Source organism: Astatotilapia calliptera, chromosome 7, assembly GCF_964374335.1.
Source record: "Astatotilapia calliptera chromosome 7, fAstCal68.1, whole genome shotgun sequence".
NCBI classification, from domain to species: Eukaryota; Metazoa; Chordata; class Actinopteri; order Cichliformes; family Cichlidae; genus Astatotilapia; species Astatotilapia calliptera.
The window spans coordinates 30,853,586-30,978,398 of NC_137428.1; the positions used below are offsets into that span (position 1 = coordinate 30,853,586).

General features: G+C 39.1%; 1 protein-coding gene across 2 annotated transcripts; it reads left to right on the top strand.

Annotated features, from left to right (window-relative positions):
- The first annotated feature begins 38,623 nt into the window (after window positions 1-38,623).
- epha5 (EPH receptor A5) lies at window positions 38,624-105,284 on the top strand. 2 transcript variants are annotated; one of them, XM_026174209.2, is made up of 19 exons: window positions 38,624-38,887; window positions 43,710-43,774; window positions 51,718-52,438; window positions 69,064-69,219; window positions 69,336-69,674; window positions 79,615-79,739; window positions 80,888-80,977; window positions 81,155-81,224; window positions 81,376-81,478; window positions 85,045-85,112; window positions 85,712-85,837; window positions 86,455-86,640; window positions 87,973-88,034; window positions 91,441-91,508; window positions 91,604-91,745; window positions 92,980-93,129; window positions 95,457-95,650; window positions 96,630-96,794; window positions 98,309-105,284. In XM_026174209.2, the coding sequence occupies exons 1-19, from the start codon at window positions 38,788-38,790 to the stop codon at window positions 98,418-98,420; spliced, it is 3,042 nt and encodes a 1,013-aa protein (XP_026029994.1). In that variant the 5' UTR covers window positions 38,624-38,787; the 3' UTR covers window positions 98,421-105,284. The 2 variants fall into 2 exon arrangements, with proteins under 2 accessions (XP_026029994.1, XP_026029997.1); XM_026174212.2 differs by having other exon boundaries at window positions 99,953-105,284.
- The last annotated feature ends 19,529 nt before the right edge of the window (window positions 105,285-124,813 follow it).

Here is a 124,813-nt window from a genome sequence, read left to right on the forward strand (position 1 = left end):
AATAAAGTTAACCATTCCCAGGATTCTCAACACACCTTTTTTATCTTCAGGACGTGGCATTTCCAGTATAGCTCGTAGCTTTTCCTTGTCCGGCTCGATGCCTTCGGCTGTCAGCTTGTCACCGAGAAAGGTAATGTCACCCACGCCAAACTGACATTTTACTCTGTTCAGTTTAAGTCCATAACGTTTCACCCTTTCCAAAACCTTTACTAGTCTCTCATTGTGCTGCTGTAGTGTGGATCCCCACAAAATGATGTCGTCCATATAAACTCTGACTCCCTCGATTCCCTCGATCATATGCTCCATGGTCCTGTGGAATATCTCAGGAGCTGAAGAAATTCCAAAAGGCATTCTCAAGAAGCAGTAACGCCCAAATGGCGTGTTGAACGTGCAGTATTTTGTACTGTCCTCATGTAGCTCGAGTTGCCAAAATCCTTGGGACGCATCTAGTTTGCTAAAAAATTTTGCACCAGCCATTTCACTTGTTATTTCTTCTCTTGTAGGTATCTGGTAATGCTCTCTTTGTATGTTAGCATTTAAGTCTTTCGGATCCATGCAGACTCTAAGAGCGCCGGTTGGTTTTTTAATGCACACCATGGAGTTAACCCATTCAGTAGGTTCTTCAACTTTTCTTATGACTTCCAGTGCCTCCATCCGCTCTAGTTCCTCTTTAAGCTTGTCTTTAAGAGCAGCTGGAACACGTCGAGGTGCATGAACCACAGGCTGAGCTCCTTCTTTCAGCTTTATCTTGTAGGTGAAGGGTAAGACTCCAAACCCCTTGAATATGTCTGGGTACAGATCCACGATTTCTTTCACACTTTTGGGCTCAGAGCTGTTTATACTGTATACCCGTCTGACTAGGCCGAGTCTCTCACATGCTTTATCTCCCAACAGAGATTCATGTCCCTCTGGCACAATGATAAACATCAGACTGTGATATTTTCCTTTTACTTGTACCCGGAGCCTGCATTTACCTTTGGTTTTGATTGGTTCTCCATTATATGCTTGGAGTAAACTGTTATTTTGGAATATGTGTGGTTTCGTTTTCATCGCTTTCACATCCAGCTCATTCACCAGATTAGCCTTGGCTCCTGTGTCCAGTTTGAAAGTTACCAGGGCTCCGTTCACTGGTAACATCTCTGTCCATTTGTCCTGCTTCACTGTACTGACTGCAGGTTGGTCCATGGGTGTATCTTGCTGCATTACCATTCCCACAAAAAACGTGTCACTGAGAGCAGTTTCTTCTACTGTGTGTACTCTTTCTTTTTGTTTATTCTTTGAAAAACATTGCTTGGCAAAATGGTTTTGTCCATTGCATTTTTTGCATATTTTACCATAAGCTGGGCATTGTTTCCTTCCATGTTTTGTGCCACATCTTTTGCACAAGAAAGTGTCTTTTGATTCTTTCTGTTCTTTTTTGTACGTGCGCCCTGCCTGCCGTGTATTAACTGCAGCTACAGCTGTGCTTTCCGTGTCTGTTTCCCTCGGCGACCTGCTGAAGGTTTTTGCATGTTGTATGGCGAGCTCGCTGGCATGACATACTTTCACAGCACTTGCTAAAGTCAGATCCGCCTCTCTCAGAAGCCTCTCTCTTATCTTTATATCTTTTATTCCAAATACGATCTGATATCTTATCATAGATTCTTGCAGCTGTCCAAAATTGCATGTTCTTGCCTTTAACTTGAGGTCAGTCAGAAACGTATCAAAACTCTCTGAAGGTTGTTGTATACGTGACCGAAAGACGTACCTCTCAAATGTTTCATTCTTTTTGGGCGAACAGTGTTCATCAAACTTTCTCACTACTTCGTCAAACTTTTCTTTGTCTTCTGCAGTTGCGAACACAAACGTGTTATATACTTCCACCGCTTGTGGACCTGCTATGGTAAGAAGCAGTGCAATCTTCCGTGTATCAGGCTTACTATCTAGGCCGACAGCTTGCAGGTATAGCATAAACCGCTGTTTAAAAGTTCGCCACTCACAGTCCACATTTCCGTTCCAGTTGACGGCATCTGGTGGCTTAACACTGTCCATGATGACCTGCTTTACTACCCCACTCCTGGTACCATGTCGTGTTTTCAATAAAACATCCGTAGTAGTTAGCAAGCTTCTTTATTTTAACGTGGCTCACATCCATGTACGTAAACATAACCTGCCGCTGCTTCTACGACACAGTATATATCACAATTTGGTTAGACAGCCCCCTAGTGGTGAAGCTGAACTACCCCCATAACTCCTATCAACACAAGGTGTGCCACCAATTTACTCACATGGACTCTACTAACCTATCAGAATGGAATCGTCGTTTTCTTATTAATTAACAATAAACTAAGTTTATATGTACTCCTAAATTTGATGAAAGTGATAAAAAATAGACAGCTCTGTCTCTCTTTATTCTGACATTTAACTAATTCAAAAGATATTTCAATATTTATTTATCTAAAACAAAACAAGTTTACTCTAAATTGATGTTTAACCGAAAAAAAAATGTTTTTATGTTTTTTCCCTAAAGTGTATGTAAATATTCAACTGTGAATATACTGCTGTGTGTTGAAATTCCTCTTGTTTTGCATAGAAATATACTGAACAACATACAAAGAATAATATATAAAATAACATCTCCCTGAGTTTTTTCTTTGAAAGAAGCTCCTTATGTCCATTGTTGTATATCAGTACATTACTGAAACCGATTTAGAGGGCTTTGTTTAGCCATGGAGGGTAACAACTGAAAATATGAAATAAACACATATGTAAGCTAAGAGTGTCTAAAAAAAAAAAAACAGCATTGTTGCTTGTTTTTTCATTTCGCCATTTGTTGATTCACTCCAAGAGCAAGTAACGTAATATGGGTCAAGTGATCAGTTTGATATCAATCTTTTGCGATACACCATCATGTTTACATTATTTGTACAGTACCAATGATTTGCTTTGGTACCTGGTCAAACTTAAGCTCTCCTCTGTCTGCCTGGCTCCGCTTCTCCTACAGCAAACTCGCAGGCAGCAGCTTCTCCCCCCTCGCTCACATGTGTAAGTGCTGTGCTCAGTGGCCTAGTGCCTGAGCTCGGATCATACCAAAATTAGGAGGAATTTACGACTGTACGCTATGTGCTTCGAATATTGTGTGTAGTTTTTGTTTTATACAGTTGTCAGTCAGGCATCTAACTATGAAAAAAATTGCACTCCAAACAACTCCGGGCTTCTCATAAAATGACTCGGGCTTAAGCTCAGTAAGCCGCCCCCCCAATTTGAACACCAAATTCAAAACATGTCATACTACTCAAGCTTGCATAAATAGTGTTGTATTTTTGTATTTAACTATGAAAGACACCCCCAGTTCAATAAGGCAGACCTGAAATCATCTGGCTGCTTTCCTGGCTTTTAGTCTATTCACTCCCTCTTTTCCATGCTTTCAAACTCTATATAAATACTTCATTACTTCATTACTCTAGTCCAATCATTTTCTTGCCTGCCTTCTGGGAGCCAATCAGCCTCTATTCTGCACGATTTAAATTTCAGTGCTCATCACTGTCAGCATCATCAACACCAATGTCTAGGCTCCAGAGGATACTGTTCTAACTCCTGCTAGGATCCTGTTCTGCTATGATGGGTCACCTAAGCCTAATAGCCAAATAACTTAATTGAATTCTGTATCTGAATAAATCATGTTCAGTTCTACCAAATGGCCTCTCCTTATTGAAATGTTTTCACGGTCACGAATGTGTGTGTGAATATGTGATTGGGTAAATGACACTTGCAGGACAGTACGCTTGAGTGCTCAGCTGAGTAGAAGGGACACTAATAAGCAGTGTTGGTCAAGTTACTTGAAAAAAGTAATCAGTAACTAATTACTGATTACTTCCCCAAAAAAGTAATCCTGTTACTTTACTGATTACTTATTTTCAAAAGTAATTAATTACTTAGTTACTTTTTAAAAACACGATTTACAATCTGAATAGGTGATAAAGCGATAGAGCTTTCAGCCCAATTCTACTTTTTCTACATAATCCATCATACAAAATGTAATCAAATGGAAAAGTCTCTTTTTAAAACTTGTTTTATCAGTTTTAATCTTTTAACTTTATGCATCAAGCAAAAATTTAATTATATGCAACATTCTCTGACTTGAAGAAATTTGTTTAACATTTAAACCTATTTTCTGAACATTCCAGCACATAAAATAAAATATTTTTTGTGTTTACACTCAGTCTTTCAAATAGATGCAAGTAAAACACAGCAGAAAAGAAATAACATCAAAGACTAGCAGTCCTTTTGCTCTATTTTCACCTGTAAAGCAGGAGTAGGGTAGGCGGAGGTTTACCCTGGTGCAGGTGTGCCGCAGCGGTCAGTGGAAGAATCCGTGAGTTTCTCTGTGAATTTCTCATTACGTCGTAGCGCACTCGGTGCTTGTTTAGGGTTTTTTTTTTCGCTGTACAAAGAAGTTTTCTTCCCACACACAACGGACACTAATGTTTTTGTCACTTTTTATGGAATCAAACAACGTCGCACTTGCTAACGTCATTGTCATGAGACATTCTCGCAAAAAAATCACGGTTTTAATAACGCAGTAACGCAGCGTTCCTACGGGAAAGTAACGGTAATCTAATTACCGTTTTTGCAATAGTAATCCCTTACTTTAATCGTTACTTGAAAAAAGTAATCAGATTACAGTAACGCGTTACTGCCCATCTCTGCTAATAAGTACCACTCTGATTACAATTTACAGTTCATCAAGAAGCAGGTGTAAAGAATGAAAGTCAGAAAAAACATGCAGTCCAGATGTCCCAAGTCATCAGCTCCACACACTCACCAACAACCTTCATGCACTCACTCACATTCCCAGCATGCAGTGCAGTAAGGAGAGGAGAAGAGAGATTTATGTAACTTCCCATGCATGCGACCGAGGATTTATTAAAGTCAGATAAACCTCATGCAGAATGTATGAGTGTGAAAGTTTTTTATTGTGTCCATGCTACATAAAAACTGACTGTGTGCTTGCATCTCTTTGAAGAAAAGACGCTCTTCCCTATGGGTAACTGCATGTGTGTTTGCATCTTTGTTCTTATGTGTGTGTGTACTTAATGCAAACGCCCATCTTTTTATAACAAGAGCCTGTAAAATTGTATCCGCACATAAGTCTGCAGAGCCAGATTTGGTGTGTCTACGTGTGTGTGCATGTGCGTTGGTGCACCCTCACCACAGCTTCCATGCTCTCTTATCCCCCTCAGTTACTGCGTTGAGGTATCCTTGCTCTCTGTATTGTGATGTTTTTATCTGTGTGTGATTGCTACAGTTCCCCTCAGCCAAAACACACAGCTCTCTGTAGGCACACACAGTGCCAGCTTTAGCCGCCCTCTAAGGAGTTTACGTCAATAAAATATGAACTCCGCCATACACACAATCTAACAAACACTAACGCTAACCCGACGACTGTACACACACCGAGGCATGCCTTAGCCTGTGCGTTTACACTGCTGTGAACATCAACACTAAGTGGAAGTTTGCACGCAAACATGGCGGCCACGGGAGTTACCTCAGGCCAGCTGCTCTGTCATCCGGTGAATCAAGCGGCCCTCTGTATTCACTGTCCATTATTATTCAATCCGATTTGGGTAGCTTTAATTAATGAGCAACGTTTCTTCTTTTATATCCTGCCCTGATCTCTTAAGACCTTTGCATCACTCCCAAGCAAGGAAGACAAAAGGGGAGGAATGAGGTAGAGGTATGGCTAGGAGGAGGGAGCGTTTTTCTTTTTTCACATGGGAATGAGGGTTGGTGTGGGAAATTTAGTGCATCAAGTTCACGCTTGATTATGTGAGCAAAGTTTTCCTAATATAAGTGTTATCAAATTGTTAAAGGGATCATTGTTTTCAGTGACTTGCAGTGATTAGGACTGCTCTGGTGACCTGTCCAGGGTGTACCCCACCTCTTGCCCCATGTCAACAAAAACAGGCTCCAGCTTCTGCTGGGACTCTAAATTAGATAAGAAGTTAAGAAAATTGATGATTGGATGGATGCAAACATATGTGATCCTGTCAAAGAACAATGCCCCCGACTAAGCGGAGCTCCTAATTCTGTTCATTTTCACAAGATAGACTGTCTCAGAGGTCCTGCTGCATGAATCTCCAATGCTGGGATTACATTTGCTTACAGATGAACACTGCTGAAGACACCACAGTAGTTCTTTTTTAAGGACCAAATACTAGCCTCTCACCCACCCTGTGATGATGAAATTTACATCACAGGGACTCAAGCAGACCATAACATACTCAAGGATATGGCAATGGTGAGAAGTCCAGGAGAAGATGAGAGGTTTTCTTTACAAATACAAATACTGCTGGGCTGATTACTCTACTGGTATACACATTAAACATACTTACTGCACAAGCATCAATGAATTTCAAATACAAATACAGAAGAACATGGTCCGCACAGTTGATTGTGTTTGCTTAGAACCCACGGCCAAGTCAGAACCCATGTGCGATATTTATTTTACACCTTAAACTTACAATCTGTCTTTCTCAGACCTATTTAAAGGAAACTTTAACGGCTCACACTTCACATGCATGACTGCGATCTGAAGGAGAATTTAAGGCTTCAAGTCAATTTTTTATGTATTAGAAAAACTGTGAATTTGATTTTGACTTCAAAGCATCTCTGAGTTTAAACTGATTTGTAAATAACACACCCAACACAACAAACTTTGAAGCACAGAAATACTTTGCCTTACTCAAGTTTGTGGCTCTTTGTCCTGTAACAATTCTGTCAAACTTTGCTAATTAGTATTGACAAAGAGAACTGGATTTGTATTAATGAAGGTGTTATCACTTCGGATCCAGACTATTGAGGTATTTAATGGTCTGGCTGGAGTGTCATGAAGCGTGGACTGACGTCATGTCGTGCATGCAGGCTTTTGTGAGGAACAGTTGTCCAGCTACATGTAAGATTTAATAAGACACTAAACTTTTTGCTCCTTAAAGTTATTATTGGTCAAGTTTTTAATAACAGCCACATTCCTTCGTACCTTCTCTTCCCTTCTCTTTTCTTTCTGTCTGTCTTTCTTTCTTTATTTCTTCCTCTGAATGGACAAGGGAGCTCATTAAAGCCATTCTTTATCATTTAATGAAGCCATTGGATTAGAGGTGATGCTTTGACCAGTCAAAGGGGAGAAATGAGGAGAGGTGAGGAGAGCAGAGAGTAAAAGAAAATCAATTGCTGGTAGAAACAATTCAACAAGCATTTGGCTGTGTATCAGTGTATTTACAGTTTCCAGATTATTTTAATCTTCATCATGTACGATTATTGCACTTCTTATTCCCCCATTATATACAAAGTTCTTATTAACCTTCCTTACCACTTTTTTATGTACCATGATTATACTACACATTACATCCCTTTTGCCAAAATTATTCAAAACAAATTGCTTCAAATACACTTTAAATACTGTAGCATAATACACTGAATACAACTTACATTAATATATTGAGTAAAACTGTAACAGTTAAACAAAACTCTTACTTCCAAATACATCAAAGGTGAACTTTACTATATATATTAGAATCTCTCCTTTGAGCATATGTCTAATCTTTAACATTGCAGATGAGGTGGAAAATTAGATCTTAATAGAAAGGACAGAGTTGTTGCTAGTTGCTTCTAAGGAGGTGAGGTAGAGGCCAGGTATCTGATCTGATTTTCATATTCAGGCCACATAAGAAAGAGTTTTAATATTCGGTTTGAAGAAGAGTGAGACTTCAGGCTTTGTCCTGATGTCGATCCTTGGAGGGATAAAAACATCAATGAGGTGTTCGAGCTTTAAAGTGTGGATGCAAGCTGCGGTATATCTTCCTGACTCCATCCAAGGAGACTGTTCTGTGTACACGTAGCTGTGTCAATATTGAGATATCTCAGCCTAAAGAAACAAGAGAGCAGGCAGACTCTAGCCTGCCCATGATTGCTTTCACTGTATTTTCTGCTATTTCATCTCTCATTTACTACCTTCTCTATCCATTCTTCTCTCTATTGCATTTTCAATCTGTGTCACTGTAGCTAACCCCATATCGCTGATCATTCTTCTTTCTGCCATTCTACACCCGAGCCTTTCCCCTTTTCTTTTTACTGGGTTTTTTCCACTTCTGATTGTTTATGTCTGACATTCAACTCTTTCATGTTTTTTCTGGTGCACTCTGTTCTTGCCTGGCTTTCACTTTTTACTATTATCTTCCTTCCTCTGTTCTTTTCTGTTTTGTACAAGGAGATGCACAAGTTCATCATCCTACAAGTAACCTAAAATGATTTCTACAGAAATTTCTTGGATCCATTAGCAATCAAATTTCAGTGAGTTAGCTGAAACCAGTAGGTTTTGAACAAGCTCTTGCCAAAATTCAAGATAAAAGCGAAACAATCTTTTCTTTTTTTTTTGCCTGTCCCGTTTGTATCTTTAGCCATCAGAATTGTTGTCTGAAGGCCAACAAAGATGCCAAGTGGATTTACTTTACCAAGTGGATCATCATGGCCTTGCCATATTGGTCCATTTGGTTGACCTTTATTATAATTATGTATTTGTTTTATTTTCGTTTTTTAAAAGATGGGACAGACATGACTGGGGGATAGGACAGGGAGAAAGAATGAAAGAAAGAGAGGGAGAGAAAGAAAACCAAAGGGGAGAAGAGACGGTGAGAAGGGGGGGAAGAAAGAAAAAAAAACAAAAAAAAAAAAACACCTGGGTCACCTGTATGGAGAAAAAAAAAAACAGAAGAGAAAGCAAACAACAAAGAGCAACATAATAAAAAAAACGGCACCATCACAATAAACTAGCTAGCAGTAGATATCAGTAGATACTAAATAATAAACGATATTGTGCAGCACGCAAGATAGACAGCGCACAATGTGCTTTGAGGCAGCAGCCAAGAAAGCTGTAGTCCGCGTCTGTGAATACCTGTGTGCATACCTGTGTGGATCAGCATGCTTGCATTCCAAAGGTTTCTCCATGTAACGATCTGCTAGGGAGTGTGGGGGAGCCACAGCCCCGTCCACCAGGGTATGAAGCAGGTATGGAGGAGATCAAAACTCCAGACATCCAGAGGCCCCCAGAACACAAGAGACCAAGGAAGACCAACAGAGGGGCAGCCGCGCCACTGTCCCAGTAAGAGCTGAGGAGAGTCCCAGATGAGGGCTCACTCAGCAGCCGCAGAGCAGAAGCCAGGGGCACCCCACCTCCGAAGTGGCCCGAGTGAGCCCCAGGCTCCAGGCCCCGATAAGCGGCCGCCAAGGAGTGAGCCCGGACGCCCACCCCCAGACACAAAGAGCCACCAACGCACCGACACCTGAGGGAGTCCGCCACTGGCAGGGGAAGTGGTGGTGGGTGGAGATAGGCCTCCAAACCTTGGAGGGCCTGAGATGTCCCCAGAGAGGTGGCGTCTGATACCCAACCTGACATATAGACACAGACATACAGGCACACACAGATACAAACATTCATTCCCGCCCTCATGCTCTCATATGCACTTACTCCACACTCAACCAACGTGGAGAAAGACATAAAGAGACGCTGTACACACGATCACACTCCCCAAGCGTACTCTACGAACTGGGTCTAGGTACCCTTGCCCCTGGAGGGGGGAACTGCACCCAGACCCAGGTGGTGTTACCCTTTTCCCTGCGGTGGGGAGAGGCAGACCGCCCCGACTCCGCAGCAGTAGGGAGGCCCCACACTCCAGACCGCAGTCGGACGGCCAACTCCTCCTTGCCCCCCCGCTCCAGCAGGTCGCAGAGATAATAATAATTCTGCACTCCCTGTAGTCAACAGGGTCGCGAGAAGCGTGTGGAAAAACCAAGGCGCAAAATAACTGCCCATGAACTGAGAAAAGTCAAGCGTGCAGCTGCCAAGATGCCACTTGCCACCAGTTTGGCCATATTTCAGAGCTGCAACATCACTGGAGTGCCCAAAAGCACAAGGTGTGCAATACTCAGAGACATGGCCAAGGTAAGAAAGGCTGAAAGACGACCACCACTGAACAAGACACACAAGCTGAAACGTCAAGACTGGGCCAAGAAATATCTCAAGACTGATTTTTCTAAGGTTTTATGGACTGATGAAATGAGAGTGAGTCTTGATGGGCCAGATGGATGGGCCTGTGGCTGGATTGGTAAAGGGCAGAGAGCTCCAGTCCGACTCAGACGCCAGCAAGGTGGAGGTGGAGTACTGGTTTGGGCTGGTATCATCAAAGATGAGCTTGTGGGGCCTTTTCGGGTTGAGGATGGAGTCAAGCTCAACTCCCAGTCCTACTGCCAGTTTCTAGAAGACACCTTCTTCAAGCAGTAGTACAGGAAGAAGTCTGCATCCTTCAAGAAAAACATGATTTTCATGCAGGACAATGCTCCATCACACGCGTCCAAGTACTCCACAGCGTGGCTGACAAGAAAGGGCATAAAAGAAGAAAAACTAATGACATGGCCTCCTTGTTCACCTGATCTGAACCCCATTGAGAACCTGTGGTCCATCATCAAATGTAAGATTTACAAGGAGGGAAAACAGTACACCTCTCTGAACAGTGTCTGGGAGGCTGTGGTTGCTGCTGCACGCAATGTTGATGGTGAACAGATCAAAACACTGACAGAATCCATGGATGGCAGGCTTTTGAGTGTCCTTGCAAAGAAAGGTGGCTATATTGGTCGCTGATTTGTTTTTGTTTTGTTTTTGAATGTCAGAAATGTATATTTGTGAATGTGGAGATGTTATATTGGTGTCACTGGTAAAAATAAATAATTGAAATGGGTATATATTTGTTTTTTGTTAAGTTGCCTAATAATTATGCACAGTAATAGTCACCTGCACACACAGATATCCCCCTAAAATAGCTAAAACTAAAAACAAACTAAAAACTACTTCCAAAAACATTCAGCTTTGATATTAATGAGTTTTTTGGGTTCATTGAGAACATGGTTGTTGTTCAATAATAAAATTATTCCTCAGAAATACAACTTGCCTAATAATTCTGCACTCCCTGTATTTTGAATGAAACGCTTGATTGTTCGATGATCACGCTTCAGAAGCTTTGCAATTTTGAGACTGCTGCATCCCTCTGCAAGATATCTCACTATTTTTGACTTTCCTGAGCCTGTCAAGTCCTTCTTTTGACCCATTTTGCCAAAGGAAAGGATGTTGCCTAATAATTATGCACACCTGATATAGGGTGTTGATGTCATTAGACCACACCCCTTCTCATTACAGAGATGCACATCACCTAATATGCTTAATTGGTAGTAGGCTTTCGAGCCTATACAGCTTGGAGTAAGACAACATGCATGAAGAGGATGATGTGGACAAAATACTCATTTGCCTAATAATTCTGCACTCCCTGTACAGGCACACACAGATACAAACATCCATTCCCACCCTCATGCTCTCATATGCAATTACTCAGCACTCACTCAACGTGGGGACAGACATAAAGAGACACTGTACATACATTCACACTCCCCAAGCGTACTCTAAGCCCCGGGTCTATGTACCCTTGCCCCTGGAGGGGGAAACTGCACCCAGACCCAGGTGGTGTTACCCTTTTCCCTGGGGTGGGGAGAAGCAGACCGCCCCGACTCGGCAGCAGCAGGGAGGCCCCACAGAGAACGGGGGTGTGTGAAGACTCCAAACCTCCCTCCGCCCGCTCTTATGTAATGTTGATGCATGTGTGTTCTAAGGTGCCTTTAAAACCCAGGAGGGCATGGAGCTACCTGCCAGAGAGCAGCAGGTAAGCGCATAGCCCCTCCTGATAGCCCTCAATGTCTACGTGTATTTAAAATTGAGAGGTGGGCAACGACGCCAGGGGTGAGGTGTCCACCCCCACCCCCAAGATCCTATATGTATGTGTTATGAGATTGTGAGTAATGTGAATGTCTAAGTTGTGGGATAAAATTGAGGCAGAGGCAGCCAGAAGGGGACAGAGGGGGGGGGGGGGGGGGGGATGCCTCCCCTGCACCTTGGTGACACATCTTTACCCCAAGGCCCTGCATGTGTGGGTGATTGTGGTGGAGCGGGAAGGGGGAGGAAGCTGGAGATGGGAAGGAAGGGAGGGGCAAGTGACCCCTCCCTGGGGCCAGCTCCCGCGCTGACCCCAGTAGGCACCCCCATACTCTGCAACCTGCCAGGGAAAAGGGGGCCCAGGCCCCTCCCGACCAGGACCCAGTACAGCAGTGCCGCCCGGCCCCACAGAGCCCGGGAGAGTCCACCCAACCCCACCACAGAGAAAACTGCACCCACCCCGTCATCCACTCATCTTCCAAACTGCACAAGACAATAGACGCCCAGGCTGAGATCTTCCTCCACCTCTCCTGTATCTCCCCCTCCTGCAGAGAGTTCCTGAAGAGAAGAGAGCTCCTGCAAGATGTAACAACCTCCCCCACCAGTAGAAGAGCCCCCCAGGTGGCTTGATGCACCGGCGGCACCCTGCGCCAGGACTGGGGCCCCATACACCCACCCGCCCACAACCCCGGCAACACACCAACCAGGACCCAAGCCCCCGAGGCCCAGCCAGGGCCCCAGCCCAGAGACGGAGCACCCCCAGAACCCCGCCTGCCCTGGACACACCCAGAGACAGCCAGACTCCCAGGTCAGTAACCCACGTCCGTCAGCACAGACCCTCCCCTAGCCCCGCTGCACGCAGCCACGAGGAAACCGTCACCTAAGAGCCAACAGAGCCCTTAACAGGCCATGACCGCAACCCCGGGTTGAGCCCTCCAAGGAAGACGCTTCTGGGGAATCCCCTGACGCCCCAAGCCTGTCCCTATCCCCACACCAATCACAACAGCGAAGGTGGGACCAAACTATGACCCCCCACCCCCACTAGGTGATGGAGCTAATCAAAGGAGCCCAGAGCAATTGATGTGGTGGCAGAGGCTGTATAATGTAATGTAATCTAATAGATAATTTCTATATTGACTGGAATCAAGATTATTTTTATTTTTCCAGTTCATGAGGACTGTTTTCTTGGCTATGCATAGGGCAGTGAAAACCAAATGGGCGATATTCTTTTCTGTAGTGACATTATCTAAGCTGCCCAACAAACACACTAAAGGGGAAGTTGGAATGTTACATTTCAGACACTTTGATAAGTCTTCACATATCTCGCGCCAAAACTTCTGAACTGGTGGACAGAACCAAAGAGCGTGCATATAATTGTGAAACAATCTAAGGGAAATCTGTTTATGATGAAACTATTATCTCTGAGCACTTTGTTACATAAACAGCAAATTAATGCCTTCAGTGTTGCTATTAAGACACATTATAACTTTTAACAGCTTAAAAAATTTGAGTAAAACAAATGTTTTTTTTAAATAGTCCAAAAATGTCAAAGCAAACAAGCAGAATTTTAATCAAAACTAACTGAAAGTTAAAACTATTTCTTACCACCTACAACAGAGAGATGTAAATTACACACTGACATGAGTTAGGTGGAATAGACTGATCATTGATTAAATTTTCACACCGCCCTTATGCAACAGTCTGGCTGCATAATATTAACTTGATAATGGCATGATCAACAGCACTCATGTGTCAGGAGCATAACTGAGAGCTGGGTATGACAATTTCTACCCTGTCTTGTTATCTTGCAAAGTGTGTCACAGCCACCATGTCACACCTCAAAGGGCCCAAACAGATGGACAGCTTAACATTTTTATACACATTCTCTCACCTTGTTTGACAATGTAATGACAACCCATACAACACATAGCTGCTTTCATGATCCCAGATATCTACAGTATGTGTGGCTGTCTGATTCTGTCCAATCTGCTATAATAAGGCTTTGCTGTGTTGTCTGATATTATTCCCTACAAAGTTAGGCTGCATGTCAAGGGACTATGATAGGAAGACTTATATACCATACAGTATGACCCTGGTTTCATCTGGGATAAGGTTAGTAAGATTTATCTCTTCTTTTTTTGGTCAGTATTGTTTAAGAAAATACTTTGCCACTGATGAACCCAAGATATATTATTTGTAATAAGGTTATGGCAGACATGGATAATACAAGCAAAGGCTAGAATGTAGGATCTTTTGGCAATGGGTCTGAAATTGTCCTTAATCCTTTTGGTTGAAGCTTGAGTCAGTATGTGTGTAAGACAAACAACCAAAAGACAAAAAAAACATAGGCCAATTTATTACAGGCCCTATAGAAGGTCAGAGTACCCGCAGTGGTTGAAATTATGTGTGCCCTTCACTCTGGTGGATAATGAGTTCATACATTGATATTTTTAGTTATGTCACATCAAATGGTGTCGTCACAGAATGAAAAGCCAAATAACTGACAGGTAGAAAAGTGCAAATGTTAAAAAAAGAAGAAAATATCCTTAAATGATTATATGATCATTGTTCTCACCTCCCCTCTTTCTACTTCCTACCACTCCTGTTCGCCCTTCCTTTTTGCACTTTGGTTCTTCCCGCTGATCTACTTTTCTGTTTCTCCTCCCTTTCACTTCTCTCCCAAAGTCTGTGCTCTCTCTCTCCGCTCCTTCACTCCCCTTGAGTCTCCCTCTTTCTCCTCTCTACTGTCTTTCCTTTTTCACCCCCACCCCCAATCTATAGGGATAGAGACTCAGTAGAATTACCATCCTCTTGATCTATAATTACCACACAACTCTCTCTACCCCTGGCTCCCTTTCTCCTTGCTTACTTGCCAGACAGTCTCAGATTGTACACAGGATACATGCATCATTGTTGAGCATATGTATGACAAGTGTGTGATAGAATAACCAACATATTGAATAAACAAGAACGAATACATGATGTCTGCCATCACATCTTTTAATTTTCATAAAAGCTCACAAGGTAATGTTCTGTGCACAGGGAGCCTAATTGTCTAATTGCATATCCAACTGTGCAGGTCTTATATCTATGGCAACGTTTTGTGCCTTTTCCTTATTTAACTAACGACTTCTAATGATAGCTTGTTATCTTAGTGTAACTTTAGTTACTGCCCTTCAATTTTGTATCATTTAATTTATGTAGACTGGAAATGAACTTATGTTGCATATTAGGCTGTACAATATTATTTTGTGACTTTGCATTATATATTTAATTCATTATTATTTACTGCACTTTAAAATGTATGTGTAACATTTAAGTTATTTATTATAACTCCTTATGAAAGGTAATTTTGGTTCCTACCTGGTAGTGTTTATGGTGGGACTCTTTAGATTGTAACATGCTCTGAGTATTGGGGAGATCATTGAGTAAAATTTTGAATGCACACTTACCTGCCATGGTGGTGTTTGTTCTAGAAAATATTTTTAAGAGAAATGTAGCCATTCACCCACAACCCAGAGAGACCAGGGAGCGCTACCACAACAAGAAGCTAGCTTGCCAAAAATGTCTTGTGGTGTGTGTGAAGTCCAGCTCTAATTCACTTTCTTTTTATAAGGGAGAGGACTTTAGTGTTTCAGTCATATAGTTTTGTCACAGCTGTATTGCCAAACTTCAAACATTCAGCAATACAGTGGCCTGGAGACCATAATATTGCCAAAATTATTGCAACCATGCAATAAACTTGCAGACTCATTGCCTTTCATTGCCAGTCATTTCATATCTTCAAAGCAGCGTTGGTGTTTTCACGCCGGTGGTTAAACAACAGTAAGTGCCATCAGTCTTTTATCAGTTTATGACTGAATAGAGTCAAGTTAGCACATACACACTATCTGCTTGGAATGATGATCCTTATAAAGTTGCCTTATAGTAGGCCACCTGTGCAATCGCCTTGTGGTCAAAAGCGGTAACTCGCAGATTGAGTGAGCAACATCTGGAAAAGTACTGTTGGCAGGTTAGATGCCACAACTACTTCCAAGAAAAACTAAATGCAATCACTGCTCAACTACTAATTTTCCTCAGTCACAAGGAGGTTGCCATCCTGTTTTTTCTCTAGTGTGACTAGGCCATAAAAACATCTGCAAAACCAAAAGTAAGCTATAAGTGAAGAAGCCAAACAGAAATAGAAGCAGCACACAAACCACTGGCTAGAGGTTCATACTGTTGATCTGCTTACTTGCCTATTTGTACATTGCCAATTTAAAATAATTCTCATGAATATCAGCTACAACTTTGTAAAGAATCAAAATTATGCTGAGAGATAACTTAAAAAAATCTACTAAACACTTAGTAAACATAACTGAGTCGTTATTGTCAATATTAAAAGAAATTTAGCAAATAAACTTTAATGAGCTAACAATGTGCCATTATTATGAAGTGTTACTATGTGTAGCATTTTGTTCTGTTTTAGACATATATAACCACTGCACTTTTGAAAATTGTGGTCATTAGGCCTGCAGACTCTCTGTTGGAGGACTTTATAATGCTCTCAACACTTAACACTAGTTGGTCTGGAATAGCACTTAATGTAGCAGACTCTCCATACAAGTGTGCAAACGGAGAGGGAGCGGGTTGGGGGAAGGCATGGGAATGCGTTGAGATTGAGTCTCTGTGTGCCTTTGATACCTAGTGAGATGGAACGTAATGGTGTCAGCCTAGTCTAAGTCCACATACAGAAGACTATATCTTTCATTCTGACAAGTCTGCAGTAAATGTTCACCTTTTCATCCACGATAGTGATGAACAGTGGGGATCACAGTGTTAGCTGGGCAATTCATTCATTCATTCATTCTATACCTATTACTATGTGGACTGAAATGTTTCTTGGGATGAAACTGTGTAAATCCCTGAAGTCAGAATCCTATTGACCCTACCGGTTCTCTGACTTTTACTTCACTAACATAATTAGGTAATTTTAAGCTGTCTTGTTTTATTGTTTTTTTTTGTTTTTTTTGTTTTTTTTTCTCGTTCTTTAGCCGTCAGAATTGTTGTGTGAAGACCAACAAGGATACCCAATGGATTTGCTTTGCCAAATGGATCATCATGGCCTTGCCGTATAGGTCCATTTGATCAACCTTTGTTGTTATTATTTATTTTATTTTATTTTCAGTTGTTACAGACGGAACAGACATTACTGAGGGATAGGAAAGGGAGAAAGCAAGATGAAGGAAAAGAAAAACAGAAGGGAAGAGGGACAGTGAGAAAAGGCACTTAAAAAGAGAAAGAAGAGGGGAAAAAATCTCCTGGATCACCTGTTGAGAGAAAAAGAAGAGAAAACAAGCAAAAAAAAACTGAGCAACATACTAAACACAACACCATCACGTTAATCTAGCTAAGTGTAAACAGCAGTAAATACTAAATATTGAATGTTGTTGTGTAGCAAGCAGGACCGACAGCGCACAATGTGCTTGGAAATAGCAGCCAAGAAAGGTGTAGTTTATGTCTATGAACAGTGAACACCCGTGTGCACACCTGTGTGGATCAGCACACTTGTATTCAAAAGGTTTCCCCATGTAATGGTCTGCTAGAGCAGCGGTCTCCAACCTTTTTTGCACCACGGACCGGTTTATGCCCGACAATATTTTCACGGACCGGCCTTTAAGGTGTCGCGGATAAATACAACAAAATAAAACTAGTACAGGTACCAAAAAAAAGAAGATTTATTTATAACACACGTTATAAACCCCCGGGCCTCGGACCGGTACCGGTCCGAGGCCCGGGGGTTGGGGACTGCTGTGCTAGAGGATGTAGAGATCCTGTCTTGTCTCGTTTTATTGTACTAATATTTTGTTTTTAAAAATTAATTAGAGTGTAAACCTTTTATTTATTTTTTTAGTGTATTTCTACCTTCTTTGAGTTTGAATACTGAAATATGCAGTAATAGTGGGAATGCCATGCAGTACAGGTTTCGTGCCATGCACCATAACCATTTTAATGGTAGTTATCAGCCATGACTAAAATCTTTTCCTTACCTTGAATGAACATTTTAGTTCCCCTGTCATAAATGTTATAATTTTATAATTATGTTTTTTCAAAACTGTCAAATATTTCTGTCCCATTACTATGAATGTGCATGAAGAAATTTAGACTTCTCACTCTCACTCACTCCTCATACGGATATACACTGAGACATTCAGCCAATATTTTAGGGAAGGAGAAAATGAGTAAACACAGGTTTGTCTGATATAATACTTAACTCTGCAACTGGTACTCGGAACACTGGGAATCACAGCATTAAATGGAATATAAACTCAACTGAATCAGTCAGTCCTTTATATGATGAAATCAAAGATGTGTGAAGCAGTGACCCAGTATACTAGCCCTACCATCTATAGCAGATTTGAGTGCATAGTGGGTTCCTGTTCTTAACTAGCATTAACAAGTCATCTAAAAAAGGAGTCAGTTATCCAGTTGTTTAACTACGATGAAATTAATAAGGCAGTAGATGAGGCAGTGAGGGTAAACACAGTTTGTAACCTACACTTCTATTCTCCTCAACATCTATTATTCATTGGCCAAGATGATTCTTTCATGAGGCAAGCTAGTTGCACATAATTCATAACGCAGGCTGTGGAAACTAGGACAGAGTGAGATACAGGCAAAGAGGGGGGAAATGGGTAGAGGAGGGGGGGGAAGGATGAGAGGGCTGAGTGAGAAAGAGGGTGACGAAAAGGATGAAGACAGAGGGTGTCAGGATGAGGAGGTGAGAGAGAAGAAGAGAGGCAACAGGATCTGGGTTTACAGAAATGTGGGGAAACATGCCGCATAGCCTGTTCCAGTTCACCACAGAGAAAGAAAAAGATGGAATTTGGAAGATTGAAATACAGGAGAAGAAGAGCAACAGAGAGATAGGGATGGGGGGGGGGGGGGGGGGGAGGAGAGCTTAAAAGAGGGGAGGAGGTTGCGTCTAGCTGATGTGACAGACATCTTTATCAGGCAAAGGGGGGGTGGAGCCTAGAGTAAAAAGAGAAGTTTATCATTGGTGCTTCGTTTTACCAAAGCAAAGGGGCAATACATTTGTTTGAGCTTAACTGCTGTGGTGGTGAGACAAATGGATTTCCTGTGGATTTTTCTCCACAGAATCTATACCAAGGAGAAGCCATCTTGTGATCTAATAGTCATGAAAACTCCATTATTATTCTTAACTTGACAATAGGTTGCTCAGGAGAAATTCTCCTTAATGCAGTTGCATTTAATTTTCGTCTTTAGAAAGCTTTGCTAGCAAAGCTTCTCTAACACATCTGACGTAAAACAGTTCAATCTTCCACTTGTGGTCAGTGCTGTCTGAATCTCCAAGAAAGAGGAAGATGAGAGACGTAAATGAAGAAAGAGACAGGTGTAATTATCTGATTGAAGAACGAGACGAAAGTTTAGCCCACTTCGCTTTGGTCTGGTATTAGGAGCAAAAAAAGATCAGAATTCAAACAGCCCTGTGTGTGTATGTGTGTTTGAGGAAGAGACGGATGACAGGCAAAAACAGAGAGAGAGGGAGATCACAGAGAGTGTGCACTTTTTCCCCTGCTATATAGCTCTGAGCCATGTACACAGCAGAAAGTCACGACCCCAAAGTACATGCATGATCTGAATTCCAATGACTTTTTAGACTGAGACAGAGCAGCTGTGACAGTGTGTGTGCATCTTTGCTTGTTGGGTGGAAGCACACCAGGAATAGTATTCTTGTTCAGAACCTACAAGAAGAATGCACTGAGGTGGTGGTGGGGGAACCACAGCACGACTAAGCAAACTGACGGACGCATTGCAGAGCATTTTTACTATACTGGAGGCTCGGTCATGTGTCACTTGAGAATTCCTAGAGGAGCTGAGGAAAAAGGAACAGAATGCTAAATTGTGGCAATGACATACCACCATGGTAGCATACACACACACACACACACACACACACACACACACACACACACACACACACACGGAGAGCTAATCACTGTGCAACCTTCTGCTTTATAAAGCAGAAAGTTGCACAGTGATTAGCAAAACAACTGACTTTAGAAATTTACACAGACAGACATGCTAGAATATGTTTTTAAAATGAGTTTAGAAAACTATAGGAAACACCATTATGACGTGTTTTTGAGCCAGCTAAAATCTGTGTTTCAAATCCTTATTATCTTTCAAACACTGGTAAACTGAGTTATCTATGATTAAAGTCCTTCTACATGCAAATTTTACCACTTGGTACCTATCTTGGAAAGCATTCCAGGCACTTTTTATTATATTTAATTTTTTATTTTATTTGATGTCTAATGTATTAATTTTTTAATTTGTAGTCTTCTGCGGGTGTTATTTAGATAGTCCTTCTTTATTTACAAAACAAATGCACCGTTTTTATTGCTGCCTCCATGTGGCCAATAAAAAAATAATAAATAAGTACACAGTTTTTTTAAACATCCTTCTTATTGTTAAATCTTATATTAACTTAGATGTTGTTCTGGGTTCTTTTGTGACTTCGTGGATGAGTCATCAGTCAATTTTGGAGTAATTTTGATAGGCTGGCCCCTCCAGGGAAGATCCACCACTGTTCCGTTTTCCATTTTTCCATTTGTGGATAATGGTTCTCACTGTGGTTCACTGCAGGCCCAAAGCCTTAGATGTCAATGGCTTTATTTTGCATCTGTTATTGAGTGTCTTTAGCATGTGGCATGATGTGTTTCTTTCTGATATCCTACTAGCCTACTTCACTTTGTCAGAAAGTTTCTATTTAACCCTTGTATGGTGTTCGGGTCTGTGAGACCCGTGTTCAGTTTCTTTCAAAAGAAAAATTAAACAATTAATTATTTTTTCACGTGTAAATGTGTTGTGTCTTTCCACTCACTCCACTTGATTATAACTGATTTATTTATAACATTTTATATAAAAGAAAAACGAGAAGCACATTAATTCATAAATGTGATCTAACAAAGGTAAAGGGAAAAAATTAACCATGTTTGCTGTTCATATGTCTTGTAATTGGGATGAAGTAAACATCTGTTGAGTAATTTAACATAAAATTGTTTGATAGTGTTAATTTGGAAAGCCAAAACTCTAGCGGGTCCACCAGACCCATGAACACTGGCTGAGTAACAAAAATACAAACACCACACAAGGGTTAAGCGATTTCTTGATTCAACAGGTTTGTCAAATAACAAAAAAATCGGGAAGAGGGCAAATACATTTTCACAGCACTGTATGTCAGTTTTCTACCTGTGTCAATGTATGTTAATAATGTTATGTTTTTTCCCCAATACTAACCTAGTATGTCTATGTGAGAATAAACAAATACTCATTCATATATTTGATCACTGTTGTTTCTCTTTAATACAGTGATGTACTTTGTCTCTCATATTACAGTGTATGTTACACGCAAAGTAAATCTGTAAGGCCATCAACACATTGCAAAAAAAGAAAAATTACAATCAATACCCTTAAAGGCAGTGAAGTAATCTTTAAGCATGTAGAGTACTGAAAGCAGTTACATATTTTGATACGCTCCAATCTGAAGTAAAAAGCAGTGATTTTATTGAAAGTCAAAAAAAAGGTCTGGCAGGAGTGATGTAATGCCCGTTGGTGTGTCATTTACTTGGATATGTATACTTACCATTTATAAAAAAAGTAATTTACTCTAATTCACAGTTCATCTATAAGAGAGGTAGAAAGGGTCATCTTGCGTCGCAGATCATTGGAAAGCGGGGTCACCCAAGGTCAGAAGCAAAATATATTCCAATTTGATTTCTTAAGTATGTTATTTAAGAAGTAATATTTCTTTTTCACTTCACCTAAAACCCCTGGATAAGCACTCAGCAGAAACTTTAGAAGGCCTTGGATAGGAACACACCCATCTGAAATCAATAGTGTGAGAGACAGTGCCACCTTTAAAGATCAATAGTATCACTTAATGGAAGTGTTGGGTTTTGTCATTGTATTTTGTAATTTCTCATTATATGCAAAGAAAAAAGAATATGCCCCTAAAATTTTAGTAGGTCAAAATGATGCAAAACTATCAGAGACTTATTTCTTTTAGGTAGAACAATTAATTGCTGTCTGTCTGATATATTTGATATATACAGTTTTTGAGACTTCTACATCATTAGTGGGATTGTTTTCCCCAAAAATCCTAATTAAATTGCACAAAACATTTTTAGGCAATTTAGGCTAAAAATTGCTACATCTAGCTTTTAGGCAAAGCCAGATGTAGCTAATATGTTGCAAATTAAATTTTTTTTAAACAAATTTGTCAGATGGTTAATATATATATTTAAAATATATATACATATATGTTTCTGACAGTTATTTTATACTTCAGGCTTTAAGGTGTTAAGAAAAAAGACAGATAGACAAATAGTGAGCTCACCTGGATTTAAAAATTGCATTGTCCATTACACTTTCTGTGGCCAACATCTAATAATACCAAAGTTCACTTAGATTAATTTAACGATGCGTTAGATGATATTGGCTGACTTCCAAAACCAGGTCATGTCTTCAACTTGAGGGAACACTTTTAATGCCACATCCCATGTCAACAGAAGGTATTTACAGAACCTTGATCACTTTTGTGTAAACTAATTTGCAAATATATTTACAAGCTGATAGTAAATACAGTGCATTATTAGGTTGTTCGAGAGTTAAAGGATTCATGGAATGAATGTTGTAAATTACAATTCCAGAAAAATAGAAAATCCCAGTCAGAACCCCCCTTTTATCCATACCTCAGAGAAATGACACACTGGTATTGATTTTCTGCAGAAAGGAAAAAGAGAATATGGCAAATCACAATATAATATTTAAAGCTCCAGAAGAGTTGACTCGCTTGTTTTTACCACAGAATCTTATTCTGCAGCTATAAATAAATAGCAAAAACACATTTTGGTGTTGCTGGGGTGTGATTTGTCCAGTCGGTAGCAAGCAGCTAATAGATCTTTAGAGTCAACGTGATTTTTTCAAACTGAAAAAAAAAACCCACAAAAAGATGTAGAAATAATCATATACTCTTCTGTCTTCCTCATAAGACTAGAAAAGATTCTCACATTGTTCTCACTTTATGTCTACAGCAATGCACACACAGTAATAATTTAGAACTCATTTATTTGACAGGTTTAAGTTTAACTTGTGGCATTGTCTGCTTGTTTCCTCCGTCTTTAATGTCTCGGTCTCTTCTTTTTTTAACACTGTGAGGCGGTAGGTTGACAGCCCCTGTAAGAAAATGCCATGTAGCATTTCAAATGATTGCTTAGTTATTGGAAATACCTGTCTGTCTCTGTATGTGTCTTTGAAAGCGGCATGGGTATTATGCATATGTCAATGAGTGCATGTAAATGTATCTGTGTGTCTAAGCGTGCTAATTGTAATTAGTCGTTTCCTGTATCAGGCTGTTTCCAGTTTGAAGCTCAGGCTCTGCCAAGTGCCCCAAGGGTGTGTGTGTGTGAGTGTGTGTTTGTGTGTGAGTGTGTGCGCGTGAATGTATTTGACACTGGTGGGTCTTTGTTTGTATTGGGGTCAACTGACATCACACTTCCTCTGCACTAGTATTCCCTGTCTGGCAGTCTGTGCTTCTGTGTGAGTTTGTGTAGATATTACCACTGGCAGAGTCACAAAAGCCTTAATAAAGCTGTCACCAACCCAGTGACTTCCCCCCTCCTTGCTACTTTGCACTACTTTGCTGTATGATTCTTTTATGTCTTCTTTCTCTTGAAATGAATCACAAAACCGAAATTGTGTTCTCTTGCACTTCCCCCACCCCTTTCTGTCTTCTTATATGTTTATTTATTTTTGTCTTTGTTTTTTAAGTTGTTACATCTCTCTTTCTCCATTGTTGAATTTTCCTAGTGATTTCCTCCCCTTATCTTTTTTTCTTTCCTTCACCTCTTTTTAGGAATGGAGGGTTTGCAGAGTTTAAAATGTGTGTTGTTAGGAACAGGGCCTGTCTGTGTACCACTGGTTAAAAGCCTCTTCCCCCCAAATGGTGAACGAGAGCTGCCTCACCAGGATAAACAGCATTTAGCTACCAGACTGTAAATGGCATTTAAGGGAACCTGCTGTATATACATGTAGCTATACATGTACATAGGGTTGGGAATTAGTAAGAATTTAGTGATTCCAGTTCCATTATCGATATCACATATCAATTCAATTTCTTATCAGTTCAATTCTGTTATTTAATTACTCTCAGGAAAAAGTAATTAATTATACTACTCTTTACATTAGTTTTGTGTTACCTGTTGAAGTTCAGGATCTAGCTGCCGTGCTAGGATTAGCATTCCCTCAGCTTTGATATTAGTATGGATTCTTGGCTAGCTTAGCATTTGCATGCCGTCTGCACACATGCTTGCAAAGAGCCTAAGCTGTGTTAGCAGAATAATGCTGCACCGTCCTTTTGTGGAATAAAAATATGTCCATATCCACGCTGTAGACTGCTCTGCTGTTGCCCTACTCTGACACACTAACTGAAATCAGCTGATTGTAGCTGAAGTGCAAGTAGAATCCATAAGCGGTATTGATACTCAGGCAGATCGATGCCTCAGAATTTGACTACTGGGAACTGATTCTCTACAAGAGTCAGTCCTCTATTCCCATAACTGCCCATAACTATTCACTGAAATAAACCAAAATATACATAAACACCTTCCCACACAGAAATATCTAACAGAGCTGTCATAGTGCTGGAACTAAGTAGATGAGGCAACTACCAGGGGTGCTTTGTGCCACAGAAGGAGGTTCTGCTGTCTTTCTTTCTAGCCTATACTTCTTTGAAGTTCCAATTTCCCTCTCCTCATGTTTACTAGTTGTGTATGCTGTATGTGAGAGAGGAAAACATAAGAAATTCAAGCAGTAAATGACGTGATATTCATTATGTTACAGTTAAAGTCTCAACTCATCTAATGCAGTACTTTCCCAGCCAATAAAATGCATATATACTTTGTAAACAGGCACTGGACTACAGAAAGCAGACTTTTTTAAACTGGCGTTCCAAAGAACTGTGGATATAAAGCAAAGATACTGCCTTTATGATGTCTAATGGAAATTTGAATACTGATCTTTATGAGATTCTTTTATGCAATAAGAGGACTTCAAATTAAAAAGCTAGCACTTTGGAATTTGTGTATTTTCGCTCAAATTATGATGTAATTATATTTACCTTCAAAAACTTACCAGGCGATACACTAGAATTAGGGAATAAGAAATAACTGCAGTGTAAATAGTTTTAAGTATTGTGGATTGTGATGTTTTTATGATTTATTCTGGGGGAAAGGATTGGAAAAACAAGCTTATAAGTCACTTCTTTTATGTAAGTATTAGCTGGATATCAGGCACAGGTCCCTAAAGATTTGCAAAAAGCGTGTTAAAACTTGATTCTATTGTGCATTATACAGTTTTTTTAGAACAAGTACTCCATCACTTTGTGGAAGGAGGAGACAACTTAAATTTTTTTTTCCGTTCTTCAATTTTTTTATATGATGTTATTTTTAATATATTTTAATTATTTTCAAATTGTATATATTTCAAAAAAAATTACCATATTATGAGTCTTATCAATTTGCGATTGTCTGCTTCAAAAACCATTGACATTTATAAGGTTTTATCAGTGTACAATCAGAAATCTGTCGCTTCAGCATTTTTTGGCCACAGTGCCTGCAGTACATGAAAAACACATAAAGCCATCAGGTCTTGTTTTACGTCTCTTTTTATTGCTATCCTATATGTCTGTCTGCAAGCTGGTCTCCCAGCTCCACTGTAGTGTTGCCAGCTGTGCAATTGCTCCCCTGACAGGTAAATCATGAGGCCTGATGAAACAAGCTAGCAATGTAATGTCAGCTTTTTAAATAAAAAATGTGTTTTGCCTCCCAAATTCTTGCTCTTCACATAAAATATGAGTACTGTAATGTGTTATGACCATGGCACAGACAACATCAACCATGAGATTTCTTATGGTGTTGACCTTCAGGAATCCTTGGCATGGTCAATAAACCAGACATTCAACACAATAGACATTTAGTGTTTTCACCTTAGAGGATACTGTAATAACTCTCACTTTATATGTAATACGTATTAAGTTTAATATGAAAAATGCTGCCAGATTTTGGCTTCTGAAATAACTTTTTTTGATCCCTAACAGTTTGTTCAACTACTGGATTCATTATAAAGCCAGTCCTTGCCAAAGGATGTAAATTTGAGGGTAATAAACGAGCTATTAACCAAAACTGATTTATTTTTGCATCGTTACACTATGAAGATCAAGTGAGCCCATCTACAAGATGTTATTTAGAGAACCTCTGCAGTGTCTACCAGCTGTGCCAGCTCTTTCCTGGCAGGCAGCATATTCACAAAACCATCTGTGTATGCAGGCATCAGAGAGCAACACCAGCGGAGTATATATGTCCTCCTTTAAAGTGACATTGTACCTCTGCTTTATCCACAGATATGAAGAGCAAATGCTTTAATCATGCTTCTCAAAGAAGTTATCTGGTGATACACTGAACCCATCCATCTATATTTTATTTTCCTTTTTTAAAGAACAGATATTTTAACGTCATTTTATGAAATAACGTGCAGTCAACGGGAATAAAATACAGCCATTCTCCTTCTTTCTTATTTCTAGCAATGCAAGGTTGGCTAAAACATGCAAAACTGTAAGACAAAAGATTTTTTTTCTTTTTCTTTTCTTTTTCTTTTTTAATAGCAAGGTAGGAAGTGATTCTGCTGAGAAAGATTGCCCCTGACCTGGCTATAGTGCCCTTAATTACTAGCATTTTATACTGCATAGACGCACAAAGAATCATTTCTGCAAAGTATGGAAAAATATTGGTCCCTTGTGAAAATGAGGGACACCCTGGATATAAGACCATAGTAAAATCCCAAAGTGTGACAAATTGTAGTCAGTTGCACTAGGGGGGAGTCTCTAGTCTGAATAGCACAACCACATACCTTGTCAAATTTGTATTTTAAAGAAAATTTCATGGGTTACTTCTTCTCAGAAAGATTTGTTGTAAAAGCATTTTATTCATATACGTACAAATGCAAAATACAGTGTTATTATTAACTGCAAGACACCACAGTCACTGAAGAGCTCTGGCTCTAACCCCATTTCTGCTGGTAAAAAAATGTATATTTTGTGTAGTGTATTTAATGCTCATATGCGTCAGTTAAAAAAAAAAAAAAGGGGGGGTGGGGGAAATAGGCATTAAACAGGCTTTTGAAGTTTATTGGTAATCAGTAATTTTTTTCTGTTTGGTTGATTCAGTTTTTTCTTTTCTTTTTATCGTTTTGTGCTTCGTTTATGTTTTTTTTTTATACATATATAAATCTTACCAGCTGTTTAGGTTATATTAAAGACATTTTAATTCAACAGCCATTTTCAAGAGTCTAGACCATATATATCAGATATAGATATTTAAGTCTACATGTATAAGATTTATTTCATTTTTTTATGTAACAGGAAAGCAGGAGTAATATATGGTAATTCTCCAGGGAACGTCTTTCATGTTACCTCATTTATATGCATCTACGCATGCCAGCAAGTTTATTTCTGCTCTATAGGGGTTCATTCCTGAAACATTCAGATTTAACATTACGTGTACATGTGTAACCAAGGGGTTGATACTTGTTTCTGTCTTAGTTGGTGGTAGTAGAACGGAAGCAGTACAAATGTGAATATTCTAGTGAACCTTTGTGATCCAATCCCACATGTGACTGACACTAGCTGGAGCAAAGCCATAAATGTTTCCCATTACCAATTGTTAGAATATTAACTTCTGGTTAGAGGGTCGGAATAAATCTACTATTAATGCAGATATTATTCATAATTAATGAAAATGCTAATAGCAATCTCTGCAGTTCCATTTAACTGTGCTCTTATTTGAGGCCTGTGTCAATGTAGTTACCCAAAATTCAAATTAATAATTAGTAATTGAAAAACAAGTCAGGAAACCAGGACCATGGCATGTGCTGTATTGATGGTGTTGCCATAATCCCCTTCCATATTGGACATAACCCCACTAACACCTGCTGACATCTGGTTTCTGTTGTCGTGGGGAAGAGAACAGTCAGCATTCTTTCCCAGGTCAATTGATTCTTCTGTGGTCAAAGGTATTCATGGGCTACGCCCCCAATAAGCAATAATGGAAAGGCAAGGCAAGGCAAGGCAAGGCAAGGCAAGTTTATTTGTATAGCACAATTCAACAACAAGGTGATTCAAAGTGCTTTACAGAGACATTAGAAACAAGAACAAATAAAAAGCATGATTTAAAATTGATTAAAACAAGCAAATAAACTAACTAACTAATTAACAAACAAACAAACAAACAAACAACAGTATATAAAATCAAAACAGATAAAATCAGAACAGTAGATAAAATCAGTAGTTAAATGAAAGTTTTGAAATTTAAGCTTAAAGTGTGGATTTGGTGCTTTATTCAAATGCAGCTGAGAACAGGTGAGTCTTCAACCTGGATTTAAATAAACTGAGTGTTTCAGCTGATCTGAGGCTTTCTGGGAGTTTGTTCCAGATATAAGGAGCATAAAAGCTGAATGCAGCTTCTCCGTGTCTGGTTCTGACTCTGGGAACTGATAAAAGACCGGATCCAGATGACCTGAGGGATCTGGATGGTTCATACTGGGTCAGGAGGTCATTGATGTATTTTGGTCCTAAACCATTCAGAGCTTTATAGGCCAGCATCAGAACTTTAAAGTCTATCCTCTGACGGACAGGCAGCCAGTGTAAGGACCTCAGAGCTGGACTGATGTGGTCCACTTTTTTGGTCTTAGTGAGGACTCGAGCAGCAGAGTTCTGAATGAGCTGTAGTTGTCTGACTCATTTTTTAGGTAGACCTGTAAAGATGCTGTTACAGTAATCAAGCCTACTAAAGATGAATGCATGGACTAGTTTTTCCAGGTCCTGTTGAGACATCAGATCTTTTATCCTTGATATATTCTTGAGGTGATAGTAAGCTGACTTTGTTATTGTCTTAATGTGTTTTTCTAAGTTTAGGTCTGCATCCATCACTACACCCAAATTTCTCGCCTGGTTTGTGGTTTTTAGATGTATAGATTGAAGTTCTCTGGTGACCTGTAATCGTTTTTCTTTGGCGCCAAAGACTATTACCTCAGTTTTGTTTTTGTTTAGCTGGAGAAAATTGTGGCACAGCCAGTCATTAATTTCCTCAATGCATTTACCAAGAGCCTGTACAGGGCCTCGGTCTCCTGGTGACATTGTGATATATATTTGTGTGTCATCTGCATAGCTGTGATAGTTTATTTTGTTGTTGTTTATAATCTGTGCCAGTGGGAGCATGTAGATGTTAAACAGAAGGGGTCCCAAGATGGAACCTTGGGGAACTCCACATGTGATACTTGTCTGCTCAGATGTGAAGTTACCTATTGATACAAAGTATTTCCTGTTTTCTACGTATGTTTTGAACCAGTTTAGTACAGTTCCTGAAAGACCTGTCCAGTTCTCCAGTCGTTTGAGTAATATGTTGTGGTCAACTGTATCAAATGCTGCACTGAGATCCAGTAAAACTAAGACTGACATTTTTCCACTGTCTGTATTCAGACATATGTCATTGAACACTTTGGTCAGAGCGGTTTCAGTGCTGTGATTCTGTCTAAAACCTGACTGGAAGGCATCGTAGCAATTATTCTGTTTTAAGAAGTAACTGAGCTGTTGAGAAACTGCTTTTTCAATGATCTTACTTAAAAACGGGAGATTTGAGATCGGCCTGTAGTTGTTCATTTGTGTCTTGTCAAGATTGTCCTTTTTCAGTATAGGTTTGATTACAGCAGTTTTTAGTGATTCTGGAAACACACCTGATAATAAAGAAAAGTTGACGATCTGTAACAGGTCTGACTCTAAAGTCTTTGAGACCTTTTTGAAAAAACTTGTTGGCAGGACATCTAAACAGCAGGAGGAGGAGTTCAGTTGACCTAAGATGTCCTCCAGGTCTTTGCTGTTAATAGGTTGAAACTGTTTCATGGTGTTTAAACAGTTTTTTGGTGGACACAGTACATATCCTGGATCTGCTGTTGATGTACCAATTGCTTGTCTAATTTTTTGGATTTTTTCAGTGAAGAATTTGGCAAAGTCATTGCAGGCCATGGTCGAATGAAGTTCAGCTGCCACTGACACAGGGGGGTTTGTTAGCCTGTCAACTGTAGAAAATAAGACCCGAGCATTATGGCTGTTTTTAGTGATGATGTCAGAGAAGTAGGACCTCCTTGCATTCCTCAGTTGTAAATTATAATTGTGAAACATAAAATTAGGGTCGACACAATTTCCACCCCTATTCCAGTGTAACGCTGTGATGCAATTTCAAGAGGCGACTCTCTGTTATCTCATTTACCCTTTTGAAGCTCATTTGAGAGTGATTTGTTGCTTTCTGTTCGCTATCACTTCCACACTGCAGTATTTCATCTGTCTGGTATGGCAAAAGAAAAGAAGCAGCATCATTTTTTTTTTTTTTTTGTTAGTGTTTTGTATTATTGTAGGGTCTATCTTACAATATAAAGCACCTTGAGGTGACTGTTGTTATGATTTGGCGCTGCATAAATGAAATAAAATTCAACTGAATCATTTTCAGAAATTCATTCACAATTAATCTTTAATCTACTCAAGTTTTTAAAACTGGCATTAGTTATTTTTAAGTTTGTACAATATAAACATAAAACACACCCATGATAGGATATGGGAATATACGTAATATACGTACATATAAGAGGTTTGCTGAACACATTTTTGTTGTCTTATTGTTGTTCCGTAGATGGATCAATGCTATTAATACTGCAGTATGGGAACCCAGTGGCAATTGTCTGAAAACGCAGCCTGTGGGCATAACAGTTAAAGCTTTGGGGCTTCTGATGAAAACAGTGGATGTCTGGATAATGGATAACTGATATCCGGGGCAGCACTTCCTGTTCCGTGCACTGCTTCCTGCCTGTGATTTAAAGGTTGCATTCACGCCAATGCATTACATTAATGTTTGCCTGAATGCAGCTTATTCCCTCTCAGACATGCCTGGATACTTCTACATGCCTAAAAGCTAACAGCAAATTAAAAGAGAGAAAGAAAGAACTTGTCCTATGGGTACTGTAATGCTAGCGCCTCTGACTTCATATTGTTTAAACAGCAGCATTCAGTCATGAACACATGTTTTGTCACTGATATAATGTTCAAATATATGATCGCACATGATTCTGTTAGTGGCAAGATTTTCTGTGTGTTTCTATATCAGAAAATCTGACCCTCAGGTAGCAGCTGATAAATTGTGTACATTGTATTTTGGTGGAAATGTGCAAAAGGAACAGAGATAAGAGATGGACATAAAATGAAAGAGAGACGGCAGCCTTTTGTTAACGCCACTGAGCTGGACTTACAATTGATTGGATTACCCTGGATTCTGTGTGTGTGTGTGTGTGTGTGTGTGTGTGTGTGTGTGTGTGTGTGTGTGTGTGTGTGTGTGTGTGTGTGTGTGTGTGTGTGTGTGTGTGTGCGTGTGCGTGTGTGTGCGTGAGCCTACATCATCTATACTTCTGAAGGCTACATGTCTATGCAAAGCTCAAACAATGGGGTGCGATTTAGAAGTCATTTACTTTTTACATTTCCCGTTTCTTTCAGAAGTAATTGAATTTCTATATCTTTGGTCTTGCTTTCATAATTCTAAATTCTTAACTGATTACAGAAACACAGAGGTTTCGAGACATTGCTTATGGTTATGTTTTTTAATAGAATCTTTGGAGGACCACGTTTGAAGTGTGGTGATATGACAATGAAGTGTAGGAAGGGAAAACAAGTGAGAAAGTTTACCACCAGAACAAAGTAAAGAGAAAGAGAGTAAGAGTATAACATAGGATGTATTGGAGAAAAAGCTGTGGGAGAGGAAAGCAAAGTGACAGAAAAGTACATGGACTGATGTGGGGTAAGACTGACTGAAAAGAGAGGGAAAGAGGGGGTAGACTGGAAAAGACAAAAAGGATGAAATAGATAAAAGAGGATAGGGGAGCTGGGTGTGCCTCTGGGAAATGGAGAAAAGCCATAGTAAAAATATATCAAAATACTGAGGGGTGAGGGAGTGGGGGTTGTGTTATGTAACTTCAAAATGGTAGCTCTGATTTTTAAAATAATCTGAATTCTGAAGCACCCTCATGTATCCTCCAAGCTGATTTTTGTATAATCAGAACAAAGACACTGTGTCCTGTGACTTAGACTGCATGAAGTTGAGGTGAACTGAAGCCTCCCAAAATTTAAGGGTAAAAACAAATGAAGAAACAAACAAACAACAAAAGGAACCTTCACAATGAAATCTTTTACCATCTACTGCTACTGACTGCTTTATGGAACGTGGTACACAATAACTTGTATGTATTACATAATGCACATGTTTTATATTCATACCACATTATGCATCTGGCCACTTCTCCCAGCATTCGTTCCCTGTATGTAGCCAGAAGGACTCACCCGCACTACGGCCTGACCACTCTTGCTTTGCATCTGCTCTGGAAGCGACTGGGAATGACAACTACTCAGCCACCAAGTGGTAGGCCATCACAGAGCGGGGTCAGTGGATGCTGAGGCTCACTGTGTGCCTGCAAAGTCAGTGCAGACCTCAAAACTTAATGTGGCCTTCAGATTAGCTCAAGAAGAGTAAGAACAATAGTAAAAACCTCACCAGAGAGAATGCTGTGAAAGTATTTCTCAAAGTGTGGCTGGTTGCTAATTTCCTCCTGTGCATTAGCCCTGGTAGTTTGGAGGACAATGCCGTAGCTCCCACCTCCTTCTGTCTCCTGTGCTTTTTCGGCAATACGGGTGTTTCACTTTTAGTCTTACTGCATTGTAAGACTTACACCAATACCAAGACCATAAATCAAAGTACTGTCTTTATTTAGTGTTTATGCAACAGCTCATCTTACAGTAAATCCTTGAGCCCTTTTTTCTCTTCAGTCTTCACTAGGAATAAGTTCTTCCTCAGCCTCTACATACACTTTTTAATATAAAGTATATATTCTGTAGGTCCTGAGTTAGGAGATAAAAAGTGTGAAAAGAGAGCAGTAGGATTTGGAGCAGCATGCAGAGGGGAGCAGCCAAAATAGAGGGAGAATATCAGCAGCCCTGCCTGCCAGCCTCACTGAGCTGCTAAGCAGGGCTTAACGATGCCCAGGGGGTTGTGTATGTGTGCGTATGTGCATGTCAGTGTGAGTGTGTGTGTGTACATTTTTTGTGCGCTTTCCTTCTTTATAAGCCCAAACAAGAGCTCCATGTTTCGGGGTCAAAGAGAGGCCAGAGAATTTGAAATGTATAACTTTGTTTGAGGGCAGATAACTACTCAAGCAGTTAGTAAACTATGAAAGGCAATGTAGGTTGTTTTATTTGCATCAAAAGTGCAGAAAGAAGAAGCTCTGTTATTCCTTATTCCTCCCTACACTGGAGTCCATTTGTGGTGCTTGAAGGTCGCTTGACAGTTGGATACTTAACTGTCTTTTAGACAGCACGGTGCCATAAGGAAACATCTGTCAGACCTGCCCGCTCTTTCTACAGAGTCATGATGATGTTGTCAGCTTCTTTTTCTTACCTGACAGCAAGGAGGTTCACCGTGAGAGTTGAACAACTAATGATGTTGACACTATCTCCCAGATTGTTTGTCCTCTCCTGAATGAACAGTCAACCTGAGCAACCCGTTGGAGCTACCAGTGCATCAGTTAGGACAGGTCTCTTCCTCTATGGAACCTGTAGCAGACCTGGGGGTGTAATATGAAAAAAGATTAATGGGTTAGGGAGCTATGGTGAGACTAAAGCCAGAATATTCTCTTTTCACATGACTCCAGCAGTAATGTATGTTGTACCTCACCTGTTCAGGTGGAGGTTATTTTCAGTTTTAAAATTAATTCAACAGTAAAACGTGCCAACTTTAGAAAATTATATTCGCAAGCCTGTTGAGTTGTACATTTGTGAGGCCGTAAATGGAAGTAATACAATTACAGCAGTGCAAATGTGTGTTTGACAGGGGAATTAACATGCATTCAGTAGATGAACAGAATAAATATTTCTGATTGGTCTGCACTGTGCTGATGTTCCACATTAGAAAACTGATACATATTAGTTAAGTTGTAGAAGTAAATCTAGCCATTTTCTTAACAACTGATCCAACTTCAGATTGTAGGCAAGCCACCAGGCTATTGCAGGGCTAACACAGAGACACAAACAACCATTCACACTTGCATTCACACATATGGCCAATTTAGAATTACCGGTTAAACTAACGTGTATGTTTTTGGACTATGAGAGTATCCAGAGTTTTCAGACTGAACCCGAGCAGACACAGGGAAAACATCAAACTCCACACAGAACAGCCCAAGCTGGACTCAAACCCAGGACATTCTTGCTATAAAACATTGCTAACCACTTCTCAGAAGCAACAGAAAACCAACTTCCAAATTTACAACATTTTTTTTCCAGCCCTGTGACCAATTCCTCAGAGGTTGATCAGTCCATATTGTGCAGAGGACAATAACATAAAAAAATACCTTGGTTAACAAATAAATTGCGGATTCACCATTGTAACTATAACTTTGGGATCTAATTTACTTACTTACTACTTTGTTGAGCCAGCTAATGCAAAGAAAACCTGTCTATTTTCAGCTTGCTTAGCAGTGTACCCTTCTGCAGTTGGGAAAGACAAAGTTTAGCTGTTAACATGATGGTGCCTCTTTTTCATGGTAGGTGCTCGAGTGTGCCAGCATGCACAACAGAAGGCCTCTGGAACTTTGCCAAAAAAGGCAGCCAAAATTCATGATAGTAACTAGAAATACTCTTGCTGTTGTGAAAAGTAAAAATGTTCATCATTCTCTTCTTGAGCCCTAAACAGAAACATTTCTATTCTCTTACAGTTTCTACACATCATGGTGGGAATGTTCTAGAAGGAATACTGTAATAAAGTTGAAATATCCCTTTAAAGCCAAATGTGTTGTAGTGTTTCACTATTTAATGTCATGGTATTCTGAAAAATCCCAGAGTTCCCTTCAACAAGGGGCCAGCTGGTCAAGTCCAAAAGCTGATTATTTGGGGAACTGGGTGATAATACTGTATGTGTGTGCATGAATCTTTGTGTTGGGGTTAAAATACACAGTAATGTCATGTTTGTATATAACGTGCATGCATTTATAAACTTATTTTTTTATGGTTACACCCTGGGAAAAACACATCAACATTATATGTTCTTCATATTAGTAATATGGCGAGAATAAAAGAAATCACTGCAATTATAGGACTGCATGTTCATATGGGTAAAAGGCATTTGGTTACATACGGACAGCTTAAAAGGTTGAAAAGCTTAGATTCCTTCCAACCGGATTACTGTAAATACTAGAAATATTATGTCAAATGGTCCAGCAGTAAATATGTACAAAAAAGAAGACATGCTAGAGTCAGCTATTTAGTTGTAAAGTGAGATCTTCTCAGCTGGAAGGCCAGGCCAGTCTCGACTCCCTAGGCTTGCAACAAAGGTGTTTAATGTGCACTGTGCCAACAAGACGCTCACTGCAACAAATGTGTGTGTGTGTGTGTGTGTGTGTGTGTGTGTGTGTGTGTGTGTGTGTGTGTGTGTGTGTGTGTGTGTGTGCGAGAGAGAGAGCGGAGGAGACAGGCAAACCTCTACAGTATTTACAGTGTGTGTGTGTGTTGCACTGACCCTCTCTGACCTTGCTTTCCCTTTCCCTCCCCTACTGTCATGAGTGAGCAGACACAAAATCCCAGCTGACTATTCAGCCCCCAAGGTACCATCACATCTGATTGCACCAAGCCACTGGTTTTGGAAAATGCTTCATGGTGCTCTACCATGTAGTGATAAAAAAGACATTCTGCCACCAATGAACAAAATGGGAAATGGTTGTGGTTTTCAGATGAATGGCATGCCTATTTATTTATTTATTTTAGCATGTGTATTTACTAATATGTGTAATTTGAACTTACTGGCCATACTGTTATTAAAGAAAACTTCACAAGACATCAAAAGGACAATATCTGCAATTTGTTGTGAAGCAGTATTGTCTTTTTCTATATCTTTAACTGGCCATATATACTTTTGCTAATAGGAAAAGCACAGATACTCAGAGTCACATAGAGAGTTATTACTCTGCCATGCAGAGCCCAGCCTGTCACAGGCCGCAAAACAGCTCTGATGAACTGTACACTGCCTGTCTGGCACGAAATGGAAGACACACAGAGTCAACAAATGGATGGTGAACTTAGTGGTGTATTTAGCAACTAAAAGGACAGAGCTAGTAGAGACCCACAAAACATAAATGTTGGAATGAATGCTGCATTCCCCAAAAGAAAAAAAATATATACAAATTCTTTTTTTTATTATTATTATTTTCATGGCTAATCTAATCTTGTTTGAGGATCTTAGTCTGAGTGCAGCTGTTGTATCCTAAAACTGATACATCTGGAGAATGCCTACCACTTCCTGCATCGTCTATTTTAGGGAATTCCACCTGTCCATCCTTGCTTTTATATAACTCCATTATTGCTGACCTAAAAATATCTAAAAGTGAAACCTCACTCTTTCCACCCATTTACCAAACAGGCGTAGAACAACAAAAATGCATTCTCAACCAACAAAAATGAGAAGATTCATCTGATGGTAAGGCTCCTTGCGGGGTGAATTTTTCTTACACTTTCCTCCGCAGACCTTTTATAGAATTAAACCGACACCTCTAGGAGACAACAACAGTTTCTGGCATCCCAGAACCACCTCCACACCCGCTGTCACTGCTGATCAGACCCCTACACGTCTACAATACACTACCACCTTGGAATTACACCTACAGTTGCATTTGTGCTTGGCAAACAATTTTTTCACATATTTAAAAGGATGCAATATTTAAAATCCGAGGTTGTTCAATTTCTGTAGCAAAAACAAAATGTGGGGCCCTGTGCGCCTATCAGCGAGGTCACTGAGTATCTTGATGTGTTTCCAAGTTGGGGTGAGAGAGAAATCAATACCTGTGTCTATCCATGTGTTATATATGCGTAGATCTGTGTGCATACACAAGGAATGTAGGAGGTGTCAGCAGGGTAACACATGTGAATAACACCACGAATTGCTTAGTGATTAAAGAATGTAATTTCACCACAGAGAACGAGAGAGAGGAAGAAAAAGTGAAAAGCAAAACACATACAGAAAACACAAATAAGTAACAGAGATAAAAATACAAAGAGATACGGCATTAATTGGTCTAAATGGATAAAGGTAACAGAGAAAATGTAGAAGATGGTCACAAAGGAAAGGAAAGCTCACATTACAGAATCAACATACAACTTCTTAAAGTCTCACATTCAAAAATTATGAACTGATTTTAGGCAGTTTGAGGAATTATAATCTTACAACACAGATTATAAGAAACTAAAACTCAAATACACCAAAGCACATTTAACTGGAAAGCAAGACAATTGTACCGAGATGGCTGATGGTGCACTTTTTTTGTTTGTGTGTTTTTAGTTGGAGCAAATAAACTCAATAAAAAATATTATGAAAAATGAAAAAAGTATTTGGAGACTGTTCCAGTTTGTCTTAGTACACTGAATTGACATTAAAAGATAAGATAAAAGATAAAAGTAAACTGAAAGCCTTGAATTAAACCTCTTAAGAAAGAAGTCTTCATCTAGATGGGATAATCAGTGATTACACAATTAGTATACCTGTAGACTCATACTTTAGGTTTATGTAAAACTAAGTTGTATATTTCTATTAAAAATCAGGGTTACAAAGTAGTTTCTTTCTTCTTTTTTAAAAAAAATATTTAATTAATTTTTTTTTACTGCTAAAAGCGTTGCAGAACACAGAAGAAATAAGAAGAAGACAGGGGTGAGAAACCATCAGTTAAAGAACCCTCAACATTGATGGATACAACATAGATGTATAGCTCTTTGTCAAGAACTGTCTTGCATGCCAAGCATGAAAAAAAATATAGTGTTAAAAATATTTTCTTCCGCCGATCCAATCCAGAGTCAACGAGTGTGGAGGATCCTATCCCAGCTATCACAGGACTAGAAGCAGTCACTGGTCTAACACAGGGCTACCACAGAGCGAGACAGACCATCATTGTCAGCTGTCTGTAGCCTGAAAATGATCTATAAAGTCCACAAACCACAGTGATTATATGAGACACAGGGGCTGGAAATGCTGCCCAGAGGCAATATTTATTGGAAATCCACATCCTGTTCAATACTACAATAACTGTATTACCAGTAAATTATCCTACTAAATAAGGGTTGCTTTTGCTTTTACAGTCTGTTGTTCCCTGACGTGATACACCAAGAACTACTGAAAGATTATAAAGCAAACACTGCTGCAGCAGCAGTCAAATAATGCGTCTTTAAACATTCTCTCAGTAGTTAAAACGGCAGTTGTTGCGTTATAAACATGTTGTCAAAAACTGAATACAAGCACTGATAACCCACATAACTGAAAGCAATGCAGCTGGACTGAAACAACGGGGATATGTTTTTTTTTTCTTTTTAAAAAACACCTCAAAGTACCTGTGTTCTTTACAAATCCAATTTTGTAGCAAGTCTCAATCGTGCAGAAACGCAGAGCAGGAGAGGGCAACTTAATACGAACGGTAAGTAATGCTTTTACGGTCAACAGAGGTAATGAGTGAGGGGTAATCGATTATTGGAGAAATGAGTTCAGCGGCAGTGGGGTTCACCTGTGGAGGGTCTGTGATTGGAGAGACTGAGCTTCACTCCGCCTCCCGACGCGCTGCCCGCCTTCCCAAAACCAGAGCGCACTCGGCTCCTCATTGCCTCCTTCTTGCCGCCGCATAACATGATCCCCATCTTTCTGAGCGGACTCATAACGCGACAGATGGTTTCACTACGCTTTCCCCTTCTGTTCTGACCGAAACTGCTGTTGTTTAAGAAAAAAATCTTGTTGCTGGTTTTGGGTTTTTTTGGATGCGCCATGCAATCTCGTTGGTGGAGTTGTGGCATTCGGTTGGTGACATGGACATGGATTTGGAGCCTGGCATTTCTTGGAGCGTGGTGCATTCCCGCAAACGAAGGTAAACTAAAACAGGAAGGATTTAGGGTTACTGACAGCGCTGTTTGGTTAGGCTTTAACGGGCGCCGAAAAGCGGTTAAAGGTCTGCTCGTACCACAGCTGGTGCCCAGACCATCGGTCTCAGACTCCTTGGCTGGTCTATTCGTTTCTGGAGCCGTTTGACGGCAGAAAGAGGTCGTATATAATATTAATAAAAACAGATTATCTTTATGACAGCTGTGTGCCCCGTGTGTGCAATGACTCTGTGTTCCCAAACTGTAAAGGGTCGAATAAAAAAAGACCTTTGGACAGAACATGTCTCTTTCTGATAACCATTCCTCTGAGGACATGGCAGCGCCAACAGACGCACAGTGCGCTGCAAAAATCTCCGTATCACTCTTTAGCATTTTTGTCTTTAGCGTGTAAGGTGCTCACCATAGACTGGACGAAGAATGCAAATTCACATTTTTATTTTTGTATTTATTTATTTTCTCTCTCGGTAGTTACTGTAAAACGACTCTAAAATTAAATTGACCGCTTGGCTTCCCACTTATTAAAATGCTGACGTTTAGGTGTGACAATAACTTAATTTCCCTGAAAACTCATTTAGTTTGGGCTTGCCTTGTTCCTTTATAGGTTTGTTCATGTTTGGTTCTTTCAGCACTTATCATGTCAGATTAATCTGTGACCGCTCATAAATTTCCTCAGTTCCACAGTATATTGCAAAATACCTGCAATATTCTTATCATCTGAACAAATGCACACCTACACTGTCCTACTAAATGTGAAAAGTGGGCAACTGTAAAGTGGCATAAAATAAGGATAAATATTTGACAATGTAGGCACAAAAAACTGAGTAAGAAGTGTAAAATAGTCTGCCAAATACTGTTCCCACGCCATTGTCTGCATGAGCAGCATTTTAATAGCTCCAGATGAATACCATTGTTTGGAGCTATTAGACAGCATTATCCGGGAAAGAGAGCACATTCATCAAGCAGCATATTCTCCACATGGCAGATTTATTTGGTAAAAGTTTATATTCACCAAAGTTCTCAATATTTGGCCACAGGACACTGAGGGGTCCTGGAGCGTTTAGCAGGGCGTCATTGGCCAGCACATGAAAAGTTCACAAAGATTGTTTATATTATATCTTTCTTTCTTTTCTTTCTTTTTTATTGAATCCAGGAAATCATGATGTTTCGTGTTCAATTTATGAATATATCCTTAATGTGATAAGGTGCACTGTTTCATTAAATAATGAAAATATGCATGTGGTTAAAATACACCTACATTTATTCGTCATTAGTATCAAAACCTGCTGTCAAAATACTTGAATACCCCCCTTTTTTAAGCCAAAGCCTTTTTAAAGCCAAGCTTCAGGATGGAGTCAATGAAGTGAGTGAAGGGGAAATAAAAAAACATGCCAGCATTTGATCTTTCACATCTGGCATATACGCAGACATTTGTTTTCTTTGTTGTCTTCAACTATCAAGTTAAAACCTGTTCATCTCATTCTAATTTGCAGAGAAAAGATATTAAACTTTTACTTAACCAAACACCAGAAATGAAGCTGTTCAACACCCAGCCAGTCAAGAACCATTTACCAGAGGTTAACCATTTAAAACCAACGTTAGATTCATTTGACAGATATTTGCATTGCAAAGGATAATCACCATAGCACTGCATGCATAATTGGAGAGGTGAGTGAAGCCCATAATTAAACTAGCCTCTTCTCTCATTTGACTAATTAATTGTAATTAGTTAAAAAAAAATACAATTAAGGAATTTATTTTTTGCTTGTGTAGACAAATTTGAAAAATATTTGGGTATTTTGGCCACTTGCCCATCTCAGGTTTTGTTTTGAAAAAGAGGAAGTTCTTATCTGACAGCATGTTACTAACCTCATGTAAATGTTTGGTTTTCACTTATTCGCCAGTCTCACTAAGTACATTTAAATGACTTACTTACTAAATCAGGATACAATTGTTCAAAAATTAAAATAAATAAAAAGGAAGTTGTGCACACATTACCATATTGAAAATTCCGTCTCTTGAAACTAATCAGCTCATTTTTAAAAAACTAATGAAATTCAGAGTACATCCCAGAGCCTCACATCTGTTACATTATTACTGTGTTTGATTAATCATGATGTGTGACACGAGGAAGATATGGGGTTTTGGGAGCCTAAACGGATTTTAAAAGCTTTCACTTTACTTTTTGTTGGCTGTGGCATTGATCAAATGGAAATGGTGAATCTGGAGTAATTACACCAAATGGCTTGAAAGAAAGAATATTTGTCTGCCTCTCTCTGTGTGGGAGGAGAAAACAGACCATTAATCCCAGAGAACTCTGAGCTAACACGTAAATTGTCAAAATCAAACATCACAAGGTACACACAGCGAAAAAAGAAAAAAAGATGAGGGGACTGCATTAATTAAAATTGCGCATTTCATATGTGCAGGTAAAAGTAACAGGTAAGATATGGTTACACACGAGACTGTTAAAGATAACTTAGGTCAAGGAGTAAAACTGCATAGTTTCAGTGTAACTGAAAATAAATGTCCTTTGTCTAACAGCAACAACACTTAACTTGAGGAGAATTTTATCAGTATTTCCAATGTTAAAAATCCACATCCTTCAAAGGATTTAAAATATGTATCCTTGAAGTAATGTCACTCAAGTCTTTAAATCACTACATTCATTTAGCTGAGATGACTTTTAATAATAAGTGCTATAGATCATTGTCATAGCCGAGCTCTAACTTGTTAGGTGGTTTAATCCTTAGAGAGAACAAGAGAGGGAAAGAGGTAACATATCCCTTATGATCTAGTTCAGTATCACTTATCTCTTCTTTATGGCCTAATTAGTTGTCTAATCGCCTCCTAAGGACATCTTTTATTATTCTCTGTAGAACAGTGAAGACAGTAAGACAGGAGGTGTGTCTACGTCTGTGTGTTTGTGTGGTGCTCGGGGTTGCAGAACGTCTGTGTCTGAGATATTGAGCAACGCTGCATACACCAGTACACCTTGTGATGCAGATTATTTATGGATGCCTATCATTTTGTTTACATTAGGGCAGGGTTCATGTGTAGTTTGGTTGTTTTATGACAGCACATGTAACTGTAAATGTTACACTCAACAGCTGGTCAGAAAGTCACCAATGTTTCTGAAATTGTGTTTTTGGATAGTTGGCTGATATTTTTTTTTTTTACATACATTAATGGTTGGTTTGTGTAAATGTTACATGTGAAAACCTGTTTTAAAGAACAGCAGAAGTTTTACCTTATCCAAGATTTTTAGGAGGTTAAGTCTTAAAGATTTGTTTTTACCAACCTGGCTAAGCTGTGATGGGTTAAAGAAAAATGTCTCCTAATGCATAGTGTGTCCACCAGTCCCCTGCTAGACTCAAATGCAATTTCTGTTTTTCACTTCCAGTCTTATTTTTTGTTGTTCATCATCAGATTTCATGTTTACAACATAGATGCAAAAAGATTTCTTATGAAGTTAAACATGTGACAGAGCTTAACCAAAATAGAATAAAGGCTTCAATTTAGACATGAACTACTTAGTCATAAAAACAGGTAGAGAGACGCGGCAAGGAGAAGTATCCCCTTTGTCTGCTGTTGTAGGTAGATACAGATAATGTTTGCTTCAGTTAGCAATATTTTCTAATGTCTATCTCTTAATCTGCTTCAAGTATAAAAGCTTGTCTATGGGTCACTTGGTTGGACTTTTCTTTTATTGTTTGAGTACACATTGTATCAAACAAAGAACAAGCTAAATGTTATCGTAGAGGAGATAAAGAAAACTGAACTCTGCTTTAACAGAATATGAGCTCAGTTTATGACAGCATACGGTGTTGTAAACTGTGTCACATCATTAATATACTACGTGTTAACCTGCTTTGTTCTCGCCCAGTCATGTGGCCACAATGATTTAGTCAGATTCTGCACCTGGGTGTTAACATCTGCCTATCTCAGCCATATCCAGTATGTTTGTAATGAGAGCTTAGGTTCAGTAAACATCTAATATTTTCCAGATGTTGACATGTGCTTTTGTTGAGATAAAACTAACAAGCCACTAAAGAGAATATTGTTTAGTGCCTCCAAATATGTCAAAAAACTGAGATGACAATTGCCTTCACGAGAGGCTCTTTTGTCAAGACCTGTTGTGCATTTGATGCGGAAGAAGCATGTGAAGGCACACACGCAACTTGCAAGATTCCGCTGTTACCAGTCTTGCACAAGAGTTGATGGAAACACACTTTAAGGATTTGAAGTGATCAAGTAATTGCACTTGACAGCTTTCAGCCGGGAAGCTGAGCAGGGAGGTTTTCCTTTTTTTTAATGGATTAGTTTGAGTTTGAGTTGTGTTGCAGACACTGAATTGTGCGTACAAAGTTGTGTGGGAGTTTTTGGTTAGCAAGATCCCACATTCTCATTCACGCACACATTCTAATTCAATAGATTTTATATGTGGAATTATTTTTGACAAATGAATGTGGATAGAAATCCTTTGACATGGGCAAATATTTGCTCTGATGAATGAATCTGTAATAGGTATAATGTCTGGCTTCTATTTTCTTAAGCATTTCTTTGTGACTAAGGTGTCATCAGTTCTTAGCACATCCAGTTGAGTCTATTCACCAATCAGGCTTTGTGATGCAGCAAGCCCTGGCCTTCATTAGCTGAATATGTGTAAATCATTTTATCTTGGTGACTTGGTATAATAAGGGAGGGGTAAACAAAGTGAGGATTTATATTTCTTCTTCCTTTTGCATTTCTAATGAATCAGCTTGTTGCTCATCTTTACTAACAATTCTTTGTATTCCCAACCTTCAACAGTGAACCTGCTGGATTCCCGCTCTGTGATGGGAGACCTGGGATGGGTGGCCTACCCTAAGAATGGGGTGAGTATACCTCTTTCTAAGATGTATCGAAAAGGTGTTGATTTATAAAAGTGTGGGTGAGATTAGACAAATACTAAATCTCCATTTTTACAGATGCTGCAGTCAGCTGTTAGCAATTATGATGTTTTTGATTCATGATTAGTGATCTTTTTTTTCTTACCCATTAGGAAAGTAAACTCATTTGTGTGTAAATCAAAAGACACTTATAATTATAGTTTACACTGAAGCATACTGTAAGTTATTCTTTTGTTTTATCAAGGTGAAAGATCATTTTATTTCCAAGAACTTTCAGTTCATTATCAGGGTAAATTGAATTCATGAATAATATATCGAAAGTCACCATGGAATATTTTATTCTCAAGCCAGGAGTTGACTTTCCATTTCCAAGTATTCCCAAGGTGAAGGCTAATTAGAGAATGACTTACTAGACTTACTAAATTGTTATTTCATGGTATTATATAGTGTATTTTAATGAGGAAAAATGGTGCTTTAAAAATGATTAATGTCTTTTCGATTTTCAATACTACCTTAGAACATCAGACATTAAGCTACAACTGAGTCTGTCATACTTACGTGAAAAATGGAAGTGTGGAACATCTGGGGGTTTACAGTGCCGTGGCTTATTTAAACAGAAATGTTTTGTGCATCGATTTGATCCACATTAAAAATCTCCTACTGGCAAATCTTCTCTGAAAAGATGCAGCTATACACACCGTACCAATAGTGCTGACCATAGCATTTTCTTAGCTTTGAGTATTCAAATCACAGCCCACTCTGTGGCGGTATGTAGATGGAAAAGATAGTGCTGACAAAAGCAGCCGTATGTGCAATCATATTAATGAAGATTTCATTATGGCGTGCGGGTTTTTAACAGTACAGCTGCATAAATAACTACGTTTAGGGGAGATGGAGAGAGGAAATAAAGGACTTCATTAGACAATCCAAGGATCCCTTAACGATGTCTTAATTAGTTGTTATGTTTATATTCAGCTGCTTTTTAAGACGACTCGTTTTGGGGGGTTGTCTAACAAAGACACACCAAACATGTCTTTATTTCCCAGTTGGCCATTATAACGTGTTCAGTGTTGGTACAACAGCACACTATTTGCAGTCTTGGACTTTTTTTCACACAAGCACACACTTTCACACTTCAAATTTTGGCTAAATAAGTACTTGAAAAGGCACGAAAGTTATTTATTTAATGATTTTTTTTTAAGTCTCATGTTCCAGATGGCTTGATTTATTCCTGGTTTTCTCCTCTTCCCTTCATCCCCATCATTGCCTTTACTTCCATTCTTCCATGTCCCTGAACATGTGCAAGACTCCTCATCTCCAATTTCTTCTTATTCTTGTCCTCTACTTGCCTTTGACTCTTACTCTTCTCTTTGCTTCCTTTGGCATTGTTTTTTTTTAAAGTAAAGATTTGACAGTTTTTTAAACTTGAATTTAAACAAAAGGGATTAAAATAAGAGCTTTAAATGTGTCTTAAAATGTGATGGATGACCTTGAAAAACTTGGACAGATTTCAGAGAATGCAGTAACACCAAACACAGCATAATTACTGTAACAGATAAATGTCTTGAAGTAGGAGAGTGAAACACTCTAGTGATTTACATGGTAGCTTGAAATTGGATACTTGGAGTGGAAAATCATGAATACTGTGTTATAAAATCCTGTTTCTAAAAGCTGGTTTGTGTTTACGATGAGTTCCTTGAACTTTGTTGTTTAGAGTTGTTGTTTCTTCGCTTCTTTATCCACATCTTTTCTCTATACACAAGCTCAACATTAACCGAAGTTTAAAAAGACCTCTGGAAGTTGCTGTTTCTAATCTAATTTGGAAGTCTAAGTGGAAAAAAATCACCAGGCCTCGCTGGCTGGTACCCAGAGTTATTTTTGTTTATTGAGACTTGGATCTTTATTCTGGCAATATGGAAAGAGAAGTAGGGAGAACTGGATATATAGAACGATAAAATGGGATTTTTCCAGATGAAGATATGCATGAGAAGCATGAGAAACCAGTATTTCTTTGATCTCGAGAACAGAATGCTTTCATCTTAAACTATTTTTGATAGAGGAGAAAGTTCCCGAAATAAGGACAATAGCAATTGGAAATTGGAAATCTAAAAGGTAAAATATAGTAGCTTTATTTTCACTGGGATGTAATCATAGGTAGAGAGCGGATGATAAGGCAATTATTGAACTTGTTGTGGTGTTGTGTGTTCATGTGAATGGGGGAAAGACCAAAACAGCTTTTTAAAACAGGCTGTAAACATGCTACTTTTTTCTGCTTATTTTACCCTAAGTTCTATTAGGATTGACTTGAGGCCAAGCCTCATCTGGCCAGTGAAGAAACTGCACTATTTGGTTTCATTTTTCAGCACCAGAGACTGACAATTGTTTGCACATGAAAAGACTGAGCAAGAAATGCTGTCGTAATTGAGGCTAAACATGGAGGAGTTTTGATTCATCAACATTTGAACTTTTTTTCAATGTTGATATCAACTATTGCCAGTGGAGGAGCATTTACTGATAGTTTGGATATGACTTTTATGTTTAATTAATTATGTTTAGATGTTTAGGGTCATATAATAAATTCTAGTTATGTGCTCTACATAAAAAAAGACCACCACGCACAGTGCTGTTCAAATATCTTGGGCCACCAATTCTTTATGTTTTGCTAGGAAAATGGGGAGTGTGTGCAGGGTTTTATTGAAATGTGCAAACATACATGCATTATATATAATGCAAAAGCAGAGTTTGTACAATTCTAATGAGCTGGAAAGTCAATATTTAGTATGACCACCTTTATTCTTCAATACAGCCTCAGGCAAGTTCCCTTGTAATTTCTTTAAGTAGTCTGCAAGAATAGTTCTTCTGGGTTCTTGAAGGACATTTTAAAAGTCCTCTCATGCTTTCCAGATAGTATTGATATTTCTTTGTTGATAATTCCACACAATTTTGACAAGATCTCCAACACCGCTGGCAGAAATGCAGCCTCAAACTATGACAGAGCTTCCACCATGTTAGACACTCACTGTTGTACCTCTCTTCTGACCTCGTTCTTACGTGTTGACTGTGATTTGAGTCATTTTTTTATAATTTGGATTCATCACTCCATCAGACCCATTTCTACGTAATTCAGCCCAGTTCCTTTGTAATTTAGCATTCTTCAACCATTTCTCCCTGTTTCCCTTCCTTAAGAATGGCTTCTCTACAGCCACCCCCGGGAAGGGCCTTGTTCCATATTTCTTAAGGACTTTCAAATACTGTTCATCTGCTGTTGTTTCCTCTAGTTCTTGTTTTACTGTTACTATTTTATGCCTGTCAGACTGTGTTATTGTTGACATTTTTCATAGCTTTAACTAAATAAATTAGAAATTTGTGTGTTTTTGCAACAGGGTGCTTGTAAGAAAGTGTCTAAAGGTAGAATTTAAAGTTAATTCTTTGCTAAATGATCTGTTATGTGTGGACAAAACACTGGTCTATTCCTCCAGATAGGGACCTTTTTTGCCTGAATGATTCATAGGTGAGATTTAAGTGGCTAAAAAAAAACCAACAACAAAAAAAAATCTCTGACAGTGGTTAAATACAAGAACTGGACTGAAAATGTGTGAAAAGGTATCCATTTTCCAAATAAAAACTTTCAGAAAGCCTGGAGAACAATTGCTCAAGACCACTTTAAAAAAATTACAAGAACCTCAGACTCCTTGGAAGCAAAATATAAAGGCAGGAGGGGTGGTTTCAGACTTTTGAATAGGACTGTAACTTTGGCACATAATAATTAGAGAAACTGGCCAAGATATTTGTGGTATCCTCGACATAATTAACTGCTATTTAAGTATATTTATTACACCCAAAATTACTGATGCCTTTTATAATTGGCTTGTTATAGTGACAAAATACTTCATTTGTTTATGTGTTTTGCAGTCTTATGAAATTATAAACAGCTTCAGTACTTGGAACTCTGAAGTTCATGATTCAGAACTTTTCAGTTTCTAACAACACACTGTACAATTAATCTTTTACGTTTAACTGCTCACTGATTAGGTAATCAGAGAGTCATTCAACTCTACCATACAGTTTCATTTATGAGGTGAAATTTAAAAAAAGCAAAACCAGACTAAATTGATGTAATCACTGATTCCCTTGGCTGAACAGCCAGTTAGAGAGCTCTTTTTCATCAGCTGTATCCACTGATTCACTGTGCTCAATTGACCGAAGATAAAGACAGGCTAACGCCAAAAGTACCGAACAGACTTCAAGAACTGTGGCTGAGCACAGATGCTAAATGATATCCCAATGACAGCTTACAGCAGGCTTGTTTTGTGCAGCAGATTATATACTATTTAGCTGATTTTCTTTCCAGTTACAGTAGAAAGATGAAAGGAAGACAAGGTGAGTTAGAAAGAAAAGAAAGCGGACAAGTTGAAGTGAATGGGGAAACCAAATAAGTGTTGCAGTGTTGCAAGAAAGACAAAGTAGTTTGAAAAAATTAGAGAGGTTAACTGAAATCAGGGAAATATTGGAAGATGAGAAGTCAGAGGAGGAAGAAGGCAACCTGCATTCACTTTGTTAGACTTTAAGATTGTATAATTAAAGTAAGAATAAAGGACACAAAGGGAAAACGATGATAGACATGGGTGAAAAAAAATAAATCAGGGGAATGAGAGAGGAGGCCATAGATGGAAAGAGGTGTGTGTGTGTGTGTGTGTGTGTGTGTGTGTGTGTGTGTGTGTGTGTGTGTGTGTGTGTGTGTGTGTGTGTGTGTGTGTGTGTGTGTGTGGGGAGTAGTGGCACTGGTAGTGTTAAGAAGAAAAAGGGCCAGTTCTATTACAGTGTCATGATGGTCAGCAGTAATGGGTGATAATAATAAGTTGGTTACAGCGTTGTAGACTTGCAGCCGGAAAGGCACTCAGCACAACCACAGGGGGTCTTCAGACTAGATGTGACACACAAAAATACACATATAACAGTCCAAAAACCCCCAAAACTAAACACACACACTAATGAGGAGCTAGAAGGATGCCTATAGGGGAGTTGGTTTTTTTTTTAGTTTGGAGCAAAGTGGAGATGAAATGACACACAAATGAAAGAGATCTTAATCTCTTTAGACTGAGTGTTGGGACCATTTGCACTCCTACAGGAATAGCAGCTTTTCCAAATTGGCAAAAAAATTCCAAGTCATGCAGATAGTTGTGCTTTAGTGTGACAAAGTAATGACATATATGTGCTTCTCAAAACCCTGCTGCTTGACAAAATATATTGTTGTTAGCTTACCATTAGCTTTGTGAAAATAGATTGAAAACCAATGTAACATAAAGTTGTCCTGATTGATGTAATTGGTCACAGTTGTTTCTGAGGTACTAGGATATTGTCTAAGTCTTCTGAAAAACATGACCTGGTAAATCCACTAGTTTACTGTCGGTGGGGATAGAAAATCATTCCCCTTTCACATCATGAAGAGGCAGTCTGCACACAAAGTTAGGTCTATGCACTGAATCGAGAGGTTATTTCTGGAGTGATTGAGAAGGAAGAAAGTAAAGTTGAAATAGATCTAGCATTAGGTGAGTTTATTGTGTGATTAACTTTTAGACTGACTGTTTCAATACATTCCCCCACATTATGAATGTGGTTCTGCAACTGCAACCTTACTGCTGTGCTGTTCTGTGCACAGATCAAAGTGTGTTCCTCCAGTAGGTGCAACTAAAAAGTCTTAGAGCAGTCTGTTTCTACATCAGCGGCATTTTTTGGAAAGCCAAAGGATGAACCTTGGTAACATTTTGTTACTCATTTTAGTGGCTGTTTGCTTGTAAATGGGTTATGCTAAATAATTGTTTGATTATTCACTTTAAAGTGTTAGCTCAAGTATCATATCCTATTTACATTAGTAATTAAACTCTATAAATACAGTTGAGCTACAAAGTGGGAGGACTCCCAATTGCAACAATGGCAACACCACTTCCAAGCACACATGCCGAACCAATTTGTTCAAGGCAGAGTGAGAGGAGGTCGTCTGTTCAACTCCCCGCTGGGATACCAATAATGACGCTGTGTGGCTCTGTGTGTGTGTGTATGTGTTAAGCTGTGTAAATCTCAGAGCAGGCTTGTGGATCTGTGCGATCTAACAAGTAAGAGGCTTAATGTCTGTACTGGGACTGACTGGGCTGAGGTCTGGTGGAGATGGGGACTGGCACACAATTAAAAACAGATATCTTTGAATAGTTTGCACTCCATATATGTGAAGACCCTCATTAGCATAATACACTCAAACCACCAATCAAGACCTAGGTCTAAGCCGAACTCAGGAACAAAGTTTAAATCCTCAAACAGCGTTTTAGTAAATCGCATAAGATGATTCGCTTTCCAACAATTTCAGGAAGACTAAAAGTGAAATTGCTTGTTACAAAGATAAAGGTGCAAGACTATTAACACACTGCGTGTGCACACAATATCTATAAATACTTAAATGTCTGCATCCATTATCAAATGATTCTGAAACTGAATAATTACAATCAGAAAACAAAAGAGACAAAACAAAAGAGACACACTTAATCAGGGAAAGTGTAAAAAAAAAAAGACAGCTGGAGAACGAGACAGGGAGAAGAGAGCGAAAAGATAAAGACAGAGGGTTGTATACAATGGATCAGCAAGGATTGATTAATATGGGCTATTAAGCCATAACACCAGATCATAGTCTGGTCCCTCTGGCCATATTACAGTGACATGATGAAGCGCCTATATTAGTCATGAGAGAGGGCTAGTGATGCAGATAATAGCCATCTCCCACGAGACCTGCAGAGGGAATTAATGCTGCTGTCTGACACACGCACACATGCATGGATGCATATGCTCACACACACTTGAATGCTGACAAGGTAATTTGCATATATGCACATGCAGAAATGGATTCACACAGACACACACATTCTCCTTTAGAGATATGGTGCTACAGATGAACACACAGGTGCAGGTTAAATCATCTTTTTTTTTTTTTTTGCTGACAAGAACGCCACCCCTCACTCATGGTAAATGCATATGTACCCTTTAACACGATCTCATTCCTTTCTCTCTATTGCAGTAGGAGGAAATGAGGTGGAAGTGATGAGGATTATTTTGCTATCTATACCTTGACACACACACACTAACATGCATGCACACACACACAAACACACCGTTAAAATTTCCACACCAGCGTTAATCCTTTCAGAAAAGCATTTCTGTTGCTCATTCTTAAAGTATTACCACGGTGTCAGATTCTCTGTATGAGTATAATTTCACATTTTTAAACAATACAGGCAACATACTAGAATTTACTGTTTACTTCATTGTTATATGTAGAATTATAAGCATGCTTAATTAGACAAGTTTGTCCTAGTAGACTGAAAATGTTATGATGTAATACTGTAAGTGTGTTACTAAGGATGACTTATGGTTTTGAAAAAAAAATGTGTTTTATACTTTATACATTTTGGTAATATTGTACTGTGTGTTACACTCTTACATTTTTAGAATAAGATGGTACATTATTAATATTAATATTAAGTTCAAGTTTAAGACTAAACTGTAGTTGGGCTGACTGTTGGTAACTGTTAATGGATTAATTTAAAAAATCAGAATGCTAAAAACTACCGATATAAATTTGAGTTTTAAAATACGATTATCCCCACACACCTATTAAATTGATGTTGTGACTCTTTGGAGGTTCAAGCAGTGACCATAGTAAAGTAATATTCACACATTGATGCATTAGCTACTAAATATTCTTGTATATAACAAATTTAAAGCCATTTCATCAAAACATTTTTCTGTACTTTAAGCATGTTGTAAAATTGACTTTAGTGATGTTTTGAATGCAGGATGTGCATGGGAATATTAAGCATTTAATCATTTGAAAGGAACAAGGTCTTTCCACTAATATTTTGGTTTTTTTTTTTCTTTTTCAGTGGGAGGAGATTGGGGAAGTAGACGAGAACTATGCTCCCATCCACACCTACCAAGTATGCCGTGTGATGGAGCAAAACCAGAACAACTGGCTCCACACCAACTGGATCCTGACTGAGGGTGCCCAGCGGGTATTTATTGAGCTCAAGTTCACCCTGAGAGACTGCAACAGCCTGCCAGGGGGTGTCGGGACCTGCAAGGAGACTTTTAATATGTATTACTATGAAACAGATGGGGACGAAGAAGAGATGGAGGAAGGAGAGATGAGAGATGGTACCGGGATGACAGAAGAGGAAGACAGGGCAATGAAGGAGAGCAGGTACATCAAAATTGATACCATAGCAGCTGATGAGAGCTTCACTGAGCTGGACCTTGGGGATCGTGTGATGAAGCTTAACACTGAAGTCCGCGATTTAGGTCCTCTGACCCGGAAAGGCTTCTACTTGGCATTTCAGGATTTAGGGGCCTGCATTGCTTTAGTCTCAGTGAGGGTTTTCTACAAACGCTGCCCATTCTTGGTGAAGAGCTTGGCTGAGTTCCCTGACACAATCCCAGGCTCAGAAGCCTCACAGCTGGTAGAGGTAGTGGGCCGCTGTGTCAATAACTCCCTGCCTTTATACGAGCCTCCCAGGATGCATTGCAGCACAGAGGGAGAGTGGCTGGTGCCCATTGGGAAGTGTGTTTGCCAGCCGGGATTTGAGGAAATCAACGGATCTTGTCAAGGTGAGAGGGTAAAGTTTGTTGTGAAATTGAGCTAATAAGATCATTTTGAATAAATCAGCAGCTTTTAAGATGATTAATTGAAGTTAAAGATCCAGTTTCTTAATCTGTCTAGTCATCACATTATTTTGTTACCTTTTTAGGGCTGTGGGTGCACATACATGTTTGTTTGTTTTGGTTGCTGTCTTCATCCTGTGTGTATTTTCATATCCATGCACATGTTTATTTTTAGTATAGTGTGCTTGAGTGTGTGCATGGATCTGTTTATTCTTTTAGCAAGAGTGCTTCTTACGCTGTTGCTGCGTGAGTCTGTGAGTGTTTCTTTCTAGCTTAGTGGAGGGTATTCCCCTGTGGCCTGCAGCACTTTGCTGCTCTCATACTGTTCTGCTCCAGCTCGTGCCCAAACATTCCCACCACTGACCTTAACTGCTATTTCCATGGGTACCTAGGGTCTATGTATTTTTCTCTCCTTTCAACCTCTTCAGTCTTCCCCTACGCTGCCTTTAAATTACTCAATTATTTGCACGCTAAACTCCACTTATGCAACTGAGAGTAGCTTTGAACGGCATGGTGGACTTTAAGAAGAAGAAATTTCAGAGAACATTCGTTACAATGGCACGACGCTATGTGATACAGTAAAGTGAAATGTGTGATTTGGTCACTCTTTGTGCTTTTTATTTTCACACAGTCTTCTCCCAAGTAAGTACCAGTCTCTAGTGATTAAATACATGATTTGTTTGTGAGCTACTGATGTGGAAGTTTTATTCTTTAGCTTTTCTGATTTAGATATGTGCATGTGGAAACTGGATTGAATGTTAAAGGAGGGTGATTGGCAGATGACAATATGTGAAAGAGGTCTAATAGTAGGGTTTTTTTTTCTTTCAGAACCAAAAGAGAACTAAGCTTTGATTAGTTCTCAATAATCAAATGGTAAAAAAGTGAACCATCTCTACAGTAGCTCTACAGTAGCTTCACTTTGTCAGATATGAAATATCTGTAGGGAGATCATTAGGAAATAGCTGTCAGTAGACTGAAGTCATTCTCCCACAGACTGTACAGACAGCCAGACTACTGTTACGGTTACAGGCTGAGAAGGCAAAAAAAAAAAAAAAAGTTCCAGAACAGCATTTTTGTGATCATGAATATTAAGAACCAATTACTGTCTCAGTATTATTAAAATAAAAGGATCATCTTTGAAGCTATACTGCTGTGTACTACTGCATGAATACTGACTGGAATGCACATGCAAAAGATAAAAGAATGGCTCTACAGTACTGTGATTACCACTCATTAGCTTGCCACCTAATTATACACAGCTAATTATGCTTTACAGACTTCTGCCATTTGATAACTTTTGATTTGACCACTTGTGTCAGCTGAAGCCTGGAGAATATTCAAAATTACTGTACACTGTAAGTACAGCAGTTTCGCTGAAAAATGACGCAGACTTTTTGTGACTTCTTGTGCCTCGTTAACATATTTTACATGTTTTGATGCTTGACTCAAGGACTTAAATTTTTTAACACCTACTTGCACATTTACTTCTGTTTTCGTTGTTGGTCACGCTAACGCTTTTAGTTTATTAAACAGACTGCAGCTGTGTTTTTGCATGCTAACAATGCTGCTGTTGGCATTCAAGTCGGTTCTAAAAACTTGATGGATTGTTAAATAATGATGTGAAGACTTGACTCAGGATCTGCTGAGTGGTGTAGTCTTGATTCCTTAGTACCGTCTATAGGCAAATATTAGCATGCTAACATGCTAAACTAAGAAAGAAACATTATAAGCCTTGGGCTAAACGGGCCCTCACCAAACATGAGCTTGTACTTTTTTTGTCTTGTGAGGTCTCTGGTACGAGGCCTGGCTACAAAGGGTTTGTCATCAAAGTACTTTGCTGCACCTTATGCTGGAGGGAAGCTCCCAAACTTCTGTAGCCTTGTGCACTTTCTCTACATGCTATGCATATTCACATTCATCATTCTGCAAGTAAAACAAAATGCAAAACAAAGGAAAACTTTTTTGATGACTTTTTTAAAGTAACAGGACAGTGACATCATTACAGAGTATTAAAATACAAAAAAAAAAAGAAAGAAAGAAAGAAATCTATGAATTCCAAAAGGTTTCCACCCAAAATGGCTTGGCAAGCATATAACTGCAAAGGGATTTGCAAATGCATGAAGCTTGCCTGGACAGCACAAAAGATTAAAACGGTACTTCGGTGGTGTAGACTGAGCTATAAAGAGAACAGTCAAAAAGCAGCACTCCCTTTGTGCACTTTTGTAAAGGGTTGTGAGGTGTTATTTTGATGTCACTGTAATAAAATCTGACCCTGCCTTGTCTTGCAGCTAACTGCCTCCACGGGCTCTTTCTTTCTGCCTTCTTGTGCCAGAACAAAGTTACAGGGTTTACCTGGTTTTCATGGTGTCTTTCCAAGCTCCAAGGAGTGTTCTGAATTCTTAGGAGATGAAGTTGTGTGATATGCAAATTTTTGCCATTAGTTAAACCTTCTGGAATAAAAACAAATCTCGGGAGCTCGCAGTAATATCATTTATCTCTTTTTTTTCGCAAATTGTAGTCCATATTTACAGCAAGCTGAAGTGAAGTGAGTAGAAAAGATTCCTCACTATTAATTAGGCTACAGGGGGATGTTTTTCGTCTTTACAGTTTTGTATACAGATGAAACTGTTAGAGTGACACGTACCCTTTGAAAATGTCTACAGAGAGAAACATGGCAGGGTTTCCTCAGTAGCAGGTTTGTAACCATATGTGTTCTCTGCCTTAGTAAACACTTTTTCATGTGTATTTCAGTCAGTCACATTGGAGTGTAAAGTGTTGATTTCTGTTTTTCAGACACTGAAAGAATTCCTGGACTCCATACTGCTAGAAGTCATATTTGGTGTCTTTTTATGGACAGCACAGGAGTAGTTTCTAGCTAAGAAATGGTTGTCGTACAGATCTGTTGAGCTGGATTTTTAGAACCTTAATTTTAATTGTATGCTCTTTCAGTGGATATGTGCTATTAAAAACGAATAGCACTTTTTAAAGAGAGATGCCTCATTGGTAAAAACTACATTTTATGTGTAGACAGTGAATCAATGGATTGAAGGTCAGAGGACACTACAGTGAGTGAGAAGATGTGTAAACCCTGGCTGTATTGGCAGTGTGTGTGCTGCTTAGTAGAGCATGATTTAATGTTGCCTTTGTGAATGTAGGACAAAACTCATTATGGACAGCTCTTCATCCTCCTTTTTGTCTTTATCTTTCTCACCTCTCTTGCTCTATCTCATTCACACGTCCATTTTTTTCTCACTCCTTTGGTGTGTGTCTTTCTCTGTACCTTGGTTTGTCCATTACCCGGTCATTTTGCTCTTGCATTTCTTAAACCCTTCATATGTCTGCTTCTTTTTCTTCTTTGACTGCCTATCATTCATTGTTTCTCCATCCTACTTTTTTCTTTTTCAGGTTCTGCTATCCAGTGCATTTGCACTCTCCTGCTCTTGCAGCTGTCTTTGACTCTTCCCTCACTTTTTTCCTCAGTTTAAAAGATCTGCCTCTTTCACTATCAACACATCACACAACTGTCTTTACTCTGCATCTGGGAGATACATACACACAGCACCCACACATATACTTTTCTCTCAAAAGTTCATCTCTATTTGTGGAAATAACTCAGTCACCAAACAATTGTAGCATGTAAAGGAGAATCTGAGCTCTTAGGGATTTATGAAAATGGTGCATCATCCCTGTGGAGCAGCAACTGTGTGGCCATGCACTGCTGGATTTGTTGCAGTTTATTTATTGTTCCATTCTGCTACTGTCCAACTTTGTGCTACGTTTGACAGCACACTTAATATCATTAAATTATGCATCATCGTGCATCATAAAATCCAGTTTTTTTGTTTTGCTTCTGCACAAAAAAATGAAAAATACATATAAATACATATATATATATATGTATACACTCTATAAATAAATGTCTTGTAAAAGAACAAATTTTGTCAGATACTCATACATATGGTATATCATAATAAATATGAATGTACATTCAGCCTTTTTGCTGCTATCCTGCAGCTTTGTAAGCCTAATAGGACTGAAGGGAGGAGGGCAGCACATCCATGGGTAGATGGTTTGATGGATAGACAGAGTGATGAGAAGAGTACAGAGAGAAGTGAAGGCAAAACAAGGGGACACAAGATAAATTGGAGATTTCTCACCACAGGGTGTGAGGGCATGGAGACAAAGAGATGGATGAGTGTTGTTCCAGGGGTGATGGGGATAGAGAATGGATAACTGTGGATAGAAATGGCAGATGGATGAAGAGAGAGAAAAGAAGGAAGAGGGTGTAGACTGACTTAGTCTTTGAAATGAGGCCTGTTTGATTGAATACTAGAGAGAATAGAAAGAAACACTGGAAGAATGCTTGAATTAAGGGTTAACTAAATAAGAGCTAAATAGAAAGGCAAATATATTAGCTTTGTCAGGACATGTCACACAAATCGGGTTAGTAAAATTAACATTTTCCTTTTTTACATCAACTCAGCCCTCAGATGGGTTAAGAATAAACCCAATTTATATTTAAATTATTTAGTCTACAAAATGTCAGAAAACAAAAATTACAAAAAAGTTACACAACCTTAGAGTCTGCGGTCTTGTTTACAAAAGATACTATTTTATATGAGAGTAACCATACAAAAAAGAGGAGGCATTAAATTCTCACATTTGAGCCGGTTGGCTATTGGAATATACAATGTAGCAAAATATTTTTGATGTGCATTAACAATGTTTAACATTGAAAACGTTACATAAACAAATGTTTAAATTGGTGCATTAATGGCCTTGTCTTGCTGCATTACCATATTGAAATGGCAATGGAAACTGAATTTATTTTTCAGAACAAGTCCCAAGAAAGTTTGACATCATCAGAACAGTTTGAGAAGCCTCCATGCTAAACCACTATCAGAGCAAAGGCCTGCAGAGGCTAATTGGACGGCCTCAACCTAAATATGTAGATATGTTGGCATAACTTATTGATCTGTCAGTCTTATATAAGATTTGTTTATTTGTTTATTTATAAGGAACCCCATTAGCTTCCACAACAGTGGTTGCTAGTCTTCCTGGGGCCCAAGCCATCAAATATCTCCAAATAAAATGTTACAACAATTAGATCTACAGTAAAGTTTTACAATACTGAAATGTAAACATGTGAATATTAAAAATTATATAAAAGCAGAAAACCAAAACAAAACACTCAAACAAAATACACAATTTCCATTACAAGTGATATTACCCTCTACAATTTTTACAAATACATTAAAAACTGCCTAAATAGGCTTTTAGGTGATTTTTAAAATTATGAATTGAAGCCAATTCTCTTATTGCCTCAGGCAACTTATTCCACTGAAACGATGCTCTGAATATAACAGAGTTTTTCAAAAAGTTACTTTTAACACGAGGAATTACTAAATTGTGGTTGGTTGAGAATCGTGTGGCATGATTATGAATTTCATCTGGATACTGCAACTGAGCACAAAAAAAGGGTGGTGTGTTTAACAGTATTGTTTTCTTTAAAAATACAAGTAAGCCATAGTATAATTTAGCTTGTACAGAAAGCCAAGAAAGATGATCAAAAGTCCAGTCACCAATATGGTGGACACATACTTGAAAACACAATCATGATTGAATTGTTGATGAGAGATGTTGAAATGGTGGAATAAGGCCTGAAATATATTTGAATAAATTGTTTTTGGAGTGAAATTCATATAGGAAGAAATTCATCTACAGCTGCAATGATTAGAGATTGACTGGAATGTTGGCTGCATTGAAAGTAAATAATGGAATAATGGTATATGTGAGAGTAAAATGATGAAGTGGAATGATGCAATAAATATTGAAAGAAGCGTGCAGTGATAGAATAAGGGTTAGATTCAATGTGGAGAAAAGGGAATTCAGGATGACCAGGATGTTGGATGTTGAAAAAAAAAGAGCTAAATGCTTTGGATTCAGAATGAGGGGAAAAAGGTGGACTGAAGCAGGATTGAGCCTTTGTGATGTTTGGATTTGGGCTACACTGATTTCACATGACAAAAGAAGAAAGACTTAGAGGTACAATACGGGCAGCAATGTTGGGGGAGAGAGAAAGGGATGTCGGGGGAGGGGATGAGGAGAAAGACAGCAGATACGGGATGCAAATTAAAACAAGTGTGACTACTGGTATCCTTAATTAACAGAATTACTTGTAATAAAGAAAAAAAACCTGGTTGTGACTGGAAGGATATTGCATCTTCAGGATACATCTCAACATTTTTTAATATTTTGTTTGGAGATAGTTGTCTAAGTGTCAGGGGTAGAGTTGGATTTCCCTTGACGATTCTTTGTTTCAGTGCCATGGCTCCCCTGATGTTCCTCTGTGTTTGCCTGCCTGTCAGACGTCACTGCAGCATATGTCAAACTTGATCTGGCCACAGTCGTGATGCTGCCATCAAAAACAGTCTCACTGGCGTAGTAATGTGAAGAAGCTTTCTGCCTTCTCCCTCTAGGGATTTATGGGGATAGTGAACAAGCAGCTCACACTTACAGTGTGAGGCTTGTGGTTGATGCTGTGGTGACAAGGGTATTACAGTCTCTTGCATAACACAGAGATACACACATGATCATGAAGCATCTGTCATTTTAGTAGAATTACCATCATGTGCCGATAAGGATCTGAGTGTGACATGAATACTCTGAGTGTTTTATTTTTTTCTGTGTATTTTCAAAATTGTTCAGTACATTACATTTTTTCCACTATATACAGGGAGTGCAGAATTATTAGGCAAGTTGTATTTTTGAGGAATAATTTTATTATTGAACAACAACCATGTTCTCAATGAACCCAAAAAACTCATTAATATCAAAGCTGAATGTTTTTGGAAGTAGTTTTTAGTTTGTTTTTAGTTTTAGCTATTTTAGGGGGATATCTGTGTGTGCAGGTGACTATTACTGTGCATAATTATTAGGCAACTTAACAAAAAACAAATATATACCCATTTCAATTATTTATTTTTACCAGTGAAACCAATATAACATCTCCACATTCACAAATATACATTTCTGACATTCAAAAACAAAACAAAAACAAATCAGCGACCAATATAGCCACCTTTCGTTGCAAGGACACTCAAAAGCCTGCCATCTATGGATTCTGTCAGTGTTTTGATCTGTTCACCATCAACATTGCGTGCAGCAGCAACCACAGCCTCCCAGACACTGTTCAGAGAAGTGTACTGTTTTCCCTCCTTGTAAATCTCACATTTGATGATGGACCACAGGTTCTCAATGGGGTTCAGATCAGGTGAACAAGGAGGCCATGTCATTAGTTTTTCTTCTTTTATACCCTTTCTTGCCAGCCACGCTGTGGAGTACTTGGACGCGTGTGATGGAGCATTGTCCTGCATGAAAATCATGTTTTTCTTGAAGGATGCAGACTTCTTCCTGTACCACTGCTTGAAGAAGGTGTCTTCCAGAAACTGGCAGTAGGTCTGGGAGTTGAGCTTGACTCCATCCTCAACCCGAAAAGGCCCCACAAGCTCATCTTTGATGATACCAGCCCAAACCAGTACTCCACCTCCACCTTGCTGGCGTCTGAGTCGGACTGGAGCTCTCTGCCCTTTATCAATCCAGCCACGGGCCCATCCATCTGGCCCATCAAGACTCACTCTCATTTCATCAGTCCAGAAAACCTTAGAAAAATCAGTCTTGAGATATTTCTTGGCCCAGTCTTGACGTTTCAGCTTGTGTGTCTTGTTCAGTGGTGGTCGTCTTTCAGCCTTTCTTACCTTGGCCATGTCTCTGAGTATTGCACACCTTGTGCTTTTGGGCACTCCAGTGATGTTGCAGCTCTGAAATATGGCCAAACTGGTGGCAAGTGGCATCTTGGCAGCTGCACGCTTGACTTTTCTCAGTTCATGGGCAGTTATTTTGCGCCTTGGTTTTTCCACACGCTTCTTGCGTCCCTGTTGACTATTTTGAATGAAACGCTTGATTGTTCGATGATCACGCTTCAGAAGCTTTGCAATTTTGAGACTGCTGCATCCCTCTGCAAGATATCTCACTATTTTTGACTTTTCTGAGCCTGTCAAGTCCTTCTTTTGACCCATTTTGCCAAAGGAAAGGAAGTTGCCTAATAATTATGCACACCTGATATAGGGTGTTGATGTCATTAGACCACACCCCTTCTCATTACAGAGATGCACATCACCTAATATGCTTAACTGGTAGTAGGCTTTCGAGCCTATACAGCTTGGAGTAAGACAACATGCATGAAGAGGATGATGTGGACAAAATACTCATTTGCCTAATAATTCTGCGCTCCCTGTAATGCATAGACCTACATCCTAAAAGGAGAGGAGAACATTTTCTTTCATCTCCCATGCCATTTCAAGTAGTACTTTTTTTCTCTTAATGGTAAGATTATAAGAAAAAAAAAACTACAGGAGAAGAGGGAATGCTACTAGCAACACATTGCTTGTACTAAGTTGGTCCCGCTATTGCATCAAAACTACCTTAATTTTTCATAACAGAAATTCAAGCAAATGCTTGAAATATCCTTCAGAGATTTTGGTCTATATTGGCATGATAGCATCATGCAGCTGATGCATATTTATTGGTGCACATCAATTATATGAATCACTGCTGTATCCTTAATTAAGATCTGGTGACCGTGGAGGTCATTTCACTATAGTGAACTCATTTTCAAGTTCAAGACAGTTTGAGATTATTTGAGGTTTGTGACACGGCACGTTATTCTTCTGGAAACAGCCATCAGAAGATGAGTACACTGGTAATAACCAGATGGACGTGGTCATCAACAATACTCGTTTAGGCTGTACTCAGTTGGTACTAACAGGTCCAAAGTTTAACCAGGAAAGATCCTGCACATCATTACACCATCCACCACCACCAGCTAGAACCCTTTATACATTGATGGTAGGATTGGCCTTACTTAGGTGCTTTCATGTTGTTTACACCAGATTCTGATGACAGACAACATTTTTCTTAACTTCTGTTGTCCATTTTTGATAACTAGATCAGAATTCACTGGACCCAAAACATCCAGTAGTTCAAGTAAGATACTTTCCAGCCTGTATCTATGTCTTTTTAATTCATGTCATATGAGTTTAGAGTATTCAGATTCCCATACAGAAATGTTCTGCCATCCCTCATCACAGTCAAAGATAAAGAGTGCAAATATCAAGTGGCAGGAAACCATCATCCCCTAAACTATGAATTGACTAGATTCATCAAGGAAAGAGCCACCATTATTCCTTTTAGATCCTGCTCAACTGGAATCTGCTAATGGCTTCTTTCATTGAACTCTTTCCTCCTGCATCATGCTCTCTCTCCAGCTTTCTCCCCACCCCCTTCCCCCCATCATCTCCACGTGGTGATGCTGTCATGACAACTAAAGTGCTTCCTGAGTGCTTGTTGGGTAAACTGACTTTCCCAGAAGAGCTTCCTCTCTTTTACCCTTGCCCCTGTTAACATGCATACACACCCACATGGTTTTATCTATACTTGTGAAGACCTTAATTGACTCATTGTCATTACCATACCTCTGACCCGAGCCATAACCAGCATAGCAAGTTGCATAATCCCATTTGTTACACTAACAGACAAATGCATCATCCTCACTCAGACAATACCCCTAAAAGAAAATCTCTTTGAAGAAAATGGGCCAGCCATTTGTCCTCACAAAGATGGAAGAGCAAACGCTCATGCACCCACACAGACACGCAGAAACACACGCACGCATTCCTGCAGTTGCTGAAATATTCATAAAATGCTTCATTCAGCAGCAAGGTTCTTTCCATGAAAGCCTGGCCATCTCCAGAGTCCGAGCCAGTGGAAGCTTAGTACTGATCATTTTGGCACTATATTACCCATAATGCATTTAAGAAAGGTGATGAGTTTCACCCGTTTTATAAAACCATCATAGCTCTACAGCAATGATGCAATGCAGGCATGCTATTTTTTGTGTTGAGTCAGGTGGATTATACCATACATGCAAATTTGTGAATTAAAAGTCATAAGAAATTCACAACCTAATTTTATACACATCACATATCACTGTCCTATCCCCTTTTTGCAAGAGCATGGTTGTACAACTGAGATCCCGACCTTTGTACGCCTAGTTTGTGGATCTGTGCAATTTTTCTTCATGCTTGTTGGTCCATTGATGGAGTCTAATATTTGGAAGTAAATTAATGTCAGCTAAATGGTGAAAGGGCACTATAGTATGTTTTATGGCTAGTTAAATTGTTTTCCCAAGACATCCAGTCAGCATATTATGATTTATCACACATTTCTTATATTTACTCTTTTTCTCTAGACACTTACTGAGCCAATACATTGGGTTTGGTTCGAAAGCTATTGTGACCTGGATGCTTGACCTTTGGGTTTCTGCTCGTGGTCTGATTGTGAGAATAAATGAGTTGTGAACAATGGCCTCCTCTGTCAACCAACAGAAAGGAAAACCCCATTCACTCGATTGTGTATTATTACGGTATTATCATCCTTCTTTGTTTGTGTTCACATAGAAACATGCACAAATATGAGCATGCATTGGCACATGCACACAAGCAGAGGCACACAAACACAGCAATACAAAAATAATAAAGGTATGAAACATCTCATGCATGCACACCCTGAAACACGTGTTTATGATTGTTAGGCCAGTAGTTTGCTGTGGGACAAACACAGGAACAGGATATTTACTGTGTTTCCTCAGCTGGTTTATTAGTTCACAATAGTATCTGCTAACAATATAGGCAGTGCATTGAAATTCAGCCTCGTGAGTATTTGGATTTCTTCAGTCAAAGTTTACTTTTTGGTCAGTCCTGCTGACTGTGTGTGCTGTTGGAAGAGTGACGGGAAAGATGGAAACGTAAGTGGTTGTCACAGAATGGTGTGAGCCATTTGTGTTTCCATCCTCATTTCATCTTTTTATGGCTGTTTGGTGGTTCAGTGGTGCAACATAACTGCAGTAAAAACAACTACAACAGCTACATATACAATTTACTGTATAGTCCGGTATGCAGTGTTCTCCAGCAATCTGATGCATTGGTATGATCAGTAATAATCCATTAACATACTATGTAATTATACATAAGAGATCTTTTTTTTAATATATTTGCATCCATACAGTTTTCTAAGCCCATATAAATGAATTTAAATCCAGTGTTCAGACACAGTATGTGGTCCTTAACTTTAAATTCTCTTTCATTTTAGTCCTTATCTCAGTACGTCTCCTTCTCTCTGCCTTAATCGCTTACTCGCTCTAATCCCACCAAACGACAGACAGTCATATAAATCAACATGTTTACAGTGAAATGTTTCCAATTAAAGAGGACGTTCGTTAAGAAGCATCAACGGATACCGCTGGATCCTTAATTGCCTGGGATGCCAGTGTATGATGCATATTAATTACGTATTAACCTTACAGTCAAACACACACAAATGCACATTAGTGTGTATTGCATATTAATTACCTATTACCCTTTGTTCTGTGCATTAAGAGCTGCGTGGCATCAGAAAGACAGCTTGCCCAAGGGCAACACATACTCGTACACACGTACATTAATACCACCAACGCCGTCTATTCAGGTTGCATTCACAATGAGGAATGAGCTATTTCAGTCAGCCAGGCATGACCATAACTAATCTCACTGCAGGAAGTGTGTCTGTTAGTGTGTATACATATGTGTTTTCGGTTATTTGCGCATTTAAGATGGTTAAAGAATTAAAGCACCTCATCCGAATCCAGCTGCCTGCATGTCCCTCGCTATTGTTGTGGAAATACAAAAGGTGAGTTGGTCAAAAACAGACAGTAAATGCAATGTAAAATAAATGAAGTGAAAAAAAAATCACTTAAAAATAGCACTTATTTTTTAATAAACCTTTAGTAATCAAGCTGCCATGTAAAGTTAATGTAGACCGCTTGCATGTTATGCAGTCCTATCTAGACAGTTGTACTGTGGATCTTAAGGCTGCCCCTCAGCTGTTTCTTGCTCTCAGATTCTAGACTGTGTTCTTAAATTTACTCTCTGTGGCTTTTTAAGCACTTAATCCTATTTCCAACCTCCAGTTTGCTTCTCTGACCTTCACAAACCTTTGCATTCAAATCCTTTAACACATAATTAAGTGAAGAGAGTGATATTGATATGTAGTCATGATATATGTTGTCAGCTGTACTCATACAATTCAAAAAACGCATCTATAGACTTAATTTCTCTGCATGTTCTTTGTTCATTTGCATGTAGAGCATGGGTAATCTATTTATCCTAAATGGAAATGGAAATGAAGTAGAATTAATGATAATAAATACCTTAACAAGTAGTGATTAGTCAACTAGAATTGACTTTTATTAAAGTGGCATCCAATGGATTTTTTTTCATGCCAGTTTGCACATTTTAATTGCAAATGTTTATATCATTTTCATAATCATTTACAACTTCCAGGGGAAAGACATTTCCATACATTAATTTAATTTAATCAGAGCGCATCATCTCGCCTTTGACGCCACACTGGGAGCAAAAGTCTATCAGTCTATCAAACGTGGAATAGGAAAAATATATCTATTTTTCAGCTAACAAATAGATTTATTTTGCATAAGCAGTAAATGTCAAAGTAACAATGATTTATTTGATTTTCATTATGGTAGAGTGGTTTAACTATTTCCCAACAATTAGAGATCATATATGTGTGTATTCTCTTGAGTGACAGCTGGCCACAACGGTGGCCAACAGACAAATTAAGAAGAAAGAAAGAAAAAACCATCCAGAATGTCAAAACGAGTTGAACAGGAAATCCAAGTAGGGAGCCATCATAGTACCACACTGTGCCCACACCATACTGTTTGACTGACAGGTGATCTTTGGGGAGCGCCACATACACGCACACAAAGTTACAGACACGCACGCCTGATGATGAGAGCTTACCAAATCAAAAAGAGATGAAAAATAAATAAAGATAATCCATCATCTTGGCATTATACCTGAATGTAGTATCAGAAATTATTAAAGAAGTTTTTCTTTTCTCTTTTTTCATTTATTTATTTTCTGCTTTGACTCTACTCTCCAACACTCTACTTCACTGTTTGGGCACAAATATGCTTGTCTATGTATGTGAAATGAGCTGCCATCCCATTTTTATTGATTTGACCATGGGGGTTTGGAGGATGAAGCCAAGGAGAGCTAGAGACCAGACAATGGCAATAAATCTATATGCAACCACAAGTGTGTAGGTGTGTGTGTGGTAACAGGCTCACAAAAAGATTAGGTGTGTCCTACTGCCCTGGCTCGCACACCCATGTTGAGGGTAGTACATCATTGGCCTAACAAAGCACATTAAGTAAGGGAGTAACCATCAGTACAGAAGCTGAAACATTAAAATGCTTCATGAAACAAAAATACACAAAAATGTAGCTCATGGAATAACTTTCTTAAACACCTGAATGAAACAAGCCATACAAAGGCAGTTAAGCATAGAGAATGTCACCAGATGTAATCCTGTCCTGAAGCTTCGCCAGCTTCATAAATGTGTCAAAAACATTATCTTGAGCCCCAACTTATAATTACAGTATGTGAGGCATTCGAAATGCCAAACAGATTTTATAAAAGGCCTGTTTCCGTGTGTGTGTATGTGTGCGTGTGTGTGTGTCTGTGTGTGTGTGTGTGTCTGTGTGTGTGTGTTTGTGTGTGTGTGTGTGCGCGAAGCAAAGGTGAGACTTAGAGTGATCCAGGGCAGAGGGAGAATTTTTCAGGCCTAATGTTCCATGACAACAGACCAAGGTTCCGTCAAGGTGAATCAGAGCCACTGCTGCCTAACGACTGAAACACACACACACACACGCACACACACACGCACACACACACACACACGCACACACACACACACACACACACACACACACACAGACATACACACAAACCATCCCACCAGTCTTCCTTTGTCTCGTCCTTTCTTCTCTTCTTTCTCCTTGTCTCATCCTTGTAAGCTTGGCTTTTCTCCTCCTATCATTTCCTTTTCTCACCTTATCTCTGTTTTTAACCATCACGTATTGTTTCCGTTTCCTAGTTTTTGTCCTCCTGTCCTCCTACCTGAGGTTTAATTATGTAGTTCTTAATAATAGCTGTGATCTGAGTGGGCTTCACAATAACTGGGGAAACACCAGCTCCTAAATTTAGAGGACAAGTCTTTTTTTCCTCAATTCTCCCCCTTGTCCTGCTTAGTGATATAGAAATATGCCACTGACTTTGCAATAACTTATAGAACTCCACTTATCAGAACTTATCTGGATGACAACAGCCAACTCGTTAAGCTGGTTTGTGAGACTGTTGATGTATGAGTACCATTTAACATTCACAGTGCATAAGCATCCCGTCTACCTGCCCCACTTAGATCAGCCTGAGATCTGTCTGTGTGTGTGTTTGTGTGGGAGGAAAGTAAATTTTGCCTGTTTGCCTTGTCGTATTTGTTTGTAAATGCTGCACATATGGCACCGATATTGGGAAGCAGATGCAAGTCCAAACTTAATCAGGTGCTGGTTATAAATCATTGAACTGAAGATAATACAAGAAGGGAAATCCTTCAATGAGGAAAACTTTTTGATTAAACAGTGAAACATGAAAAGCAAGGTTATACAGGTTGACTAAAAGAAATAAGCCCCGGAGAGATACAGTGGGGCAAAAAAGTATTTAGTCAGCCACCGATTGTGCAAGTTCCCCCACTTAAAATGATGACAGAGGTCAGTAATTTGCACCAGAGGTACACTTCAACTGTGAGAGACAGAATGTGAAAAAAAAATCCATGAATTCACATGGTAGGATTTGTAAAGAATTTATTCGTAAATTAGGGTGGAAAATAAGTATTTGGTCACCTCAAACAAGGAAAGTCTCTGGCCCTCACAGACCTGTAACGTCTTCTGTAAGAAGCTTTTCTGTCCCCCACTCGTTACCTGTATGAATGGCACCTGTTTGAACTCATCATCTGTATAAAAGACACCTGTCCACAGCCTCAAACAGTCAGACTCCAAACTCCGCCATGGCCAAGACCAAAGAGCTTTCGAAGGACACCAGGAAAAGTATTGTAGACCTGCACCAGACTGGGAAGAGTGAATCTACAATAGGCAAGCAGCTTGGTGTGAAAAAATCAACTGTGGGAGCAATCATCAGAAAATGGAAGACATACAAGACCACTGATAATCTCCCTCGATCTGGGGCTCCACGCAAGATCTCATCCCGTGGGGTCAAAATGATCATGAGAACGGTGAGCAAAGATCCCAGAACCACACGGGGGGACCTGGTGAATGACCTGCAGAGAGCTGGGACCAAAGTAACAAAGGTCACCATCAGTAACACACTACAACGGCAGGGAATCAAATCCCGCAGTGCCAGACGTGTTCCGCTGCTGAAGCCAGTGCATGTCCAGGCCCGTCTGAAGTTTGCCAGAGAGCACATGGATGATACAGCAGAGGATTGGCAGAATGTCATGTGGTCAGATGAAACCAAAGTAGAACGTTTTGGTATAAACTCAACTCGTCGTGTTTGGAGGACGAAGAATACTGAGTTGCATCCCAAGAACACCATACCTACTGTGAAGCATGGGGGTGGAAACATCATGCTATGGGGCTGTTTTTCTGCCAAGGGGACAGGACGACTGATCCGTGTTAAGGACAGAATGAATGGGGCCATGTATCGTGAGATTTTGAGCCAAAACCTCCTTCCATCAGTGAGAACTTTGAAGATGAAACGAGGCTGGGTCTCCCAACATGACAATGATCCAAAACACACCGCCCGGGCAACAAAGGAGTGGCTCCGTAAGAAGCATTTGAAAGTCCTGGAGTGACCTAGCCAGTCTCCAGACCTCAACCCCATAGAAAATCTGTGGCGGGAGTTGAAAGTCCATGTTGCTCGGCGACAGCCCCAAAACATCACTGCTCTCGAGAAGATCTGCATGGAGGAACGGGCCAAAATACCAGCTACTGTGTGTGCAAACCTGGTAAAGACCTATAGTAAACGTTTGACCTCTGTTATTGCCAACAAAGGTTATGTTACAAAGTATTGAGTTGTATTTTTGTTATTGACCAAATACTTATTTTCCACCCTGATTTACCAATAAATTCTTTACAAATCCTACCATGTGGATTCATGGATTTTTTTTTCACATTCTGTCTCTCACAGTTAAAGTGTACCTCTGGTGCAAATTACTGACCTCTGTCATCGTTTTAAGTGGGGGAACTTGCACAATCAGTGGCTGACTAAATACTTTTTTGCCCCACTGTATAAGAAGAAATCAGACTTCAAAAGAAACAATATAAGTGTGCCAAATGCTTCTTTTAATTTCAACTATGAAACTGCTGTATATCTCTGATGAGGAACCTCAAAACAACCGCAACCACCCAGGGAAAATTTCCTACCAGTGTGATGCTGACCTCCTTTTTTTTCAAAAGAAATAACCATGTCTTTTTCTCCCCCACTTTTTTTTGTATTTGTACCTCTCTCTGTGACCCCTTTTCTCCTTTCTATTTATATGTCCACTTTTATCATCTCCCTATCCACCCCCAAACATCCTCTCTCCTCCCTGTCTTTCAGTCTGCAAAGTGGGGTTTTACCGCTCGCTGCTGGAGTCTTTGGCCTGTAGTAAATGTCCACCTCACAGTGTGGCCAGACAGATGGGAGCCACTGCTTGCAGCTGTGAAGACGGATACTTTAAGCTAGACTCTGACCCTTCTAATATGGCGTGCACACGTGAGGATATAACCCCTTTATATTTGCTCATGCTCACTTTCAAGGCTTTTGTTTATCCAAATGCTTCTTTGTATTTCTAGCTGTATCTTCTTCTAAGCCCTTTTCATCTCCCTCAGGCCCTCCATCTGCTCCTCGTAATGCTATTTCTAATGTCAACGAGACCAGCGTCTTCTTGGAGTGGTCCATTCCTATGGATACAGGTGGCAGGAAGGATGTGCGATATAACGTCATCTGTAGACAGGTCCTGCCAGACGGAAGGGGCTTGGAAGAGTGCGGTCCCAATGTACGTTTTCTGCCACGCCGCACTGGCCTGTCGAACACCTCAGTGATGGTGGCTGACCTGCAATCACACACCAACTACAGCTTCTTATTGGAAGCCGTCAACGGAGTGTCAGACCTAGCCAAAGGCCATGCAAAGCAGTATGTGTCACTTAATGTGACAACCAATCAGGCAGGTATGTTCCGCCAGATTTGACTCATCATCACATTCACCATACCTGTCCACTCCTCCATTTGAACTTATCCTGAATTCTCCAGCAAAAGTCAAATGTTTTGTCATAACTGCTTCTTCTCCACGCTTATTTAAAATGCCACAGACCAACTGGCATGCTAGATTCATCGCATGACAATCTGGGTTTGATAACAAAGACACCAGATGATCAAATTATCACAGTATTTGTCCAACAAATCTGTTGCTGTATTAATTTTCACTTATGCATTATCCCTGCAGCGAAGGAGAGAACATGACACAGTGGACAGCCTTTTTTTTTTGTTTTTGCATCCAGCTATGTCATCGAAAAAGCAGCTTGGTCCCCTCAATTAGGCGCATCAATGAGATTCACAGGAATCTGTGGCATAATGAAAGCTCTGTTATGTGTGTGGGCTGTCGTGCGTGGCAGCAGGTGTTATTCTGCATGTCTATCAACAGTGATGGATCATGCTGATGCCATACAAGTTTACATTTGAATTTTAGGTTGGTGAGGGCTATGTTTGCTCAAGTGTGAACAAAAAAACAAAACCTAGGCTGGTGTGATGTTCAGCATTCATCATTTTTGGGAGTATGCATTATATGTGATGCCAGAGCAGCTTAGCAGATCTTTGTAACCATGAAGTCAGCTTAAGCACCAAATGAAAACCACTAAAGTGGCCAAACACATATTGGATAATGAAAGAGTCCAGCTACTTCACATAGCTGTAAATACTGGATGCTTTGTTAGCTTCCTTTTAAATGAAGATTAGGATTCACACTCCACTGGGAACCTATTTTTTATGGGTTAAGAGTTATGTGCTTTTGTTAGTTTTAGTTTTATTTGCTTGTAATGAAATGGGTAGCGCAAAGCATAATGCAATGAGAAAAATGCAAAATTACTACTCTCTTCCCCAAGGCTTCTGTCAGGAGAAAAGGCAAGAGGGGGAAAAAAAGCTATGTCGAAAGAATGTGTTTGTTCCATCCAAACAGATGGTTTACTGGCAGCCAAAGAATAGCAGTTATTATTAGTAGTATCAATGGGAGGAGCTGTACAAGTAATCAGGAAGGTACAGTTTGTGTTTAGGAGGACAGGAAAAAGAGCGAGGCAGATGGCTGTCTAACAGTCAAGACTACTGGCATTCCTCTAAATGTGTTGTCACTGTGGCTGTCAGCACACTGAGTGGATTACACCAGACTACACAACTCAAATGCAGTTTATTTCAGTTGTAGCTGGATTAAAGTTAGGCAGTCACTGGACCAAGTGGAGATTAGGGATTACGTTAGATTACACATGGCTGACAGAGTCACAGACCAATAACGTCTGCTGTACTTTGGCTTGTATCTGGTACATGCTACTGTAAGTGAGGGTGTTTTTTTAACATTACCTTGAAAACAGAATCGTGTGAGCATACTGAGAGCAGCTTGGTGGTTAACAGTTCTAATTAGTACAAATATAAACAAGCATGAATGTACAACCTGGCCGTGCCATCTGAAATGCACTCTAAATGCCTTACTCTGTGTAAAAAAAAATAGTAGAAAGTAGAAAATAGTAGATATAACACCTCTTTCCAGTGTTATTATTCAGCTAATTATTATCTAGATTCATTAGCCAACATAGCAACATCCTATTCTGAAAGGTGGCTCAAGCGTGAACTTGTGCTTTCCCAGCATGTGTAGGGTTTTCCATTTGAAGTAGTATTTAAAGGTGCTGGGAAAAATAAAAAAATGAGGAAACTAGTAGGCTAGTAAAGAGAGATGGCCCTAATGCTATAGATGTCACCAAGACTCACGTATACCATTAACTGTGCAAAGGTTATAACCCAATCTTCATTTAATATTTTTCTAGGGAAAAAAAGAAAAACGGTGCAACAAATTATTGAAGCATGTGTAAACATACATAGAAATACAATATATTAGGCAAAAGGCAAGGCAGTTTTTCTTTTTAATGTCCTGGCTGAAATTCAACCCCATTCACTTTTATATTTCCCCCCTGACCTCCTTACATCTTAGACAAAGACGTGAACCAAAGATTTCATACAATCAGACCTGTTGCCACTGCATTTCAGTCCAATTCTTGTGTAATTTGGCATACCGCAGCCTTTCCCCCCTGTTTTCTATCCTTAAGAATAAGACCATTTCTGATGAGTGTCCAAAGACCTTCAGAAAGCCTAGGGAACTACTACACTACAATAAACATTACAAGAAAGGAAGAACTCTGCTTGGAAGCAAAAATATTAAAAAAAATAAAGAAAGAACTTTTGTCTTTTGATTGACAAGTAACAGGTCTGTGTTAGTGAAAGAATTTTAGTTTTAGGTAAGAATCCACTTAGAAAGCCATCTTTGTTTATGTAATACAGTTTATGATGCTAAACACTGTGAAACTGTGCTTTAAATATTGCATTTTGGATTCATTTACAACGTTTTTCAATGTCATGATAATGACACAGCCACTTGTGTAATTGTGCTATGTCATTGTACTGTAAAATAATAACAGCAGTGAATGTTGCCTGCAGCTGCTTTGGCTGATTTTATGTAGATTATATTGACTTAGGAGTGAAAACTTTCTAAGATCTTCTAGATGTTGCATCTGCTTTTAAAACCAAAATTATTTGTGAATCATTTCACAACAAATGAACTTAAGAGTACTAAAGTTAGAAGTAAGTCCACCCCTAGGAATAAGAGATCCTTTTAGCCCAAGGATGTTTTTTGAATACAGCTCCTAGCTCTTTGTAGCAGTGTGCACCAACCGCTGTTTGTGTAATGCGACTCACAAAACCAACAAAGTGAGCACTTCAACTACTGGAAGGCTGTGTATCAAGTGACTAACATTATTTGGAACAATCATTTTCACAATAATCCTGAGGCAGTAATTGTAATGACTGATTTAAAATGTTCTGATCCATCTGCTCTTTAGTGACAGATGTAATTACTAAGTGAAAACCTCAATCAGCAGTTTAACCACCTGCATTTTTGTTGTGCTCGTATGTGACTGGTCTAGAGTGTGCTTCTGCTCTCTGACAGTAAAAACAAGGTACTGAGACAAAACTACTGCTAAGGCCTAGGCAGGGAGAGAGATAGAGTCAGAGGATCTGCTGTTTGATGTGTGAAAAGTGTCACACACGATAAGTTATCCGTGAAATAGGTGATTTCACAGTGTCCCTGCGAAACCCTGCTGAATAATAAAGTGTTGGTTGTTGGGAAGAGGAGATCAGGAGAGGTGAAAAACGGGAGAAATGTATGACAGAGAACGAGAGAACAACAGGGCAGAGGGGGCAAAATGTGGAGGGAAAATGATAGGATGCTTGTGATAAGGAAAGAAAAGGTTACAGCAAAAAGCTGTAACAGCAGGAAAGATAAGCAGAGGACGGAAGTAAAGAGACAATAGTGAGAGTCTGGACATTAACTGCTTGTATACATTCAAAAATACAAAGAGCACTGTTGGAGCATGGAAGCCCACATATTTTTCACTGCTTTGATGTTCCTTGACACACTGGTATATAAATTTGATAAGGTGGCTTGCTAGCACCTGCCTTTATGAGGTAGAAATTAATTTTGAAAAGAAAAGTAAGCCACCAAAATGCTCATACAAGTTTCCCTGCAACCCAGTGATTGTTTCCCATATGTTACATTTTAAGCTCTGTATTTGCTCAGACATTGATGAATGTTTGAGTGGAAACAATTAGCATATTGCTCTTTCTACACACTCAAAAAGGAAGCTTTGAAATCTAAATAGTTTCTTTTTGTATTTAATAAGCACAAGTTTTACAGCTTTGTTTTATTAGGATAGCTCTGTCTGTTTTAAAATATCTTATTTCAGGTTATTTGTTCCTGCTGTAGGCACATTGAGTGCCACTTGCACAGTAAATGCTCCCAAATACGTTTTTTCTGCTATTGGCTATTAATCAAATGTACCATGATACATTAGCTTGCGTGTGGTAAAAATGTGCTGCCTGCCACTGCAGCTATTTATTTTACTTTGATGTGGAGCGTGCAATACTGTGCAAAAGTCTTGAACCACCTTTCATTTCTTTAGATGTTTCTAACAGGGAGACAGACTTCCCATTCAGTCCTTGTGCATGACTATTTTCATATGAATATCGTTTTTGTTTGTAAGCCACTTACACTGACCTATGAGTCATTCAATTATCAAAAGACACCCAACTCAAGGTATGAGCCAGTGCGTTTTCTCTACACATAACTTTAAATTGTATCTTTAATCACTTTGTTCCGAACACTTTGTTGCAAAAACACATCATTTGTTTCTATTTCTTTAGTTGAAACTATGATTAATGCCATAGATCACACTGTTTGACAGGTATAACATAGTATTACTTCACCCAACATTGTGGCTCCCAACAATCCCAACACTATCTTAGCAAAGAGGTTATATTGTTGGTAGCATTGCATTCTTTCTGTCTGTATACATGATAGCTCAAAAAGTACTAAATGAATTTAGATAAAAGATTTGTAGGGTTGTAGAGTGTGTTTATTTTAACAATCCATTCAAATTGGCTAACATCCACCAAGGTCGTGAAGGTTAACTCAAGGATTTAGTGGTTTAAAAGGAACAAAAAGCCTTCTAACATATAACTTAGGAAACTGAATCTTATAAGTGTGGTGTGTATTGTCAAAATATAGAAAGGCACCAATAGCTCAGTTGTTTGTGCATTAATTTTCATTTACTTCCTCCAATTTAAAAAAAACCCCCATTTATATCCTAATTAATCCAGCAACAATAAATAAATGTTATAAAATAAAGGGAGAGTGATGGGAATGGTACAAATGCAAATTCTGTAAATACACCAAATTGGAGCAGTTTATGGTCACAGCATTAAATCTCCAAGCCACAATTTAAATATTCCAGCTATTATATTTTTTTGTCAATATTGATGTGCTGATAGGGAAGTGGATTGTGGCAAGATGCTGGATTGGTGCAAAGCCACTAATCGAATGTATTGCATCAAAAGAAAAGGCAGATTAAAGTTTTAAAGTTCCTCGCAAAATAGATGATAGCAGTTTTTGTACTTTGCAACCCTAGTGAAGACATCTCTGTCCCCTATCTCCAATTCATTCTGTCTCAATCTATCTATCAGTCATTCCGAGAGGGTAGTTATAAGATAAAAACGAGATCGTTGAAAGCCGGTATTGATTTTGGTGATGTGCAGACAGATAGTGGTCTGGGAGATTTATGTTTAGCACTGTGATAATGTTGCTTTTATTTGTTACATTGGATAGCTGTATTCCTCCAGTGAATGGGTTTTACCTTTTCTAAACTCACTCTTTGTAGAAAAAAAAAGTATCAGACGGATAGCAAATAGAGCATTACCAGCCACCAGGCATAAACACCAGGAGTTCATCTTCATTTGCGTTTTCATTGGCATACTGTACGTGCTCATTAGCAGTTATAACACGCAGTGGAAGTGTTTAAAGCTAGAAGTGTCATTACACTGTTTACCCCGTTGTTAAAATAAAAGTGTTGCTGGGTCCCGTCTACACTCTTTCAACATGTCTCCTCCTCGTCTTTCATTTTTCACTTTTTTTTGCCTCTTGCATTCCCTCCTCCTCCCCGTCTCTCTCTTCTATTACCTCTCCTTCTGTCTCGATTGAAAATCTGGGTTTTAAAGCACTTGTTTGAGTGTGAGTGCTATTTTGGTATATACAGATATTGTATATATCTGTATTTGGTGATAAGGAAGAGACAGAACCAAGTGAGCCAAAAAGTGTTTAATCGCTGTGTTTGCCGCAGACCAACATTTCCTGTTTTTATGTGTGCTTCAAATGTAAACCGACTTTGCATTAAGTAAAGCAACAGCTCAGTGAAAGCATGTAAAGTAGCTTGCACATACTTCCAACTAACTAAAATAGGAATGGCTATAGTTTGGATTATAGTCTAGAAAAAGTCAACAGTTTTAGTTTGTCTAAATTGACAGAAAAATTATTTTTTAAGAATTACGAGTTTGCAACCTTGTCGTGGTGGAGGCATTTGTGTGTCCCAGTAATCTCAGGGGCTATGTTGACAAGGGGCTTTCATCCCCTGGTAGGCTCTCCCATGGGAAATTAGTCCTGGGTGAGGGACCAGAAAAAGAGTCATTCAAAAATCCCTATGATTGAAAGATCTAGGAAACAGTTCACCCTGGCTGGGATAGGGTTACCGAGGCCTGCCCTGGAGCCCTGGAGCCAGGTCCATTAAGGGTGCCCAACGGTGAGTGCCTGGTGCCTGGGCCTTAGTCCATGGGGCGCGGCGAGGCACAACCCGAAAAAGAGACATGGGTCCACCCTCTTGTAGGCTCACCACCCGGATGTGCCAAAGGACAATACAGAGTACCCAGCCATCTTGGAGTCCCTCGGTGGGGTACTTGAGGGTACTCCCCCTGTGGACTCTGTCGCCTTATTGGGAGACTTCAAAGCTCATGTGGGCAATGACAGTGAGACCTGGAGTGGCGTGATTGGGAGGAACGGGTTTCTGACAAGGATGTCTCCTAGATGCCTCCTGGGTATGGTGTTCCAGGCATGTCCCGCTGGGAGTAGGCCCCGGGGCAGACCCAGGAAATGCTGGAGAGATTATATCTCTCAGCTGGCCTGGGAACGTCTTGGTGTTCCCCCAGACAAGCTGGAGGAGGTGGCTAAAGAGAGGGAGGTCTGGGCTTCTCTGCTGAGGCTGCTTCCACCACGACCCTGCCACAGATAAGTGGAAGAAAATGGAAGGATGGATGGATTATGATGATAAATAAAGATTTTAAAGGCATTAAAGGAACGTAACCTCTATAATTAGTGTCCTTATTGTTTCTTTGTGAAAAATAATGTTTGACAACATTTTTGATGACAATTTTGAGACAAAATCCCTACTTCAAATCTAAGAATGATTTATATAACCCTAAAAATCACTAGCTTTGGTAAAAGGCTGTACCCTCTTTACAAATCCTTTTCAAAACATTTGATTAAATATAGAATGGAAAACTGCATCCATTTTTGGAGGGTGTAAACTTAGATTTTGGTGTATTGTTACCCATAAAGCTGCTGGGAAAATAAACCCTCTCTCTCATCATTGAATCCAAGCTTTATACCATTTAAGCATTGAGTGTGTGTATGTGTGTGAGTTTCGGTCTCTGGTTTCAGGCTTTTAAGATATTCCAGATAACACTTCTGTGCAACCATCCACTCAAGATACAGTTACTGTGTTTGTAGCGATGATTTATTCTCTGTGGACTTCTGCTGAGGCCATTGAAACCTAAACGGTGTTTAGCATTTGCAGTAGCCACACATTCACATGCACATCCACGCGCATCAACATTCACACACACACAGGCTATAGGGATGTTGCCTGAGGGAGCATTTTGCCTAGTTAAAAGCTCTTTATGTGTCAGAGACTCTCCAATTGTCCCTCTGAGAGATGAACCAATAGATCAGGTTACACCAGGATGGCTTTGCAATTGATGTAAACTTGCGGAACAAAGCTCACTTCAAAACTGAAAGGATAAATGACAGAAAAAAGACATAAATGAAAATATAAGCTTTAAAGAAATACAAAGAAAAGAACGAAATACACAAATATCTTGTGCATAAAAGTGACACATTTATGTCGTTATTTTGTTGTTTGTGTTGATTCTACATTAGAAGAGTTTTACAGTGTATTTCGTAACCTTTAATGTGTGCCAAATTTGGTACACTAGACACTCAAATGTGAAGACTTAAACAGTTGAATTCATATGCTTCTCTGGCAGCACATGCTCAGCCAGCAGCAAGACATAAAGGGATGGTTTAATTAGACACAGGTGCACCTTGTTGCCAAATTGCAAACATGCTTCTGAGGCAGAGCTGGGGCCCGTTCTTCGTACCTCGCTAAGTAGGTTAGCCGGATTAGATTGTTGACGATTTCGCGTGATCCTGGATCAGTCGGTTCCCCGAAGCTCATCCGGGACTTGCTGTCATAGCAACAGAGCCGTAAACGTAAACCTGCTCGGGAGCAGGTTCACTTTATGTAAACAGGATTAGATCGCGGCCACGCAGGTATGTCCGCTTCATTTATACGAAAGCAACAGCGATATTTTTCCACTGTTTCACCATAAATAAATATTATCAATGTAACTAAAGACAATGCAGCACCTGATCCATTTATTGATTTCACACAGATACATACAGGTCATTTCCTAAAAAAGGGAAATGTACTATTAACATTCTATTACATGTATGTGATTATTACAGATGTAATTCATATTTCAGAGTAGTAATTGTAAATTACTTCGTGTAATCAAGATGAGAGACCACGGCTATAAAAGCGAAGGTGGATTTGGGAAGTCTGTCGCAGCCATGTCCTGTCCGTATACGCGAGCAGCCCATTGCGGAAGGTGCAAGATTGATAAGGAGAGTCCTCAGAATTCAGCGTATATTGTGGGATAGACAGGATCCTTTAGCTCAGCGCGACAGTGTGCTCATAGAGAGATATCGATTTTCCCGTGAGGGTATTATTTACTTAACCAACTTGTTGACGAGGGGGTGCAGGACCACCACCTGTCTTTTTTTCCTCTGCCCTTTTCTTGGTTGCTGTTATGAACAAACTAACAGAGTATTACAGGCCAGTATTACCTTGCCAAGAGACGCAAAGCAATCTAAGAGATAAATATTACCATTCTGTAGAATACTCCTGTATTCCACTTTTACTTGTTCCCATGTTCTTGTGGGTCCTGTTGTGGCTCTAATGTGAAAGGGGATATAATATAACATATTATAATATAATATAATGCCATATGATATTGGACAATATAGTGTCATATGATAGATCTACCCTACCGCCTACTGGTGTTGGCCAGAGGGGCCGATGGCGCGATATGGCAGCCTGGCTACAACCGTAGCTGCCTCCACCAGTGTGTGAATGTGGGAGTGAATGAATAGTGGTATCGTAAAGCGCTTTGGGTGCCTTGGAAAGCGCTATATAAATCCAATCCATTATTATTATTATTATTATTATTAAATTACCTACGAGTTTGATTTGTCAGCAACTTTCTGCCAGCCCTCTCTCCTTGCTTTTGCAGCCTTTGCAGTGTTCTCTTGCGTTTTAATTAAACTCTGAAACTCCTGAAATCCCTCACTCAAGAGTTCTTGCTCTGCTGCCGGAAAATACCGAGCACGCCCCTTCGACATTTTCGCCGACCAATCAGCGGGTTGCCGATCAATGTTTCTACTATCGATGCGTAGCCCCTTTTACGACACCCAGTGATGTCACATTCCTGCGTCCAGCTGTAGTAATCGTCAACAGCAGGTGTGTTCGGGGAACCGGATTAGCGAGCTCACGGTTAGCGCGATGATTTGATCTTGGATGTGTCATTTGATCTTGGATGTAGTAAGCGACGTACGAAGAACGGGCCCCTGCTTGGTAACCAAAAATAACATTTTTTGAGCTGGAGCTTGACAGACAAAAGCAAACAACCTCAGAGAGGAGCCTAAATTCCAAACATGAAACTCATAAGAAAAAACATGGCAAATTATGTCTTTGAAAGAAATCACCAAACAGCAAAGATAGATATCCGTTACTGTGTAAGTTGTTACATGAAAAACCTCTTCCTATTGTCGCCAAATTTAAAATCCTCTTTAGGTTTTTTAATCTACAGTTAAATTTTTCATGATTTACAGCAATCACAGCATGCATGACAATTAGTTATGTGCATGTAAACATCAATGGATGAGGTGTCCTCAAAAGAATGATGTCTTGTGAATGCTGATGGGATCCAGCAGATTTTACAACATTGGCACACTTTGCCACGTGCCTTTGTGCCACTGTTTATTAGAGTTTTATGCCTGTGTTATTTAGTTTTAATAATGTGAAATGCAGTGAGAAGTGCAATGGGTTGCATCATATTTAACTGCTGGATTGTGCTATTTATGTTGATACTTCAAACCGTACTATTTTCTTTGAATCTTTGTTTCTGCAGCACCGTCCCCTGTGAGTGTGGTGAGGAAAGGTCATACAGGGAAGAGCAGCATTGCCCTTTCTTGGGCAGAGCCTGATCGTCCCAACGGCATCATCCTAGAGTATGAGATCAAGTATTTTGAAAAGGTAAAAATCTTTTCACAAAGCTGTGTACCTTTTTCTACTGCCCTTGGGCCAGCTGTGTTTTCCTAGTACCTCCCTGAACCTCTCGTTCAGTAGAGGTTTCAGTTTTAAAAGCACTGGTTTTCCAGTTTAGTGTTTTAATGTATACAGTTTTGAACAATATGTACTATGAAATTAAATGTACTATACAACAGAAAACTCATTTGTAGGGCTATTCTTGTTCAAGCTTTTGCTTTTAGTTGTACAATAGATATCATATTGACTTTAGTCCACAGACACACACACATCATATAAACATTGCTGTTGATAAATGTCATTTTCAAAGTACATAGCTAGTGACACTGGTTGTATCTGGCCTTTTTTAAGAGTATATATATATATATATATATATATATATATATATATATATATATATATATATATATATATATATATATATATATATATATATATATATATATATATATATATATATATATATATATATATATATATATATATATATATATATATAAGAAACTGACCATATATAAGAAACTGACCATGCTTGAACAACCTCTAGCAGCACTTCCCCTTTGCCCTGTATAACACACCTAATTTGTTACAGCTACAGATGTGTGTATCTTACTGAAATTGTGTTTTAAGCCGGGTCCAGTGAGAAAACTTTGACTTCAAAAGTCTTTGTAACAGCATAATAGCTTTTTTTCCCCCCTTTTTTGTTAAGTTGGACTTAAGTAGGGACAGCAATTTGATGCTTCTGTGCAGATCATTGTTCCTGTGCCCTTCCTCTTTTCTGCCTGTAATCCTCTGATGTCTTCTTTTCTAAGGTCACAATAAAGGTACATTGGAGAGCAGGGTAGGGTTTGTGGTCAGTGGTGAGCTAATGGCATCTGGCTAATGGAGGCAGCATTTAGCTGAGTTAAAACCTGATGTGGTTACAGTTGGAAAAGTGATCCCTACACACAGGCATTTAGACACACTCATGCTCGCATATACCACAGGTAGCTGCGGAGAGAAAGCAGCAATAAGCTATATGCATACAATTTGGCAATACAATTATTGGGGCAACACATTTTTGACAATCAAAAGTACAAAAATGTTAGTAGAACACATGAATAAATTAAGCTAACATTCTCTTTCTTCAACTAAAGGAACAGGACTCCAGTTACACAATAATAAAATCCAAGGATACTGAAATGGTGGTGGAAGGCCTGAAGCCCTCTTCAGCTTACATCTTCCAGGTCAGAAATGGGTTTCACAAATTAAGAGAATGATAATGGAACTGGATGACAAAAGGGAAGGAAAAAATATTTAAATATGTAGCAATGACAAAATAGTTTGTCAGTATTGCCTAAGATCAAGCAAATCCAAATGAATTAAATTGAAGTATGGTGCATGAATGATATGATGCATTACAGGTACGAGCCAGGACCTCAGCAGGCTATGGTGCATTTAGCCGGCGCTTTGAATTCCAGACCAGCCCTTACTGTGAGTACACCAAAGAGGAGAGAATGACAATACAATGAAGTTTAACTTGTACACAACTCCCACCTGTGTTCTGGGGCTGTATCAACAACAGATGCCAGGTGTGGTTTTGTGTTTGTGTACTGTGTGTAATCCCATGTCTTGTCTTTGGCAGTAACTGCTACTAGTGAGCGTGCTCAAGCTTCGATAGTAGCGGTGGCCATCACACTGGCTCTGGTCCTGCTGGCAGTGGTTGCTGGATTCCTGCTCAGTGGGCGGTAAGGCATAACCTATATACCTGCAAAAGAAAATATGATATAAAAGTATATCCATGTGCATGTGCGTGTATATCACCAATATACACGCACATGCACATGGCAATAAAAACAAATACAAAATATTAGCATGAGAGTGCTACTGTGTTACTTTTAATAATGTTCCTGTTACTGGAAATATTGAATTAAAGTTACGGTCTGTAAAATCTAACCAGTAGATGTCAGTAGATTGCAGTCAACGGAGTTCTGTTTTCTTCCCAATTTACCTGCATAATCCTAACTACGGTGGTCACTGTAGGACAAACAGCTCTGGACTTGAGGTGGCTGTAAAATTTAGGGATAGGAGTCCGACAGCAGTTGATGAGTCAGCGAAGCTCGCTGTTGTCTGATGACAGGGATATTGTGTTGAGTTGTTGAGGATATCCTGAACTTTTCTGGTGGCAAGTGCTGTTGTTTTTGACGGTGTTGGCTCCTGTCAGTGGCATTAGTAAAACTTTTTTGGAGTGGCTCAAACATTGTTGAATAAAATGTGAGAAGGCAATCAAACTGTTTATCAGCATGAAAGTGTGATATTTTTGACACTCGAGCCTAAAATTATCTGGCATGGTGTTAACTTATTACCAGCTGTTGATGATTAGACGGGAAAGTCACATGTCAGTAATTAATTGTGATATCAGGAATAAATAAGTATGTTTACGTACATTATGCATGTTTTCATGTGTTTGAGCCCTGAGTTGGGTTCAGAAGATGAGGCTTGGACATTTTCTAGGACATTTTCTCCAGATGCCAGTTGGATTGTATGTTTCATTCACATTTTTGCTTCTTTCATGAAGAAGCATAGGTATGATCTTTCATTTCATTTTAATTTTAAGGGACAGCTTAGATTGAGCAGTTTGGAGACAAAGTTAGAGAAGCAAGGCTGAGATCGCCTGAACGTGAGGAGGAAGGATAGTGGATATTAGGCGAAGGATGCTGAATATGGAGCTCCCAAGCAGGGGGAAAAGGAAGACCACAGAGAGATTTGATGGATCTAGTGAAGAAGGACATGCAAAGGGTTGGAATGGTACAGGAAGCTTATGGGATTGGGTCAAATGTAGGCAGATGTTCCACTGCGCTAAGCCCTAGATGGAGAAGTTTAATGCTGAAGTTAAGTTTGTTGTTACTGGACTATGAAAGTGCAGTTTAAGAATTTGAAATGTTCAATGGAAGAAGAAAAAAAGAGGTCCAAGAGGTCAAAGACAATTTTTTCTTATTTTCTCCTTATTTAAAAAAAAAAAAAATAAAGCAGATAATAGTGCATATTCTTCTCTGTTTATTTTATGTACAATATTGTACGTTAGTTCAATAATGGTCCCTCATCACTTTATCCATTTCTGACCTTATGCTGAGTAAATCTCGTTTCTGTCCCAGATATTTCTCTGTGGTTGAGCAGCATTATGGGATTAGACACATAGCTTGAAGTAAGACTTTTGTGATAGGTCAGGATTAAGGGTTGCTTTTTAGGTTATAACTACAGGCTGGATTCATATCAGTCAAGTGGATTTTCCTCACATCTGGTAGCACAACCTTGCTCATAAGCATTTACCATTTTTCAGTCTACAAGTCTGTCACATTCGCATGCCCCCATGTGCATATGACCTTCACTTTATCAGTAAAGTCAAATTTTTTTAATTATGAAAGAATGTTCCCCACGTGCAGACACAAAACTGCAGACGGAGTGATAATAGACAGTAGAGAAAATAGTCAAAGCCAGAGTAAAAAATCATTAGAACTCGTGTATTCCTCTGTTTCTTCAGGGTAGTTAAGTCAAAGCTCACATTTCAGTTTCTCTACTATATTTTGAGGTTTTCTAAGAATGAAAATACATGTTCGTTTTTCTCCCAGATGCATATTGTTGCTTCATTTACGAAATTTTCTTCTCTCCTTCAGTATTAGGTCATCATTTAAACAGTTTAGGTTTGGTAAATGCACAATTTTAAAAAACTGTATTTAATGTTGAACATAAAATTATGATGTTGGAAAGAATTCAGAAACAAAAAAGAACGATACAGAGTTGATTTCTGGTTTAGCCGAACAGAGATGAGGATTGCGGATCATTCCGGGGTTTTGTGTGTGGGGGAGGAGAGATGGAAGAATGCCAAATTTTCCAACGATGGATTTAGGGCACAAGCACCACAACCCCCTCCCACCAATGCATCTCCCACACACCCACTCATACATGACTCTCCAGACTACACACGCGTGCACAGAACACATGTGTGGAGCCTAGCACATACGCACTGGTGTATGCATGGGTTAACACACATGTACGCACACACGCAAACATATGCATGAAGTTGGAGGGCATGCTCAAACCCCTTGACTCAACAAATCCAGCAAACTAAACACCCTCCAGGCAGACACACAAAACACGCACACGCACAAATACAGACACACAGAGTCAACCCTCTCCAGCTGCCCATACAAACCCCTCTAGCCAAGCCTGGTTACCCTACAGAGAGGTCCGATGGGAAAGACTTGGACATGGCCCCGCTGTGTGTGTGTGCGTGTCTTCATCTGTCTTCAAGAACTAAAAGATAGGAAAAATTCTACCATCAAAAATACTTGTTTGACAAATGACTAAAATAAAACAGTAAATTTACATTGCAGATATTTTAATTAGTTACTCTGTATCTGTTCGTTGCGTGGTGTGTTTTTGTGTTTGCATATAGGATCAAGTTTAAATTCATTACACATGTTTAATCTGGGTTATCTGTGATTATCTCTGATGCCAGTTGTAAAAATATTGACTTATAGAAGCGTTTTAAGCACAAACACACAAACATACAAATGAATGTCGGTTTAATCCACCAGGTTTACACAGACATAATGGAAAAGAATATGATATAGACATAAACATAAGCCTTGCGGCTTCAAAAGTTCTGTTTTCAGTCTGGCCTTTCTTAAAAAGTGACAGATCTCTTTTTCCTGTTGCAAAAGTCAGAGTTGATATGTCGAGAAGGGCTTTCTTGGTTATTGATATTTTGTGGAAACTGCATTCCTTTGCTGACATCTTTTCTTTTCAGCAATATTTTTGAAAACCTTAAAAGATGGGTTAGCAGATTCAGTGAGAAAATATAAAGCTTATTTTGCACTTAGATTCTTGGGGGAGGTGGCAGGGTTTGCTTTTCTTTGCTTGGGCTATTTTGTGAGATCACTATTCAAAAAGTATATTTTCCTGTGTTTTTGTACTAGTTTGTACTAGGAAATAGTTGCCAAATGATATCACTTTGAGAGGAAACCACAGGGATCATTTCTTTTTTACTGCCTTCATCTCAAACTGCATTAATGCCGGAATTCATTCAGTCTACCTTGGAGACGGTGATAAATGTTAAAATACTTGCGCTATTTCAAAATAAAAGTCCCATTCTGAGAAATATCATCAGATTTAGTTATTCCCCCTCAGTGTATGTGTCATTGAGACAAGTATCATTTGACAACATTGCTTAGTCGCTGACTTTACATGTGTGTATTTAACAGCACTTTGACATGACACTGACACTAATGTTTTTGGATCACTTCTTCCTTAGGCGCTGTGGCTATAGCAAAGCAAAGCAAGATCCCGAAGAGGAAAAGATGCACTTCCACAATGGCCACAGTAGGTTAAAGCCCAGACTCGTTCTGTATGTGTCTATGTATGTGGGCTTAAGTTCATCCAAAGTTTACAGTACATGTACAGTACAGGGTTCACACAGCGGTCATGTCTGGTCATGCTATCTCCTTTGGCATGTGCGTACTATAAGTACAGTTGACAGTGTTTTGCTAGAGTAGCTATTCACTGAATGGCACTGCCACAAACCAGGCTCATAGCTACCAGCAAACACACAGTTGGCAGACAACACATAGAGCTATGATGACTTATAGATTGTGACAGCTTAATATATTTGTCCACATTTTTGGCATGACACCCTCTATCCATCTTTTGGTATGGAATCAAAGCCAACTGTGATTGGTATATCAACTCCAGAGTAGTCAGGAAAATAATACCATGTGGGATAGTGTTATATTGATTTGGACTGTGAAATAAAATGTTTAAAATTAGCGTTTATTATCTGCATGCCAAATTTGCAGGATGGATGAAAAGATGGTTGTCTTCTGGGAATAATTAATGGCACTAATTAATACATGTATCTTTTTTTTAGGCGTATGAATCTATTGTACTCAAATAATAATGTTGCTCTGTGTGTGCTTCTGCAGTAAAATTTCCAGGGGTGCGTACTTATATCGATCCCCTCACCTATGAAGATCCCAACCAGGCAGTGCATGAATTTGCCCAGGAGATTGACGTTTCATACATCTCCATTGAAAGGATCATTGGTGCTGGTGGGTAAAAAATAATGTCTGCATCTGTGTGTGTACACCTTGGAGATCCACTGTTTCATATTTGGAGCATCAGTTTAAGCCTGTCTGTGTTATCCTTAATTCAGAACCACAAAGGTAAACCTGTTTAATCGGTGCCCTGAAACAGCTTAACGTCACAAAATGCCTTATTAAAACACATAGACTAATAGCATAATGACTCGAGCCTAATTCTGCCTTCTGTAGTGTTGAAACATTTTCTCATTAACACTACTGCAGTGTATCGTATTTTCTACAACCTTCATAAACCTGTCACATTCATAATTGCATAAGCTTGCATAAGTTAAGAGTGTGCTTAAAAGCAACATTGTGCACAGACATAAATAATGTTTCCACTGACAAAAATTTTGACTGACCACATTTATTAGCTTCAAGCGCTTTAGCCAATTTCAAGATTGGCCCCTTAAAGTAAAGAATATAAGCTGTACGAACACAGTGTGTCAGGCACAAAATTTCAGCTTTACTTAAAGAAAATCTATCTGTATCTTCAAGGTTGATTTGCCATTTCATAATAGTTTTTACAGGTCAGGTTTAACTGAAATGTTGATGCCACTCTTAATGTCTACCTTTTTTTCCCTCAGGGGAATTTGGTGAAGTGTGCAGTGGACCGCTGAGGCTGCCCGGGAAACGAGAGATCCAGGTTGCCATTAAGACCTTGAAAGCAGGCTACACAGAGCAGCAAAGACGTGACTTTCTTTGGGAGGCGTCAATCATGGGCCAGTTTAACCACCCAAACATCATCCGTCTGGAGGGTGTGGTTACTAAGAGTGAGTTATCAGCATGTGTATCACTATTTAAGTTTAATACACTGTGTTTTGTGTGAAACTGCATCCTGTAGGATCTAGCACATATTGGATGTCACAATGTAAGTAAAACTCACAGCAGTTGTTTGGTGTAGATATATAGGAATCTTAAGCCTTGCTATGTCATTTTAAACTTGCATGCTGTACTTAATCAGTCCTGTAGTTTAACAGGTTTTCCTTTTCAACTTTTTTTCTGACTTACACTTAGTTAATGTCATAGTCTGCTTGTCAAGTTCAACAGTATCTAATATATTAACTTTTGAAAGCAACTGGAAAGCTGACAATTCAATTTCAACCCTATAATCTGTTTTACCTTCATGAAGATTAACATATTTCTTTCTTCTTCTTTTTTGCATAACTGAGTGTTGATCTAGCTGCTAAGTTTATGGTGGCCCCGAGAAGCCAAACAGGCAACTTAAGAAAACACCAGCAATAAGAAAAATGATGCAAAAGCACACAAAACACAACGGAGATAGGGGAAAAAAACAGAAAAGGAAAAACGAAAATGGAAATAGGAGAAAACAGATTTCCAAAAGCACAAGGGAAGTGTTTCTGGGGAGACAGGGTGTGTGTTTTAATCTCATGATTCATATAATACTAATGATGGATTTTTAGGCTAATAGTTAGGCTAACACACTTACCTCTCATCTTTTCTTTCCTCACAAAACCGATAGATCCTCCACTTCTTTTAAGTGTCTCCCAGCACAATTCTTAGCATATTTTGGTTCCTGCACCTGGTCCATCAGATTATTGTCTCCCCAGAAACACTTCCCTTGCGCTTTTGGAAATCAGTTTTTTCCTATTTCTGTTTTTGTTTTTTTCTATTTGTGTTTTCTTTTTTCCAGTTTCCGTTTTCATTTTTTCTATTTCCATTGTGTTTTGTGTGCTTTTGCAGTGTTTTTCTTATTGCTGGTGTTTTCTGCAGTCCGTTTGGCCTCTCAGGGCCACCGTATAAGTTGCTGTTAAGGGTTGTTCTCATGCGTACAAATGTTTACATCTCAGTTTAAATTTTGGAAAATTGCATGCACAAAGTCAGATAAAGAATTGATTATTTTAACTGAGAAGTAAGCCATATTTCAAGCAAAAATTGGCACACATGGTATGTCCTTATTCTATTTTTTTGTTTTGTTTGTATATAATATAAACTTTGGAATTAGATCATTAGAGGATATTTTATTTTGTGTTGCTATCTAGATAAATGGTAAAAACAAAATCTTATGTCAAAACTATGATTTCAAAATATTTGCTTATTAACATGAAGTATTTTATTGTTGATTTTTTTTTTCTTCTTCTCAGGCAAGCCGGTGATGATCATCACAGAATACATGGAGAATGGCTCATTGGACACTTTTCTCAAGGTAAACTATACAGGAGAAGGGTCTGAGGGAAGAAATACTTAAAAAACGACCCTGGATAAAATACAAACCCACTCTGATTCTCCAAAAATCTCCAAAAAGTTTTTTAAGCAGAATTCGTAGCTTCATTAACAAGAAATTATATCATCTCAGTTTTAGTGTTGTCTGTAACATCTCAATGGACTGAAGGATGCTGGAAACAGACAGTGGTGCACACATTGAGACAACAGTGGTTCATAACAGAAAGATGGCAGTTAAAGCAGGTTTTATAACAGCTTTTAAGCAGAAAACAGATACAGATGTGTTCAGGCGATGAAAGTAATATTTCCTACTAATAGTAATGTATTTTGTATAGCACTTTTCAAAACATAGAGTTAAAAAGCGCTTCACAGTTCAAATAAAAGCCACAAATTGAAGATAAGTATACATGTTCAAACATGCAGACACAGGCATACGGTCAGGATTTCATTTCAACATACATGCAAAAAGTCGCAAATTATGGAAAAAAATTAAAGGGTAAAATTAAAGGAACGCTAACCTATACACAGTTTTCAGTAGTCATTTTAAACAAATAAGAGTCGCCTGACCTGACTGACTGAGGAAGTCTGTTTCACAGTTTGGGTGCAACAACCTCAAAAGCACGGTCAGCTGGTTTTAAAATCAGAATGAGAGACAGTTAGGAGACCCTGGTTAGACAATTGGAGAGGCCAGCTGCATTGATAAGGTCAAGGAAGGAAGATAACATGATGAGAAACACAAAATAGTAGGGAATAATCAGAGAATCTGAGTTCATCTGCATGGGGCAGATTTAAGGCACATTTAAATATTGAAATGCTTTCTCACCTTTACTATGACACAGATCACCTCACCAGAATATATAAAGTCACTAAGCCTTCAGAGTTGGAATAATGCCTTTCCTGCGTAAATGAAAGTACTGCCTTCATCGCGAGTAGAATGTGGAATTTAATGAAGAGGCAGGCTGAAATAAATATTCCCTCTTCAGACCACTTAACAGTCTGTTCACTGCCTACAGTGGCACAACGCTCAGGTAGCAGACAAGTCTAATTCCTGCATGAGAAAAACTATAAATTTCTTCAAGAGTCTTGCTAATGAAGAGATGAAATACATAAGATTCAATCAGGATTCAGCACTGAAGAGAGTTAAAATGTTTTTTTAAAAACAAAAAAACAACAACAACGGAGGAAAGGGGAGAGTAAAATGCTTCTGGTTTGAGGTGTCGGTTTACTTGCTTGAAAGGCATTGCAGACAGGAACAATCAGAAATCTCATCTGAAGGGAATGATCTCATTTTGGCTGCATGGAAAAGGGGGATGCTGTGAGACAAAAAATACAGATAAGTGTGTGTTACAGAGCTGTGGTGAGTGAAAACTGCTGATATGACTGTCCTGTGTGTCATGGGGAATAAACCTGAATGGCAAAGTGGAAGCAGGGAAGATGGGCCACCAGCAGACGGTGCAGCACAGAAAACCCTTAGAAGTAATTACATGGATGGCTGGTGTACTGAGGCCAGTATAAATGACACAGCTATTTGAAAACCAGAGGCTGGACTGGGTCCTGGATTAGCTGTCACAGCTATGGACAATGTACTGTGAGGCTGCTAACTCACATCTTTGGCTTAACATCTCATTTCACATGTAAGTGGGATGTTCTGCTGCGAGTGGATAGAAAAAACTATTTGTTGAAACTGTGAGCTGCATGTCTGCTGTCAAAATGTGAAGAGTGGATGAGGGGAATGTTGATAGTTTACATTTGGATTGGAAGGAGCAAAAGCTTAAACTAACAATGAGAGCCTACCAATGAGAGGGGAAAAAGCTAAGAGGAAATCTAGTGAAAGAGTCTTCCATACCAGGGAAAAAGCCATCACTGTGTATGCAGTTTTCAATATTAGCTTAATTACTAAGTGGTAATACCTTACCACTTAGTAATTAAGCTAATATTGTCATCCAATGCTGTTGCTTGAATTAATTATTTCTTTGGCAAAAAGCATGCTTCATTTTTCTCAAATCTTGAACAACCGATTTAGCATCATTCTTCTATACAGATTGGGAGAGTACCAGAAAGGTTAAGTCGGGCATTGCAGGGAGGAAGGGGAAAGATGAATTACTTGGGGAGACACGCGTCTGTACAGGAGACAGTCATTTCATAAAACATGATGTGATTCAAGGCAGCCGGGTGACACTGAACTCTGGGCAGGATTCATGGAAATATTAATGCTTTAGGTCATTTCATAGAGCAGGAGGTCTGACTTGAAGTGCATAGTTGATTGGATGACCATCACTGACACTTATAGAGGGAAAATGGTGAGCTCCAGAGCTAAATACTAGAAATATATAAATGTAAATTAAGTGTATTTTCAGAGTAAAGTGCTTATGGATATTCTCTATAATTATCACATAAAACTAGAGCATTAGGGTTAGATAAGCTGACTTGCCTTGCTGACACAATAGGCTAATCAGATCTGTATTGATCAGTGATTATGTGGCTACAACCAAACCAATACTGGAGAATATATTTCAGCTTTTAATCTTTCTTCCTGCTTCACGATCCACAACCTGTGCTGTTGGTTGGTAGGTGTTAGAGAAAAACAGAAAAAGTAATCCCAACATTTGCTGCAGTGGCACCATAACAGCCATTGACAAAATCCAGGGGGAGAAGTTGAAAAGGAGCCTTTTCCCATCTTTCTTTATATTATCTTGTAATTGGCCCAGGTCTGCAGGTTTACACGGTTTAAAATCAACAGAACATATACAGGGTTGACCAGTAGTTAAGTGCTAAAGTTCGATACAACATGGGTAAATAATTTGTGCAGATGCTGCCTGGGTAGCATTTGCTAAATGTCATCCCCCCCTGTGCTTACTTCTGCCATTCTTCCCACTGTCCCTATCAAAATAAAGTCAGAAATGTTCACATGTTTTATTATTATTATTATGTGGTGCATATATAGAGTTGTCCCTCTTGGGGGGATACTCCCACTGGGTTTAAATCTGGGACTCCCCACCATTTGACCCTAGAACTGAAGAAGCTTCTCGGATGAGAGGTGAAACGTCTTCAAGCAACTTCCAGACGCTTTTCTTTCCAAGCTCCTTAGACTGCGATGACCTGGATGACTGAGAACCTTCACAGACATATATAGAGTTACACTATCCTGTCCTGTCTGGCAGCTTTTATAAGGCCAGCTCTATAAACTCTCTATAGGCCCCATTTTTTAAGGTTTATCTGTTTATGTCTTCATTTCTATTCGTGTTATTTTTTGTTAATACATATGTGGTACATCGTATGTGATACATTATAGACTCGATTTATTTACACTATATTCAATTGTTTAGATAAAGATACCAAAGCAAAATATTAAGATTGTCTTTCCACCTTTGTCCCTTCTTTCTACATAGAAAAATGATGGCCAGTTTACTGTAATCCAGCTGGTTGGTATGCTGCGTGGGATTGCATCTGGCATGAGGTATAAAGAAAACCAACAAACACACTGTGTTTTCGAACTCATTAACGTGCAGTGTTTGTGTTTAACCCTTCTTCCCTTTGTGTTGACAAATGTAGATACCTGTCTGACATGGGCTATGTCCACCGTGATCTAGCGGCTCGTAACATCCTGGTCAACAGTAACCTTGTGTGTAAAGTGTCTGATTTTGGTCTATCCCGAGTCCTGGAAGATGATCCGGAGGCTGCATATACCACGCGGGTAAAGCTGCACAAATTTCTGAAGCCAGTGGTTATTACATATCTTAAAGTTGTTTGTCAGGCTAACTGCCCAAAGTCTGTTCAATTTAAATTACATAAGACTGTAATATATATCAGAGCAAAGATATTTAAAAGGTGCATGCAAGCGAGTAGCATTCACTTAACTTTCTTTTGATCAACTAATAAATTAATCACCTGACTGCCTCGGTGTGGGTGTTAGGGAAGAGGGCAGCACACTGTTGTCTTTAAAGTTATTTACATTTAATATGGGTTGTGTCAGAGCATGACTCTGCCTTATCAAACTTTGGATTAAGTGAAAAACTGACACACAGAATAGTCTTCCCACTAAATACACACCTAGACACTTTAACTAACACACACTGACACACACACACACACAGACAACAGCAGCAGGCCTTAAATTGAGCTGTATATCCCAGGCTGAGTGGCGTTCTGTCAGCCAGAGATGGCCTGCTTCCTGCTGGAGGAGGTCCAATTAGTACTCAGCTCAGTCTCTGCAACACTCAATTAGCACTGAGTCTTGCTGCCTTAGTGCCAAATATCCTGTCACTCACCTCTCACTGCCAGGCTACATCTCTTCTTGCTCTCTCTCTCTATCACTGTCTGGGTCTCCTTCCCTGACAGAGCAGTGAGAATAACATAATTCACACCCTTCAAATAATCAGAGCTTGAGATATCCTGCTGCTGTGTTCATCAATACTGCATCAAGCTAATTTCACTACTCATCAGCTGAAAACACACTTTCCTGTGGAACTCAGCAGTCTTTCTGTGAACTTTTTTTTTTATCTTTGCAATGAAAGCATGATAATGAAGATGAGTAAAAAATAGAGGAATCACAGGGCCCCCGACAGTTAGGATAGGGAATTTGTATAAGAAAGTGAAACTTGGTATCATGAATGTGTTCCTAAATTGGTATCCATTAGGGGAAATTTGGATTGGACCACATGCGGAAGAAGTGTCTCAATTAAGGTCTGTTCTTGGTTTCCATCCTCATGACACAAAAGATGAAAATGTTGAATGACGGCAGCTGTATTTACTGCTGTAGCTCTGGACAAGCGTAGCTCGAGTCTATTTATTTATGTGAACATATCAGATTTCTTCATAATAAAGCAGCACAACACACGAAAATTTGAGGTTCTATTTTCCAAGCCCCAGGTTCCGTTAAATGCTTCAATGTGTTTGGATCATCTGGTAAACACTGCATTTTATTACAGGGCGGAAAGATTCCCATTCGCTGGACGGCTCCAGAAGCAATTGCATACAGGAAGTTCACCTCGGCTAGCGATGTGTGGAGTTATGGGATTGTCATGTGGGAAGTGATGTCATACGGAGAGAGGCCCTACTGGGAGATGTCCAATCAAGACGTAAGTTTTAAAGACATTTTAAGGAAAAGTTAGTTTTCTTTAATCTTGTGAGTAACGCATGTAGTATTTGCTGGATTTTACAACTGCAGTCGTATCAGATGGTGATGCGTGAGCTTGCAGTACTTGATTCATCACCACACACATGCATCAATTTCCCACCCACCCACTCACACAGGCAACATATGCACGCACAGCCCTCCAGTGACCTCTCCAACTCCTACTTCAGACTCCACCCTCCTTTTGGTTGTTAGGCTGTCTGTCTCGAATCTAGAGAGGGGAAGGAGAGGAGGATGAGAAGGAGAGGAGAGGAGAAGACGTTTGATGTTTAATTGAAAGCGTTATGCTGGATTTTCTCTGATCTGCACAAGAAAGTGCAGGCTCTCACACTCTCTTTCTCTCAGCTATCACCTTCTGTTGCCCACTGTCTCCTCTTCCTTCTCACTTCTTTCTCTTGTCCCTTTTTTTGTCTCTACAAAATGCACTTTTTTGCGTCTTGTCCGCCCTCTCTTTCTTCCCCCACTTCGTCTCTCATTCCCTTCCTCTGATCTTTCCTCCCTGCCAGTCAGTTTTTCTACCCCCTCAGCACGCAGTGATTTGCTGCTGTGCTTCTCTCTTATGCTAGAGTGCAAGAGTACATATGCATGCGCTTTAATACATGCAAGCGTATTGGAGTGCCATCACATCTGTCTTCTGTGTGAATTTGACACAAGTAAAGGCTGTCATAAACTCAACAAATCAATTCCCTGTAGTGTCTTGCACTGGCAGAACTAGGCTGAAAACTGCAGCCTGCTTTCCACTGCAGGGTCTAACGGAGGGAGCTAAGGTTTATTTATTATTCATCCAATTCAATTTCCCCCACCAAAACATTTCTGTGATTCAGTACTGCATCCTGTTACTTGCAGAAATGATTAACGGGGTTATGAGGCATGTGAAATAAACAAAGTTGTGTTAATGTTGTGTTATTTTGCTGGATTCACACAGGCCATTGGTGTTGGGTTGCTAACTTCATGGATATTTGAGTATAAGGTCGGGTAGAGAGCAAGTATCAGAATTCAGGATCTTGCTCAGGAGAACTCAATTTGAAAGTAATCTTGCCTTGCTGAAGTGTGTCATGGTTCTGCCTTTAAAAAAATATTGCAGGATACACCAAACAGGATGTACCCTCTGCATACTTCAATATATATCCATGTTATAGATTTTCATTTTATAGTCGCTTTGGAGTCTTATTTCCTCGGGGACAGCATACCAGAATCTTTTGAACAAACCTGATTATGGTGTTTTGAAATTATTGTGTCTTTTACATGCTCAGTGCAATAAGAACAGAAACTGAGAGCATAAAAACAGCAAACTAAATCTCAGTTACTAAAAATAAAGACACAAAGACAAAAGTTTGACATATAAACACAAATAAAAGTATCAGCAGCAGTACAGGAGTGCGCATAGGCACAAAGTGGAACAGTGTTAATTATATTAATGCCATCAGCAAACGCAGTAAGTGATAACAGAGAATAAATTACAAGTGATACTATGGTAGTAATACTAATCCTTCCATCTTGTAAAGAACAGATGAGAAGGTATAAAATTATAGTATTATAGAGTGTTAATGTTGTTAATGTGTAGTTGTTCTTTTTCGCTTTTTTTGCTCTTTTTGGGGTATTTTCAGTGTTTGAACTATCAAAACAGATGGGAGTTGGATAATCTAATAGCCACAGGTAGAAAGGATCTGCTGTAGTGCTCAGTCCTGCACCTTGGGGCAATGAGCCTTTTCCTGTGTGTGCTGTGGTGAGCAATCAGAGAGGAATGTATAGTGGGATGGATTGTACATAATGCTGAGCAGTTTCTTTAGCAACCTCCTTTCAGACACCTGACATCAGCTGTTTTCACCCTGCTGCCCCAACACACTGCCATATAGTCATATGTCCAACCTTAGAGTAACAAAACATAGACAGCATGGGCATTTGGCATTGCAGGACCTGAGCCTCCTAAGAAGATACAGGCAACTCTGGACCCTTCTTAAAGACAATATCTGTGTTCCTGTACAAGTCGAGTTAGCTGTTTATGTGTAGTCCTAGGGATTCATCCGTCACCCCAACATCTGTTCCCCTGATGATGATAGGGGAGGAGGAAGAAACTGCTTCCTAAACTCTACAATCAGACAATAATCATGAAGTTAAAGCAACCTTTAGCTATGCTACTCGCATAGATGATTGAAATTTATCTTTTGCTCTTACAGTATAACTGTTTGTACATTATACACAGGTTTGTTTTTTGTTTGTTTGCTTTTGTAAAGCTAACCTGCCTGTCTTTCTTCATCTCTCTATCTGAAGGTAATAAAAGCAGTGGAGGAAAGCTATAGGTTGCCAGGTCCTATGGACTGTCCTGAGGCCCTGTACCATCTTATGATGGACTGCTGGCAGCGAGAACGCAGCAACCGTCCCAAGTTTGATGAGATTGTTTGCCTGCTAGACAAATTCATCCGGAACCCCAGCTCGTTAAAAAAGCTTGTCAACTCCTCACACAGGTAGGATGTAACACTGTACTTTGCACACCATTTAAAATATATATTAGTTATAGTTTATTCCACAAGCACACACACATACAGATGATATCATCTAAATGGCTGGTGTTATTGTCTTTGTTAAGAAATGATGTTAGCTTTCTGTTAAACATTTCTAAACACTTATTGATGATGCTTCTGCTTCTTGGCTCTTAAAAATGAAGTGTATTCATTTACACATTCATTTTTAAGCAAATTAGGCTCAGCACTCTAAGCTAATAGACTTCATCTTTCAAGATAAAATGTAAATAGAGTCTTACTGAAGTCCTGTGTAGCAGCATAGTTAAAACGTAGTCTTTGGCTGCTGCACACTAGCAATAAAGAGCAGAGAAATAAAGTGGCTTAATTTTCTTAGAATGAAGCATTAGTCTGAAATGTAGTCAGTGGGGTGTCCTTTGATTGTCGTAACATTTGAACATTCAGTTAGTATTTCCTCTCCATGTATGTGCAGTGCATTAGTACATAATGGTATGAAATGGCAATAATTGCTCTGAAGCAGACATTTATGCAGACACTTCATTATGTTATTTTCTTTGCGGAGATAATGAAATAATGGTAGATCTTTTGTTTTCCTCTTTCTTTTTGTACACACACACACACACACACACAAACACACACCGGAACGCATTTAATAAAGCAACACCTTATCTAAGAGCCATACAATGACATATGACGGGCGTCAAGATTAAAATGACTCAAGCTATGCTTGTCCTTTTCTCACACCACACGCCTCTTCTAGTTATAGTGTGGAGAATGTTGTTAGTTGGCATAAATATTTCTGTTTGATAAGAGAGAGCCTTATTTGTAAGCATGAAGAGTGAGCCAAATGACAAAGACTTTTGAGTGGACAACATTTGCAGTTGTGTAATGGTGCATAAATAGCTTCATGAAGACTCATGTTCAAACATTTTGCTTTCTCTTTACCTGTTTTCCCACGTTCCAGAGTTTCCAACCTGTTAGTGGAGCATGCCAGCGTAGAAGGGAACTGTAGCACTCGAAGCCAGACTGTAGGAGAGTGGCTTGACTCCATCAAGATGGGACGTTACACTGAACTGTTTATGGAAGGAGGTTACTCTTCACTGGAAACAGTGGCTCAGATGACATCAGAGTAAGAGTCTTATGCACATGCACACATACATATAAATGCATAGGTGATAGGACGTCTACCTTAAGGTTTAGTTTCATTCCCCCTGGTTTTAATATAAATCATTTGTAAGGCATTAACATGGGTTTTATCGCTGTCCACTGGGTATTTACAAGTGGACACTTCAGAGTATGTCAGTTCATCTACAGGATTAGAATGTATCTTTGAGTTACATCAGTGACCAATTGTCATTGAATCTAATATATCTGTCATTTGTATCCAGTTGTTTCTTTACTGGTGAGCAGCAAAGCACTTCATGTGCCTATTCTGCTATAGTTGTAAGTTATAAGAAGAAAACAAGATTAGGTCTATTCATTGGCATGTTTCAGGAAAAACCCAGTCAAACATGCCAAACATGCTTGAAACACATCTTGGTGATATATGTCTGTTTACACTTGAGTAGTACGCCAGTAGTGCATAAACAATTACCTACAGATTGTGCTTACACAGAAGACACTGTGGTCCAGTACTGAGCCCAGTCCAAATCCCATATTGTTTGAGCGATCTGATTTGAATGCATTGTCAGTGTATACTGGGTCTATTCACTCATGTCCTTAGCTGACATGTTAATGCCAGGTTTAAACAGCATCACAGATGTTTTTTCCGTAGACCATTTAATGTAATGAACACTCTAATGAACACACAAAGTGGTGTGAAGGTTATCTACAGTGCTTAACAACTTTATTAGACCATCACCCAATGTAAGTTTTATTCCAGTGCTGCCCTAAATGAAAGGTATTCATAATTACCCACATTTTTGTATGTTTCTATGCAGAAGCTCTTTAATCAAAATTATATTTTTAATGCTAAGCTATAATTATTGTTGTTTTCCATTCATTTTCAAATTTAGTGTAAAGCATATTATAGTAAAGCCAAATTACAGTTCTTTACTTGCATTCCTGAACAGGAAAGTTTATTTTCAGCACTTGAATTTTAGACTTGGTTAATTTCTGACCTCTCAGAGAAAAGTTTGCCGGTTCAAATTTGGATAAAAAAATGTGAGTTCAGTTTGTTATTTGCCTAAAACTTTTTTTTAAACATGTTTTTGATAGATTTCTAAAATATTTGTGTTTTCTCATTTTTATTACAGGGGGTCTAATAAATTTGGTAAGCACTGCATTACAAGATTGCAAGTCTGTGCAAATACTTCAAAATGCTTTTTCTCTTCATTGAACTAAGAGTTCATATAAAGATAATATAACTACAGAACATTGGTAAAAATGTCATATATAACTCGAGGACGATTGAGAAATTGGTTTAACAGCAAAATCTCTTTAGTCAGTGTGTATCCAAAAGCCCAAACACACAATAATTTCTAACTTACAAAAAAGACTGGTTATCACATTCATTAAAAATGAATTTATTTATGTAAGTAATCCAAAATGCAGGCTTATTTTTAACAACTTTCTCATGCATTGCCTTATTTGTTAGCAGAATGCTTAAATATAGTGCCCTGTTTTCTGTGTGCTGTTTTTCAGGGATTTGCGAAGAGTAGGCGTGAACTTGGCTGGACACCAGAAAAAAATTATTACTAGCATTCAGGAGATGAGGGTCCATATGAACAGCACCAACTCTACTGTAAACATATGATGTGAAATACAAACATACAGACACATGCACACTCGTACACTCGCACACAAACACAGAAATACAATATATGGACCTACTATGTACTGGACCTAGAGTGGCTTAGCACTTTCTGTGGACGAGGATACCCAGTGTTCTACCGATCTAAACTGGAGGATCCACATGTTGTTGGTTCCTGTGTGTGGAGTTTGCGTTGGTGTCATTGGGAATATTGGATATTGCAGCACTAAAACCAAACTGAACTGGACTGAGTGGTGCTACTTGGAGGGATGATGATGGTGAGCTCAATATGAACTTAAGTAATGGTTTTACTTTAATTATTCAATTATATGACTCTGGGGATCCTCTTGGCACTGTTTTGGATACCTAAATCACAGACAGCAGATCTAACTCTGAGAGCAACCATAAAGTTTTTGGCTGTATCACAGATGTGAGTTTATACACTGGGCTCGAAGGGAACCTTTTCAACCTGTCTCAGGTGAGCTGAGCCCCGTGGAACAAAAAAAGTACTTGCTGATTCTTTGGCAACTTTCTCCATCGAGATTACCGTTCCATCAGGTTTCACTGAATTAATTTCCATATATTGAACCATTATCATTATTTCAATTAATGTCAATATTTGCTTTGACATGCTGATGTGCTTGTGGTTTTGATTTTTACCCATTTCTACCACATCTTCATGTGCAAAACTGAAGCTAAAATCTATTTTAATCATCCATATTCATATTCACTGTCATTTACTTAATTATCTTCCAAAGCAATGAAAGACAAGAATAGATACTTGACCTTTACTGTTTTAAAATACTAGATCTTAAGAATGGTTCTTACAGAGCCTAAAAAAGAGAAGTGAAAACAAACAAATAAAGACATGAAGATTTACACTTAAATATACTCTCTACAGCTGTTCTTCTGGATGAATGTATAGCACTGCTACAATGTGGCAATAAAACCATTCTAGTCCTTAAAACCAGCTTCTGAATGAGGCCACTGATTGTATGTTATTCAGCTGGCTTTGCTCTATGTGTAAGACCTTTCACTTACAGTGAAGTTACTACAAAGCAATGCATATTTTAATTGTAAACTGTTCTATTAGCTGAAAAATTCACACATATTTTAGTGAAATATTCACTCAGATTGCAGGCAAGCAGCACATGGAACACTGAAATCGCTTAAAAACCTTCACTTCAAAGTCTAGGAGAAGATTTTGCTGAGATTCAAAAGAAGCATTTGCTTATGAGTAAATCTTTCATCCAGATTCCAGATAACCTTAAGGTAGGATCCACACTGGAACTGGACATTTTTAATTTGACATCCATTCATCGATCGCGCATTTTCAAATTAAACTCCACTTCATGTTTAAATGTGGTTCCAGTAGAATACAACTGGAACAAACTGACACTCGTCAAAGGTTCATTCAATCCTGATGGAACATTTGTTCATGTAATAATGGAACTGCCATTCAGATTCTCATGGAAGGGATCACAAAGATTCCAACAAGACTGTTTACTGGTATTCTAATGGAACATTTTCCTCAGATTTTAAGGGAACTTCTACAAGGATTTCAATGCAGCCTTCTCTCAAGAGTGCACTCGGATCTTCATCAAGCCTTCACTTAGAACCAACAAACTTCAGGTACCGCAGAAACCCATCAGCACTCTGTTCAGTTTACCATGCCGCGGAGAATCTCTCACACGCATGTCTGCAACACCACAATAAACCTCACTCTAACAGGACTGCTGAAAATAAGGAGGCAATATTCATCTACTTGATAATCGTTTATTTATTTCTACTTGTTTGAAAAAAGAGCAAAAGTTATGTGGACAGTTTGTGTTTTATAATAATACTCTCTCTTGGACTACTGAGCAGCTTTGCCTACATGTCTTTCATGTATATAATGTATTATATATTTAAAGCAGGGAGCATTGTTCTTCTGTCTGCTATCATGTGGACAATTGGATATTGACCAGTCATCTCAGAGTAGAACACATTAGTAAATAGTGACAGATATTCTGAATCGGCATTCCTGCTACATAGACCTGGGCCGCTATCGAGTGGGGGCAACCAGCACAACTGTCCCCAGATAAGGGTCCCCAGAAGGGTATGCAAAAGAGCAAATATTTATCTTATGTTGTTGGTGATTATGTTTCATTTTACATTTTTTTTGGTGCAAGACCTAGAAATATTTTTCAGTGGCCCTAAATGAGAGCAGCAAGAAAAGCTTTGTTGACACTAGAAGTAGATGAGAATTATGAACAGGGACTGATGAATTTCTGGTGTATTGTATGGTATAAACATATACAATGATGTCAATGATCAAGCCCTTGCTTTACTTCTCTTTGGTATGGTATGTTATACGTAGATTGCTACTCAGTGCTTTATTGCTAAAACTTGACCTTTTTTCACTGCATTGTTCACCTAAAGAGAAGCTACGTTCTCACATTATATCTGTGCTCTCTGCAGATAACATGCTTATATTTGTATCAGTTAGTGTACTGCTAGTGTTGGGGTATACAGATGGAAATGCAATGAGATTGTAGAAGTAGGGTTTCTTTTTTTTGGGGGGGGGGTTCAAGAGGTGTTATCACCTGATTGTATGAAAGGTATAGAAAAGCACACAAGAAGAATGTAAAGGTTTTAAAGGGGCATTTCACTTTTTCAAAGAACATGCTTTCACTTTGAAACACTCAGACCCCCCACAGAGTTCAAGATGAGTAAAAGGGATAAGTCCTTAATGGTGGTAAGGACCCTCTTAGGTAATGGCATTTAAGCTTTTCCACCTGCTGTCAAGATCAAACTTCTTGACTGCTTCCATAAAAGATTGTAAAGTGGGGAATGGTCACAGGTTAATATTCTATATTATTATGTGTTTCTGAAAGTCATAGTGTTCTAACAGAGTGAAAGTCTGGTACAAGATAAATATCTGCATAGCCTCTTTAGTCTATGGCTTGTACATTGATAAACTATGTTGCTATGTTGCATATTATTGGGGAACTGTATGCATTTAGTGATGTCAAGCATTTAACAGCAGGCAACATTTGGCAGTAAAACTGGCATCCATGCCTATGTAGATTATTGTGGCTGTGCAGGTATTTCATTCAGCAGGGGAAGGCATCAGTAACATGGTGCAAAATATAAGGCATGTACTGTACAGCAAAAGCAGTTGTGTTGGGCAGTTTTTATTTACGACCCAGCGAGTCATAAGGCTTCCTCAGTCTCACGAATACTGCTTTTAGTTTGGGTTTCGCAGTGTTTTGACCCTCCCTAGTTGTCATGTTATTGGCTTTTTACAACCACCCTTTCAGCTTACTGGAATTTTCAAACTAAAATTTATGCTTGGGGCATGAAAAATTAGTGAATACGACACCCTTATAAGTGCCTCTCATCTTTTGAGCACCGTTATTTACTCCCCTGCCAAAATGCTATGCCCCAGCTGTTCAACTTTCTATACATGTTTGCCAACAACGTCTACAGGCAATAAGAAGAATGTCAGATAATATGCTTGTTGGAACTAATTTAATTTGCACTTTATGAGAATTCTGTTGCCCTTTGTTTGACTAAAATATCGATAGGTGACTGACATGTTACTGTCAGCAAGTGTATCCTTATTATTTACTATTTAATTATTAAAATTACTGTGTTCCCTTCACACTCCCATTGGTCACCATGGCATAATTTTTTTACAGTTAAGCACAAGAATTAATCATATTTGTAATACAAATCAAAGTTATATGAGCATCATTGATGTAGAGCACCATATTTTCGAGTGTATGGCACAACAATACACTTTCATGATGTAAACACAGGGTTTGACAGGCATCTTTTAGAATAAAGGTGAATTATTGGCTTTTTAACAAGAAGTCAACAGAGCACTAATCCTTGATGTCAAGGCCTCAGCCAGTCTTGACAGCTTTTTAGCATCAACACTGTTAATTCCAAAAGTGTGAGAACAGGTATTGATTTCTTGGCATTGCAAACCATAGTAAATATACAGTCAAGCTAATTATATGCTCTGCTCAGATTATCAAATCATCAATTCAAATACTTTATTCTCAGCACTTTTTCCAATAGCATGACTTTATCTTTTGCTCACATTTAGCCAAGAAAAAAAAAGAAAGCACAACAAACCAGCAAATACTAAAGATTTATGTGGTTTTACTCTTCAGTAACTGTCAGCTGAAACTCCGTCAGCCATGCAGTGTTTATGCAGGAGACAAAATTGTTGCGTCAAATTACATAAGACAACCGGTCTTATGTAACATCTTTGTTGTTTGAGTTTGAGAAGATGTAATCTAAGTTAGTCACACTGGTCCAGGCAGAAATGTCCATTAGAAGTTGTTGCACTCATACATGAGTTTTTGGGGGGTTTATTCCAAAATTACAGCACCGCTTAAAGGTAGAAAAGCCAAATGGCTGCTCTCTGGGGCTCTGAGTGATAAACCAGTAGATACCAGTTTGACTGGATTCTATGAAAGACCCAAAAGCAATATGTGACCTGACATTATTTGCAAAATTAATTTTTGCATACACAAATGCATGGGAATGTAACAACAACAAAAGGTTGCACTAACTGATTACGTTTTTTGGGGGGGGTTGTCAGACGTGAACATACTGAAAATAGGTTTAGGAGTCCTTGAAAGTGAGTTGAATTGTATCAGGGCCCACAGTTCTAGCATTCTTCCATTACTACTATTAATATTAATATTACTACTATTTTTGATTAGTCGTTTCAGCATTTCTTATACTTTGGAGCAACTGTGCAAATAAAGTCAAAGACTTTGTACAACTTATTTTTGGTTTAAAAGATGTTTGGAATAAGCTTGAACTTATTCCACTTCTTTAGTGGGCAGCTTCATCTTAGCAACAGCTGATGACGTGCATAGGATTTGTATTTTGTGCCATACAGAAAACCACACTGACGGGGGAAAAATGTCTCCTAAAGACTAATGTGGGTCAATAAAATTACAATTGTAATTCGAGACCACGGCATTTGCCTGTTGAGTAACATTTTTGAGAAAAAGCAATTCTTCAAATGCATATTTGCAGTGGGACAAACACTGTTTCCAACAGCACTGTCTACTTGCATTTGTGTTTTTAACTTCTCAGGAAGTGGAAAATAGGTACATTTATTTGATTATCACGTATTTGATCTTAGAAATGATGTGCAGCTTTCACAAAGTGTTAACATACAAAACAAGTATGTGATTAATCAATTGTCCCCAGCTCAAATGTAATTATTTTATCAGTTCACACATACAGTTTTAAGCGACTGAGTAACAAATTCATTGTGATTTATTGAAAGCACAGTAAAAATACTCAGCTACTGATGTGCTATTGGTTTGTTTTTGAGACTGTCATGTATTATGTTTGTGTTGATGTTTTTGTAGTGTGTTATCAAATCTATATTTTTGCAATAAAACATGAGTAACATCAACTCTTGTTGTAACAATCATTATCTGTTGACCACACACAGGCACTACACATTACAATAATTATTAATAATTGTTTTATGTTTTATGCTTTGCTCCTGCACTGCAGTGATTTGTTTGTGACCTCACAGGAAAAAGCAGTGCCATCATATTATGTTACTTTCAGTCATTCTGAAGGTGTAACTGTAGCAATATCATCCAAGGAAAATTTTTGAATTTTGGAACTGAGTTTTTAGATTGTGCATAACTTTAGTGAACAATGAGGCCAAAATTTTAATATACAGTGATGTGCAAAAGTAAGTACACAACACTTGTAGAAACGCCTTCAGCAGTAATAACTTAAAGTAATCTTTTCTGTATGACTTCTGTCACATCGTTGTGTGAGGTTCACAGATATTCATTTATTCAGCTCTCAAAGAATCAAGCCAGTTATGAAGGCAATAATGGATATAACCTGGTGCTAGCAAGGTAAAAGGTGGTGTCCAGTGAGAATATAAATCTTTCATATTATCTCGTTTTATATTTTTCAGTTTTGACTAGAGATGGACCGATTCGATACTGACCTAAATTACTGGATCGAATATCAGAGAGAAATAAAAAATGTAATCCGATCCATTAAATATCACAAAAGCAACTCACAAAACTTGCGACATGGCGTAACTCAGCTCATAACCTTAGCCGTTGGAGCAGTATGCTTCACGTGATAGAGCGGCTGTGGCGTGCAAGACCTGTTGGGGGTCTGGTTGAGCATTTGTAGCCTCGCTACCAAACCGGCATTTCATCTCAGAGAAAGGTTTCCCATAGAGAAGTAAAGCAAGTGTGTAAGTTCATCTCTGAATGTTTATAAAGCATTCCCACGTTAAGCTTAACGACCGATATATGGAGTGACTGCCTCTTCTCTCTCCCTCCCTCTCCTGCTGCTACTTCAATCATGAATCTAATCAATGATCAGCTGATCAGCCGATCAGCACCAGGATCCTTTTCTAAGTAGCTGACGGCTGGTAACTGTGCGGGGGCGGGTCTAGCAAGATTTTGCCAGGGGGCCAGGTAGGGCATTAACAGGGAAAGGGGGGCAAAAAGACATACATTCTTTCTAATTGTCATGTCTAGCTTTTAATAAACAATTATCTGAATCTTTTTTTGTGTGTCCCGTTTGGATCTTTAGCCATCAGAATTGTTGTCTTAAGGCCAAGAAAGATGCCAGGCGGATTTATTTTACCAAGTGGATCATCATGGCCTTGCCATATTGGTCCATTTGATTGACCTTTATTATAATTATGAATTTATTTTATTTTCAGTTGCTACAAACGGGACAGACATGACTGGGGGATAGGACAGGGAGAAAGAATGAAAGAAAGAGAGGGAGAGAAAGAAAACCAAAGGGGAGAAGAGACGGTGAGAAGGGGGGGGGAAGAAAGAAAAAAAACAAACAAAAAAACAAAACACCTGGGTCACTTGTATGGAGAAAAAAAACAGAAGAGAAAGCAAACAACAAAGAGCAACATAATAAAAAAAACAGCACCATCACAATAAACTAGCTAGCAGTAGATATCAGTAGATACTAAATAATAAACGATATTGTGCAGCACGCAAGATAGACAGCGCACAATGTGCTTTGAGGCAGCAGCCAAGAAAGCTGTAGTCCGCGTCTGTGATAATTATCTGAATCTTACAACCAAAGTTTTCATCTGATGTCAAATGTATAGAAGTCCATTATTGTATATCAGAACTATTAAGTCAAATTTATAACATAGTAAGCTATAACACTTTTTCCTTTGGGAAGATACCATCTGTGCAGTCTGCAATTCAGTTGAAGAAAGATATAGAATCTATTTAATTATTGTAGAAAAATAATTGATTTCTGTGCATTTTTTTTTCTTTACACGTGCATTAAATTAAGGTTGATTACGTCAATTAAGCATTGTGAGGCGGAGGGCAGGGGTTGGTTCCCTATTTTTTTTTCTTTTTGCTAGGAGTTGGCAACCCTATTAGTTAGGTTGCTTAATATTTCTACTAAGTACTCTTTAAAATACCACAATAGGAAGGATGGTGTAGGTTTAAGTTTATTAGATTGATCAGTGTTGCTGAACCATGAAATATTTTGGGTGCAGTGTATTTTTTGCACAAGGTATAACAGAATAGCTTTAGTTTTATTTTGTTTTTTTAAACTTGAGTATGAACTTATACAAAATGCAGCAAGATATTAAAAAAAAAACGTTTTATTGATTATAAAATACCCTATATATAAATATTTATATCGGCAGATATCCAAATTTCTGATATCGGTATTGCACATAAAAAAGTGATATCGTGCCATCTCTAATTTTGACACAGCATGTCAGACAGCATGAGATCTGGACTTTGACTACGCCACTGCAATATGTTTATTTTTTTTCCTTTCAGCTATTCTGTTGTAGAGTTCCTGATACATGACATAGTCATACATCATTATCCTGTTGCGTGACACAGTTGTGGGCAAGCTTTAGCTTTTGGACATATAGACTCACATTTGACTGTGAATGCTTTTTGGTATTCAGAGGAAGTCCTGGTTGACTCGGTGAGATACCGTAGTCACATGTCTACAAAAGAAAACCAAATCATCAAAACAGCAAAAAGTGCCACCCTTTGATCTCACCAGATATTTGTCTAAGTCAAGATATTACAATTTAGTATTCCCCCTATTAAATACAGAAATGTCTCAATGAGTATTTAGTTCATAGGTTATTGCAAAATGTCATCATTAATTTAAATGGTTAATTCTCTGCACTTTCTTAACAAATCCCACAAAATAGGAAACAGAAAACGCAGCATAAAGAAAACTCCTCCAAAAATATGAAATTTGAATTGTTAGCACCATGCTGTATCCTCCTGTTGCCTTCATGACCATCCTGATTCATTGTGCATAGATTCAACAGCATGCTGGAAATATTCCTCAGAGATTTTGTTCCATTTTGACACAATAGCATTGCATGGTTGCTGCAGATTTGTCATCCGTCCCTGATGTGAATCTCCCATTTCAATACATACCAAAGATGATTGACTGGACTGACATCTGGTGACTGTCGAGGTCACTTAAGTTCAGGGAACTCATTGTTTGTTCAAGAAGCCAGTTTGATGTGATTGTGAGTTTGATAGCATTGTGATATGCGGTGTTACCTTGCTGGAAGCAGCCATCAGAAGATGGGTACAGTGTGACGATAAAGGGTGATTGGTATGGTGAGCAACCATAATAAGGCAGGCTGTGGCACGTGAACAATGCTCAGTTGGTACTAAGTGTGACAAGAAAATAGTCCCTACACCAGATATCAAGAGTCAACAAAGCCAGACATTGTTTTTCATCCTCCATTGTCCAGTTTTAGTGACTTTTAATCTCAATTCTCTGTTTTTAGCTAACAGGAGTGGCACCTGGTGTGGTCTTCTGCTGTTGTAGCCCATCGGTGAGACCCCAGAGACTGTAAATATATTACCATGCAGTTTGTGAGGTTACCCCAAGGAAAGTGGCAAACTGCATATAAAAACAGTCAGCAGCAATAAATGAAACACGTTTCTCTTACTAATTAAATCACAAGGATGTCACTGCGTGTTTCCTAATTGTATTATAGTTGATATTGACCAGTTAAATTGACCAAATTGCATTTACTGCAATGTACTCTGTTTTTGTCTGTGTTTTCATCGCTTGCTGGTTTGATTGTAATGGGCTACTTTCAGCGGACATGTAATTACTCCAAGATGTTTCCCAGCAATGCAATTAGACATGCTTTATTTGTTAAGATACCAACTGACAGGGTAACAAGGGAGCTAGTTACCAGTCTTTTTTCTCTTTGTCTAGGTGGAGTGTGGGGGGTAGAAACAGATGGATAAATGAATACATAGACAGTTGCTGATCCAAGGAGAAAATCAAACACTGCCCAAGTAAAGACAGGCATCCTAAAAAAAATCACACCTGCAGTCTTTGTACTAAGCTATTGACAATGCTACATCGTAGGCTGGGGAAAGAATCCAGCAAAATGCAGGTCATTGCCAGGTTACAGTGATAATGAGCTGTGAGGTTCTGTAAAATGTATTGTGTTTTTAAAGCATGATGATGCAAGCCTTGGTAATGATGTGTCTGTTAGATGCAGTGAAATTAGCTGCTGATGTCAGCAACTCGTTTTATTGTGTGATTACTCTCACACAAAGCAGACAATGATATGAAAGCCTTGCCAGCAATTAACATAGTGAAATTATTCAGTAAGCATACCTGTTTGCATGAGAATGTTTTATCCTCAAAAGTCTACTGTAGACACAATGGTTATTTAATTTAATTAACACTTGAGGTCAATTCTTCGGTAACACAAGCTTTTTTTGGAGAAACTGTGAAATTAAAGATAGAACCTAAAGACAGGTAATAGCTCAATATCCTAATCCCCTACAACAGATATTGTAAAACATCCCTCATACGCCTACGCACTATTAATAATTTTTGTGATAACCTTGCATGGCGTGTGAAGGTGATTCTCAGTTCTAACAAAGCCACGCTAGTTTATATGTTAATATCCGCACTAAAGTGTTGTGTATGTGTGTGCATGTGAGGTGTGTTATGTCAAATCAAACCGAGCTGATCTCTGGGGGAATCCACTACCTGCATGGCTCAAGGTGATTATCACACGCACACACACACACCAAACGCATGAAGGTGAAATTAGCCATCACACCATCAGCATGGCTATTACCAAAACCTCTGTATCAGCGGCTTGAAGAAAAGAGCTGCAGGGTGTGTGTGAGCGTATGAGTGTGTGCTGGGATTGAACTGGGGCTATATTCCCACTGGTGCTGACTGGGATTGTTCTCGGACTGGATGGATGGGTTTCTGGCTTTGGGCTAGTCCAGGCTGTCTCTTACGTCTTTGTATGAATGCATGTCTTCACATACTTGCCCTTGTGTTCGTCTGTCCCCCCTCTGTGTTCTTACCAGCTCAAGCTTACCCACCACTACACCCCTACACATTTTCATATCATTCATGACATTATGTGCATGACTCTGTGTGACTCTCCCTGTGTTTTCATTTGGCTTTACGTTTTTTCCTCCAGTCTGCTCTTAAATGCTTATATGTCTGTTAGACTGTCACTGTGTCAGTCTAAATTCAGGTGTCCCAGGGCACGATAAAGTAATTTTCTCTTGAAGAGGTGTCAATGGTCACAGTGTCCCAAGGGTCATTTAAAAATCATTGCAGAGATGCCTCTTTAATCATTATGAATGACCTTCAGCAGAACCTTAGCTGTCAGCGTAGGTGTGATTGCATGTGTCTGTGAATGTATCTGTCTAAGTATGTAGCAATGTAGGCATGTCTGAGGGTATATGCATATATTTCTATTTAGTCTGTAAGAGGGTCTAAATGTGTCTGTTTCTGTGTTGGATATTTCATTGAAGGTGATGTTCCCTTTCCCCAAAGGGTCTAATCCTCAGAACTGAAACCTAACTACTTGAAGTTTTTTCTTTGTTAAAGACTTTGACATGTTCATTTTATATTTATTCCCAAATAATATGTGTGTGCTGTATTTGTAAACATTATTATTGTGGGGTCTTTCTATTTTACCTTACAATTGAAAGCATCTCAGAGAATTGAATGGAATTAAACAGCAGACTGACGGGGGCACAGATACAGCTGAATGCAAAAATGAATGATATGTATAATATATTTCTTGGTGGTTAAAACTTTTTTTTAAACCACTTCCCAGGCACATAAAAACACACACTGTGTTGTATATATGTGGACAGATAAAGCTGCTCTCCTCCATGTAGCAGCCACCCTCAACACCTATTAAACTGTTACTGGAGGTCTGACCCTGACCAAATAAGATGCTGGTAAATAGCCTTATCCATTCTGCTACTGATCCGAGAAGCCTGCCACGAGAGGGCTGTGTGATGTCAAGTGGCTGGCAAGGACACACATTTTACATGCACACACACACACCTACACAAGCACACACAAAAACCTTGGTGGTAGCCGTCTGGCAAGTCTTTGTGTAGCACTGGAGATAATGCACCACACACACACACACACACACACACACACACAGATCTCTTTCTCTCTACCTCTCTCTTTCTCCCTCTCTCTTTTTCTCTCTTGCTCCATCACGCATCCACACACACACACACACACACACACACACACACACACACACACACACACACACACACACACACACACACACACACAGTGTGTGTCTCCTTCATACAAAGGCAGCCAAGGGGGCATATTTGTCACTTACCCAGATGTTTTTCCAAGGTCCCTTATTCAAAGTAGTCAATCATATGAGCAGAAATGTCCCTAACGTGAGCTCCCTTTGGAGTACTGTCTGTGCTCAAATTTGTGTATGTTCACCCATGCATGTGTGTGCAAGGTCAGTAAAGGACACGATATGAAAGTGTTGTTAACCTAAGACACATGGAGGTAATGTATTAATAACAACTACAATACCACACATGCACAGCAGCCACAACAAAGGCAGAAGCCATTTTCCAGGTCTAATAAAGTCCGTCACTCAAACAAACTCAATTTAACTGCTCACACACTTTCTGAATCTTTAAAAAAAGGTTTATTGACAAGTCTCTTAGAAGCACATAAATTCTATGGGAAAGGATGACACTGACTGCAATACGTTAACCAAAATACTGTATAATAAAAAAAATCTACTTATCTGTATTTTTTTGTTAAATTATCTTATCTAGTTGATTGGTATTAACCAGACGCATGTTTTTGTTTGTTTTTTAAATGATACCCTCTTTAAATTGCAAGGTTTTATATCTCAGTACAGTAAACCATACAGGTACAATACAAATAAACTGGTACTTAACTTGTCTTACAATTAGTTAAATACAGCCTTAGAAAACTAACAAAACATGAAATATTTTACTGTGACTGTGTTATTTATTTAGCAAATATTAAGCCAAAATTCAGAAGCCGTGTGTGAAAAATTAAGTACACCCTTACTGATTGCTTAAGTATTAAGAGCGTAAATAGCACATAATTAACTGATCATCAGCAAATGTGAGCTCATGTATAAAGAAGACAGTTCTGGAGCAAATGCAAAGGAGGTTAGACATCAGCAATGATCCTTAAAATGGCAATTGTTGGAGCTGTGTGGTATTAAGGCCATTTTCAAACAGTTTGAAGTCCAAAATTCTGCAGTAAGAAAGATTGTTCACAGGCTGAAAACATTCGAGACAGTTGACCATCTTCTGAAAGTGGCCATCCCAGAAAATTCACCCCAAAGACAGATCGTGTTTATGCTTAAAAAAAACAAAGCAAAACAAAACCAAGAGCTGCATCTCAGATTCTACAGTTGGGATGTTAGATTTTAAAGTTCATGACCGTATACAATTAGCAAAAGACTGAACAAGTATGGCTTGTTGGAAAGGTGTGCCTCCTCTCTCTAAAAAAACCCATAACAGCATGGCTAGCTTTGCAAAATTGTATATGACCCAACCACAAGAGTTCTCATTTGTCATTTGAACCAAACGTGGTCCAAATGACTCATCACAATAATTAGTGTCATGTTTGGTGGAAACCAAACACAGCATATCAGCACAAACACCTCATACCAACTGTCAAACGCAGTGATGGAGTTGTAATGAGTTGGGCTGGTTTTGCTGTCAACTGAGCACCTTGCAGTCAACCATGAACTCCTCTGTATACCAAAGTTTATGTGGTTTGTTAAATATATAAATACAGCGTGTAATATGCAATGCGTTGTTGTTCATGTCAGACCAAATTTATTTTATTTTCTAAGACCCAAGAACTGACCAAGGGTGTACTTTCTTTTCACCATGACTGTACATTCCCATGTGCTATTCTTTTTCTTCTCACCCTCATCCCATTCTGGTCCACATTATTTGGTGAGTTAGTCATGTAAGAGAGGTGTATTTAAAAAAAACATTAAAAATGAGGATTAAAAATGAAAAAGATTTAGAAAGTTACATGTTGGACCTTGTATAGTGTATACTACTACATTTGGAGGTTGTTAGCCTCCTCAACCTTACTCTATAATGAAGAGGTGCTGCCTGCCTACTGAGCTGTCTCGTCTGATAATTATTTTGACATTACCTGCTGAGAGCTGGAAGGGAATTATCCTCCACAGCGTCTGCTTGCCATACATTTTCCATGTAAATGACCTTAGTCACTTTCTTTTTTACTGTAATAACAGTAGATTTAAGTTAAGTTGATCTGTATGACTGCATCCATCACAATTTTGCAAGCACTGATTTAATAAAAAACTTAAAGAGATGAATGGATCTGTTATTATTTTGTCAGTTTCTCTTGCCTGATTAGTTGATCTAGGGACTACAGTTAGCCTAACAGTTTAATTGGAATATCATGAGAATTTTTCACTAAACAGTGTAAGGCAGTTCCTTCCTGTTGTAATCAGGGCATGCATGATTTTTGTATATAGAGATTATCAATAAAGTGCAATAACTGCACATTTGTGTATCAGTTTCTTACTTTAAATAAGTATATTAAAGTGTTGTTCTTTTTTTTAAATTGACCAGGTTTATATCTGGTCATTAAAAACAATCAGATTGCTCTAATGTGCCCTATCATTTTTTTTCCAGAAGTTTTTGGTAAGCTCAGTTAGAGTTCACAATTCAGAACTCGCATTCAATATATAAAAAAGAAGAAAAGAAAAGTCTACAACAACAGTAGCAAACTTGCACTGCACCAAAACCCTTTATAGTACATAATATGGAAATTTGTGATTTTTCTTGGATATGTATAAACTGGAGTAAATGAGTGTGAGAATGCCTTAGTTTGGGTGAAAAACAACCCATCTGTCTTAATATTCCCCATGCTCAGCACAGACAGACTAATGACTATAATGCATCACCTGGAAATTGTATTTCAATAAAAAGTAAGTGCACATGTGTGTGTCTCCCATTTCTGTTTGGAACAGTTTTTCCCTCACTCTGTTTATCTGTATGGCAACAGCTGTTAATTTAACATGCTCTACACGCCACGCGTCATATATGTCTAATGAATTTGCTCTCTTTCCAATCCTGTCTCTTTAATGCTCATACAGTGAATTTGATGGGTGGGGTACGTTCACTTCAATTGCCGTTAAATTTCCATTAAAAACATGTAGATAACACCAGCAGTGCAGTGTGGCACACTGTAGTGGATGGAAGAATGGATAGGTAGATAAACTGAACCATCCAAAGGTTTTCACTTGAACCACCTTAGGTAGAGGTTTGTATTTCATCTTAAAATTTAAGATGGAATTGACGTTACTTCATCCAATACAAATAATGATTACAAAGAAAACAAACAAAAAAACAATTGTCCTTATTTTTACTGCCACATGCTTACTGTTTACACTCACTGTACACTTTATTAGGTACATCTTGCTAATAATTGTTTGGACCTCCTGGGGTTTTGCATTCAGTGATGCTCGTGATTGTAACAACTGTTTATTTGAGTTACTGTTGCTGTAGTTAGAGTTTAGAAGTATTCTGGACATTCTCCTCTGATCTCGGTCATCAACAAGGCACACTTTCTCTGAAGTGGCTGGTGAGTGTATATTGCATTGTTGTGCTCATCTTGACTGACACAGAGCCAGTCATTCCAACCATGGATTCAGGAGTCAGTCTCAGCTAGTTTGCCATTCCAGGTGCTTAAACATGATTACTTTATCTTCTTTAACTATATTTTTAACAAATTTCCAAAGAATTTGAAAAGGTTAACAGCGAGCATGTTTGAAACAAAGGTTTTCTTCAGTTTCCAAGAATAATGGCTAGTACAAGTTACATATGAGCATAAATCTAAAAGAAGTGCTTGTTCAGTCTTTGACCTTAATTCAACTACTGCTCACTACAGTGTGCAATAAGTCATTATTAAGTCATGTTTCTAAAATGACTATTGATTTTCTCACACAGCAAGTGCTAGCCAAGAGCAATGACAAAATGCAGAAGCAGAGATAAGAGTGAAGTTTCTATGAGATCAGTCCCTGCAGACGATTAGTTATTATCCACAGCTGCTGATGAATCGCTCATCGCTGTGCTGCTTTGATCACTTTGCTCAAGGTAATTTCCTCTTATTTTGTAGTATCCCTGGCAGAAAAATCAATGACTGTTTGAATTACTTTGAATGGCTGAATTTGTATGAATAGATAAGTAATGACTGAATGATTTATAAGCTTTAATGGGGGGGGGGGGGGCGCTTTCTGGGCACACAATTCAAATGTCTTCGTGAGGTTTAACAGCTTGAACTGAAATACGAGAATCCCAACTTCCTGGCTGCTTGACCTCATCTGCCGCCGTGGCAGATTCCACGCCACGTTGTTGAATGTTACTACTGTCACATTTTAAATACAGTTATTAAAAACACATATTGTGTGCATGTTTGTGCATGTGTATGAAAACCAATTAATCTCTATGTCAGAACATCTGGAAGTCTATGCGTTCGAGTCCATTAATGCCTCAGAATAGAAGAGAATCCGAAAGAGGAAAGATACTCATCCATGCATGCACACACGCAGAGCGCTGTATGTCTCTGATAGCTTCTATTATCTAGGTCTCCCTCCTGGCTGCACATCAAACATGGATGAGCTCCAGCCATAAAAGGCTCCATTTTCCTTTGATTTATACAAGGAATAAAAATCGGAAAGGTGAAAAGTCCAAACCATGCATATTTTATCAGCTCACTGACACCAAAGGCAAGACAGACCAAAAAATTTAACATATAGCTAAACCCAAAATAGACCATGATAGGACCAAAGACGGGAACTGCAATACTGAACCCCATTGATCTCAGTGACCAAACACCTTCTAACCTGATGTGTTACAGACTAAACTGGTAATCAAATTTGATCAACATGGAGATGAAGTAGATGATATGTTTTATATTTGTTCTAAATTATGATGGAGATGGAGTGAACAGATACTGTGTTAGGATCAATAAACCATTCCTCTGGGTCCTGTTTGTCTTATATCTTGTTAAAAGACACCAGTGATACCATCAGTACTGTGCCAAAGAGGGGCTTTATCTAGGTGTCCCTGTGGTTTTAGTTGTTATGAGAGAGAGGGTGAGGGGTTGTGAGGAATGAGTTTGTGTGTGTAGGTGGGGCTGGTGGGGGCTTGTGTGTACTGATAGAGTTTTGGTCACAATGAACATTATTATTATATTTTGTTTCATTGTCGGCCTTAGCAATGGTGGTATATTTGCAGCAGTATCTAGTATCTAAGACAGTTGTTGAAGTGGTTAGCATTGTTGCCTCACTCGTCATTTGGAAACTGTCCTTTGTGACCGTGACATTGAATGGTTGGCTGTCTCTCTGTCTTGGCCCAGTAATGGACTGGTGATTGGCTGGGAAATGCTCCTGCTCCTCTGTGACTTTGGTTAAGCGGTTAAAAAATGAATGTATGTTGAATAAAATTGTACATATGACATTGGACATCTCTGCTTAGACTGCTGTCCCATGTGGCCAAGACCTAGGTATGGGTTAGAAAATGGATGGATGTTTGACTATAGACAGTCGTCAGAGACAATTCCATCTCCTTTCTTTTTGTTGGTTGAGGTCTTAAATATCTGTTAGCCCTATCACAAGCTATATGTATCTATGCTCCTTCCTTCCACCAGTCTATTTTCATATCTAAATTGCTGCACACCTAGCCCTGCTCCCATTCCCTCCTTCTCCTCTCATCCTTCCTTCCTGTCTCCTCTTGTTCCTACTTCCCATCTTCTCCCCTTCCCCTTCTTTCTCCGTTAGCCATCCTGTCTGAATAATGCAGTGGCCACACAGCTGCACTACCATTGTTCCAGCTTCAATGTTAATGTTGTGTCCTTGTCACAATTATTAGGTCACTATCATCCATCAACGCTAATCATTGTCATACAGATACGAACAAACAAAACACATTATGGAGAACAAAGGCACACACATGTAGAGAACAAAGGCTTGTATGGAGCAAAGAACCACGTTGTGGTTTATGACACTCGTGTTAAATTAAATGATGCACTTTGAAAAGGCAAACACAACAGGCACTTTATCATCAGAGAGAAATGAAAAAAGGAAATTAATTTCTGTATGAAACCTTGATCTGAATTTAATGGCAGCATCAAGTCTATGGCAGCATCAAGTCTCAAAAATGCTGGGATGGGGCACCAAAAGAACAGGACAACATTAGCAACTGGTTTCCTCAGTTCCCAGAGGTTTACACTCTGTTGCTAAAATAAGGTGACCATGTCCCAACCTTTTGAGACATTCTGTGTCATGGATGGCTGTGTGGCAGGCAGGGAAGCAGGAGTGGTGGATCCAAAATGCAGGACTCAGACACAGAAGTACAACTTAAAGCGCAGCTTTATTGCTGGGAAAACCTCTTACTAAACTAAACTCACCAAAAGACAAACAAAAACGCTGGTGGACTAAAACACTGTAGCAGAAATACTGAACTGGCACTGGAGACAAAACACACACAGCTTGTTGAGGGTGAACAGACATTAACGACGCAACGCTGACACAAAGACACACTGGGCTTAAATACACTGAGGGAGTCATCAAGGAATTAGAGACAGAAGGGGGACACAGCTGGGAGAAATAAGACCTAACGAGACAGGGAGAGCAAAGCCGGAACACTGACATCAGACGGGAACAAGAACCTTCAAAGTAAAACAGGAAACAAAACACACTTTACTAAGACACGGACTAGACAGAGAGAGACAGACTTGACACTGACCAAAGTCTACTAAATAATCATCATAATCAAAACAGTATCACTGATAAATCATAATCTAGAAAAACACCAAAGCATGAAAAACAGAAAGCTGGGTCAACATGACCCAGAACCGTGACATTCTGCCTTCTGTTTTTATTGACACTTTGCAATGTATCCCAGCTATTCTATTATTGGGGATTAACAATGACAATGTTTGCTGCCACACAAGCAGACTGGGTGAGAATGGGAATTTGAGAGCATTTTATCAATAATAAAACTTCCGCATCTTCTGTGTCGATCACATCGTTGGGGTCTGGTTTTGCTTTAAATTTCTGGATTTCAAGAATGGAGAATGCTTGGGACTGAGCATGGCTCTTTTGCAGGGTCATTTGTTCATCAGACAAATCCTTTTTCCTTAAAGGGTTATGTATAGATTTGGCCCACTACAGGGCTGAGGATGAAGGCTAATATGGATTAGGTTAAATAAGCCCGTTGAAACATGAAAGGCTGCTGATAGCTGATGTGGGAGTATCAGACATCTACTTGTAGAGACCTGAGGCTTTGGGGTATTGGCCGAGTGTGTGTGTTTCTGTGTGTCTGAGTGCTGCAAATGAATCGATAGCGATTAGAGCAGGCTGGGTTCTATTGCCTATTTAATTATCCTCCATCAAACAAACACGGTAGCATGTTAAGATCACTTGGGCTGCAGTTCTTCACATACACACACCCTCACAGAGAGAGGGCAGCAGTCAATTTTATTTTTCAAATAGAAAAAAAAATGAGAGGATCAAGGTCACCAGCAGAGAAGGACAACGGCCCTTAACCCCTGTTCTCTGTTAGGGGGAAATCTTTAAAAAGGTAATCAGCGAGGCTAGTTGGCAAGATAGAATTGAATATGAATTAAGTAAGAAGAATCTGATTTCTCTGGGTTTACTTGATAAGAGTCAGTGTTAGTGTCTTTCCTTTTGGAACTGGAAACTTGGGCAATTGATCTTACGTACTGTTCATCAGCTCAGCCTCATCATACATAAAGCTTTGTCTGTTTTAAAGCATCTGAGCTGTTGTGGTCTACTGCCACCATCTGACTGCATGAATAATAAAGAATGGCAACATGTCAACGTAAAAACAAAACAAGCCATTTGGATGTCACAGCTTGGAAAGAGCAACATGGCCCCTGTCAGCGTCTGACAGACAGCTGTGAGAAGTGTGTGGTGTCTGATTAGTGCCTCTTTCTGTTTCTCTCTCTCTCTCTCTCTTTGGCATGATTACATAACAGGGTATGTCTAGTAAAATCTTGTGTTGTGTATGTGTTGTTACAGTATGTGCTGACTGACTCAGTACATATGTGTGACATAGATTCATCCAATAGTCTCTCAAGGATTTATTAGAGCGTCGTAAAAGTTTATAATCTATCTGCCCATTTATAATCTATAATGGGCAGCCTGCTCTTTCTCTTCTTTCTGCATCTGAGCATATCTTTTAGTAATCTTGGGCTTCTTGTGTATTTGTTTTTTTTCTTATTTCCCTTTTCACCTAATCTTCTCTCTCTGTCACTCACTTGGCTCTGAAACTATTTCTGTGCACTCCGAATTCCAGATTTTCTTTCAGAAATAATCGAGCATTTGTTTTGAAAGCAATGTTTTGGTTGCTTTGCTTTAGCTGATGAACTGTGACCTGACATCATGATAAAGATACCACTGTTGTACTAATCTTCATAAAAATATCTAGTGCTGGGCGATATGACGATATATATCGTGTGGACGATAGAAAAGTGTCTATCATGCCATTTGTCTTCTACCGTTTCTAACCTAATTTTATAAATTATTACATAAAATATATCATTAAACAGCCTGTGGCAGATATATTAGTGTTGTCTTCTCACTATACATACTCTTAACTTTATGCAAGAGAAAATAAAGTTTAAAAAAAGATATTTTTTGCAAAGAAACTCCGTCTTGTGGTTTTGCGACATGGTGCTGCTTTATGTGCATGCTTTACGGTAACTCAAAACGATGGACGTGCGACAGGTTGCAGTTTCATGCCTGGACATGCAACAGGAAGAGACAGCTACACAGGCAGCCCAAGAAGAAGCACTTTTACCGAAAAAAGAGGGGGTACGTCTGTGATTTGGTTACATTTTGGGTTCAACAGCACCAACACGTAGCAGAAGACGCCCATTTGACAACAATTCTGATGGCTAAAGATCCAAACGGGACACAAAAAAAAAGAAAAAAGAAAATGTGGTATCGAGGCCGATAAAAAGAAAAAAAAAAAAAAAAGAAGACGCCCATTTGCAAGCTATGCTATAAAACTATTCCTGCACCCAATGGCAGCACAACAAATCTCTTCTATCACCTACAGAAGGTCCACGAAGAAGAAAACTCAAGAATCCAGAAAATCCGAGCTAAACCAAGTTGTGGAACGATGGGAGCAAGTTGGGAAAAGAAAAACTATAGCCAGCTGAAGATACAGCAGTCTTTCGCACAAGATACGCCGTATGAGAAAACGTTCCAGCGCCATAAACAAATCACAGGAGCCATCTCGCGTTACATTTGTAAAGGCATGGTTCCTGTTTATGTAGTTGAGAAGGACAGCTTTCGTGACCTCATCAAAGTCTTTGATCCGTGGTACGTTATGCCCGGTCGTAAGCACTTCAGTAAAGTTGAGTTGCCACGCTTATATGATGCATGCCGGGCCAAAGTAGAGAAGGATGTTTGCAGTGTCGTGCATTATGCCTTGATGACTGACCTATGGACGAGCAGAGATACACAGCCCTACATGAGCGTAACCATCCCTTTCATTAACAAAGACAGCACCCTCTGTGCTCGCTGTTTACAGACTGCATACTTTCCAGATGACCACAGGTCAGGTGGTATATCGTGATATATATTGTTATCGTGACATAAAATAATTCATATCGTGATAAATATTTTTTCCATATCACCCAGCACTAAACATATCTGTACATGACTATATATACAGTGGGGCAAAAAAGTATTTAGTCAGCCACCGATTGTGCAAGTTCCCCCACCTAAAATGATGACAGAGGTCAGTAATTTGCACCAGAGGTACACTTCAACTGTGAGAGACAGAATGTGAAAAAAAAATCCATGAATCCACATGGTAGGATTTGTAAAGAATTTATTCGTAAATCAGGGTGGAAAATAAGTATTTGGTCACCTCAAACAAGGAAAATCTCTGGCTCTCACAGACCTGTAACGTCTTCTGTAAGAAGCTTTTCTGTCCCCCACTCGTTACCTGTATGAATGGCACCTGTTTGAACTCATCATCTGTATAAAAGACACCTGTCCACAGCCTCAAACAGTCAGACTCCAAACTCCGCCATGGCCATGACCAAAGAGCTTTCGAAGGACACCAGGAAAAGTATTGTAGACCTGCACCAGACTGGGAAGAGTGAATCAACAATAGGCAAGCAGCTTGGTGTGAAAAAATCAACTGTGGGAGCAATCATCAGAAAATGGAAGACATACAAGACCACTGATAATCTCCCTCGATCTGGGGCTCCATGCAAGATCTCATCCCGTGGGGTCAAAATGATCATGAGAACGGTGAGCAAAGATCCCAGGACCACACGGGGGGACCTGGTGAATGACCTGCAGAGAGCTGGGACCAAAGTAACAAAGGTCACCATCAGTAACACACTACAACGGCAGGGAATCAAATCCCGCAGTGCCAGACGTGTTCCGCTGCTGAAGCCAGTGCATGTCCAGGCCCGTCTGAAGTTTGCCAGAGAGCACATGGATGATACAGCAGAGGATTGGGAGAATGTCATGTGGTCAGATGAAACCAAAGTAGAACTTTTTGGTATAAACTCAACTCGTCGTGTTTGGAGGAAGACGAATACTGAGTTGCATCCCAAGAACACCATACCTACTGTGAAGCATGGGGGTGGAAACATCATGCTATGGGGCTGTTTTTCTGCCAAGGGGACAGGACGACTGATCCGTGTTAAGGACAGAATGAATGGGGCCATGTATCGTGAGATTTTGAGCCAAAACCTCCTTCCATCAGTGAGAACTTTGAAGATGAAACGCGGCTGGGTCTTCCAACATGACAATGATCCAAAACACACCGCCCGGGCAACAAAGGAGTGGCTCCGTAAGAAGCATTTGAAAGTCCTGGAGTGGCCTAGCCAGTCTCCAGACCTCAACCCCATAGAAAATCTGTGGCGGGAGTTGAAAGTCCGTGTTGCTCGGCGACAGCCCCAAAGCATCACTGCTCTCGAGAAGATCTGCATGGAGGAATGGGCCAAAATACCAGCTACTGTGTGTGCAAACCTGGTAAAGACCTATAGTAAACGTTTGACCTCTGTTATTGCCAACAAAGGTTATGTTACAAAGTATTGAGTTGTATTTTCGTTATTGACCAAATACTTATTTTCCACCCTGATTTACGAATAAATTCTTTACAAATCCTACCATGTGGATTCATGGATTTTTTTTCCACATTCTGTCTCTCACAGTTGAAGTGTACCTCTGGTGCAAATTACTGACCTCTGTCATCATTTTAAGTGGGGGAACTTGCACAATCGGTGGCTGACTAAATACTTTTTTGCCCCACTGTATATTCTATGCATGGTCACCAGCCTTAGCTTTGATACCAGCTATTGAACAAACATTTGAGTTTTTGCGCTCCACAATGACATTCAAACAGAACTGTAAGGCAAAACGTACTAAGTTCAATTTTGTAATAGAGTCATCATCACCCAGAAGTGATCCGGACTCTGAAAGCGAGCTAATTTAAACTGCTAAATGTTTTATCAGATATCTGTAGGTTCCTCTCAGTAAAGAGCACTTAACACAACTTCATCTGCTAACAGAGACTAAGTGAATTACTTTTTCTGACTGAAATGAGCCTTTTCAGTCTTGCTTGACTTATGTCCTTGTATGTGTCACTTTTTCATCGTGGAAACAGATTTTTTCCCCCCTTTTTTGAGCACAGTTGCACTGCTGTTTAATCCAGGAGACTGTCAGTTCTATGTGAGCCAGTCACCTAACAATGTATCTGCAGGAGATGAACAGGACTCCCACTGCTGGAACTCTACAGCACATACCTAAAATACTGTCTTCTACTTTGCAACTCTATCACAGTGATAAGACAGGCAGTAGAGTGTATGTTATCTGCTCTAGGTCTCACACACAGGACCACTGCAGTATTTCACTTCTTCTCTCTCACTCTCACTTCTCCTTCCTTTTTCTTTTTTTTTTGTTCTTTGCCGAGTCCCGCCTCATCACCTCTCTTTCTCTCTTCCCACTCCTCTGGAGTTCTCTCATCTTTCTCCCCCCTGCTTCATCCTCTACCCCTCTCTACCTCTTTCCCCTCCTCCCCACATGTCTGTCTGTTCGAAACTGGAGCAACGTCTTAATCGAGGCTCCCGGACGTGACGGGAATTTCTAAGCAACCCCAGCTCTGCAGTACAGACACAAACACACATACACACACAAAAACACACACATTCTGCTTGGCAGCCAATTAACAGCCTGCGATCCCGCGCCAAAGGAATAACTGCATGTTGATGAGCTGGCGACCGTGTGCGCTTGTGTGTGCATGTGTGTTTATGATGAGCTGGTGGCCGTCAGAGCCACTTACACAGATAGAAGGATATGTCTTTTATGTGTTCAAGGGAACGAGGGGGATTATGGTGCATTAAAAACCATCTCCGTGAGGGACAAACTAAGACAGTAACAAGGAAGTGTGAATTTGCGCCTGGGATTCTCTTTGTGTGTGCGGCGCTGTCCCGACACTTTCAGGATATGTGGGTGTCGGTGCGTATAAGAAGCATTAGGAGAACAATGCAGATGATTTACTTGGAGCGGAGCCTTGCTTTCTCCTCCTCTTCCTCCTCCTCATCCTTCCTCTATTTTTGTTACTTTTCATTCTTCTCCACCTCCTCCTCACTTCTATCCTGCCTCCACTTTTGAGAGTTCATCCAAAGGTGAATGCTTGACAAAAAAGAAAAAGAAAAAGTATCTTTCCCACTCCAAAAAATCATATATTCTCTTTATCTGTCAAAAATATTGACACCAACCATGACACAATATCCCCGAGCAGCAAACTGCTGTATTTGCCAGTCGAGGTTTCATCATCCGTCTTGTTTTCTTGAGAGACACAGTAAATGTTGAAAAGACTGTGGGTTTAAAACCTGGCTCCATGCTGTTTCTGCCCTACTTCTCTGCATCATCATCATATTAGTCTTTGTTCTATACTCTTAGGAAAGGTAAAATAAGTAAGGATAGATGAGAGGTATAAACTGCTATTAGAAAATCTGACAAAAATAACATTCAGTGCTGTAAATTATCAGTTGCAACATATTACAAGGCATGACAATAATTAATTGATTAAAAATATATCTTTACATATTTTGGTTGGTGTGATTGTTTAGTTTGACGCATAAACAGTTGTTAATTTGTTTCTATGTGCAGAAGTATACATCCAGATGAGGGCTTTAATGTTAATTACCCTTTGGAAAAAACATGGAGTACATCTTGGATTGTGTAGTCTAGAGTCAGTATGTTACAATTATATGTGTATCATTACATCACATGGTTGTGTTATTCATTTCTAATCATAAAACTGTAAAACCACTAGTAGGAAAGTATTATTTTAACAAAAGGAAAATGCAAATTAAAAGGCAGGAAATCACAAAGCAGGTCTGCAAACAACTTGAAAAATAACAAGGAAAATTAATTTATTTATGTATTTATGCTTAGTATTTAATACCAAATATGGTATAATAGAAGACATATTTCAGAGGTATTTCAAAAGTTTTGGGAGTACATGTATGAGGAAGGAGATCCTGCCATCTAGTGGATGAAACCTCAAATTACTGTTGGAAGAATAATAAAAAGGCCCTATGTATAGACGAGGTGTTTCATACTTTCTTCATAGACTTGTGAAAAGTCGTCGATTTTCAAAAAAAAAAAAGTCTGGTCTGTATTAAATGATTTCCACTAAAAATTGAGTTTAACTTTCGCACCATAACTGAATATTGCTTCCCTCAAATCTAAGCTTGGTAGTTTTGTAGTCTCTTATGATCACTGGTAAAAACTTGTAATGAAGAAATCATATGAGTGATGTCAGAAGTCCTGTGAAACCCTGGAAGAGTTCCCAGTCTTTCACAGGGAGCTGAGATGAATGCTGAGAGAATGAATGTCATTCATGTTCACATTATGCAATCTATAAAGAAAGCATATGTTTGGACTGTGGGAGGAAGCCTGATTACCAAGAAAGATACTTCAAAGTATCCATGATGATGGTGCAGTACTTAGCACAGTTTCTTCACTCTGGCCTCACAGCAACAGCGAATCTACAGCTGGCTGGTTCAGGACTTTATGTGTGTAGTTTCTCACTGAATCTATGTCGGATCTGTTCAGCTGCTTCCTCCTGCAGTACAACAACATGCAAGTTAACTTTACTGGCGATTCTAAATTTGACAAAGGTATGACTGTGTACTTGAGTGATCTTCTGTCTTTCTCTGTGTTGGCTCTTCGACTGACTGTAAACCTGTTCAGGCAAACAAGTCCTTCTTTTGCTGGAGTATGCTGTCGGCAGACACAAAAGCTGTGTGATGGATATATAATCTCAACTTCACTTTAGCAATTTAATGGAAATGAACAAATTCATTCTGAGTATTTACTCATGATGCTAAATTAAATTAAGGGGATATTTCAGAAATGATTATTATTTCATTGCTCATTTGGTCTTCAAGATAAACACACTTTTGTCTGACAGATTTAAAGATACACATATTTATTCAGTCTTACAGTAATGAACAGATTAAATGATTTCAATTGATTTTTCTCTTTACTTTTAATTTTGGCTTTGTCTGACATTCATATTCTTGTAGAAACATTATTGTTGTTTCTTTAAAGAAAAAAGCAGACATATTTAATCGTTTTATTTCTTCTGTCAATCTGGAGAAATTAATAAAAATGGGATTTGATTGTGCAGACCAAAAAAAAACCCACTTAATATTTAACTCCATGTGGGTAGTTTTAATTTTGTGTTGGTTCCCAACAAATGACAGCTCTGCATGTCAAAGTGAACAAGAAAACGTTTATCAGCTCAGGTGTTAAAAAAAATTAAAAACTGTGCATTTAGTTTCCACAAGGTCTATGTGAGCTGTGCTTTTTAATATCCAGCAGCCTATTTTACAAATGCAGTGCTACAGAATTCAAAGAAACATGAAGAACAAAATAAGTATCGGCTAATACACGCAATCATTTTACAAGTCAGATCATTTGAGCTGAGACTGAAAATAAA

Coding starts and splice junctions, on each gene's coding strand:
- epha5 (XM_026174209.2), top strand. CDS start 38,788: ATGCAATCTCGTTGGTGGAGTTGTGGCATTCGGTTGGTGACATGGACA. Junction 79,740..80,887: donor AGATCAAGTATTTTGAAAAG/GTAAAAATCTTT, acceptor CTTCAACTAAAG/GAACAGGACTCCAGTTACAC. Junction 96,795..98,308: donor GTGGCTCAGATGACATCAGA/GTAAGAGTCTTA, acceptor GCTGTTTTTCAG/GGATTTGCGAAGAGTAGGCG.